We start from the raw sequence: 110,561 nt of genomic DNA, 5'->3' as shown, positions 1-110,561 counted from the left end.
CCTTGCTCCCAAAGTCTAGAAAAGAAGTTGAAGTGTTCCAAATGGGAGCTTCAGCAAGATGACCTCTTTCTCCTTCACTAAAGAAGAGAAAGTCTTCACAAAAAGAAATCAATGGAAATGATGAAATTTATAAAAGAGGACAATTCTGCACATTTCCTTTATTTTTGGTCCTTCAAATAAAAATTATTTAATATTCCTGTCCATATTTAAAAGTCCGTTACTACCCTTAAGCCTAATGCTGCTTCTCTTTAAATCAAAGGGAACCTAACTGGAAAATTGCGTTAAGTAAATCCCATGGTGTCTCCTCAAGCCATTCTTAATCTCAGCAGGATGCAGCCACAGCTAAAGGAACTTGCCCAAGACTACAGCTTTGCTGTTTAGGAGACCCAGCCTGTACAGCATATTTCTCTGCTTAAACTTTGAAGCTTGCTCCCTGTCACTGCTGCAGATGGTTAACATCGCTACCCAATCCTGTATATAGCAGGGGTAAAATTCAGTACAGTAACCTGTACATACACTCCCCCAACCAATTCTGGATGGTCAGGAGTGTGCAGAAAATGACACTTTTCCTTCTGTTAACGGGTGAACATCCTGGGGAAAAATCAGGGAAGAGTTCAAAGAGTTTACAAAGCATGTGGCAGAGTCTTATCAGAGGAAAAGGGAACTCAAAACAATAACATACAGGTTTTATTCCATGCAACGCCCCTCTGCCATGGCTTCATCCGCTACGTGCTCATTCATCGATAAACACCAACCCCTTCTAACAAACATCCCAGTTAACCCAAGCCTCTTCTGCCACGGTTTTCCCTTGGAACAGCATACACTGGTGACATCTAGTGGGCACAAGAATCTTAAGAACAGCCAAGCCAGCTCCTGAATAATTCAGCACGTGAAAATATTTTTTGGCTTACACTAGATCTAAACAATTTTGCCTTCAATCTCTTGAGCTTAATGTGCACATTGTTATGAGATCTACTATCACAAGTTCGTATCCACACCTAACGTCTTACAGCTTTAAGGTTCTCCAGAGATACCAAACAATATCCTAGAGATAGCCGTCTATTCCTTGCTTTCTCTCTTATCACACCAGGACTTGCTGCTATCAAGTCTTCTTGATGAGGTTTTAAATGTACGATAACAGACTTTTTGGGAAGAGTAACAGTCTGCAACATTGTCAAAAGCATATTTTTTTTTTTTATTCATGAAATTATGCAATTGTAGGTAAGCGAAAACTGGCTCACCTAGCTTGGGCAGGAGAGGTGGAAGGCAGGCTGAGCAAATGGCTTATATTACTTTTCAGGATTCAAGTCCCAGCTCCTTTTACACCTACACAGCGCCATCAAGACTGCCAAGCTTTCAACCTTAATTATTAGTGTCGTGTTCCCAGAATTCAAACACAGGACTGAAGCTTTAAGGGAAGCTAGAGACCTCTGTGCATCTACAAAAGGTACTTAAAGGCACGTTTGGAGCTGCAAGGCCTCACTTATAGCAATTTTGTGCTTCTTCTATTTATTCTTTATTTTTAGTGTTCAAAACAAGGGTTGTATACATCCACCATGCTGACACAATACAGTTGCCCTTGGTCAAGATCCAGGGAAAGAAGCTCAGCCACCTGTGTGGCTCCCATTTCCCTGCACTCCACAGTCAAGGCCCTGGGTCCCCTGCAGCAGAACAGCTTCCATCAGCTCTCCCTTTCTATACAGTCAGCAGATGATCTTTCAGCTTCTGGTCTGTACTGCTAGGGCTTCACCTCCTCATGCTGCAGCCAGGCAACCTTCTTCTTGTGCCCAGCCAGTTTTGTCTGCAATATACTTCCACTCTATACAATTCCAGGTAACAGACTCTGACCTAATGCTGCAGAATTTCTCTTCTACTGTCATCTTACAACCTCCCCTCAAACCACAAAGGCCTAGTTCTGCCAGCTGTGATCACACTGAAGGAAACAGTAAAGAAGTTTAGATATAATAGCTCCCAGGTAATCAATGAAACCATACTGCGGGAGCAGAAAGACCCCCCTGTGAGCTTTGAACAACACAGGGGGAAAGAAAAAGTCAATTAGTCCTACTATGTTTGCATTGGAATCCTAGCTTGCTTAATTATCCCACTTACAAAGGTGGCGTAATTAATAATCCTGCTGCATACAGATCATAATGCCTATTAACCATGATGGGTAAAGGAATTCTGGTTTCCCTTAACTGCTTTTGGTTTTGCTGCATCATTACTAGCAATTCTTAATAGACTATGTTCTTGTTAGGATTTCTACCTCACAGATAAATGCTCAGGTATTTAATTACCTGGAGCATAAGGTTCAATGTTGTACACCAAAGCTAATCTGGAAAATGATCCCTACTTTTTCAAGTGCGAAGACAACGGTTTTCCTCAGCTGACGTTGCTGTTCCTAATTTCATCACTGTGAGCAGCAGAACTCAGCACTGTGCACGTGCCCACGATTACTGGAGGAATAAGGAGTCTAACTGGGTTTGCTAATTGAATGGGTTAAAGTTCATTTTTTCCCCAGTTAGCAGGGACAAGCAAGAGTTGAGTATTTATATGAGATGGTGGAGTTTAGGATCCTGTGTGGGAGGAACAGAATACCTAGCAAGGCCAAAGTTTTGGATTTCCGAAGGGCCAACTTTGGCCTGTTCACTCAACTGCTAAGAGAAGTCTCATGGGAAAGGGTACTAGGCGGTAAAGGGGCTCAAGATAGTTGGTCAGCATTCAAGGACCGCTTCTTCCAAGCTCAGGATCTGAGCGTCCCAATGGTCAGGAAATCAAGTAAGGGAGCCAGGAGACCAGTGTGGTTAAACAAGGAGCTGCTGGGCAAACTCAAGTGGAAAAGGAGAATCTATGGATTATGGAAGGGGGGGCTGGCCACTTGGGAGGAATATAGGACAGTTGTTAGAGGATTTAGGGAGGCAATTAGGACAGCTAAGGCCTCCTTGGAACTTAATCTTGCAAGTCAGGTTAAGGACAATAGAAAGGGCTTTATCAAATACATAGTAGATAACACTAACACAAGAGGCAATATAGGCCCACTGCTGAACGAGGTGGGTGCCCTGGAGACAGAGGATATAAAGAAGGCAAAGGTGCTGAATGCCTTCTTTGCCTCTGTCTTTACTCCTGCAGACTCTCCCCGGGGGCCCCAGATTCCTATTGCCCCAGAAGGAGTCAGGACAAAGGAGGAGTTTGCTTTGGTAGATGAGGATTGGGTTAGGGATCAGCTATGCAATCTGGACATCTATAAATCAATGGGTCCGGATGGAATGCACCCACGGGTGCTGAGGGAGCTGGCGGAGGTCATTGCTAGGCCACTCTCCATCATCTTTGGTAAGTCATGGGAAACGGGAGAGGTGCCTGAGGATTGGAGGATGGCAAATGTCACACCAGTCTATAAGAAGGGCAAGAAGGAGGACCCAGGTAATTATAGACCGGTCAGCCTTACCTCTGTCCCTGGAAAGGTGATGGAACAACTTATTCTTGACTCCATTTCTAGGCATATCAAGGATGAGGGGGTTATTAAGAACAGCCAACATGGTTTTATGAGGGGGAAGTCATGTTTGACCAACCTTATAGCCTTCTATGAGGAAGTGACTAGGTGGAGGGATGATGGTAGAGCAGTAGATGTGGTTTTTCTTGATTTCAGTAAGGCATTTGATACTGTCTCCCACAGCATCCTCATAGATAAGCTAAGGAAGTGTGGGCTTGACGATCAGGTAGTGAGGTGGATCAAGAACTGGTTGGAAGGAAGAAGGCAGAGAGTTGTGGTCAATGGTGCAGAATCTAGCTGGAGGTCTGTGACTAGTGGAGTCCCTCAGGGGTCGGTGCTGGGACCAGTGCTGTTTAATATTTTCATCAACGACCTGGATGAGGGAACCGAGTGTACTCTCAGCAAGTTTGCTGATGACACTAAACTGGGAGGAGTGGCTGACACACCAGAAGGCTGTGCTGCCATTCAGCGAGACCTGGACAGGCTGGAGAGTTGGGCGGGGAGAAATTTGATGAAATTCAACAAGGGCAAGTGTAGAGTCTTGCATCTGGGGAAGAACAACCCCATGTACCAGTACAGGTTGGGGACTGACCTGCTGGAAAGTAGTGAAGGGGAAAGGGACCTGGGGGTCCTGGTGGATAGGAGGATGACCATGAGCCAGCAATGTGCCCTTGTGGCCAAGAGGGCAAATGGCATCCTGGGGTGCATTAGAAAGGGTGTGGTTAGTAGGTCAAGAGAGGTTCTCCTCCCCCTCTATTCTGCCTTGGTGAGGCCGCATCTGGAATATTGCATCCAGTTCTGGGCCCCTCAGTTCAAGAAGGACAGGGGATTGCTTGAAAGAGTCCAGCACAGAGTCACAAAGATGATTAAGGGAGTGGAACACCTCCCTTATGAGGAGAGGCTGAAGGAGCTGGGTCTCTTCAGCTTGGAGGAGACTGAGGGGTGACCTCATCAGTGTTTACAAATATGTAATGGGTGGGTGTCAGGATGATGGAGCTAAGCTTTTTTCAGTGATATCCAGTGATAGGACAAGGGGCAATGGGTGTACTGGAGCATAGAAGGTTCCACATTAACATCAGGAAGAACTTCTTTACTGTGAGGGTGACAGAGCACTGGAACAGGCTGCCCAGGGGGGTTGTGGAGTCTCCCACCTTGGAGATATTCAAGGCCCGCTTGGACGAGTTCCTGTGTGATGTACTCTAGGTTACCCTGCTCTTGCAGGGGCGTTGGACCAGATGATCTCTTGAGGTCCCTTCCAACCCTTGGGATTCTGTGAATAGCCAACAGCTGCACTCTGTTGCTACACTCACTATCAGTGTGGGACAGGGGAAAGAAGAGACAGCATTTATCTCTGCTGCCTTGGATACCAAAAGATGACAGTGTCTTAAATAGCCATCATAAAAGTCTGTTGAAGGGAAAGAATTTATTTTGGTATTCAATTTTCAGTTAGGGGAAGCAGATACATACATTAATCTTCGCAGGAGCAGAACACATGCAGTTCTTACAGCTTGAAGTTGTTCAAAAGACTACTGTTTTCAATTTGTCTTACTCAAAAGGGCACAGCTGATGAACAAAGCTAGAATGTGATCAAGAGATCAATCTGACACTCTTATTTTGGCCCTGGCCTGAGCTTCCAGTGATGCTGGGCAAGTTATACCTTCCAGTTTTCCCCACCCAGAGAGTTTTGGTTGGGAATCCTTACCATCTACTCCTTGCAGTCAATGTTTTATTTGCTAGCAAATTACTTCCCCCAGAAAGAATGTGTATCTGCCCTTACTGGTTATCCTCCATTGGAATATATAGAATCATAGAACCACAGAACAGCTAGTGTTGGAAAGTACCTTAAGATCACCAAGTTCCAACCCCCCTGCCATGGGGAGGGATACCTCACACTAAACCATGTCACCCAATGGCCTGTCCAACCTGGCCTTGAACATTGCCAGGGATGGAGCATTCACAACCTCCCTGGACAACCTATTCAAGTGCCTCACCACCCTAACAGGGAAGAATTTCCTCCTTATATCCAATCTAAACTTCCCCTGTTTCAGTTTTAACCCATTACCCCTTGTCCTATCAATACAGTCCCTAATGAAGAGTCCCTCACCAGCATCCCTATAGGCCCCCTCTCAGATACTGGAAGGCTGCTATGAGGTCTCCACGGAGCCTTCTCTTCTCCAGGCTCAACAGCCCCAACTTTCTCAGCCTGTCTTCATATGGAGGTGCTCCAGTCCCCTGATCATCCTCGTGGCCCTCCTCTGGACTTGTTCCAACAGTTCCATGTCCTTTTTATGTTGAGGACACCAGAACTGTACACAATACTTCAGGTGAGGTCTCACAAAAGCAGAATAGAGGGGCAGGATCACCTCCTTTGACCTGCTGGTCACGCTCCTTTTGATGCAGCCCAGGATACAGTTAGCTTTCTGGGCTGCAAGCGCACACTGAAGCTGGCTCACTTTCAGTTTCTCATAGACCAACATCCTCAAGTCCTTCTCCACAGGGCTGCTCTGAATCTCTTCTTTGCATCGGCAAACTTGCTGAGGGCGCACTTAATCCCACTGTCCATGTCACCCACAAAGATGTCAAACAAGACCAGTCCCAACACAGATGCCTGAAGGACCCCTCGCTACTGGTCTCCAGCTGGACATTGAACCTGCCTTTGCTTTCCAGGACTTGAGCAGCACAGCTACAGTGAGTCATTGAGAACCTCAGCCTCCAAATCAAGGTTAGCCAGTTCTCCTAATAGCTTCAGGAGAGGGCCCACCTTATCCCTGGTCTTTTGTCAAAGACATGCCTATAGGAGCCCTTCCTGTTATCTTTCACATCCCTTGCTTGTTTAAAGAACTGACTTTTGGCACCATGCAGTGCTGCCACACAGTTCTTCCGTCCACTACTTTCCTCTGGAATGTGAAGCTGGATGCTTTAAACCAAACATTCTTTCAACTTAATTGGCTTCTCATATCTCATATCCATGCCATTAAAGCGTGCAGATACTGTGGTGGTGAATAATGGTAGTAATAATCCAGTTCTCCCACTAGCTCTGCATATACTACTGTACAGTCTGTATTTTAGGGAGGGGAGATGAGATTTACGGTACAGCTTTAGGCATTCAATTTCCATAGCTGTCATTAACTAAGGCTTTCTGTATCACTGACTGAGGCTCCAGAGACCCATTCAGAGCTCACTCTTCTTCCAATTCACAGAAAGTACTTATTTCTGTACAGTCAGATGCCCAAACCTAGACGATGGAGTAACTCTTCTCCCTCATTCTTGTATTTCACATTAATTTATTAAATCTTATCTATAAGGTAAAGCAGTGCCAAGAGAGAATGCTGCTGTGAAAAGCATGAGGAACTTATAATGGCTGGTAAGTCATAGCGTCATTCTTCCTTAGGGAATGCTTGCACATTCACTGCCCCTCATAACTGGGGAGCAATTGGATAATGCAGGTTTACAAAAGTAGTATTAAGCAGCAGTGGTTGAAATACAAAGTTCTTTTAGTCAGACAAAAGACAATACCTAGTATCCTGATGAATTTAGGGTGGAGGAGACCAACCAACACCATTTGCTGTACGAACCAGGAAATCAATGTTGTTTTAGTAGCTTTGACCAATCATTAGAATCTTTTAAAACCCCCCACCAACCTTTGTGCAATTATTTCCCTAATGTAGCAATTACTGGCTAAATCATTGCTTCCAGTCATTACTGGAAGCATTCCTTAACAAAGTTAAACTTTAACTTGCAAGGAACATGTGCTTTGAAAGAAAAGTATGTACAGCTGCAGTGTTTTTCATTCCCAGGCTAAGAGTTAGAGATCCTCTTTGTGTGTAAAGTTAAGGCATTAACTCTACTGTAGCTGTTGTTTACCACTGAAACATGGTGCCTTTGATCACAGCTTTCTAAGCACTTTACAGGAACAGATGAAATAGTTGTGGCCATCTTACAGACCTACAGAGCTCCAGTGTAAAAGAAAGAATTTAAGTGACTTGATCTCAAAGCTTGCTCTGGAAACAGGGTCCGATCTCCATTTTGTACTGCCTGTAGCTACAACTTTCCTGCTAAACTTGTTGCACTGAAAACTGCAGAAATGTAAAGCTGTTTCTACAAGGTGCTATTCAATATTACATTTTCAAGACAAAATATTAAGCATGTCACAAAGTAAAAAGAAAGCATTTATTTTAATCAAATGTAAGTAGCTTTCAGAAGCTTACACCCAATTTACCTTACAAGAAGTTGTAGAGCTCCTGAAGTACTTGAATTTTATAACCCAAATGCAAACTGGATGCATTGATCCAATGTAATTACACAGGCACATTTTTTTAATCTTCCCTGAAACGGCACTGTTAATTATTGTTTGAAGTGGCATGGGAGAGGTCACTGAACTGATAACACTTAGATATAGTTTTTAACTCTTTGATATTGGACACCTCTGTGGACAAGCCTACCTAGGCAAGCTATTAGACAGACTCCATCTAGCACACCGATTCCTTCAGCCTAGTGAGGAAGATTTTATATAAGGATTGAATGGAGCAGCTGACAAAAGTACACAGGAAAACAGGCAACCTGAGCATGAACCTTAAAATGAGGGGAGACATTTCCTTATCACAATAAAGCAAGGAGACAGAAGAGTGATTGCAACTAGTCCTAGATGGTTGAATAAAACCCTAGTAAGGATAAAGAAACATTGAAAGTCTTAATATAATGAACACAGTAAGACAGTTAGTACAATTTATGAGAAGTATTGTGACCAGAATACAAATCACAAAAGGCGAAGCTTATTTAAAAATCAGAGAATGGATGGAAATGTTGCTTTACTTAGCAAAGGTTCATATACTTGCACAATGTCCAAAATACAAGGTAGAACTACAGGTGTTGAAAAAAACAAAATCTCTTGTAACCTTATTTCAAAAGGAGACACCCTTCAATCTCCCTTCCCCAGACTAACAAAACCGCACTTCAGTATAGGTTAAAGTTCCAATGGAAAAGATCAGTTGGAAACTTTGGATCAAGGGTAGGGCTTCAAACTATTTGAGTGTGAGAGAAATTAAATTATAGAAGACTGCTGACTTGTGTAAACTGTGAATTCTTTATTGATGTTAAATACAAGGCAAAAGCCTGTAGAAAAAGTAGTCTAAAACAATGGCAAGAGCACACAGAGGCAAAATGAGGTGAAATTGGAAGAAAAACCTCAAAATAAGTCATATTCTGGATGCAGTAGTAATGAAAACAAATAAATGAAAACCCACACAAGTGGCAATACAATTCCCAGCAGGCAGCAAAGCCATCACCTCATTAGTTGATGCCAAGAAATTGTATTATCTGATTTGCATCAAACTTTTGCAAAAAGATCAGATGTTAAACTAGCACAATTAAGACCAACAAGTCTTCAATTTAAACTTCAATTTAAGAAGGCAAAAAGCAACTTAGAGAAAGCTTAGAAGTGTGTGTGTGGGGGAAACCCATTACTAATAGCTGTGCTTGAAGAACTGTGTTCTGAAGCTGATCTGATTACAGCAGTCATTTCTAAGAACCACACAAGAGCAAAAGACTGGAAAGAACAAATGGTGTAGTTTTGATTTTCTTTCTTATATGGAGGTAGCACATTACAAACCAGCCAGCTCACCTTCAATTTTCCTTCAAATGCTTGAAAAGATAATCAGGATCTTTTGAAAGCACCTCAAAGATCACAAGTAGCAACGACTAAGAGTTCAACAAGACTTGAAAAATTAACCTGATTTCTTTTTACAGCAGGATAACAAGGTTTGTGGCAGCTGGAGAAGCAGCAGGTGCATTTTGACGATCACACGGCAAGGCTTTTAACACCATGACAAAGGATGCAGAAGTGAGGTCTCAGCTGGAGATTTCTGGACTCCGTTTTGCCTCCCTTCCATACTGTGAATGCAAGAGAGGGCCCAGAGAGTGATCTGATTTCTAGAAAGTTATATTCAGAAGGAAAGATTATAGGAATTGTATGGTTTACTTTAGTAAAGGAAAAAAAAATGAGATTAAATATGACAAAGCTAGAGACTGCCAGCTATAGAGACTGAAACAATCTGTTCCCTTGTCATTACAAGGAGGCACTTTTCCCATAGATGAACCACCGTCTTGGAGCATCAGCCAAGCCAGTCCTGTAAAAACTCTGTTTACAACACAGTGGAAAAACTTCCACTTTGCCATGTTTGGCAATAAAACTATAAAATTCTTCTGTGATGTATTTCACAGGATCAGCTTTTTATTCCTTAACAGACAAGCATCAACAAGTCAAGCAAAATATCTGTGAATGGACTGGGGCATGGGAATGATACTGGTTACTCTTCGCCTCATACTACCCTGACTTCCACAGATATTCATTAAAAAAATATTAATCAGGTAAAATATATATATGTATTTTGCTACAAAAACTACAACTGCTGCACACAGAAGTTTAGGTAATTATTTTTTTAAAGGCATTCACAATATAAATCCATATTATATAGATGTTTACACAGTGCTTTTTGACAGGGAACTACCTTCAGCAAAATATGTCAGGGAAACCTATAAACCAGACCCCTCTACCTGCTCACATACAGCTAGAAAGGGGGAGCACTGCCTATTCTTCTTCCTTCAAAACCCTGAAAGGTGTGAAGGAAAAGGGGGAATAAATACTCTAGGAGCATATCTACAGCTACAAAATAATCTATTTTTCCTTTTAGTACCTACAAGCATGTAATGTGCAAACACCGAAAGTGACCCTGACTTTCTAGGAGGGATTCGAAACCCCATTTTAAAAAACCAAATGGTCCCTGGCACACTTTGCATCTACACATACTGTCCAATGTTTCCTACAACTGTGGAAACAGTACCACATGGCAGCTCTGCAGGCCTGAGAATATATTCTATAGTTCCCAAAACTTGCTACAGTGATTATAGGTGATGACGCCCGTGCTATGACACTCTTAATACACCTTACAGTTATCCAATGTGATATCACTGTAGACACTACCTATGCTTTACAACTTCAAGTTACAGATGACAATAAAGTTTTTCCTCTTAGTGGTCTGGTTCTGTAAAGCAATAGAATTTGTTTAACTAGAGAAGAGCAACCATGGTAAAATAACCCAAACAAACCTGAAAAAGCACTTAAAGAGATACGCTTTCAGTGGGTCTGAATTGGCTACGGTATGACAGAAAGTAAGACATGGCTATTCACTTGCCCACAAACACCTAAGAAGTATTTTTTGTGGGTAAACTAGGGTGTTTAGCTTAGTCTGAAAGCCAACTATCATGTAGTTGCATCACAAACAAGAAGGAATCAGGGCCTTGATTATGAGAATTTCTGCTGTCAAGAGCAGAGAGCCAGCAGTGTTAATTTCAGAGGCTCTACAGTAAGAAAAGGAAGTATTTTGATGAGAACTGCAGCAGCTGACAGAATCACCATTACCTCTTCTGCCTTAAAACATTTCAGGTAGCACATGCATTGAGGAGATGTAAGCTTATTTCCCTAACTGCAAAGTCCAAGAACACATGAGACCATGTGCAGGCCACTTCTGGAGCCGAAGTGGATTCCCTTCGTGTGAATAACCGGCCCCTGGAAAGAGCCTGCAAGACATTATCCAGCACTCTCAGGAACCATGCACTCAAAATATGTTACATCACTGGACAGTATATGTCTAGTATGCAGCTTTGACTTAAGTGGACTACTGGCAGATTCACCTGATGTTTGATCCATCTGCTTCATAGCTCAAGTACCTGTCTCCATCAGGCTTGGAAAAAAATCTTGCAACCCTCCCACTGCTGATAACATTTATTGGGCAGGGTTAAGTAGCATCCAACACAAGAATATACATCACTTTCCATTTGGAAGGTAGCAGAGAGTAAAAAAGCCTGCAAAATACTATTCCCTTATCTAGTCTGCCATAAAAGGGAGTTTAGAAACTTTTGAATTATTCAAGTGGTTCGCAAAACAGCAAGGGGAATGAATAGTCTCATTCTTTCTGTTTTCTCCTGGGGCCTAAATATGCAGTCTTCCACCTGCTTTCATAATGCCTAGCAAGCCCTCAGATGACTAGACTATTCATAGTGACTACTGCTACATCAAAGGTTTTAGATATAGATGAACTCTTGGCAGAGAGACAGGACAATGAAGTAATTGTAAATCCTATGGTATGCAAAGAACTCTGCAGTCTCAGTAGGCATGGCTGTGTTGGGTACCTTTCCTTGGAGAAGTGTTAACAGGTTTCTGCCAAGGAGTTTGTTCTTGTGCCCTCTTTGTGTTCCCTTGGGCAACTAAAGTATTCATGAAAATCTTCAGAAGCCACAAGAGATTCTAGTTATCAGATCCTACAGCTATATACTTTGCTGTGTCACGAGAGAAAACTGATGTTCTCAGATGCAATACAAATGTTTCTATAATGTCTATTTAGCAGTATTGCAGAGCCCTCATACTGATCACTCAGAGTAACACTAAATTTGACATTTGACTGAAGTTTGATTAGTTCATTCACCCAGGCTGAACTGATGACTCTGCTTTTAAAGCAAAGTGAAAAAGATTCTGAACAAGCTGTTACATTAAGGACTGAGCTTGGCCATCCTGATGTCAGATCTAAACCTACTGAAAGCAACTGTCTAAAGCCTAGATGTAAGAATAGTCATTATGCCTTTTTTTTTGAAATGGGCAAAAAAAGGCTTCTGAAAGTACTTGAAGAATAGCAATTATCTAAACACTTAGGAAAAATATTTTACATTACATGAATAAAATATTAGATCGCATTAATTACAACTTGCTTAAATGTCACAAGTTAGCAGTGAAGTACCCGAGGTTAATACTAGGGCCTGTACCATTTAAACATTGCCACTAACAACCTGGATGCTGGGACAGGGTGTATCCTCAGCAAGTCTGCAGATGAGATAAAACCGTGAGGACTGGCTGACGCACCTGATGTTGTGCTGCCATTCAGAGAGACCTGGAAAACTGGGCTTAGAGGAATCTCATGAAGTGGGAGGAGGAATAACCCCATGCACCAGTACACACTAACAGCCGAACATCTGGGGAAGCAGCTCTGCAAAAAAAAAATCCAAGGATCCTGGCGGAACCCAAGCTGAACATAAGCTAGCAATGTGTCCTTAAAGGCCAATGGTATTCTGCTTTAGAAGCACTGCCAGAAGGTTGAGGGAGATTATCCTTCTCTGCTACTCAGCACAGTCTCATTAGCTCCTCATAATGCACGCACTGTACTGATTTGACTACTTATACTAAAAGGTGGCTAGTGAGGATGGGATCTTTCCCATTACCGCACACTTGTATGCAGATCTTATTATTACCACTGTAACACTGTCTACAATAAACTGGTTTTGCAGCTTGGTTTATCATCTGGCCTCAACACCGACACTCAAAGGCCATGTAAATATTAGTTATCTAGACAGCCTCACTGAAAGCTCTATGTAGACATGTCCTTTTAAAGGATTGGGCTTAAGCCTTAGATTTCACAGCACCACTAAAAAATCTGCTACATATTGCCTGTTGCCACTGTACAAATGGATACTTCATCTTCTCCTTACCGACAAACTGGCAAACACACCTGTGGCATGGTGGGGGAAGACAAGAGGGAAGTTCACAAAAGAAGGTGTTAGAAAATATTGCAAGGAAAATACCAGCTTCATTTGCCTAAAAAAACCTCAACCGACCAAAACAACCCGAGGAAACAAATAAACACCCCCCCCCACCACAAAATACTGACCCCCACCAACCGAAACAACAAAACCTCTCCTCCAAAACCAAAAAACCCACAACAGAAGTATGTATTTCTTACCTGCATTCTTGATGCTGAATCAGAGGCAAATATATTTACATCCACTGCTCTACCTCCTCCAAGATACCCAGCCAACATTGTAAAAGCATCAAAAGACATTACAGTCACATGAAAGAAAGAACAAGCTTATACCATATGTTTCTGCCCACATCAATTGCAAGAAATTACAGGAACATTCATGTTACTGTACTGGATAATTAATCTTAAAGCAACAATTACATTTTAATGTTCTAAGAACAGGCTGATCATAGTCTATAGCTCCTGGTTATTCACCAGAGAACTCCTTTGTACGTGTTAACAAAGCATTACAATACATTTTCCAAGAAAATTCAGATCACTTTGCAATACAGTAGCTACAAAACATTTATTATTTTTTTTTAATAAAAACATTTAAATCAAGAGGTTTTGTAAAACAGCATGTCAAGTGTTTTTCTTAACCTTTGTATTGCGAGCACCTTCAGTTTTATGCTAAAACAGTCAACACAAATTATTATTTGGTCAGGCTATTAGCCTACATTGAAATAAATATACTTTTAACCAAGACAGATCACTTAATGTGTACCAGATTCCCATACCTTTATAGAAAGTTTCTCTGGTGACAAGTGAAACACAGACTGTGAAATCATAACTGCAGTATGTTCTTCTTCTTCTCTTTTTAATTTCAGTGAAGACTGGCCTATAATTTTAAAACTATAAAAAACAATTATAAAGCACTATAGACTATAGTTTAGAAAACCCCAAAATGCCTGTATCACACGAGATATATTTGAGAAGGCTTACCTAAACAGTCTCAGAATAAGAGGTGGAATACAAACTCCTAAATGAGTTACAACACACTGGGCTGGTCGTATCACACCCCACTCTTATGGGGGTGGAAATTAGCTACTTAACAGGAACAGAAATCTTTGTTTCATTACAAGGCATAAGCCACTGATAAGTGAAAACAATACAGCTCACAAAGCGCTTTTTATGCTGATAATATTGATTACAAAACACAGGGTACAAAATTCACCATATAAAATTATATGAACCTTAAAAGTACTGAACAAAACAGAAGTTTACAAGTCAAAATACTTCAGCACCTGAGATTTTCCTGTAGAAAGCCAGATATGTTCTTCAGGAACATGTAATACAATCAACTCCTTTGCTCACAGTATTATACAGGAAAAATTGATCAAGAAAGAGTTGAAATATACATAATGCTCAAAAATTCTAATTAAGCCTTCAAGATAAATCTGCTATCAAACTATACTTTTTGATCCATGTGCATTACCCAACTTGACTTTATGAAAACATTTCGTATTAAAACTGAAATTGATTTCATCTATTAAAGTGTTCTGATGAAACTAAACTTGAAAGACAAAGAACAGTATGCAACTTGAATAATGTTGACAAAAAACCAAGAACACTGAAATAGAAACAGGTTTGAACAAAATGTAATAATCTGCTATGCAAGCATGTATTTTTACAGACAACTCGTGGTTACGTCTTTACTTCTGGTAAAATAATACTTTTCTGCTTTCATCTTGAAAACTGGGAAGTTGCATCTTCTATGTTCTGCTCTGTGTGATTAAGACTTCATGATTTTGTACGTTTAATTATCTGTTATCCTCAAGGTAGCCACTGTACTGCATACCAGTCTTAGAACAGAGGCTTCTTTTCTTAATCCCTTGGGTTTTGAAGCTTTAAGCAATTGTGTATTCTATTTAACAACTGCACTCCCAGACCCCAGAGCAAAGAAGAAGAAAGCATTTAAAACAAAGGTCTCAACAAAACAGTATTCTGATGGGAACAGAGTACTTTTATTCTAACATGATCTAATTTTATTTATGAAGACTACTTAAGTGTCAAATGATATGCAACATTAAAAGACTTCAAATACTGGAATGAGGGATGTTCCTTTAATTCTAGAAATGCTTTTGTCAGGGAAAGTACATTGTACATTTGGTTTTATTTAATCACTTAGTGATACTGCAAAAAATTAATCAGTGCTACCAAGGTTAATGTTCCTCCCTCCACAATTAACTACTTGGAATTCTCTTGAACCTTTCTATCACTGAAAACCAGTCAAGCATATCTGTTTCTGTCTTTCCCTTCCTAAAGGAGAATAACCAGGCACTCAGTAGTACTTTAGGAAGAAAAGCTGCAGAGATTATTTTGAAAGATTTAATACTACATTATGATAGTTTTAAAATCTGAGTGTAGTAAAATGCAACTCCATCTTGCTGAAACCAAAACCAATCATCCTTAAACTCACCATCTTTCCTCAATACAAGGTGCAGTAGTTTAAAAAACAAGAAGGGGGGCAAACCCCTCCACAAATAAAAGATTTCCAAACCAAGAATATTGTTTTCAGTGCAAACACTGTAATCTTCAAAAGGTTAAGAGTACAAATATTTACGTTCCAGTGTATCCTTACTTACAAGGAATGTTGTTTCACATTATAAAGCACGTCAAATACCTTTAATCCAGTTGCAATACTGAAGTTTACCCTCTCAAATCGATATTGTGGCTGAAACCAAAGTGTTTATACAAGCAGGTTAACTTTCTGGAGAAACTAACGCACACAGTTAAAAGCTCTCAGAAAACCCAAGGGTAAAATCAGGCAATTCAGCTGCTAGTCCTTAACCAATTTCAGTATAAAATGCCAAAAAAGTAACCAGTTACTTAATGAGCAGTGAACTTAGCCTCCTGCAACCAGCAGCTTAAATCCCCTGCCCCCATCCCTAATTCTACAGGCCACAGAGGAAAGCTGAAGAAAACCACTTAGGCAAAACTCTTCTTGGCAGAACGCACCCTTACCGTATGTCATTCATTTTTCCAGTGTGCAAAAGTTAAGATTTCTAGCAAAATCCCTCAAACCTAAAGAAAACTTCTGTGACACTGCAGAGGCAGGTGGGCATGTTCAAAATACGCTTATAAAGTTCACCTATGACACTGTGCTTTTAGAGTTACTAGCTGGGATTCCAAGTAACATTTGAAAAAGGCACCTACTACGCTTTCTTGATTAGCTGCCCATTTTAATAATTTTGGTACTCTTTGTCACAGTACATCAGGAAACAGCAGCACAAAGCATCAGATTGACAAGAATTTTATATTTGTTCCCCTTTAAAAAGCAAACATTTTAAAAACGAAAGGCACTCATGACAGAAACTCTCTCTCCAGTTCATATATAGATGGTCGACAAGTTTTGCTCTTCATTCTACATAAAGGCACAGTACAGTCTCTGTTTTGACCTTCCACATCAATGTCAAGTAATGAGGGCATGTGGCAGTTAGTTCTTTTCTCAGTATCTGGCAAGAAGGTAACATCTGGATCTAGACCGCCCTCTAAACATTCAGAGTCTTTAGAGTTTGGTTTAATAATACGTGGAATAATCTGCCATGAATCAATTTTACTTCTGAGAGAAGAAGGTCGAGGCCTTGATATAATATTGACAGCGCTTTGCTTTTCAGTTGAAACACCATTGCGATTGCTTCTTTGTTGAACAGATGGAGAGTGCAGAGTTCCAGTAACTGATAGAACTGGTAATGTGGAGTCAACATTGGTTGAAGCAAATCCATTAGCTAGGAGAAAGGAAAGGCCAAACAAACAAACAAACAAAAAAAAAGCCAATTTAAACCATGTAACTTCTTGAATTCCTTGCCATTTAGTAAAACAAAGTTGCTGCAAACACCCGTGGCTTTTTTCCCCCCACTGGAAAAACTAAGATGCTTGTACATTTGTGGGAAGTCTCCTAAGTGATGACCAGCATCACTCAAATAATGTATTTGCATCTACACTCTCTGTCAGAGGCCATGGCAATTTTTTTGTGTTGCCACAAAAGGAGATATAAAGACAATGCACCAACCTCCCAGTAAGTGGATGAATATTAATACTAAAGCCTCACAAATTTTTCCAGTTCCTATATATGTGGTATTACTATGCATACCACATATGCATAGAGTACCATGAAGAATATTACGTTTAAGCCACCAGAGAACACCAGCACTAAAATTTAGAACTTCTTTCTGAAAACTCATTAATTACAAACTTACCCATTTACATGAAAACCACTTAAAAGACCCTTTTTTTCATCTTAAATTTTTATCAGCAGCTTAACTTAAGAATTTATGGAACATGTGATATAACTTCTAGGTCAAGTAAGCACATCAACACTTACCAGGCTTGTTTTTCTTGAAGTTAATAAGTGTGCAGCACTAGAATGATGCTTATGCACTCAAAGTGGGCTGTGAAACTGTATTAAACAACTGTACTCTCTCAGAAAGTCCACAAAAACCTAATCCATGCACCTGAACAGTTTCAGTTTATTTCAGTCTTAATGCTAATATAGTACATTTCAAGAAAAGCAGGTTCTCAATGACATGAAAAGACCAGGGAAAACTATCTTTTAATACCTGATGAAAAATAGATATTGCCTTAAAATGAATTCTCTGTTCCCTTTAGATCTCCATACCCACACTCTTAACAGGATGCAAGTGCAGGTGGTTTAGACAGGGTTCAGACACTAAGGCCTTACCCCCAGGCAGTTACGGTGGCTCAGCTAACACATAACTCACAAAAATCTTGGCATCTCATTAGTGAATGGTTAGTTTCTCTATGTTTTCTGTTTCTATTCTTAAAAATTCCCTACACTTTAAGTTCTTAAGTACCCACCTGTGGTCTGAAAGTTGTTCCCATCTGATAAGGTTCGTCTGTGACCCAACACACTTAACTTTGTCAAGGAATCATTTTGCAGATTCTGAGATTCTTCCTTCTGACAAAGATCAAAAGGCCGAGTTTTTAATCGAGTAGAAACCGTGTTAGGAGCCAGCTGTATCCTCTGTTCTCTCTTACTTTCTGAAGTTTCAGATGAAAAGTCATCAGTAGAACTACATGGACCACAATCATCAAGCACAGTGCTTACAAATGCATCTTCACTGTCAGGCTGAAGTAAACATTTTGTAGAAATGGAGGGCATAGAGAGAAGATTCACAGTATTTGCAGCTGGATTTAGGGTTGGAATACTTGTTTCCTCTTTCTTGGTCTGTAGTCGTGTAGGGCTGGCACTCCTACGAAATATTGAAGTTCGCTGAAATATTCCATCACGCTTCTTCTTCTCATCCTTAGGCAAGAGCTCATCTGGACCCTGTGGTCTGTTCAGCTCTCTGATATCTAAACCCAGAGCAACAGATGCAAGCAGGACAGCACAGCCATACAGTACTGAATCAGTCTTCTTCTTCTGCAGCGTCCTGCTCAGACTGTTTGTAGGTGTCATTTGAGGAGTACTATTTGTAGAACTAGCAGAGGTTCCTTCTTCAAAGCTCTCATGTTCTAGTGTATTCTCTCCCTGATCATCTTTCCACAGAGGTAGATTTATATAGGCCTGATTCGGCAACTTAATAGGCTTTGGTCTTTTACTGTCCAAACCTTCAGGGAGAAGCTTCTTATCAGTACAGACACCTATAAAACATGACAGTATACTTTAAGATTGCAATTTATTTTATTATTGCATGTCTGCATATGTATATCATTATTTCCTTCCACTTGCAGAAGCATTAATCTTGAGGTATAGTGTACACCCCCTTTAGATGCAGTCACAAGTTCAGAGACTTCATTGTAAGATCCAGAAACACATGCTAAGCCTAAATCTCTTCATGTACTCTTGAGAGTCTTTAAAATAGCAGAAGTACAATTTTGCTACAGTTTCATCTTTTTAGCAACTCAAAAGCAAACTATTAGAGACTTGCAGATAAATCTTCCTGAGTATACAAGTTAACTGCAAATGAACTACGTTTTCCACATCTGGAAGACTTTTAGTTTTAAGAGACACTTAATGTATCTCCCAACCTTTATGCACTCAGTTCATTTCAAGAGCAGATACCGTCTTTCCATTTTCTGTGATATTTGAGGATTTGCAATACTTCTGCAGTGCTTTTCAAATAACATGGAAAGTATTTCAGTGTATGAATTACAGATAAGTAATTTACTATTTATAATCTGCCAGGTAAGATCTGGAACACATTCTTTACAACACTTTCAATTAAGCTGTGTTCCAAAATCCAGTGATTTGCTGGAAGCTTTTCCAGGCAATTCATAAGGTCATGGTGTTCTGGAGGATAACGTAAATCTGACACCTTACACCTAATGAGAAAATGGAAGGTAGAATTTGACCTGCACATGTTATTCTATTATAAACTACCAAATGCTACAAAGTAAACACAGAAATATTTGAAATGCAAATATGTAAACTTGTATAATCCTCTCTGTATATAGGGGTTGGAAGTAAGGTAATACATCTGTAAAATAACTATTTGTGAAGCTTGATGAAGACAAAAATGCCTTTTTCCTAGGGGGAAAAAAAACCCAACCAAAACACAGTGTCCAAGCAGCTTACCATTTCTTCTTCCAGCTGGCCAAAATCTAGAACCTGCTATGGACATTAACTTACATCACAGGTTGTTTTTTTTTCCTGACACTGGTAACTTAATTTTCTCACATAAAAGAATCTGTAGTATTGAAAGTGTGTGTAAATTTGAAAATTATTATAGCTATTGTAGAGCCATAGCACATTACAATAGCAGTCATAAAAATCAACATACGGCTACCATGTTCCTGATCCTTAGGGGATTAGGTATGTTTTTCCTTGTAGTTTACACGTAAACCCCAAGATGTTACCTAAACAACTTTAAGTCTACTTTTTTTTTTTTTTCTGAAAATTTAGAGAATGAGTCCCATTTAAAAACCAGGAAACAGATACCTGGGCATAATCAGAGCTTACATGTTTTTAAAGTACGATTTTTTTAAAACAACTGTGCAGAGCCCACTAACATTAAAAGTCACTGAAGAACACTTAAATGTCCAGACAATTATTAATTTAGTTATTTCTTAAGAGGGAAAAAAATCCCGAACACAACAACAAAAAAAAAGGAAATGCAAACCCACCATCTAAAGTGGTGACTGCAGTGGGGAAAAACCCACATCTGTACATCACACACCATGTACATTTCTTAGCTGCTAATGATGGAAATGTAAGGATTTTAACAGTTGTGTTTTTAATAGACAGGGTTTTGTTGCTTTTTTTTTTCCACAGAAAAATGATTTGTAGTGTGACTACTCTTCTAATAATCTGTACAGTCCTTGAGGAATTCAAGCAATACAACACTGGAGGTATACTTAATGCCATTAAATGGCAACTTCCACTTTTTCAAAAATAGCTCTTACCTTGGTCCACAAATAGTGAAGCTAAGGGAACACCCTTCTGATTTTTCATTAAAACAGTCGACCAAGGGTTGCTGCCGTCTGAAAGGGGTCTTATTCTGAAATAGTAAGTTATTTTGATATTACCATGCTTATGCACTTTGAAAATTACCAAAGCATCTTTCTTTTTAAACTATAAACATGTAGTACTTGAAAACAGTAAAGCTTCCCAAAGGTAAAAAAAATTATATAGCAGAGAGTCATATGATTATCAATTAATACAATGAGTATGAGATAAAAGGCATGCAAGACAAATATTTCAAGCCAATGTAATGCTTGTACTTCTTCAAGTCAATGTGAGGAAGGGCAAGAAAGACAGGCCATAAATGTCTGGTATGCACTAGTAGCTCAGAATCCCAGTATGTTCCAAGTCTCAAAAACCAGAGATAAAGAGCAACAGACAAGAGACTCTAAAACTTTAATACAAGTAAACGTTTTATCTTCAAGTCTATGGGGGGGTGCTATTTATTATTAATGTAAATTCCTAAATCAGTTAAAAGGTAGGACTGAATTTTATCTTTAACTAGAGGCTGCAGAACATCTCTCACTCACTATTTGTTAGTGACTCAGTTACCAAGAAGGCTTAGTACCATCAAACAAACAAAATGTAGCAGACATACTTGTCCTTACAATCTGCACGATCCTTGCTTTGAACTGAACTTGGTCCCCATGTACAACCTCTCTTTTTAAAACTTCTCTTCACATCTTCAAACTCTTCTTGGTGATAAGTTGTGCTCCTTCCCCAAGTTCTGTTGCTTTCATCTGAAGTTACTACAGATTGGATTTAAAAACAGAAAAAAAGAAACCCACCACATATAAATAGCATTTCTAAAACCAAACTGTTTTGACAGTACACAGTATTTTCTCTGTTGCAAACCAATTTTGACACTGTAAGATTAGTAGACAAAACTTGAGGTATTTTTTCTTTTACCAGAACCACCATACCAGAACCACCACACAAACTGCACTGATACAAAAAGATGAGCAAGCAAGAAAAATAATTTATGAGCTGACCAGAGACCCAAACTAAAGATAAGCAGTGAAACAATCATATTTTCCATGCTTCATTTAACTGAGAACCTATATTTAGATAATTCAGACAAGTGAGTTAGACTGAGCACTTAAATTCCAAAGAAAATATATGCTGTGAAACAATCGGTATTAAAAATAAACAAAATATTCCAATTGGGACAATGATTAACATTTTCTTTCTCACTACACCAAAACAAATTATACTTTTACAGTGTCTAACCTTTATTAAATGCTTAGTCTGTCACTGTCTCCACTGTTAAACAGAACCAGCACCTTTGAAACACAATGAAATCTTGCCTTTTTTCATAACCTCAATGGGAAGTTCACATTCACTTGTGATATCTACATCTTGCTGGTACACATATACACTGTTTCTTCGGCCATTAGTTGTGTGTGTATCTGTTTTGGGAATCACTGAGGAAAAATTAAGAGAATGTAGTAGAGATCTTAGTCAAGCCCATTTCAGAAATGGAACTGTTTCCCTTATGATTTTATCTTTGGGTCATAGAGCCCAGGTCTCTAAAGGCATTAAGCGTCTTTTGATAGCAGGTTTTTACTGTGGGGTTTAGAGGATCCTACTTCTAGGACCAGACCCAGGCAAGCAGATTTTCACATACAACTAACTGGAAAAGTAACTTGCTATCTCTGTAGCATGCTTACAGCTATGATAGTGAGACCTAATAATAGAAAAATAATTTAGCCAATTATAATAGCATGACAAATGAGGTGGCTCTGCTGTTCCTGTGCTGCAAAGTGCTCTCCTCATGCCTAACAGTACATCTTCTAGCCAGCACATCTTCCCCTCCAGTGTGGCACTCTACTTCCCTTCTTTATATTCACTTTTTCAGCCACATTCCAGGACCAGGCATATATATCTTACTGGATGTCCTTCTATCTTTAAAACACCCTTCAAAATCAGCTCAATTTGTTTTAATAACAAAATTTACAATTAACTAGATTTTTATTTTAACTTTAAAAACTCTCAGATTTGGAAGCTCAACTTGATCATGACAAAGTGAAGCAATCAAGTAACCAATTGTTAGATATGCCAGTTCCACTCACCTGTATTTGAGCAAGTTTTCTTGAAACAACACCACTTTGAAGTTAAATCAAGATAAAGTGTTATTGTGGGAAAGAAAATTTATTTTGCACAGGTGCAAATGGGTGTGGAAGCTAAATTGTTTCAGCCAGATACTCCTGAGCATTCTGATAAGCTTTTAGATAAAGTTTAGGGATCCAAACTCAGAAACAGAAAAGTACTACTTTTAAAGGAGAGTCTTTATGTTGGCCTGCATATTCTAGCCCTACGAATGCAAATGCCTGGTGAAATAAAACAAAACAAAAAACCCAACAAAACAAAACTGCTATAGCTTACATAAGGCATTTAAAAAAACAACCCTCGCGGTTTCAGAATCATGCCAATACCTGACACTTGCTTCGTTTCCAAGCATTGCCATATAAAGCAAGGAGAATCAAAGATAAGACAGTCTTGTTTACATGTTATGATGACATCTTACTAAGGAAATCTTTTCTTACCTTTCTGCGGTAAAAAAAAACCAATCAACAGGAAAAAAAAACCATGCAGTTTGAGGCAGGGAAGTCATTATCAACACAGATGCTGTGTATAATATTTTTTGGGGAAAAAAAAGAATTCCTTTCATCTTACATTTTCATTAAGAAAAGTAAGACAGAGTTTGTCCACCTCTATTCTTGATCCATAACTTATGGGTAGCAGTGGTCATTGCCCAGGTAACTCTATCAGTTACAGTGCAAACAAACCATAAAGTTACTGCCATAAAAGATATCACTTCTCCTTTCCTTTAGACATTGAAAATGAAAGGGCAGAGATATTCCAAATATGAGAGATCTGCTTCCTATCCAAACTTTAAACAAAGTTTCACATTAGTTAAAAAAAACCCAAACACTAAACTAAAAACTAAAAATAAATAAATAAAAAAAAATCTTCAGCTACAGAACAGTATGCAGAAAAACCCATTTTTATTTCTCCTCCTTCTTATTTATATCTGATAAAGCCAGAATCTGAAGCAATTTCCTTCAGAGGTGACTACCCTTACAGAAGAAGACAGTCATCATCCACAAGTAATCAGCTGAGACAAGTTCCATGGATTTTATTTAAATAAAGAAGCTTAAGGCATTCTACTCTGAATACTGGTAATTAGATAAGCTACTTTGCACAAGAGATCAGACAGTACAAATGCAAGCACTGAATCCTGTAGGAACTGTTTTCTATCTCTACATAAGTAATTCCCAAACATAAATGCAGGCTTAACTGTAACAGTATAAAAAGTTTTCTTCCATATTCATGATACCTTCACTACATGAACACATCTTGCCTTCTACCAGTATACATAGAATAATGTAGACCTGCAAGAGGACTCACAATCTTATAGTTTCCTTCCTGTTTAAAAAAAAACCCAACAAAAACTAAAGCAGGCTTTCTTCTTTATTTTCTTACAGTTTTGTATTTGCTTAAAGCTTGCTTCTCTTTTGACATAAGCAAGCTGAGTTGCTTGCTGATTTTTTGGCCTTTCCATCTTACAAAACATCTTTACTTCCTGAATCTTTCTTTATTTTCTTTATCAAATCCAGTATCTAATAAAAACTTTATTTCCATTTTGCACGAGTTTTAAACATGATGCTTTGCCTTTTGTCATTATAAATTTTGATTCTTCATTATTATATCTCACTCAGCTTACAAATAAGTTCCTGAAGTTATAAAAATTATTTACTGCATTCACAGTGCATGAAAATTAGTTAACATTTCAGCAAGAATATCCCTCCCATCAAAGAACAAGTTGCAAATGTCAGAACAAGCTAAGAGACCTGGAAATGAGATAGAAATCTGGCTGGAGTCAGACACTGCTACCAGTGTTTCAGTGAGCATACAGAACAAGCAGTCTCTATTGACCAAGTTAACAACGGAATGGTGGAAACTTACATTGTATAGCTCGAAGACGAGGAATTATTGTGGGGCTACTTGATGGACTGGAGCTGTTACTGTTTAAACTCCTCCTCTTATCCAGATTGGGGGATGCCTGCACTGTTATTTTGTGCTGGAAATCTGCAAAAGAGTAAAACAAATCAGTTTTAACGTTCTAAATAAACAACTCTTCAGAAGATTATGCTGCTGTACTACTTATAACAATTAAAGCTATATAATGAGTTAAACTTGACAGCATGAGATGCTTGTATCAAAAGCACTGACAACCTCACTTTTAATGTAATAGTTTTGAACTTGAGTCAAACAGTTTCACACCTTCACAGACACTGTGTGACAGATTTGCAGTAATATCAACAAAGCAGGTAGGTCCAACTGGAACCAAAATGAGACACATCTATATCAAACTGTTATTCAATCTTGTTGGTTGTCACAAAGGGAAAGAAAAATCTCAGTATTTCAACTCAAATGAATCAATATTCACGGCAATCAGATTTGCCTTTTTTTAAATATGCAATTCATATCCAACATAAAAAGTTCTGTTAACAAATAAGTCACATCTAGGAACATATTAGAAAAACAGGACAAAATACACAACTTTTTATAGCAATGTAGTAAAAAAAACCCCAACAAATACTGGCAAGTAGGAAACATTTTATGAAATAAAATTTTGACGATATGCCCCTCTTTAATCCCCATCATAAGTGCAATTAGATTGTATGCTATGCTTACAACAGAATTTCCTCAAGGACAAATTCATCCTGATGATTCTTGACAACAAAGAGCTATGTTATTCTGAACAAAACTATTTAATCATATTTTCAAGTTAAATACGAGCAGAACTGGAAACAAAGGACCAAACATTTAGTTTAAGTTTGTGGTCCAGCATAAGCCAACCTAACTTGCTTGACTGGGAGGCTGTAGTGTGATTTCTATTTTATTTACTGTTTTTAATTATTTTTAAAGTAAGGAAAAATAAGTTATTTCACTAGTGCTGAAATAGTACTACTCTACATATCTCTTTGTCTGTTCCCACCTACCAGACAGCCATGATTTGGTCAGGCCTGTGTTAGCGCGGAATTAAGTTCTTACTGCATTAGTAATAAACTGACAAGATTTCCCCTGGAAGCCACTGAAAGGAGGCTCATCAACACCAGGATGCTGGAACGCCTACCGAAGGCTTTCCAGCCGCTAGCACAAATCCGAGTTTCCGTAGCGCCATCTCGTGGCAACATTAAAAAGGAACACTAAACAAAAACCCAAGTGTGTACACACCTCTTTTGCAAAGGGGACATTTTAATGTGTTCGTGGGTGGAATTAAATGCTCTAACATTCAAATTATATCACACTGGTATTCTGAAATAATATATTCTGTTGCTATTACAGTATTTTTTTTTTTAGCAAGGCTCCCAAGATTAGAACTGCTGTATTGTATTTCTGACTGCAATAAGTACGCAATTTGGACCTACTACACCTGTACCTCAAGCCTTCGCAAAGTGCTGCTGTTCTGCTAGGTCCTTCAAAGTTTAGGGCAAGCAGCACTAATACTTAATCACGTTAGAAAGTCCTGGAATGTGATAAAAGGTGGTTTTCTATCTGCACAAAGAGAACAATAGCAAAAATCTGAACTTTGAACTAGTCTTAAACCACGTGGCTCCCATGCGAGTAACCTTTCCCTCCAGATGCAATGGACTTCCAGCTGAATCAGGTCAACGATTCTTCCAGCTGAAATGAAGACAACTTGACAAGAACATGACATGTATAAGTTGTTTTGGGGAGATAGGGAAGTGTGTATACAATTCCTACCATACTTTCTTGCACTGTTGGGGTAGAAGGACCTGGCAGTGAATTAAAATAGTAGCCGATGCTGAAAACATTAACCATGGAACTCCACGGTTAACATTAACTATGGAAAGTGCATATTTGATTGCAACATATATTGTGAACTTAAAATAAGAAAAAAAGCAAACCTGAAGGCAAACTAATTCTGTGTCCATCTTTAAGTTTTAACCTGCTTCTTTTAAATTTGCCCTTCCTCTTCTTCACATTAGGTTTCTCTTGGTTTAACTGGAATATCATGATATTGAGCTCACGCTCCAGTACATCAATCTCTCGTTCTGCTAACTGCTGCTCACGGCGTTTAAGTAATTCTTCTTGAGATTTTTGCTGAAGTGCTGCTCTTGTCAACTCCTCTTCTCGTGATCGAAGTTCCTGAAGATAAGATTCACATAGTGAAACTAAATAATAATGTGAAGGTTGTATTAAAGGAGATGTGAAGTGCACAGTAGGTTTTAATCCCCAATTTATTTTCATGATACCCTATATACATATGCACATGCAACCTTCATTCTGCATAAACTAAGATTCTGTAACCAGACAGAGCAAGCATTACGCAGATTTCCTTTCAATCATTTAACTTCAATCACTTTACTTAGGGCAGTTAAGCACTGGCAATGGGGACAACACATCCCTCAAAGATTATCAGTTTACAGTCTAGCAGATAACATGCTCCAAGTAGCTCAACATCAGAGACTATTCCATAGCATGAAGGCTGCTCTTACATAGCTCCTATGCAGTAACATAAAGCAAATGACCTGACAAATACACAAATGAATACTTTCATCTTAAATTTTCTAACCTTTCTTGTTTTTCAGCCATGTATTAAGTAGCACTTTTCTATCTAGAAAAGCAATCAGTATTACACCAAATGAGGATTACTGTAATAGGATAAACCAAGTCATAAGACAGAAGACAGCTGTTTCTTAATTAAAATCTAGCAGGTATCTGCATTAGATCGAACAATTACTAACCACTGAAGTATACCACAGACTCTCCAAACACCAATCCCATGGCATATAGTTGGTTTTCTCTCGTTATTCTTTTTCATTTTGGAGAAGGAAAAGCTTTAGTAAGGAAGCTAGTTAATCTTACAGGGTAAATTAATCTCCACCTTACATAAATAAATGTACCACCTTAAAATTATCTTAATCTTCAGCTTCAAGATCTGTTAAATATATCTGAAATTTAAGTAGATCTCCCTTCATAGTACAAGGCAGTTGATAGGCAGTACTACTAACAAAAGAGACTACAGGAAAAGGAGAAGCTATGACGGGACTGATACTTTAAGTTTCTCATTACATGTATCTTTCAGTTTTACATACAATTATGTAAATGCTACCTGGAGAGAAACTGAAATTCAATTCAAACAGAAAATGAGCATATGAAATGAAGCTATGTGAGAAGTTCTGCATAGAAGAATCGTATTCCTATTTAAAATTAATTCATTTTGCCACTGTACAACCTTAGAATTCTGGTGGTGGTCAGGTGTTTTTTTTACTTGCTTGGAATTTAGTTCAGGAGTTTTCTTAGAGCAGACTGCTCATCAGTATCTGGCAATATTGTATGCCAGTACAATTCCTTATCACATTCACTGAAAGCAAAAAACTAAATTTTTGGCTCTTTTTAACTCCCACTGTGTTTTGAATAATTAGTTCCTGAATTATAGCACTTAGATGTTTTCAAATGAGGGGAAAAACCAGCTCTGTTCTTGCCAAAAAGACTACAAATGTCGAAACAGCTTAGCACAGAGGCAAACTGGTTCAGTGAAAAGTATCTCACAAAGATACTTGCTTCTTTATAAATATGCCATACATATATTGCTTATTGTTTTCAAATACAAATGACTGACAAATTTCATATGGTTTGCTAATTTTGAGTGTGATGCTTTCAAACACAATATTTGAATTTTTTTACTTTTTTTTTAAATCCATGCTGCTTAACATACACAGTTTTGAAAAAGGCACTTCTGTCTCGTGGAAATTCAAAGGAACTTGTTTACACACCATTATGTAAGGTTTGGGGGTTTTTTGGTTGTTTTTGTGTGCTTGGGTTGGCTTGTTTGGGGTTTTTTAAGGTATTTAACCACTTCATTTAGAGATTGCTGCAAATTTTCCCTTTCCTCCTCCTCCTCCCATCCATTCAAACTGGACAACCTAAAAGAGGGGCTGGAAGCAGAAGCATCACGAATTCAGTTTTACAATAAAGGTACTTTAGAGTTTAAATAGAAAATATGTTTATTGCTGCATTACTGCAGTAATAAAGATTTATTAGGAGACACTGCTGATCATCCATGCCTCACTGTCCTCAAAGCCAGGACAAAGCTCAGTAACTAGGCCAAACTTGAGTGCCCATATTGAAAAGGCAGGCAGTCTACCAAAAGTAGGAGTGCTTCCTCACTGAGATTAAGTATTTACTCCAAATAAACTAATTAAAACCAGACTTAGTGCAATTAGTTATGCAATGTTTCTACACCACTCTACAATTAAAACACCCATTGTAAAGAAGCTAGGAAAGAATTCTATATTTAAGTTGCTCAAGAACGTTTGTCAAAAGAAGATTGTGATCTTCTCCTGGAGTGGGCGTCACCATCGCTCATTTACAGCAAGCCCTTGAGGAAATTCCTCCAGCTACAGAAGTTCCTCCTTTACAGGCATAAGACTCCATGCAGCATTTTTAGCTTCCTATTATTATATAAATACTTCATCGGCATTACTTTCTCCCCAGTACCTGACAGTAAAGTTAACAATGTGCCAAATTAAATAAGCCTGCACATATGAAAACCTTGTCTAAGTTGAAATTACATGCTTTCATTCTCAAACAAGTTTACCTAATTAGGGCAGATGCCTTTGGAGATGCATTTACTTTGGCATATAAGAAGTAAATTTCATTTTATCTTTTCCCCTCCCTAATTAAGCTTAACTCACTTTTACACCAAAAATGTGACTCCTCTCCCAAAGCTTTGCACCAACTCATTTAATCTGAAAATTGATTTAGTCAGATTTTTCTTCAACAAGGAACTGAATACTGGACTACTGCTTTCAGGGAAAAAAAAACCAAACCGAACAAAAATACCCCAAAAACTGCCTGAATGGGAATGCCTGTTACAGTTTAGCATGACCAGCACGTCAAAGGAGGTGATCCTGCCCCTCTACTCTGCTCTCATGAGACCTCACTTGGAGTACTGTGTGCAGTTCTGGTGCCCTCAACATAAAAAGGACATGGAACTGTTGGAGCAAGTCCAGAGGAGGGCCACGAGGATGATCAGGGGACTGGAGCACCTCCCATATGAAGATAGGCTGAGAAAGTTGGGACTGTTCAGCCTGGAGAAGAGAAGGCTGCGTGGAGACCTCATAGCAGCCTTCCAGTATCTGAAGGGGGCCTATAGGGATGCTGGGGAGGGACTCTTCATTAGGGACTGTAGTGATAGGACAAGGGGTAATGGGTTAAAACTGAAACAGGGGAAGTTCAGATTGGATATAAGGAATAAATTCTTTACTGTAAGAGTGGTGAGGCACTGGAATGGGCTGTCTAGGGAGGTTGTGAATGCTCCACCCCTGGCAGTGTTCAAGGCCAGGTTGGACAAAGCCTTGGGTGACATGGTTTAGTGTGAGGTGTCCCTGCCCATGGCAGGGGGATTGGAACTTAATGATCTTAAGGTCCTTTCCAACCTTAACTATTCTATGATGCTAAATGCTCCCAGAGTAAAAAGGGAGAAATGACTGGTTGAGCAGTTGCTGGAAGCAGAAAAGAGAGTTATGCTCTATGGCAGGCTGCAGCAAGTAAATGCAGTGGCTGACAAGTCTCTACCCTCTGTTCAGGGACTATAACCCATCTGGGAAAGGAAAAGGTCTGACAGCTACAGAGGCACGCAGCCCAGCTCCAGCAACCTTTATGTCCACCGTAGGCAGGGCAGAGACTACAAAGACAATGCCCAGTTACATGATCTTAAATAGAAGAGGGAAAAGCAGAGGGTGGACAAAAAAGGCAGATAGGAAGTATGCAAGATTATTATGGATGATACTGCAGTCTTAGTGGTCATCTATAAATTCTGATACCACGTAAGCTGATATTCCAGTAGATCTGTGATGTCATACCCATCACCAGGGTATGACCATAGTCCACCAACAGCCATTTGTGACACTTGATGAGAAGTGAGGGACAAAGGCTAGTAACAGTGACTTGCAAGACAAGAGTTTATTATTTGCTTTTATCAAAGTGACTATATCTTTTTATAAAGATTTCCTCAGAAGTCACTGCATCTCAATTCTCTTCTTCCTCATCTATTACCACTTCATGAAATATAGCAACAAATATATACTGGGTAATAATTATACTGCAAGGAAGACCTGCAAAGAAGGAATCTGTTTCTACTAGAAACATTTCTAAAACAGACTCAAGAGGACACCTGGCCTACTCTAACTGGTTTCTTTATCGAGTTAGCTAAAGAAAAATATAAAGTTCACGGTAATTAAAATTAGTTGAAGTAACTAAAAGAGAGGGTAGACAATTAAGTGAGCAGTTATTTAGCACAATCATATTATATATCATCATGGAAAGATGTATCATGGAAAGAAGATCAGCGACAGGGATCTGCATCACAAATGGCAGAAACTGCATTTGCCAATTCATGAGTACAAGGTTGATCTAATCAATCTTCTTAATATCTGGCAAGAGTATTTCCAGAAGTTGAAACACCAAAATAGATCAGTATTATCAATCTGTTCAGGACTGAGAGATAAAAGCACTATTCCATTTTTGGAAAAGAAGCCACATTATACAGTAAAAACAGGATGAAAAGCTTTTCATCCCCACAGCTGAGGAAAATGTTCGAGAACTGAAACTGTTCAACAGCTGTTCAACTGCTGAAAATCTGCAGTGGTTAGAAAGATTAGATAAAGGTTAAATAAACTCTGGTTTGTTAGCTGATGTATTCAAATATCCAAGAAAAAAAAAAAGATCCTTTAAAAAGAGCCTATGTGTCACATTTACAGATCTACAACCTGTTTTGTTTTGGGAGACTGGTGTGGGTATGTTTCTTTTTCAACTGCCTGTACTTCTTGAATGAGCCATTCAGATGACAACTCTCACTACAGTAAGGTTACATTTCCTCTCAAACTTAACATTTCACTTCAACTGAAATACCTCTAGCTATAGTTTCAGCAGACAGTACTGTTTATTCTTTTTGTTAAAGGAGAAAAAGCAAATTGTCTGCAATTAGAGAAAAACAGTATTTAAATGTTTCTTCTAAAGCAAGTTTGCTGCAAGACGGAGTTATCTTAAAATAGTCCAGAAATGCATTAATGGAATTTAATAGTATATCCAACTAAAGTAGGCAACTTAATAATGTTTTAATGAGAGAGTAAATCCTCTTTTCCAAATAGTTTATCCTCTCAAGTGTATCTCCACTCCTAAAACAGGTTTCTTGTATTATAGTGGTAAGCCACAATTCAAAAGTTCAAAACTGCTGCACCGCATAAATGCACATACACACATACCCTTCTTTCCCTGCCGTGTAATTACAAAAATAAACTTACTTTTTCCTTGGTCCTCAATTCATTGAATATCTGCTGAATTTCCAACTTCCAGTCATCTTGCATGGAATGGAAAGATTCTTGAGGCATTTCAGTCATAACTGCCCCTTCTATGGCAGTAAGCTGTTCAAGAATTAAGGCAAACGATGGTCGGATATGAGGGTCCTGCTCCCAGCATTCTAGAATTTATCAAAATCCCATCAGTTTTTGAAAAATCACACGAATCTCAAGTTACTTGCTATTTTTCCTACAGTTCTAATGTGTTCCCTTTACTTGCAAGGCTCCCCTAGCTCCATTTTCTGTTTACAGAAGAGATATCTACCTACCTGTACTCACAGGACTGTTTTTTATTAATAGTCAATTTTTTTCATCTCTATCTTTAGGATCTGAAATAGCAAAGCTAACAGTACTGCACAGAAGGAACACGTATAAAAGGTAAAGAAATTCATTAAACACAAGGAAACATCCATTAGCATACAAAGTTTATTCTCTTTAAAGTTATTTCCACAACATTTTTGTTACTCAGGAAGAAATAAGGGGGGTGGGGGGGTGGGAATGGCATTTGCAGTTGTTCCCCTTGGGATTTTAATCTTGATCTTGTATTGACCTGTAGTATATCCTGTAGATTATCAAAATGAATGCAAGTTGAGTGTAAAAGGAAAACCAGAGCAAAAAAACCACATACTTTGTCACTACTGAGGAACTTAAGCAGTACACAGTAATACTGTATGACTTCCTCAGAAACACATGCAACTGTCCCTAACACCAGATTGCTGTGTAAAGAAAACCAAACCACTTTGTACACAGCACATTATCAAAGGGGGTGTTTATTTTAAAACCCCATGACTATTACAGGCAAAGCTACACACCCCCAAAACACAACTATTTTAAGTAGATAGGAAGAAACAACACAGGTACCTTTCATAAGTTTTGCAAATGGTTCAGGGCAGGTGGATGGAATGGGCAAAGTAAGCTTATTGACAGCAACTCCATAAGCCACAGCAAGGCCATCGATGCCACGGTAAGGAACTTCTCCTGTAAGCAGTTCCCACAGCAACACTCCATAACTACAAGAGGTAATGTTTTTAACAGTTATTTTCTGAGTATTGACACACTGTTTACACAAGAACAAACATGTATCTGTCCAACCATGTACTGAAATTCATGAGGATTTCCTGTATCAAAGGTGAATACCTTTAAGAGACACCTCTACTTTAGTCATCTTGCTCCTTTCCACTAATTAGCGATTAACCAAACTGGATGTGACTGTAAGACTGGCTTGCACTCCTATTCAAAATGTAGCCTGAAGTCACTTCCATAGAAATGCCAGCACCATTTAAGTATCTCAATCAGAAGTCTGAACGACAGGAAAACAAGCAATCTTCTGCCCACCAAAATCCAACAAAACAAAGCAAAAAAGAAAACCTCAGCAGAGCATTCAGGCCATTCCCTTCCAGACATTTCACGATAATTTACCTAAAATTTTTTGCCCTTTTTTTTTAAATAGTAATAGGAAACACCAGAAAAGCCCCAGCTTTCTTTGGAAGTTTGCATTTCTAATTCTGTGTGTGTTATATATAAAGAGCTGTTAACTTTTCACTTCCCACAGAAGATGCAACAAGATTGACATATGATTATTCACACAAAATTAATTCCTCCATAGTACAAAAAAAGCAACCCAAACAAAACAACACTGTTTCCAGTGAAAGGTGGTGACCTGAAGGCAACTCTTCTCAGCATCAGGTACAGAAATCAAGGATTATAGGAATTCCCATTACAGCAACATTACTCATAAAAATTTATGCTATGCTCTCTGCTCCAGAAGAGCTGGGTGTTTCTTTTACCTTCTTTGGGTTTGTATGCTCAACGCTTGGCCTGTTCAAATGGCCCAAGCCCCTACAAGAGGACTGAGACAGCATGCTCATACAGCTGCTGCTGTAGAGCTCCTATTCCACCACCACTGAAATGGTACAGCTGTTTAAATCACAGCTTTCACAGTAGTGTTTGTGGAAGCAGGAACTACTCCTTTTAGAACGTAATCCTAAAGTGGACTTCACTGGGTTTGGTTGTTTCCTCCCTCCTGTCCAGCCTTCTCTTCCTGACAGGGAACCACTACGTGTAGAACAAGAATATGAAGGACAACCTATTGCTGATTTTGAACAGTAAGGCGAGCAGGCAAAGGGAATACAAAGTATTGCTCTTGCCCTTTTTCTCCAGGTGTGTAAAGAAACTACATCCAAGTTTTGCAGGACTGGATTGAACGCTCCTACGTGAGGAGAAATGCATACAGCACTGGGAAGGTAAGGGCTACATACCCCTTAGTACTAGAAATACCACATCTACTACAGTAGATGTGACAGTGAGAACACACACTAGTTAAGTTTTTCTACCGTGTTCTTAATGAGAAAAAGTCAATCAGCATTGCACAAGACCTTGCAACATCACTTTAATAAATAAAACAACAAACTATGCAATATCAGCAGTTTTATCTTCGTTCTGTTTATCTACAAAGTTTTGCCTATCATAAAGTCTTAGAAAACTGATGAATTTATAATGGTAACAGTCAAACAACAGCTGAGGAATACAGTCTATCCCCGCCAGAAACAGAACAATAAAAAGGAAGTCTTGGACTTCTTAGTAATTCTCCCCCATTTTTTTCCAGTCTGATCTCTGCACTTGGTTGTATACTCAAAGAAGGATAAAAGAATGAATTCCAATTTTGTTTTAAATCATTGGTATTTCTGCCAGCCATGAGTACAACACTTCCTGAGGTACATACACATTTTATGTATAATGGAAGCATTCTTCTGAACTACATGTCATCTATAAGCTTGAAGAAAGTGTAAAAATAATGCCATGCTCTCTCAGCAAGGGTAGACTGTTCTTAATTCAAGGAATTCCCTTGTTCAGACTATTCTATACGTATTTTAATGTGAATTCTGAAGCAGGACAATAAGTTTAACTAAAAAGAAATCACCTTTTATAGAAGTTGTGACACTATTAGCTTTAGTTATATTTACAATTCAAACCTTTAACCCTAAGTAGTTCTCAAGAGTGCCAAGAAGATGGGTGTAAAATTTTAACCAGACCGATACACTAATAGCCTGAAAGAATCTCTTTTAATGAAAGCAGTCTTAGTACCAAATACCAAGAGTCAGGTGCTGGGGGTGGGCGAGGAAACTGAGGGTAGGAACCTTAAAGACATTCTAGTCCTGCCACATTGGAGTTTTTGGGAGGTACTAATCTATCATTACCTAGGACAACAACTACTTATTAAGTACAGATGTAGGTACTTTGAGTATTAAATTTCACCAGCCCACACACAATTGCCCTACATACACAGCCAGAGCTTCTAAGAAATAGCATTTAAAAAAGTAAAAGCCATGTCCTTTTCCATCTTTAGCAAAAGGCCAAAAATACAGGCATAATATGCTTTAATGTATAACTTTCAAACTACAAGGCCTAAAATGACACATCTTTCAAAGTATATTAAGTATTTTCATTATTAAAAATTATTCTCCTGCTGTCAAATGTAATTTAAGCCTTACCGTATCTCATTCCAGCAATAAGTTACTGGTTTTACATATTTTAAAAGCTGATAAAAATGAAGGTAATTAAAGTTCATTTTATTTTACAATCTATCTTCTAAAGCAAAGGTTACTAATCATTGCCACATGAATCACTTCAAAATTACATGAATGTGCCAGGCAAAAGTAGCTGCTAATTCTGATGTGCATCAAGCGCTTCCTTGCTCCGCCAAGAGCTTGTACAATGGAGGCACATGCTATTGTAAAGACCACTGCCGAAGCACATCCCCAGCACTTGGAAATCTGTGGGCGTATTTGCAACATATGATAATTGATGGAAGGGTAGGCCTGAAAGAGTGGAATTCTTGTTTGGGAATTAGAAAGCATATGACAAAGAATAAATGCAGTAGTTGTAACTCTGGTTTGGGAAGCAAAAGAATATACATGCAGGGCCTGAAAAACACCAGCTTTGCTATCTAGGAGACACCTAAGAACACCTAGAAAGCTCTGCATGACAATACACCCACAACATTTCCAAGCACTGGCTGATTCTGGAAAACTATCGGCAAGTGTGAAGGTTCTTCAGCAGCCTCAAAAGCCTCCCTCCAGTAAGAGGTCTGCAGATTTCTTTTGGAGGCTCAGCACTCAGTACACGTAACTGAAGTTCAGAAATTTCCTGAAATATGATGTGCTCTTATCTGAGAGACCCCCATACATAAAATCTGTAACCTGCATGCTTTTTAAAACAAAAAGCACTCCTACAAACAGGGTATTCTTTATTTGCATTTCTTTTGAAGAAAGAGTAAAGATAAGCAACAGAATAGATCAAGGTGCAGTAAGCAGAAAATCTTTAGAAGCCAAGAATGTCTAAACTATACTGTACAACACAGCCTTTCTACTTAAAAACCTCTCCTGTTAGATGTCCATCATTAAGCTAAATACTTACATTTTTACAAGAGAGGCGTGCAGGAGAGAAGGCGAAGAAGAGAAATACTGTAGGTTCCAAAAATGTAAACTAATGTTGCAGCAGAATATAAAATAATTGCACCAAAGCATACCCCCTCAGATACCTAAAATCACAGCAACAAGACTGGACAGGACCTGTAATTAAGCATGGAATACAGCTGATTAGGGAAACGCCTACACCCAACCTCCACCCCGCAAAAGAAAAAAATAATATGAAAATTAAAGAAAAAAGAAAGAATGGGAAAAAAGAATGAAGCCAAAGATGTTTCTCAATAGGGCATCAACTTAAACTGATGTAAGCAAAATGCTGAAAATCGGTTCCATACACAAGCCAAATGGGTGTCACAAAACAGTAGTGCAGATACAAAATCATCCTGAGAATACCAAAAGTGTTACTTCATGCTGCAGAAGATCAGACATCTAAGCGAAACAGGACCCTATTTAAGAATTATACAACACAGAAAATTAATAAGAAAGCCTGAGAAAACAGATTCAAGTACTCCCCCTCCTTCCCCAAATAGCTCTCCTGGATCCTTCAAAGGGAAAACATTTCAAAAAGAGGAAATGTAGACTTTTCAGGGTGAGGCACAGCAGCTTTTAGAGCCTATTGTGCAATCACTGCTTCTTCCCCACTCACAAAACAGAACTAAATTAAACCTAAAGTTTAAATTACTTTTTACAATACATGTATCCCACACTACACCACTCAAAAATAGCACCAGTATTGAGAGCCATATTACTTCTGTGATCCACAATAATGTCTTTAACAAGAAATTCACAGATTTAATATAGGGAGCTCCCCAAGTTTAAAATTAGGGAGCAAGTTAAAACAATTTTGCGCTAAATACACTCTCCTTACTCCAGCTTCTGGAAGTGAAACCTCTATAAATGTAAAAGCTCAGATGTGATGTTCACTTTTACACATGATCACATTCTAGATCCTAAAACCAGTACTAATTTAAATTTGGCAAAGTTCTGTTTTGCAACTCATTTTTATTTACCAGACCTAGAAGGTTAATAACGGCTGGTCCCATTACTTTATGCACTATGAGACTTTTCAGACATCTGATATAAAGTAAACATACCAATACAAGATGAATCATATATTAATGTATTAAAAGCATATGGCTGTTTTTATTAAGAATCCAATATAATACTTAGGTATCTTAATAGATATTTTAAATCTTAATGAGATCTTGCTTTCTTTAAACAAAGCAAAAAAGTTTTGTTATTTTCCCTCTCCCTCCCCCAGTTTGTAAATTATGAATGACTAAAGATAAATCAAATGAAGTAAATGCTGAGAAATTAGCATATTTCTTAGAACAGCTATACTTTGCTATATGTTGAGACAATAACCTAGGAAGCCATGCACACAAAAAAACCCACATCATTCAAAAACATCAACACAGTTCTACTGAGAGTAGTCTTCAGACGACAAACTTCTTACCTCCAAATATCACTTCCTTTAGAAAACATGGAAGACTTGATAACTTCTGGAGCCATCCACGCATATGTCCCTGCTGCACTCATTTTGGTTGTTCTGTGCCACTCTCTAGCCAGACCAAAGTCTGTAATCTTCAGAGTTTTATTACAAATATCATCATGTTCCATCTTCTCTAGCAACAAAACTGCAAAAGATTGAGTTTGTAAATTAATGCAATGGGAATCAAATAAAAATACCCAGTCAGTCCTGTTATTAATTTCACAAATAACTTGTACTGCACAGATAATTGGATACTTTAAATGCTGCAAAAATATCACTGTTTTTTACAAACATGAAAAATGCTTTTGACAATTCTAAGCTTTTCTAATCTATGAAAGCGAGAAATACCTACACTGTCATAAGTTCTTTATGCAACTGTGTGAGTAGATACTAAAATGGCACAAGAAATCCACTGTAAAGAGATGTAAAGCACATAAATTCAAGAAAGCTCGAAACACTAACATCCCACAGAGATGACAGGATGTGAAAAAGGTATTAACTGATTCTGAAGTAATAAAAATAGCAATAGTAAACCAAAAACAAATGTTAAGAATTCTTATAAGAGACCTGGAAACCAAGCAGGATGCACTGTATCAGTTCATAAAATCCATCCTTAATACTACACCCAATCCTGGCTCCTACTCATCTCAAAAAGCGCGTAACAACTAAAAGAAGCATGGAGAAGGACACAATAAGGGTGCTCAAAACAGTATAACCACAGCTAAAAGGAATGGTTAATAGACAAGGAGTCTTCCACCAGGAAAAGAAACATCTGAGAACAGAATTTATACCACCACCTATGGAACAAAACAAAGCTGTAGGTAGCAATTGTTATGGTTTCCCAACACAAGAAACGGACATCACTGAGCAAAATTAAGCAGATAAGAATCTAACACGTGGCAGTTGTTCACACAACACACAGGTAGGTGAACTTTGGAATTCTTGGCATAGTATGTGAATACTATTATTTTAAATAGATTTAAACAGCACCTATACAAATTCACAGAAGACAACTCCATAAAGAACATCTATATTAAAAAAAAATAATTAAAAATGGGTTTAAGTTTAAGAAATCCCTGGATCATGAATCAGTACAAGCTGGAAGACTATATACTAGTGGAGTTAGCTTGCCTTGGGAGTCCCCCACTGGAAACAGGATACTAGACTTGCACAAAACCCACTGTACCTTCATGGATGTTAAAGAGTAAATTATTCCTTTTTTGTGTTGCAGCCTACAGTATGCATTCAGCATCTGACTTGTTCATAACAACAGTACTTGCAGAGTTTTAACACTATTTTCTGAAGGTGTATTACAAGAAAAGAGAACTGGGTTATTGTGTCAGAGCCGACAAGGAGAGAGACAACAGATACAAACAAACATCAGTAACAATACACCATAATTTTAATTCAATATGCAGTTCCTCCATCATGTCTATGCTAGTAACTGTTAGCTTGAACTATTAAAATGATCTCCTGGAACAAAGATCAAAGGTTAAATGACAAATAAGAAGAATCATAAATGCAGGTATTTTCCAACTACGTGTACTGCAAAACACAGTACAGGGAACTCATTAATAAAAAAGCAGATGCAGAATTGCCCTCCCTCACTGAGGAAAAACTGATGACCTTGCATATGCAATTGCAAAAAATTGCATTTTTACTGATGCAGATAAATTACACTCCTACAAATATTCCAAAAATGACACAAATCCAGATGGAAAGAACTCGCTTTCGATTTTCAGTAAGCTTCTTAACAAAGAGCAGCAGAAATGAAAGCCAAGATGGTAGAGGGACCAAGAGCTCACCCGACAGCACCACCAGAACAAGTTAATGAGTTTTTATACTTTTATACTGAATCAAAGACCTATTGTTTGCCATTCCATTTCAAACATGTTCAGCAGAATTCCTGACATTCCTTGCCAGTCAATGTGACCGAAACCAAAAACAGTCAGTCTTGCAAAAGGTAACAACTGGCATATGACCAAGTTTCATCCTACAAAGGGGCAATGTTTCTTAGCAGTCCAAACTTCCCTTTCCGGCCGGTAGCCAGGAAAACAGCAATACTGTACACAGATTACTTAGCAGCTAGGTAGTAAAAATGCTCAGCATAGCTGAACAGTGCTCCAGAAGTGCTTCCCTCACAGTAGCCTAGCAACTTTTACTATAGCATCCTTCTGCCACTTCCACAGCAGCCTGGCCCTTGCTGGCTACTAACCTGCAAGACTGTAAGTCATTTTACAATCTCGTGCTTCCTCTTTTCACTCAGCCCCCACTTGGTTCTTTTCCAAATACTTTAAATTGACTTTTCAGGCTCCAGTATACCTGCAGTGTTAAGTTAGGCAAAACCCAGCACTTTTTGGTTTACTTTAACATTTTTCAGACTTTTTAATTTTCCTCAAAAATTTCATACATGTTTTACTGCTGGCAAACACAGCCCAAAATATTTAAAAGTACAAAGCCTATTTGAAATTAAATGCATACCTACCAAAAAAACTGAGATTAGAAATGCAGAACAGTAGGAAAATCCTATTACCACCTCCTTTATTTTGACATTAGCAAAACCAAAGACTATCATGGTTTCTGAAATACTCAAAATCTAAGAGAAGGAGACTAAGTTGGAAGTGCAGGCTACTTTGCATCAAATTAATGTAAAACTTCACCTTGGACTATTATCCAAATATTGCATGTGCTACAGCCAGAAACAAATATTTGACTAAATATTTTAAGGCCACATATGATTCCTATTGATAACACCATTTTCAACTCAATTCTGAGTTTAGCACACTTCCCCCTTTGTGACTCTACCTTTCTGCAATAAGATCAAGGAGAGAGTAAATTTATCAGCACCACAGAAGCAGAAGTTAGGGTTCTGTGTATCAAACACTACTTGATTATAGGAGACAGTGCATGCCCATAGCAATGTTCAGCTGGGGAATGAAAAGATGTTATTGCATGTTATTTTTCAGTAACTCCATGAAATATAAATCAACAAGTTAAAGATAAAAGCAAAAAATCCTAAAGTCAGAAAAAAATTAAAACAGACAAATGCTATGCAGTAAAGTGATACTGGAATCAGCAGATATGACACTATGCATACTCAACAAATTCAAGACACTTTTGACAGTGCAGCAAGAATACGAGGATTCTAAAAGCATCCGTAACAAAGAAACTGCTCTTTAACAATACAGATAACAGAAGGAAAACCAGCAGATACACTGTGTTGCGCAAGTAGCTTATGCAATTTGAAGAAAATTTTTTGGTAGAAACAGGGAAGTATCAGTAGAACTGTACAAAGCAGAAGACCTCATATGAATACTGGATGACTAGAACTGCACGCGTTCAACAACAGGAAATTACACTGAAGCAGACGCAGAAAATAGAACAGTTAGGATCCTATAATGTCTTCTATATACATAAAATCAGAAGAGCTTGTCCTTTTTGCTAGGCTAAGAAGTTATGAGAACAGAAGTTAGCCCTATCTAGAAACAGGATGAAGACTTCCACTACCAGTGCTCTTACTGCCAAAATACTCTCCCAGGTACCCTGCCTGATCCATCTTAAGAGACATGTTCATGTCTCGTAAGTGTGGGGTGCTTCCAGAGTGGGGAGTTACAGCTGGCTTCTTTTTCTACTAACCTTATGGCATACTGCAACTATTTTATGGTGTAATAGTATGCAAACAAGATGTTCTGCACACTTAAAAAGTCTGCACACTTAAAAAGTCTATTATACAGTTGCCCAAGACTGCAGTGGAACTGGACCTGCTGAGCCAGTTGGTACTTCCGAAGTCCATGTTCCTCTTATTTAAACAGAGCCAGCAATATCTCTCTGCCTAAACTCTACTGGTCCCATGCAAGCTATTATCAGTCAGGAAAGGCACAGAATTTAGACTTAAAAATGAGGCACAAGTCTTCGTAAAATCCCACCCAAACGCTTACAGTCCCCCAACCTATTCCTTTCCCATCACTCCATCGCCAAACTCCCCCCTTGGGCAGTAACATGTTTTGAGCAACAGGGAGCAAACTAAGAGACAAACTGCAGCAGCTCAGGTCAGAGATACATTAAGCAGCAGCCTGGATCTGGCCAGATTTGGAAAAGAGGTGCACTCTCTGCTCTATTTTCTTATAAGCTTCAACTGAAATTTTATTGGGGAAATTAAAACTGAAGTGAAAGCCTGCATACAAACAGATAGGCTGTAACCGATCAAGAAATAATAGAAAAGAACACAACAAATCAGATTCCTTGGGCATATACCTGCTCTTCCAAATTCAGACAGGACAAGAATGACACCCCCAGTGCTACCTTCAGAACTAACCTGAAAGTCTAGAGAGGAACTGAAAGTATTAATTTCAATTGCAAGCATTTTGTTTAAAGCATAATTTTAATTTAAAGGTTCACATTCTTGCCTCAGCTTCTCTCCTTTTTAATTCTTAAAATTCACATAGCTTAAGAAACAGTATTTACAGCAAGCCTGAGGGACCTTTTAGTTGGCAGCACACCCATGAAACCTCCTCCTAGCATTAAGCTCTTCAATGCTACTCTTTCAATACAGATTATTTCCTACAGTCTTAATTTTCTTTGTTATTAAATACTTACAGATTATATTTCTCCAACCTTACCTCTTAGAGTCCCCATTTAATACAACATTTCATTTGAAAAATCTCTTGAAATCCAGACTTTATGCAGTTAAAATCAGTTTTATTTATTTTTCATAGCGCACTTTCAGGTGACCATTTTCTGTTACAAGCAATGTATTCTAGGAAAAGCCAAGTCAAAGTACTGAACACCTTTTGAACAGTTCAGATGTACTGAATTTAAACTACCGTTTAATGCTGAAACTTAAAAAAAAAAAAAAAATAAATCATCCTGAAATACTCAAGGCCTTTCTATCCTTCCTATCATCTTTACATCTTTACACTACCTTTATGCCTTCTACTACACCCTCTTTATATTCTCTATTTTGTTACTCATAAAAATAAAATGTTAAGCAATTTTATGTTAACCTTATTTTCCCAAGTCAGTTATTTGCCACTAACTGCTTCTTGCTACCTGATCTACAGTTTGCTAAATAGCTATCATGGGTTTTGCAAATATAAGCTATTTAACAGTATAGCTACTTAAATTACAATGATTATAGGTAAGACTGCCTACGTGTCCACTACATTTACCATCACTGATAAAGCTGTTCTTAAAGAATGCCAGAAAGAAAGATGTTATACTATGTACCTCTACTTGCAAATAAAGATTTTCCAGACAATGCTGCTACTGTCCTGTGTGTCATGTCCTCCCCCACACACCCAGTAAGTTCCCTTTCCGATTGTTCGCAAGTGAATCTGGTTCCTGTTAATTTACTAAGTCAACACACAAGAAAACCAGCAGGGCAACCTTGTATCTTTACCTGGGAACTAACAGGCTGAAAATACCCTTACTAAGTGTTGCATATTCACTTAAGGACACACAATACCTTGCTAATATGAAGAGACCCACCTCCATTATTTCATTATTTTGAGCTGTTGTTTGATTCTGACTGTAATTAGAAACTAAAATTTCAACACTGCTTATAGAAGCCATGCCCAGCTTTTAAACCACAAATTAACTAACCCAGTGAAAACATTAACTGATCAGAACATCTTTAACACATACAAAATAAGATACATTTGCCTCTACAGCACATGCTTTTGAAATACCTTTCTTTTCTCCTATGGGTTATCAGGATAACAGATGCTATCTCTGTAACCAGTTACCTGGCAGATGATTATCTTGCTAGACTAAGCTTAGAGCTCATCGTCAGCAAGGGAATTTCATCCTTTAAACACTGATTATGTACGTAGAAGGCCTTTCTCTTATTTCAGAGATACTCCTCTGTCATCTACATCCCTTTACAGCAGGCATATAACCATTTTGTAATTTTTATATTAAACTGAAAGAAACAGTTTGTTCTTATATGCCTAACATCATCTAGCTTTAAAAAAAAGAATAACTAAATCCTACCTCACATAAGCCAACATGTATTTAAAAAAAAAGTCTGAACAAAGTGTTCCAAATTGGAAAGCCAAAACAAGACCAGACAGGACACAAAAAGTCCTTGACAGAATGAACTGACAAATACACACCAACATCATATGAAAAACACATCCCACAGTGGGATATGTGGCACAAGAAAACCACCAAAGCATGAAAACGGCAGGGAGTCACCTGACTGTCTGGAGGAAATAGAGGGAAAAGGAGAGAAAGAGGGATCAGAGATTTCAACAGCTTCAACACACCTTGCATCACCATTTTTTGCTTTCCCTTCAGTTCTTTAATAACCATTATTAAAGCAACTTTGAGCAAATGGAAACTTGAGAGAAAGAAGCAGTTTTAACAAGTTACTGGCACAGGCTGCAGATGCTACAAGTTACTTTACTGCCTGCCATTTGTGCTTCACTTACTGTACGTATAGTTCTGTAATGCAAAACAGAAGTTTCTATTGTGCAGTAAGAGGAAGTACCAGAGGTAACAAGCATTCATAATTACATATTCAAATATTCATTTAACCAGTATATCACAAGTACATTCTGAAAAAGGCAGGATTTGGGTATTGCATCAGTAAAAAAATCAAAAGCAGACTGTACGCTAAACATTCTCAAGTATTCTGCTTATTATTTAGTTCTCCTATTTAAATATTACACTTAAGAAAAGTTACTTCATTACAGCAATTCCTCCACAATTTTACAATTACATGGAAATCAGTCAACACTGAAACTTCACTTTAAAACTGAAACCACTCAGTTACACAGCACCTACCAGGAAACTTCCCTACTTACTTGACACAGCAACTACTTTCTGTTAAGCTCTTTCTTCTTTGCTTGCTATTATTTTTTACAAAGCAATAAAACAGTGACCAAAATGAAGGTAGATTAGAAAGAAATCCTAAGAACAACTAGCAATAATAGTGAGGTGGTGAATCAGTCATTCCTAAAATATTCTTCTAGTTTCAAACTCTACAGAACAAAGTGGCTGTGTACCTGTTCTTTAAAGAACAACACCTTTGTTATGAAATAGGGATTTTTTCTTTTAAAGAACTCCTTCCTGTTCCTAAGGAAACAAAATGTAAAGCGAAGTAAAGCTTTTTTATTCAAACTGCAAAAGGAGTCTTAGCCAACATATAATGTATCAGGTACAGTTTCCTCCAACAGAAGCTTTCAGAAAACATATTAATCACTTCCCTAACCCGATATTCAAGACCTAGACATTCCTTCCAAAACAAAGTAAATCAATATATGCCATACAACACACAGAATTCAACAGGGCAATGCAGCTGAGGTTCATTATCTCAAAAATAGCATCCGGGGCAAGAGGTGACAGAGGTTACCTTCCCTCAGAACTAACAAGTTATCATTCTATCATTAGTCAAATCACTTTTTCAAGATCTAATTAGAACGGCAACAACAACAAAAAACCACACCAAAAAACCTCACCCCAAGAATACTTTATACTATCTTTTTCTGGGGGGAGGGTTAAATAAATAGAACAAGACTTGATATAATTTGATATTTCAAGCTAATCAGAAGCATGACATGGCTTCTGAATACACGGAAGTATTTACATAGTTGGCATACTTTTCCTGATTGTAACATACTATACTCAGCAATTATGTACTTCCTTGTTGCTTTATTTTTTGTGATCTGTATCAAGGTGCATTTGATGCACTGAAATTAAAATATTTATCACACAAAAAAAGTCACTTCAAAATTAAAGTTTAGAAAAGTTTAATATAAATACATACCCAAAAACATTAAAAACATTTAAAACCACATTCTACCTTTAAAGGTGAAGTTTACTACCCAAACTGAAGCGTAAGGCTATAGGCTGATGTCACAACCAAGACCATAAGAGCTTGCTGTCACTAAAATACTTATCTTAATCTCCTCTCCAGTTATAACCCTCATCCTGACAGCTTCCCCTCCCCACTCACAGTTTAGCAACTGGCTAGTCTTGAGAGACACAACTAGCCAGACAGCTCAGCAAAAAATAAAGCCTGCAAATAAACAGCTTAGTTTTCTGCTGGATCCCTCAGCTGATTTAACTCGGGGCTACTGACCATGCAGGCAGAGATTCTGCTGACACATGGAAGAGGGGAAAACTTGTGTCTGGAGATGGGTGGGGAAGCCTCCTTGCACAGCCAGCTGCTCAATGAAGCCACACAGCAGCTGCTGTACTAATTGAGAAGACAAGCAGTATTTCAGAATTAACAGACCTAAACTTTTACATCTAGCTTTAGTCAGATGTACAGATAGAACCTAGCTTTGCTACTTTTTTCATTGTAAAGTCATCTCTGAAGAAGTTACTACTGAAAAGAACCAGCTGAATAAACTGAAGACAAAAAAAATCCTCAAGCCTTTCAAATACGCCCTCTGTTATGAAATCAAACACTGATTGTAGATGCTTCATCAAGTTTAGTCACTGAGTTTCCTTCAAACCCATCAGTTGACATGAAACTCCTTTAATATCATTTATATAAGGAATTTTAATAGATTACACTCCATAAAGAATTCTGACTTAGGCTCTAAGTTTCTTTTATACAGTGTTTGAAAGAATCTGACTGACTTCAAGCAGTTTTTGCCAAACCACCTGTTTGAAAACAAAGGAGGGAAAACAAAACAACAAACAAATCAAAATTAAAAAAAACCCCACCCTGCAACAAACAGAAAAATTTTGAGACAACTTTTTTTTTTTTTAATAAAAAAAAAAAAACTTAGGAGGGAGAAGAAAAATCAAAACATATTCTGTGGGGTAGAAGGACTGCTGCATTCCATCCTTGCAGTTTCTTCAGTAGCTGAGGAACAGCCCCTCAGGACTGTGTGTTTCCAAGAACTCTAATCTTCTTTAACAGCAAAGGCAAACCACTTATTTTGAAATGAAAACTCTGCAAACTTGGTAGTGCTCTCTTTCTCTTGGGAGGAGAAAATGGAAGGGAAAACTTGCTCTTTTGACTCAGCAATTACTGTAACAGTACTGAGTTAAAAAGTAAATTTTTTTTGCCCTTTTTTTTTTTTAATACAAGGAAATAAATGTAGTCAGTTTCAGGAAGAATACTGGCATCTAAGCCTAACGAAAAATAAAACAAAATCACAAAACTGCACAACCATTTAATACTAAAATACACCCAGTTTCAAGGGTTAATTTGTCCCATAATGAACCACAGAAAAGAAGCAGTTACTCCCTGTGTTTTTGACAGGGCTAACTTATCAGGTCCAAGGTTAATAGCACACCTGCCAAAACACAGATTTTAGTCACTGTGAAGAGAACAAAGCATGATTATGTAGCCAACACTAGCATGTCTAGGACTGATTCAACTGGAGCTATGACCCCACACAAAAAAAAAGGTTAAACTTGGCAGGAAGCTCTAAGAAGGAAGAATACTTCTGCGGTGACATTATACAAATACGTAACTTTTCCACCTTATCGTATACATCCCGTGACTTTCAGATGCAGTAAGTGGGTCAAAATTTAAGCATTCACTTACTTTTAGTTCCTTATCTGAGGTAAGCTCTCAGTAATGTGGTCAAATAAGGTAAAAATAGTGACATTAGTTTTAAACTGTCAGCCCATAAATGTACATTTCTGACACCAGTTGTTATTTTGGTACTGCTATTACAGACAACCAAGTCATTGGTATTCGATACATTTAATATATTTGCATCTACATATAGATCATCTCTGGTAAATTAAATAAACAAAAAGAAAACAAACCAAAATAGCACTCCCCAAACTCAAAATAAGAAAAAAAAAATCACTGCACTTTTTGGAAGCATTATTGCTGAAGGTCACTGAGCTGAACTTCAATTTTAAGAAAGCATCAGAAATAAAATTCAAGGACAGAAATCACCCATGCTGCAAACACTCCTTGCAGTATTCATTGTTCAAGGCCACCATGTTTCAGAACTTGAAACACTGAAGCATGTTTATAAGAAAGTTTGCACTTAGTGATAAGAAAACTTACAGACTGCAAACAAAAAGCCATTCTCTTCTAAGGTCAAAGAAACCACAAACCAACATTCAACATCCAAATGCAGTTCAATAATGTGACACCTCTTTATTCTTTTGAGGTTGCAGAACATAACTTTTTAATGAAACTTTTAATATTTGGTGAGAAGGTCCAAAGACATGCATTGTGTTTGCAGTCTCATTTTGGGGGGGCGGGGCAAGTGAGTGGGAAAGGGGAAGGGAACAGAGAAATCTGTAACTGGAAACTCAGTTATATCTCAATTTTTTCTAATGCTAGGCTAATACTATCAATGCCCAACTTCCAACCCTACTTTGCATTCTGATTTGGGGGTTTTTGGTGGTTTTTTTTTTTGTTTGGTTTTTGGTTTTAGGTATAATACCTTATTGCACAAGTATTATAGTAGGCAGTTAAACTCATTTCTCACTGTTCCAGGGAATGAGCAAAACTACAGAAGTATTTTAACAGGTAATGGGAGGTGCTTAGCTGCCTGTTTTTCTATTAAATTCTATGGAAATAGGTTGTCTGCACAGCACAGTTTTCAGAAGCTGGTAGGTATGTGACCATACCCTTAGGGTAACAGCTTTTTAAGAAGAAAACAAACAAACCAAACCCAAAGTAATGCTTGAAGTCTTCACTAATATACAAATATTACAAACATTCTAACGTAAAGCCCTACAGTTCAACTTATAACCCTACCCCAAAACAGAACTCTCTTTCAGAAAAGATGGTCAGCAAGTGTGACACACAGACTAGACTCCCCACTGCTGGGCATGAAGAGGTCAACAGAAACATTGGTACAAATAAACCTCTTGCAGAAACCTGCTAGGAAAGAATCCAGTGCAGAGCAGGAGAACTGGAAAAATCCAAATCTTCCAACAGCTCACTTGGTGTCTTACAAAGAGAGCGAACAAAGACAGGGGGAGGAGAAAGACACAAAGAACAACCCAAGTAAGATCCAGAAAATTATCTAAGTAATATTATTCTTGAATTAATAATCCTACCTGTTAAAGATGTAAAGAGTCTCGACACCAAATAAGCAGTAGTATATTTAGAAGGTAGGAGGCTGACATGAAATAAATGGCTACTGCAGTTAAGTCTTCATATACAAACAAAATAACTGCTGGATGTTACTCCTCCTCTGGAAGCTTATAGACTATACAAATACTGTGCTACAGAGCAGTAGCTCACAAAATTTCATTTGACAGATACTATATTAAAATTACTAAGTTCCTGAATATTAATTTTAAATTCTAGAACACACCATTCAAATGAAAATTAGCTGCTATGATATTTCAGCACTAGTTACTTCTACTGCAGATTGAGACAAACACAGCAATCAGTTATTCAAAACTGTTCTTTCTTGAATTCCAGCATCTTTCTGAACACAAAGTATACAAAATATTTATGTGCTGCAAGTAAAATATCAAGTAAATATAATAAGAGTATAACATAAAACATCTCCTTTGATGAACTGGAAAAAGATACATTATAGCCCAAGGCTGCTAAGCATTTGCTGCTCCCACAGAATCCAACCTGCCTTCAGGGTCTCTAAAAAAAAATCCCTATCTACATCGTCTGAGCAGGCATCAAATAATGAAACAAATTACTGGGCACAATGTTTTGTGAAACAAAGTGGAATATTTTCATGTGACATAATTATATTCAAAAGAGAAACTTGCTAGAATTCAATGGCATGCTAACTTTTAATAGACCATTACCTTCAAAAGAGATGCTGCTTTCCAACTGACAAAATGCTGTAATCCTACCGCAGTTTGCGTAAGGGTGGTTTGATGCGGAGTTTCTTTGTGGTTTTGTTTTGGGGTTTTTGTTGTTTTTCTGTGTATGGGTTGTTGGGTTTTTTTAACAGAATACTAAGTGGATAAGGTTATTAAAACCACAGCTCCTTCCTGCTATACATCTCCACATTCTTCGGGGTGTATAACCAGTTATGTTGTAATGCTGCAGCATTATCTTTACAGCAAAGCACAAGGCAGGGCTACTGCCACTCATAGAGAAGGGATAGGAAGCTGGTGTACCTGGAACAATTTTTATCTGCATGCAATTTAAGTCATTAAGAATAGTGCAAGCATTAAAGTACCATGACTTCCTACACGAACACACCATGGAAAACTACAGCATAATAATTTTAAACTGCTAAGTAACTTCTGGTCCCATTATTTTATCTGACTGACATTTGTCAAAGTGATACCATGTTCTCAGAGATAAGGTTGCTATGGGTTTTATGAAAGTCTGTTGCCTTACCAAAGAGGAACTCCACTTTGTTGTGCCAGAAAAAAAAAGTCCATTGCTCTCCAGAGCTCAGAGAGGCCAGCCAGTAGGAGCTTAGCAGCTAGCCAGGCAATACAAGCAGTTTCAAACCAATTAAATCGTATGTAGCCTGCCATAGGAGGTGCAGGAGTCACCCAGTACTAGAGGTGGGCACCCTTGGACAACCAGGCTTAGCTGGGAGGGGACACTGGGGATGTGGAAAGGAACAGCAGGGCAGAAGTTCCACAACTGAAAGCACCATGAGGAGAGGCAGATGCCAAATACATACCCCTAATTTTCCAAGTTTCACGGCCATTAGAGTGCATCTTGGAACTTTATTTCCAAATAAAGTTAGGTTGAAGCTCAAGTCTGCTGAAAAGCCATTTCTCCCTCAGAACTACCAAAGAGAACTGTAATAAAATTTCATTTTTAATTTTCTTGGTAACCATACAATAGAATATTCTGAATTTCAAACATTTCATAACATGCAAGTAATCCTTAGCACTCTACTCATCATGTGAGCAAGTCTTCCCTCTTCAAACAGAGTCAAAAGAGAAATTACACACCCAAGCAATAAAATAAGTTCAGAAGATGACAGGTTTAACCCTAGTTTCTTCCTCCCCCTGGATAGCCTGAAGTTGCTAGGTGGAGAAGTCAGAGAGAAAGCAGTTTCAATGAATTCTTGAAAACATCTCTAACGCATTTTAAAGATATTTAGTAGAGTAACATGAGCAATTCTACTGCAAATAACCTGTAAAAGCGAAGAACCAGAGATAACTTTTCTCAAACTCCAAGACAGCTTCCATCACCAAAAGCAAGTGATTCAACAATTCTGCCAAACCACATCGCACTTCCTTTTGAGGTTTTAAAACCCAGTGATTTCTATTTTCTGACTGCTTCTCATGAGACTAGTTTGAAGAATGTAATGTTAAAGTGGACTGTACAATTTCAGTTTCACTGTTCTCTTATATGTTTGATTCCCTCAGGTTTCAATATTGCGCTCATTAGCATTCTCACATCCACGCTCTTATTCAACAATCCTTGAAACTCAAGCTGTCCTTGACAATTTCAAAAAAAAATATAAACTCGGCACACTTCAGACAGCTGAGGGCTGCAAAGAATACTGGGATGGCGGAGGAGCTGGTGCAAGCTACAGCAAACTGAACCCTATTCCTATATCCATCTATGACAAATGAGCACAGAGTACTTTATCAGCACTGTTTTAGTACACATAATCTGCACAGAATCAACTCTGTGCTTGACTTCGTACTCATGGATGGGTCTATGCCATAAGCAAGTTATTCTGAATTTCTTGTAAGGCTTCCTACAAGTACACAAACCTGGTGCACTCAAGATAAAGTGCCTTTGTGGTTTGTTTTGTTGTGTTTTTTTTTGTTTGGTTGGTTTTTTTTTTTAAGGCAGAAGACCTGCACAGTCTGAAATCAATCCCAGAATCACAAACTGCTTCCACTACACTGGACTTCAGAAAGTAAAACCCTTGCATACTCTATCTGAATATGTTATCAGCTTTCTTCAGAATATTAAAGAATCAGGAGAGACTGCATCAAGCACTTAAACAACCACAGGTCTTGTAACTAATGGCATGTCCTTGCCCAGAAGAAAGCAATTTGATTCCCCCACAGAGGAAAAAAGTTGCCCTTTCAAGGAGTCAGCAAAACGTGAAATGTGCTAAAAAGACAGATGTAACTATTAGTGTCCAGTCTTATAAATTCCTGTCTCTATTTTCAATAGAATTTAACTTTTTTATAATCAGCTTTCATATTTAATCAAGGCTAAGTTTGTACTCAGGAGGCAAGAGTTCAGATCATTCAAGTATTTTCACAATTTATAAAACATCTGTTTTTCAGTCACAGTATCATTTTTCATTGATTATCCATGGTGGCTTGAAAAACTTCAAAATCTTTCAGATTTTTTTTCTCCACATTTTAGATTACCTTCTTAATCTATAAAGTGTATCTAAGAACATAAGAACTACTTCTGAGGAAGTTATTCTCAAAATAGACCACATTTTTTTAAGAGAAACTTCTCACCATGGCTCCTGCACAAATAGTCCACAGTTTGAAAATCAAGATTAGAGACATGGTTACTATGTTTTACTATATCTAAAGCTAGAAGTGGTTTTTATACCTTTGTTTTGTCTATTTCTGAATAATCTTTAAATATAATTTTACATGGACTCCAGAACTGAACGAACTGCTACCCACAAAACACGAGTTACCCCTTACTTCTTTGTTCAGCCTAACATACAAGTTTGTTAGTTTTTCTTCCCAATACAGAAAACACTTGATATCTATTTAATTCTCTTTTCTTGCCTTGGCAGAAACAACTTTCTCCCACCTCCCAAAAGGAAACTTGGGCATATAAACCTAGATGGTCAGTGCTGTTAAAAACCCTCTGTTCTCAAGGTTGTTCTGTTTGAGTCACCATCTCTCCAGTCATGTCAATTTAGCATCAGTGAAACTATGCTAGATATGCTGCCCTATAGATCCTAGCTCCATGAAATTGCTTGGAGAGAAATAACACACTTGCCTTTGAAATGCTTGCTTTGCCTATCGCCTGCCAATTGCAAGCCCAGACATACATCCTTTCTGGATCAAATACACTGATGGAAGGGGCTCCCTGCTCCTGGCTGGAAAAACTAGTTCTTTTTTATTTTCTAGGGAAATAGTCTAGGGAGCATTCCTTACTCTGCCATGTTAAGGGCAGTCATTTTTCTAATTTGTTGTCTAAAGAAAAAAAATCCTTCAAGTACCTAAGTAGTACAAAACAAATACATCTGTAGACTACCTAGAGGTGCCTAATGGAGAGGACAGAGCCACCACCACCAGCAGCTCATGGAAAGCAGTGGTGAGCAGTTGAAGAAAGGGTGCTGCTAGATCCCTGTCTTGCAACTACAGCCACTGCTGAACTGTTTAAATCCACACTAAGCAAGCCTATCAGTCAACCCTAGCAGCTTTCCACTCCCACTGTGCAAGACTAGGAAAGACTACAGTAAAAGAATGAAGTGAATTTTTTGATGAATTGATGAGTTAACAGAACAAGTGATACTGTCACAATTTGCAGAAATTTTAAATGCATGTTACTGAGCTTAATTACCATAGTATGTTATACCACTAGCACACCATTGTCTTCCAATGCTACCATCTAGTTGTACAACTGACAGGATTCTATTTAGCATTCAATACTGTCTTCAAACTTCACCAAGGTTGAGACATGGGTGAGAAAAATAAGTAGCTAAAGTTAAGCGCATGTGCAACAGGAGATAGCAATGAAACCATTGAAGAAGCCCATATGCTGAGGTTATAATCAGAAGATTTTTTTTAAGATGCTCTGCCATTACCCACATGCACAGATAATAATGGTAATCAGCTCACAGCAGTAACCAACTCAGCTCTAGGCGCTACGCTAAACGGCAGGCTTATGAATTGATTTCAGATATGAACTTTGCCATTGTCACCTTAGAAGGCCAGCATGCAGCAACCAACTATCTGAGGAAAGCCACTAAATACTCAAGGTACAACACCTCACTGAACACAGCAGCAAACTAGGAGGGTACAAGCTGCCTACAGACAGCTTCCTAGAAATTAAGGTGTTGGCCATCACCCTAACGGTAGGTTCAAGAGCTCATCATCTTGTGCTAAAAACAGAACCACAAACATAGCTGTGCTAGGTCCTTTCTTTATCAAGCAAATAGTGAAAGTATCCTTAGCAACAGTCCCATAATGAGCCTTGTCTTAACAGTCCATGCATGATGACCTTCAAGACACACTTGCAAAGGCCTTTTAAATAAAGTGCTTTAAACTTTAACAAAGCTTTTCTTTTTTATTTCTACTAGACCACTTAAGGACTCCTAACTAGAAAAAGAGTAACATATTGTTGGGTATTTGGCAACTCAGAACAACAAGGAAAGAGAGTTGAGATGGCCTCAACCATTTACAGAAATACACAGATTTCCACTTTCAGGTCACCAATTCAAAACACACCTATAATAGCAAGTTATAAACACCTCTATTCTGGTAAGCCAGCCTTCCAGCATCACAGCTGCCAAAACCTTAGAAGCTCTTGCATCTACATATGGACCAAGGATTCATCAAAGCATGAACTGAGCAACTCCCTCACTCTTTCAGGTGCTTTTGTCCACGCCAGCAACTGAAAACAAATCTGACAACTGCACAAGAGTTTCTACTTTTCTTAAGCTATTGTCTTTTCTGCCACGATGTTCATTAAGCGGGTAAATTCTACCCATGTTAAATGCATGCAATCTAAAACAGAAATACATACGATTGGCAGCAAAACAGCAGCAGTGCCCTTATTAAAACTTTCCCTTTCAAGACACTTTTGAAAGCTAGGACTACACAAACCATCAGAGCAGAGTAAGTCCTCTGGTGTTGCAATCGTGGTGGCACACAGGATTTTATCCCACATCGCTTTAAATGAGCTCCTATCGAGAGACCAAGACTTCTGAGTGCACTACAGGTAAACTCTCTTCTCCCTGCCTTCTGTAACAACTCCGGAACAAGCTCACAGCCACGGCAACCAAACTGCCGCCTGCTCAAGCCTCTGCCGAGGGTGCCCAAGCAACTTGCAACACCCTCTCCCAGTGAAACAAGCCTCCCGGGCCGTGCCCGTCCAGGCCTGGCCACTCGCTTCCCCTGCAGGCCGGTCATGCCGGGCCCCCTCCGGGCCCAACCAGTCTCTCGCCGGGCAGAGGGACGCACACTGCCTCGCTGTCGCCTCTGTCGCCCGCGGCAGCCCGAAGGCCACTCCTCCCTCCCACGCCACTACCCCGCTCCCCGGTCGGGACTCACTGTTGCTGGACTTGAGGTCCCGGTGCAGGATGGGGACGATGGCCTGGTCGTGCAGGTAAAGCATGCCGCGGGCAATTTGCACCGCCCAGTTCACCAAGATGTGCGGGGGGATGCGGAGGCCCCCGCGGGCAGCCCCGGCCCCGGGAGCAGCGGCGGCGGCCAGGGCCCTGTTGAGGGAGCCGCCGCGGGCGAACTCCATAACAAGGCAGAGGTTGGGCTCCCGCAGGCAGACCCCGTGCAGGGCGATGATGTTGGGGTGCCTCAGCATGGAGAACAGCTTGGCCTCCTGCCGCACGCTCTCCGCTGTGGCCGTGATGTCCTCGTCGGGGTCCTGCCGCGCCGCCTTCACGGCCACCTCGCGGCCGCGCCAGGTGGCCCGGTACACCTTCCCGAAGCCCCCCACCCCGATGATCTCCTGCAGCTCCAGGTGCTGGAAGTCGATCTCCGTCAGGCTCCCCGGGGGGTCCCTCTGCCCGCTGCCGCTGCCCGCCGCAGCCGCTCCGCCGCAGGGCTGCCGGGTCACGTAGTTGGCGGGGAAGATGCCGAGACGGTGGCGGATCTTCCCCGCCCACCATCCGTCGTCGCCGGACACGGCCGCGTCCTGCGACAGCACCTCCACTACGTCCCCCCGCCGCAGGCTCAGCTCGTCCTCGCCGCTCGCCTCATAGTCGTACAGCGCTGTCCACAGCGGGCACGGACCGCCACCGCCGGCGGTGGCCGCCGCCCCAGCGCCCGGCACAGCCATGGCAGCAACCTCAGCCCCGGCGGCCGCCGACGCGGGGGCGCGCGCCCAGCCGCATCCTCACCTGCCGCCACAGCCGCCGAGCGGGAGCCGCGGGAGGGGAAAGGGCGGGACTCACCCAACCCGGCCCCTGCTGCTGCCGCCGCTGCTGCTGCCACCGCCGCCGGTCTCGGGCAGGTAGGGCGCAAGCGCGGGCGCAGAAAGGCGGGGAGGGGAGTGGCGGTGCCCCCCGCCCTCCCTCCCGCCCCCGCGCGCTGCCCCGCCCCGGGGATTGGCCCCCGGCCGTCACGTGGGGCCGCAGGACTGAGGGCGCGGGCGTGTAGGCAGGTGGGCGCCCGCGCCTGCCCCTCCCACGCGCGCAGACTGGCAGGCTCCGGGCGCCGCGGCAGGGGCGGGGCGCCGCGCCGGCGGTCGCGGGGCTGAGGCGGTCGCTGCCGTCCCGCCCGGCGGAGGGGAGGGGATAGTAGGCAGGGACGGGCCCACCCCGCCAGGGGCAGTGGTGACCCCTCTCCGAGCCGGGGATGGTGTCGGGGGAACTGTGGTCTCCGGGATGGCCGCGGCGCGCAGTGCAGGCCGCCCTCAGGCGCCCGGCCCAGCCTGCTTTCTCCCTCGGGAGCAGCAGAGCAGGTCAAGGGTTGGACCTCGTCTTCAGTGGCAGCTTCTCCTTTCCTTCACTGCGCGGTCTTGGGGCTTTACTAGGAAAAAACCCACTAGTTTCTGAAGAAAACACACTTCCTCAGTCCGTGTTTCCTCTTCCACCCGCCTTCACCGCTCATGGACTCTCTCCCATGCCTGGTCCCCCATCTACACACAGACTAAAATGATCCCACACAGTTATTTCGTTAAGAGGTTGTCTGGAAATAGCAAGTGCTGTGTATATGCTATTTCTGGATAAAGATTTTCCTGGGTTTAGGTGGAAAAAATGCATCATTTGCTAAATTACAAATAGTTGTTTCGTTGGAGGTTAGAGGAAGTGTCTGGGCTGGGATGTACCCTCCTCTTGTCAGCGCTGTAGAAAGCATGGCTCAAAGCGGAAAAAGATGGGTTTTCATCCTCAGAGCTGATCACTGCTGCCAGCGGAAGCCCATGGGTGGGTAGGAAAAGCATGGGGAAGGTGTCAAACCACACTGCCTGGCAGAGTAAACCAGCGTGGTGAATGGTGAGTTCTCGCACGAAAACCCACATCCAGAGCACTGTGCATCCCTATGTAAATACAAAACTGGCAGCTGTGTATCACAGGACTAAGGTTGAAAAAATAAAGACAGTAACTTAAAAAAATGAATTACAGTATCAAAAATCATAAATTCTTGTTTATCCCACAGTCTAAACCATGTTTATAGTTATACATGCGCAAAAATTACACAGAAAATTACTTACTGAACAATGCTACCAAAAAGAAAGACTACAGAACCAGCATGTCTATCCGGTCTTTTCCCATTTCCTTTAATATAAGAGATTGCCTTGCAGCTATTCAGAGAGCTAATTACAAGTCTTTTCCTTATCTGCATATTTGCCTTATTATAAAAGCCATACAGTGTGTTGTAATACAAGCGTGCTACCACACAAATTCCACCTGGAACTTGATCTGTTATCTAAAAGAATCTGCAGGAACTAATTAAGTATGGAATGTTTGGGGTTAGCAAAGGTATTGGTTGCGGTACAGTGAACAGTATAAATATTTCTTTAGAACTATTATTCCAAAATTCGCTCTCTGCAGTGCTACTGTTTACTAGCAGCTGCTGCACTCGGGTTCTTCTTGGTTCAGTGTTTCTTCAGCATCCAGCACGCTCGGATCTGGGTGTAATTGCGGCTCCTAGGAGTTGTAATGATGGAAACCGCGTCACGGGCAACCCCGTGGAGGGCCATCGCTTTTCTGGTGGCACCACCTAGTGGAGTCACCGCTGGGAAGAGCAACACACCGCCGGCAAAGCTTTCGGCTCTGCCCATCACTGGCACCGAGAGAGAGAAAACGTGCCGCATCTTTGGCACCCCTGCAACCGTATAGAGTGGGCTGTGCATCTGCCCTGTGCCCAGTACATGTATCCGGGGCAGGAACCACAGGAACCCTTCATTCCTGCAAGTACCATTACACCAAAATATTTTCTGTTGTCAACGTTATCCAGAGATGAGGAAGAGCTGAAAGATTTGAGTGGTGGGCAGACAAGTCACCCTAACAAGATGCAATGTTACGTCAGCTCCAATGAAGCCTGCATTACCTGGGGCTTCCAAATAATAACCAACATCTGTTGGAAGTGCCAAAATTCAGAAGAGAGCAGGTTTTGAAGAAGCTTTCCATTTCCACCTTTATTTAGTCATCTTTCTTTTTTGGAGCTGTGCAGGTAAATTGTCTTATTTGCCAGTGTGGAAAACAGCTTCAGTAGTTTCTAAAAATTAACATTTTTAATCCCTGCACATAGAAAAATATCATTTTGCTCTTGCTATTGCACTTGACTCAGTGATCACATTTGCAGCAACAAACTTTCTAATTTCCACTGGACAATGGGGAGGATTGGATGAGGTGTGTTTACAGGAGCAGGTAGTGAGGCACTGCTGGGACTGCACCTCCTTCATACACATTAAGACAGCTCGCTGCTTACCAAGGTTGCACTGAGCAGTGTTTGTCAGGCCCTGTGGCTGTAGGTCCACAGAATTTGGAGGGTGCCTGCACCGCTGAAGGAGGCGGTGCTCTTTCTCCCCTCACCCAGCTACTTGTCCATCCTGCTGTGTAATCCCTCCCATTAAGCCAACAGAAGCATACAGCATGACCACAATGCCTGCAATAGCAGGAAGTGAGCTGAGAAGCATTTAATTAGCTCCCAGGTATGGTTGTTTAATAGCATCTTTGGTCTCCTGCTGTTGTCTAAAAAATCCATGCAAAGCATGCCGGAATAGCATGGAACCCATGGAACTAGCCATAGTCAGGAACAACAGAAGAAGGGTAGATCTGGTGAAGTGATGTTCAAGCTTCTTGGCTGCCTCCATTTTCTATATGCATCCTTTTCAAGACTGATGGCAATGAAAGTCTGTACATGTTGCAAGTCCCTCGAAGGGGTTGATGAGAGATGTATAATTGAAGTTTACAACTATTTTCTGAGGGTAGAGGGTGAGAGGGGGGAGTGCTGTGTGGAATCAGCTCTGGCATTCATGGCCCATCCTTACACCTCATCCTTCAGGAGTGTCCCACAGGGATATGCCCTGTATCTTTATGCCACATCTTTCACTGCCTTTGGCCTATCCTGCTCAAAGCTTGTCCTTGGCCCTATCTATCTTCTAGCTACACTCCCCACTGCTTCACATACTGACATGTCCCTTTGCTCTGTGAATTTGCTGCCAGCTGCCATGAAATCCCTTAGCACAAAGCACACTGTTTTATCCTAAACTCATTCTTGAAAGAAAACGAATGGCTTTTAGGGACTTTTCACACCTGCGTGCCCAAAGTACAGCTCAAACCAACATAAAAGATCGTCACCAGCGCCGGTCAGAGCTCAAGCTCGGAAGCCCGTGATGCACCAGGCTGAATTAACAGCTAGCAATAAAAGCAAAGCGGCTGGGGCAGTGTGACCGCTGAAGAGCGCAGCCCAGCCATTGACGCCGTTGCTGCTTCTTCACCGCTCGTTTTTTTGCACCTGTGAACCAGCCGGGCGGGACACCGCGGTGACGGACGCCGCCGCGCCAGAACTGCCCCCCACCTCCGCAGCGTCTCAGCACTGCTTCTCTCCGCCCTGCGGCCTCCGTGCGTAGCCGCCCGCTACCGGCACCCGGACGCGGTCCCCAGGCCCGGCAGTGGAGCAGCGCTCCCGCACCTCTGCGGGGTCGAGAGAGGCGTCGTGCCCGGGGGAGGGCGGCCTGTGGCAGCGGTAGCGGCGGCGCTCGGGGTGGGGCGGGCCGGGCCGGGCCGGGCGGGATGCTCGGCGTCGCAGGGCACCATGGGAGAATCCGCGGGCGCCCGGCATGGCGGCGGCGGAGGGCGGCTGAGGGGCGGCGGCGGTGGCGGCGGCGGCGGGGAACGGCCATGGTGTCGCCGGCGGCGCGGCTGGTGGGGCAGGGCGTGTGGGCGGCGCTGACCGGGGGCTGGTACCACGACCCGGAGCAGGGCGCCTTCACCAACAGCTGCCACCTCTATCTGTGGCTCTTCCTGCTGACGCTGCCCATGGCCATGCACCTGGTGAGAGCCGGCCCGCGGCGCGGCGGGGAAGGCGAGGAGGGAGGGGAGCGGGGAGGGCGCAGCGGACCGCGGCCCTGACGCGGGAGCTGCGAGTGCGGGAGTGCGACAGGGAATAAACAGACCCCAGGGGGGTTAAAGACGAGGCATGCCGGGCTGTACGTGAGGACTTGTGTCTGAAGGTGGATGGGGTGGGCGCATAGGTCGGGGCTGGACCTCTTCCCCAGCTGAAGCGGTTGGGAAAGGTAACTTGGGAAGAGGTGCAGTGCTGGTCACTGCCGGTGCTGAATAACTGCCGGGACGTTCGTTAGAAAAAAAATCCCTTTTAGAGACGTTTTATTTTCAAATCTGCTCCAGTCTTAACCTCCTAAGAAGGGTAAATAAATGGAAAAATCCAAATACAGTGTAATTAATATGCCTGGATGAATGTCATTGGTGAGTCACATGGTTTTTTTTGTGACATGCAGCTCCATTTGTGCTGAAATTTAAACATTGCAAATAAATAACCTCATCAACTAGAGGTTGTTTGATAGACTTGGAAATTATTATCCTTGAAAATTTGAAACTTTTGCTCTATTTCTGTGAACTCTCCTACTGTGTAAGAAAAGCTTAAAAGTATCATTTGCTAGATCATTGCATCTATTTATTGGTGTGGGTTTCAGTAGCTTAATATTGCTAATGTTGGAAACAATTTCCATTTTCAATGCCTTTACTTGTCACAGTGACTCAACTAAATTCTTAACTAAGTTCTGTCGAATTTTTCTTGTTTGGATAGAGTTTCAAATAGGTTTCTTCGCCCTACATGGCCAGATATTGGCTTGATTTTCAAAATCAAAGAGTGCTCATGTATCTCTCTGCAATCCCAGTGAAAAGCAAGTCTTGTATTTTTAATAAATCAACTGGCATACTGTATTTTGTGGCATGGATTGCAGTGAATTCCTGTGAGCATGACTCGTGAAGTTAATGAACCCAGGTAACAATATGCTTTCTTGTGATGGATAGGGTCTATTTCCTGCGCAAACCAGCAAGAATCTTGCATTGTAGGTTTCATTGTCACAGTGGTATGTGTGATAAAAGATAAATAAAAAAATAAAGGGTAAAAGTTAACTTCTCGTCCCCCTCCCACCCCGCCACTGATGTAAGTATGTAACTGGAAGAATATGTATTTCCTTGTGGGAAACTTCTGAACTAATAGCATGAAGGAGGCATGCAGGTTTCCGCAAAGGAACACTGGGTACAAAGACTGTAGGTCAGAGCTAAGGTGAAAAACAGAAGGACATTATTTAAAGGGAAATGGAGGAAACCTAACTTATCTACAGCACTCTCTCAGGCTCCATCTTTGCCTGTCTAGATGGACTTGCCTTTTCTGCAGGGTGGCTGAATTTCTGACAAATCATTTGGTTAAATGCAGGACTTCTGTTCTTGAGCCTAATGTACTGCTCTGGGAATTCTTTATTCTTGAGAAGAATAATGCATTATTACACTGCTGCTTGAAAGGAATGATGTCCTTAAGTATTTGTTTTCTTGCTTTTAAGTGGTTGGGCTTTGTAAACTTTTTGCAAGATGTATGTTCTTGCCACTTAGAAACTTGAACCTGCTTTTTAACTGACTGTTTTCTTTGGGGAATTTTATTTATAATATTCAGTAATGGTTGGGTGATACTTATGTTACCCACTTGACACCAATAGTTTTGGATTCAGTGACTAAAGTGACTAAAGCAGTCACTGACATTTCTTGAAATGGCAAGTCAGAACAAATTAGAGTTTAAAAAAAAATCTTTAAGATTTTCATTTGCTTGGGATAATCTTAATCACACTACAGTCAAAGAAATTCTCTGAAACAGTTTGATTTGAATGAAATGGCAAAACTGATCCAGCTGTTTTTAGATTTTTCACACTGGCTCAGCAGAGATGTGCTGACAGTAGCGTGGGGAAGCTTACAGTATCAACTTGTTTCTGTTGTATGGATTGAGGATTTCATTCTCTAGCTTTGTCAGCACAGCTTGCTTTGGTACTAATGGTTCCTTTATTAGCTTACCCACCCCTGAAAATACAGATCTGTTTTCACCTCTTCCCTTTCCTCCTCATTTATCCTTTGTAGTACTAAATATATGATTTAAAATATAAATGGGATATTACTTGGAGCATCACCACTGTTAAAATCAACTTTCAAAATTGTAGTGAGATCTTTTCTAAATTTGCCATGTCAATTCTCATAAGAGATTAAGAATTAAATATCTTATTCCACCAAACAGTCTAGGGTTCCCAAGTGTTTCAGAATCATAGAATAGTTACGGTTGGAAAGGACCTTAAGATCATCTAGTTCCAAACCCCCTGCCATGGGGAGGGACACCCCACACTAAACCATGCCACCCAAGGCTTTGTCCAACCTGGCCTTGAACACTGCCAGGGATGGAGCATTCACAACCTCCCTGGACAACCCATTCCAGTGCCTCACCACCCTTACAGTAAAGAATTTCTTCCTTATATCCAATCTAAACTTCCCATTTAGTTTTAAACCATTACCCCTTGTCCTATCAATACAGTCCCTAATGAGGAGTCCATCCCCAGCATCCCTATAGCCCCCCTTCAGATACTGGAAGGCTGCTATGAGGTCTCCACACAGCCTTCTCTTCTCCAGGCTGAACAGCCCCAATCTTTCTCAGCCTGTCTTCATATGGGAGGTGCTCCAGTCCCCTGATCATCCTCATGGCCCTCCTCTGGACTTGTTCCAACAGTTCCATGTCCTTTTTATGTTGAGGACACCAGAACTGCACACAATACTCCAAGTGAGGTCTCATGAGAGCAGAGTAGAGAGGCAGGATCACCTCCTTCGACCTGCTGGTCACACTCCTTTTGATGCAGCCCAGGATATGGTTGGCTTTCTGGGCTGCGAGTGCACACTGAAGCCGGCTCATGTTCATTTTCTCATAGACCAACACCCCCAAGTCCTTCTCCGCAGGGCTGCTCTGAATCTCTTCTCTGCCCTACCTGTAGCTGTGCCTGGGATTGCCCTGACCCAGGTATAGGACCTTCCACTTGTCATGGTTAAACTTCATGAGGTTGGCATCAGCCCACCTCACAAGCGTGTCAAGGTCCCTCTGGATGGCATTCCTTCTTTCCAGTGTATCAACCGAACCACACAGCTTGGTGTCATCGGCAAACTTGCTGAGGGCGCACTCAATCCCATTGTCCATGTCAGAGACAAAGATGTTGAACAAGACCAGTCCCAACACCGATCCCTGAGGGACACCACTCGTTACTGGTCTCCAGCCGGACATTGAGCCATTGACCACAACCCTTTGTGTGTGGCCATCCAGCCAGTTCTTTATCCACTGAGTGGTCCACCTATCAAGCTGATGTCTCTCCAATTTAGAGACAAGGATGTCATGTGGGACAATATCGAATGCTTTGCACAAGTCCAGGTAGATGACATCATCTGCCCTACCCCTGTCCGTCAGTTCCGTAGCCCCATCATAGAAGGCCACCAAATTGGTCAGGCAGGATTTCCCCTTAGTGAAGCCCTGCTGGATGTCACCAAGCACCTTGTTGTTTTTCATGTGCCTTAGCATGCCTTCCAGGAGAATTTTTTTTGCATGAAAAGAATGGTAATTTTGTGCATGAAAAGAATGGTAATTATTATATAAATCTGCTGGGCTGAATTCAGCCCCAGTGATACACTAGTGATGCAGACATGCCACTTTGGGAATGCTTGTACTCTAGCTTATTTTACAAGCCACAAGAGAATACATGTCCACATTTCAGTGAGTCCCCAGAACAGCTTAGTGAGCATTTCTTCTGCCTTTTGTTAGACAGGAAGCCCTTGAACTTACAGGGTTGTTAGTTCTTATGTATTAGATCTTCAAGTCATGCTGTGATAGGAGAAGCACAGCCTGGCAGTATAAGGGTGTGGGCACATAAATAACTTGGAGGTAGACTGCAATAAAACTTGCAGTGTGTCCCATTTGGCCATGATTTACCCAACTTTAACCCTTTGTAAAAGTAGGGATACATATACCTCTACAAGGGAGAGGTAAGCTACACTCTACTTACTGTATTTATTGAGTAGTAGGATGCACGTTTTTAACTGAGTGGACACCTCTGGATTTTTGTTTGCTACCTGTTTTCCCATGGTGTGTGATGGACATCTCTTGGTTATCAATTCAGCCAAGTTTAAAACAAAAAAACTTCTCTTTGGCTGTAATACTGAATCTCCCTGATACGTTTGCAAGCTTTATGGTAGTAACTGAATATTTATCTGGAAGTTCCCTCGTTTGTTTTCTGTATCACAAGAAGGCAGTGATGCCCAGATGCAGCACTGTCTTGCTTTAGATGCCTCAGATGCTTAAGCATCAGGTGGGATACATGTGGGTCTAAGTGACTTTAATAATTCTGTCCAGTTTACAAGGGGTGTGGTATTTTGTTTAACAGTTACACACCTTTATATTAGCAAGTATATGCCTCAGTCTCCTCTGCCTTTGTGATACTCAAATAATGTTAGTAGATATGTGAAGAAGAATTTAGACATTCCTCTGGGAGCAATCTCTGGGCTGGCACAAGCCCCTTCCTATGGGTAAGTCAACTCTCTCTGCATTTCCGATAGTAAGGGCACATTTGGAACGCACCAGCCTGCATTTTTCCCTGGGACCCCATGCTGTTCTGGTAGGTGGTATAACAGAAGTTATTGGGAAACAAAGGATGTTATGGTAGAGTTTTTAATCGGGCAAGACCAAAGAAAGCTGGAGCTCAGCTTCCACAGAAACCTGTGGTGGGATGTCATGAATCTTACTTCCAGTGAATTTGTGGATGTTTTTTTTGTAGCTTCTAGTAAGATGTCAGCTCAGCTGAAGATTTTTGTTTCACTGGGGTGGCATTCAAAAGGTCAGAGGGCTGAATGGGTTCCTCTTGTTAACACATGAGGTGTGCTGCTATGATCTTATCCCAGTGGAGTGTATTCTCTCAAAGTTAGCTGAAAGTAGCTGAATTATTACAAAGTTATTCATTAGAGGGAATGGAAAGACATCACGAGTACACAGGCACATGGTGTGATTATAAAACCTCGTTTCCATAGGAAACCGGGCTAATTATAACTATAGTGCATCAAAAGTGAATGTATCATACAATTCCTTAGTGGTCTATAACTTAATTCCTCCTTAGCTCAAGCAGATTTGATAGCTTTCACCTATACATACCTGGGAACACCAACTGCAGTCATCTGACACTTACATCCTTATGCAGGAGGCCTGATTTGGAAAATTGAGGACTTTCCATTCTTGGCTTCATCTTTCTCCTAATTACTCGTGTGGGCAGGGACCAACCTGCTGGCTTGTACTACTTAGCTTGTCCCAAGATTCCGAATATTAAGGATTCATTGGCTGCCTTATACATAGGCAAGCTTGGGATTGTGAGCCTACACAACATGTACATGGTGGGCAGTGCTATGTACCCTTGGCACGTGGGCAGGGAAACCAAGGGCAGGCTGAGGGCCCAGCTCTCCAACAGATCCAGTCACAAGTCAGGGATGAAGACATGCGGCACTCAGTGGTTGCTTAAACTGGCCCCCTTTTCCACTTAGAAATCTAGCAGCTTCCTTTGGTTCTCTCTTATAGTGAGCTGTATGCATGCTTAGACTGCAGTACTGGAAGTCTATTTTTGTTGTGCCCTCTTGACATTATTCATATAATATTTATTAAGCTTTGTGAATGTCACCTATAGAGCACTTATTTTGTAGTGGCTCATTCTGAGTTGTTATTTAATAATGAGTGCTTGGCCTGTGCTTTTTAGTGTGTAGTTAATGAGATTGGAAAGTAAACAAATCTCTCATTTGAACAACTCATTATAGATAATGGGCTATCATTCTTTGTGAAACAAGCCATTTTAAACTTATGTTTTGTAAACACATTAGTCATAAACCACAAATTCTTCACCCTCATCCTCCAAACCGTATACCCTGAGAGCATGGTGCCTTGCAAACTGATATTTTCTGGCCCAGATTTGCTAAATAACTGAAGGGTATGCTTAGTGTAGGTATATACATAGTACCAGGAACTACTCTTAAAAAACTAAGCCTCAACTTGTAGAAAGTAATGTCTGTCTTATTAAGGATTGTTAGTAGTACCTACACGCTAAATAGCTTCTCCACTTTTGTGCAATAGATTCTTTGCATATGAATCAGAATAGTCATAAAAAAGGATTTACTTGAAAACTTTCACATATGCATCGTGAAGGTATGAAGTCTCACTAAGCCAAAAGCAGCAGCAGAATAGCAATCCACTTGCTTGTAATAACACAGAAATGATTCAACACACTCATTTCAACATCAAGATAAATGCAGTGACTTGTTTCAGAGATGAAGTAAGTGTGCCTCCTTCCCTTCCTTTCACCTGTGTGGTCAGTGTGGTTTATTTATGAACCTGAAAAGAATTCTAATCTTTTACATTCAAATGCTCCTTTACTTGAAGTGCTGATACTTAAAATGATACATTTAGGCCCAAAGTAAAGACCATTCTTGCTTCAGTAGGCTTTAGGAAATCCTCAGCATTGAAAATCTTTCTTCTTCTCCCTTCCACCTGCACTACAAATTGTGCAGGAATATAATAATGGTCTGTTTAAAAAACCAAAAACCTGAGGAGAGATTAAACTCATTGTGAGACTACAACTGCATGACCACAATACGTAAGGGTGTTCTGTATGTATAATGATAAAGGCTTGGGCCTTCAGTTGTAACTACCAAATGTCTGTTGCTATGATTTGCCCTGTACTGGAAGGAAGTATTTGCATACAAAAATGTTGTTAGTATGTCATGTCTGTGAAAGAACTTTACAGACTATAGTTGAACTGTAATTAATCTTAATGACTAAGAAATATGGTGCTCATCACAGATCAACAAACAGATCAAAGACAGCTGCAAATTAACAGCAGTGGACTTTATGAAAAGAGTTCAAAGAGTCTGACTCTCCAAATGCATTTTATTCGTTTGTTTTGACTAGTCCTGATTAATTATTTAAAATTCCTCAGTGGTAAAGATACTTGGGAACATGTTTTGAGGTGTTAAAAAAAGGAGATCAAATTACAGCCTTTTACTGGTAAATCATAACTGAGAAGCAGGATCAGATGGTAGAATTTTTCAAAATTAGTTTCCTGTTCATAATGTTTCATTTTGTGTCTGCATTTTTATCAGTTACTCATTCAGGAAAGGCTGCAGCTGCGTTATCCTCGGAATGCAGTATTTTAAGAGGTTTTATAATGTTTGTCCGTTGTGAGATTGGAATGACTTTGTTAGGAAATAAGTGATCTCCACAGCTAATCAAAAGAAGAATAAAACTTGTGGTTTGAAATTTGAAAAGACCTTTTTAGTGAGCAGACCTCAACTATTCTGTATGAGAATGCACTGCTTCTTGTTGTAAAACTCAATAGAGATACAGCTATTAGACAATAAGGAATAATTACTTTTTAAAAACTTAGTGGCATCTTCTCAAAATGAACTGTTATGATTGTCTCTTTATTATTTCTTTCTGTAGGCTTTTCCAGCAAACTCAGTTACGGTGTTTGCATACTGCAGCTTGGTGACGGTGTTCTTCACAGTGATAAAGGTGATCAGTTACCGTCTACACCTGATGTTTGATAAAGGTGAAGTAATTCAACAAAAGCTATCAAGAAAAGATGGACGGCAACATAAAGATACAGAAATTCCAAACAGAAACACAGCTCACTCCTCAGATCATAGGTAATGTTTTCATTGCACATTGCTGGTATATTCTGTAAAATGGATGAGTTTGCTCTGTGGTACTGCTCAGCAGAAATGCCTGTTGGCTGTAGGAAGACTCCTTACTGTTGTGTGAGGAATGGCACTCCTGAAAACCTGCTTAGCATTTTCAGATCTTGTGACTGCAGCATGCTTGTGGAGAAGCAGGCAGAGCTGCACCTGGTTCAGAGGGTGGGGCAGCAGCTGGGCATAATGAAGGCAGAGACCCATCTGGGAAGTGCTAAAAGATCCTGGAGAAAACTTCCCCCAGGTTTTCTGGGGAAGCCTTAAATGCTTGATCTTTCCTCTTCATACTGTGCTTATCTGCTGGGAAGAGTGGAGGAGAGGAAGTAGCATGTACCCATTGGCAAAGAAAATGCTCTAATATCACAGCTCTGGAAGTCTGAGTGCATGTTGCCTTTGTGTGCTTACAGTAACTTCCTTCTCAGGTCAAATCTAGATATGTAAGTCACTTTTCCCCCTTTATGTTTTATTGTGACTGCCTATGATATTTTTATGGTCCTGTTCTTGAAGAAAGCTAGAACCATATTTATTTCTCAGGAGCGTTTGGTAGTATTTGCAGCCCCTCAGCTAACGATTCAAATACTGTGTCTTTGCTGCAAATAGTCAAAGTCAATAAGGCTGCTTCCAGGTTGAGATGCTGTTAAAGATAAAAATAGCATTGGGCTAAGGGCTAGTGCTGACATTTGCCAGATTTGTGTATAGGTAGAATGTTTGGTACGCTTTTTGGTATAAATGGAGACCTCTCTTGCTGGTTTTTCAACCTTGAGTCATACAAACAAATGAAGCTGCCAAGTAGCTTCCAGTGTTCCTGGGTGTTATGAGAGATGTGAAAAATGCTGAAATAGGTACATCTAATAGTGATGGCAGCGTAGAAAAGCCCAAACAAAGCTTAAACTAAATTGGCTTGTTACAACTACCAGTCAGGCTTCATCAGAGAGCCCTACACACGAGAGTTTCAGGTATTTTTTGGTGCATTCACAGTTGCTACTGCTAGTCTGTGCAAGCTAAGTAGTATTAAGGTTGTTTGTATACCTACTGTGCTTCTGTGTCTCTACACATGCATGTTCGTAGTGACATTGCTAGGTGTGGCAAGGTCTACTTGCATCATGACTCTTCAGAAATGCCTCTTATGTGTGTCACTAACCATAAAAGGTTTTTATTTTGGATTGGCTGATGGATTTCAGGTTCTAGTCCTCTTTAGCTCTCACCAGTCCACAATGCTATTTCCTATGTCGGATATAGCTATTTAAGAGGCTCATCAGTTGTTCTAGGCTGGCTCAAATTTAAACAAGAACTTCAGTGTTTCCCTGTTCACTGGCTAGAGAAATGAATGCAAACTTTCATTACGCTGCCTTTATTTTGGCTTAAAAGCTTGCTGTTAAATCACGTAACTATTCCTTCTAGAAGGTCCTAGGCATAACGGTACATTATTTAGTACCTGATCAGAAAATAATGAACTTAGTATGGATGCCAGAAGTTTTTAAACAGGCCCTGGTAGTTGGGAGGTTGAGCACGTTTTTTTGAAGCCATCTAACCATAATAAAATTGTGGAAAGGTGATACCTTCAGGTAAATAATTTTATAGCTTATATATAGCTGCAGGGTTTTAAAAATAAGTGTTTGGGGAAAAAACAACCTCACAAACTAAAAAGCCCAAATTCAAGCAAGGTAAATGAAATTATGTACACATCAGGGGGTTGAAGAGATGACATTGTATTTTTTATAGCAATATTCTACTTCCTAAGACCCCAGAGATATTTTATATTGAGGGATTTTTTTTTTTAATTTAGTTTTATCAGATTATCTTGGTGAGGAAGGAGATGCAAAAAGGGGCTACAATATTTTTCACCCTTGTGCTTTTAGCATTGGAGGGGGAAAAACATGCTGTCACTTCACTGTGCTGTGTTTACTTTTTTTCTATTCTGTTACTATTCCTCAGCTTCTTTCCAAAGACACTGTGATCCTCTGTGGTAAAAAGCACTGCGTTATTTTTCATTTGCTTCCTTTCCAGCAATAACAGCAGGGATAATGGTGTCATCAGTGAGACCAACCAAGATGACTCTACCCAAACAATTCATGATAGTTCAAGGGTACAGGCTGTGGACTTGGAGAACTCACCTGGAGCAATGGTTAGTGTGCAGTTTTCTGTAATAGTGTCCTCATTTCGTGCAGTCCTGCTTATCTGCTTGCTCCACCTTACCACACAGAGTTCTGTATTGCCAAGTACTGGTCACTTGAAGTGTAGGTCTGCCTTGAGGAGGAAGGGTTATTCTGTGGGTCCCACTGTGTATATCACTGCTGTCAGTCAGCCTTGGCCTGAAGGTTTGGGTTTACAAACCTGAAACTGGTATATGTAATTCTGAACTTCTTAAGACAGGTCTGTCTGCTCTGCAGATACCAAGTGGTTTTACTAAATCTTGGCAAGAACAACTAGTTTTCATGGCTGCTTTGAGAGAAAGGAGAGGCTAATAGAATCAGAGTAACCTGTCATTGCCTCAGAAAGGATCTGCTCCTGGAGCATTAATAGTTTGGTTTTGTGTAACTGGACTTATGCTTATAAAATTAACCTAACATCTCTTGAGTATTTAAACAAAGCATAAACCCTCTTTAGTTAAATCTAGTCTACCAGAGGTTCAAAATACATGTATGTGCATTCCATGCCATTGGCAATGTTTTCTAAATTAATAGTATACGAGGTGATGAAAGGGATGTATGTAGATGTTATTAAAGGAAAAATAGGAAGGAACACTGAGAAGGCTGAAAAATTTAGGTATTCAAAAATTAAGAAACAGGATAAAGCTGTCTGTGTAATCTTAAATTACTCCCCATGTATACTGTGATAAAATCTTTAATTATGTGATCCCATGCTATTTTTTTCTACAGGACTCCTGCCTCAGTCAGTGCAAAGGATGGTTAGTGATCTCTGAATAAGTAGCAACTTGATACTTCATTCTGTCTTCATATCCCTCCACCCCCATCCTGTGTCCCTATTTACTGCAAACTAATGATCTCCTGTTCTGAATCAGAACTATGTCCTCATTTCCCAGAGTGTTTTTACCTTTTTGTAGCATCTGTATGATTCACAGACATTGATAATTTTATTTTATTAGTTGTTTTCTTTTATGAAGTGAATTATTTTTTACCTTTTTTTCCTGTCCGATTCCCTAGTATTCTGGTATTTGTCCATTCTGCAAACGCATTTCTTCTTGGGATTCCAAACATGTAGACTGAGTCTTGTCAAACCTAGTCCTGTTCTTGCTGCCAGAATAGCACCATGAAATTTTAGGATATAATTATTATTTCCTCTTGGTTTTGGTGCCTGTAAGCCAGAAAAGAGCCACATTAACTTTTCCCAAGAACTTTTTTTCTAGTTACCCACTTATGCTTTTGATTTTAGATTCCCAAAGTATTTCTCTGAGTATTGTGCTAGTTTTGAGCTCCCCAGTGAGTTCCCACAGGCATTGACTTGCTGATGAGAATTCAGCAGAGGCCATCAGGGTCATTGGGGAGTGAGGTACATGATGTTTTAGGACAGGCAGATGGGATGTTTTAGCCTTTATAAGGCTGAACCCTTTATTAAGGCTAAAAGAGCTTCATAATGGTAAGATGCAGAGAAGACTGAGCACTCTCAGAGGTGCCCAGTGACAGAATAAAATGCAGTGGCTGCAACTTGCAGGTGTGAAAGCTCCAATTAGATTAATTAGATTTAATATTTTTTGTGCGTGGTTGGGTTTTGGTTTTGTTTTTTTTTTCCCTACCAAGAGGGTGGTCAAATACTGGAAGAGATTGCCCAGAGAGGCTGTGAAATCTCCATCTTTGGAGATATTCAAATCTCTGCTGGAGATGGCCTGAGCAACCTGCTCTAACTGTACCTGCTTTGAGTGTGTGTGTATGGCAGAGGGGATATGTACTAAATGAACTCAAAAGCTTCCTTGCAATATAAATGATTCTAAGTTAATCTAATGGGTCTGTCCTGTAGTTTTCCACTGAGAAATCGTTACCAATTACTGGAGACCAAACTGCATTTTAGTCTTTTGGAAACACATAGGTGGAAACATGGAACAGAACATTGCATTCCTTAATGATTGAAAACAGAAAAAAAAACCTGGATTAGGCAGTGCAAAATGTTTTTTATAAAAAAATCTTGTTTCCCCCCTCCCCAAGCATCACACACAATTGCAGTGATGCAATTTGGAGTATGACTGTTCTACAACCATCTCTCTCACCCACCCCTTGCATTTAATGCAAGGTACAGGTCCAAATTTCTGTGATGTTAAGCAACTTACCAATTCTGTAATTAACCTTTGATTAGGTAGCTATTGCTTTGATAGATGTGTTTTCCAACATAATTTAATAAATGCCTGTGCTAATTTTGTGTGTTCCTTTTTATTTTTAGGAGCTGCCAACACGGGAAACTATTGAAGATCTCAGAGGTATCTTAAAGGCTTTATAAATCCCTTTAAACTTTTGTTTAATCATTGCTTGCTGCAAAAAACACACACACACACACACAAAAAAGAAGACACAGAGGACCCACAGCAGGTTCCATTGTGCGTCTTGTTAATAGCTGAATAGAAAAGCTTGAGAAAACAGAATCTCAAGAGAATTCTAACAGACTAAGCTTTCTTAGCTGGCAGCCAAGCTGTTTGGGATGCAGCCCTTTGGTGAGCATGCAAGTAGCTCTCCCCATTTTGGCATAGAGAGATAGATGAGAGAGCTTTCCCCACTCATCCTTGGGAAGCTCTTTGCCTCTGCAAAGCATTAAACCAGGAAGCCAATGATCAGATCACATCTTAAAGCTCTTACATACCTTCTTATTGTAGACTCCTCTTGTGATTGTTGAGCTTTAGCTCTGTAGTGTATAATCCAGCACATCTTGCTTTGCCTAAAGTTCCAGTGCTTGAGAAGTTTCAATATATTTCCTTTTTATTAAGGTTAATCACCATATCCTATGGGACCATTTAAGAATGGCACAAAATGATGCAACAAATTTCTGCTGAACTGGCTTTTTCTTTCATCTATCTCTAAATGGGGATAATTCTGTAAAACATTTTTGTTTTAATATTAGCTGTTTCTTGAGCTATTTTGATTATTTAAATTAAATAGATATGCTGCTATACCTGTCCTGAGATGGAAGGATTCCAGCTTGCTATTATAATTTGTCATACATATTATATAGCTACACAATGTATTATGTTGTGTAGCTAACAAAAAAGATGCTTGCTTAGGTGCTGTTTTAATCATCTACATCATCTGTGATTCCTTTGCTCTGCTCTGTGTCAGATTTTGCTAGCTAAAGATTGCACTTCAGTAATGCACAGTGTTCATGTTTGTGAGACCTAACCCCCATATATTTTTTTATTAGGTGTTACAGTATTAGAAGATCAGGCAGCACAACCAGTTTCATCTACCTCACCCTGTGTCAAAACAGATATATTACCTGTTTCTACAGCCTCTGCTTCAGGTGCCACCACATCACCAGTAGCGACAAAACCAGCTGCTATGAAAATACTTTCTGGTAATGGAATACATGAAGAAGCAGGAGACGGACAGCATGGATCCCAAGATATTATTGTGGACAGGGAGGTAGCTAAAAACTTCTCCAATATTTCTTCATCGCAAGGTGATATTTTGAGGACTGGAGTTTCTTCAGAGCCATGGGACAGTGAAAATTCAGTTATTTCAGACCATTTGAGTAATCCTAAAAGCTATAAAAGAGAGAAACTGCCTGATGTATCACCACAGTCAGGCTTTACCAGTTACTGCCCACAGTGCAATGCCATTGCAACCAAAGATCTCGAGCACATGGAAAGTTCTTGGAATGGCAGTAATATCCATGAGGACCTTGATTGCTCAGACAATGAGACTGCTGTCGCAGTTGTGGACAACTCTCTTCCTGGAGACCAGCTGTGTGAGCCCATTAAAATTGTCATCACAATGAGCACTACACCAAACACCACCCTCAGAGACCTGTCAGGCTGTGTCCACCTAAAGGCTCTGGGAACTGAGAGAACGAGCTTAGCCCCTGAGTCTGGTATAGTTACGGCAGGTTGGCCAAGTCAGCAAACTAATGAACAGCTCAGAATCCCTGTTATCACTTTTGACCTGTCTGATGACAGTAAAGGTAAGGCTTTCCCAGAAGTTAGTGAAAGTGAAAGAACTCCACAAGCTTTAAAGGCAGACCTGTTGTCCAACCAATGCTCTGGCTATGAATCGGGTGATGCAGTAAAGGAACATAGCAATCCAGCAAATAGTCCTTTAGAAACTAACACTTGCTCAGATCCAAGTCGGGAGAATGCTTCTGAAAATGTCCAGACTGTGGATTTAACTTCTAAGGAAGACCTGCAGAACCTAGACCCGCAGTCCTGTAGAACTGCTCATGAAAAGAGGCACATGCGAGTGCTAAGCGTAGACAGCGGAACGGATGTGCTTTTGAGTAAGAATTTCATGGAGGTATCTGACAAAGAAAAAACCTTACCAACTTCTAAGTCAGATCTAGAAGCTAAAGAAGGACAAGTGCCTAATGAGTCTAACTTTCTAGAATTTGTGTCCCTCCTGGAATCCATTAATACCTCAAAGATGAAGGCATCTAATCAATCCACTGTTAAAATGGAGACGACGAAGGAAAATGGGCTTGTTGGAGGTATAATGCCTTTTTTACAACTGTCTTTGGAATTAAAAAGTGACTAGTTACGTTATTTATAGCAGCTTATCCTGAGATCTGTAGTTGGGCAAATTCCCAGTGGATAACTGGTTTTGCTAATAGGGCCAGGGAGGAGTGGGCTTGGTAGGACAAGGTGATTTAGTGAAAGTGTGATAGTGTCAGCAGCAGTTTTCTGAATATTTGATTTTATTAATTTTTTTCCTTTGGAAAACCTAATGCTAACCTCAGTAAGTGTCCAGGGTGTATCTAGTGTTCTGTACTAGAACAGCATGCATGTGTCAGGCCTGGATTGCCGGAAAACCAAAAATATCTTACAAAAATGTGTACAGCTACAGTTTTCCTGTAGGTTCCATTTAGCTTTAACTCTGCCTTTCTTCAGTTTTTCCTTATATTTGTCTAATCCAATGCACGACACCCTTATCTCATTGCATCTTTCACTTGTATCTATTTTTTCTTCCACTTCTGTGTCTCTCCTTCTGCATTCATCCCTTCTCACTTTAGCCACTCCCCTCCTGTGCAACTCCTTATTTGCTTTCCTCTAAATATTGCTTCTCTTTCATCTTTCCCTTTGTCCTTCATAGCAATCCACTGTTGCTTTTCTAGGCTTTTCCACTCTCTTGAGCTTGGCTAAAGATGTTGCCTCCCCACAGCTTGCATTCACTTCTCTTGTACCCGCCCACCTGTCCATTCTTTAGTTCTCCTAGGCCTGGTGCCTTCCTTCTGGTCTGTCTTGCCCATCTTTCCTTCTTAGACTGCTCTGCAGAGCAGTTTCTGTCCTGCTCTATCAAGTTTATCAGCCTGCCTGGCTGGCTTCGGTGCTCTGGAGTTGCCCAAGACCTGGGCTGAGCAAGCCCTGATTTTCAGCAGAGCCTGCCTAGCTGGTCACCTCTTGAGCCCAGCAAGCCCTGCCAGGTCCCTGGGGTGAAGGGTCCTCTCCCTGTGCAGCAGCACACAGCAGTGCAAGGGTCGCAGCAAGGAGGCTGTGACTTTTTACTGCTCCTTGACAACAAAAAGGAGTAATGATAATTTGACTTGTGTGAGGTGACTTAGCTGAAAAAATGCTAAACATTTCAGAAGTAAGTTTAAATAAAAGAGTGCAGCTAATCTAGAAAGGGCTTTCAGCCAAGTTCCCTCAGATAATATGAATGGGGAAGATTGCTGCATAAAAGAAAGCAATGGGTGTTCAGAATAAATCAAACTTGGATTCCACAGTGACAAAAAAATCCCCAAACACAAGCTCAAAACTTTATTAATGTGTGTGTAGTTATTGTGCTTTAGAGCTGACAAATGAGATTCTTCTTAATGGAATCCAGGATTCTGAGGAAACGGAGAGATTCTGGTTGTCCCTCAAATCAAGCTGTAACTTAAACAACCTGAACTGAATTTTCTACTTTCCTATTTTCTCAAGTCTGTATGTTTGTGAGACAGTGAAGTTGAGCTGCAAACATGCATAATTAAGTGGCCCTGCTCATTTCCAGTGTGGGCACAGCAAGTGTCACCCTGGGAAAGGAGCAGGACCAGGAAGAGGGGTGCCTCACAGGAGCAGGGATGGTGGCTGTGGCTCTTGTTGCTGTGAGATCTCTCCTGCAGCTTGAACCAGTGCTGTGGGAAAAAGGAGATTCAATCAGAACTCTTAAGCAGGGGAGAGGTAGTTCAAAGGCAGTTATTTTTAAGAGCAAATAGGCTTTGTTTTCTAGCCCAGTCAGAACGTGCTGTTTGCTAAAATAAATTACAGTTATTACTGCCAGCTTCACCACAGTAAGACTGGATTTTAGGAACGAGAAAGCCTCTAATTTGTTTACAGCCTTGCAATTACAAATACGCTTTAACAAAACAGCATCTTAAAACAGATCTGAATAAACATTATTCCCACATTAAAGTGGTTATTCAAAAAAACCCAAGTGTGTGTATGTCGAATACAGAGCAAGTCAAGCTCTGCATCAGTTGTTTTGAGGGAGGAGGTTGGTTGTGTTTGGTTTTTGTTCTTTTAGCCTTGCAAACCGCCTAATTGGCAAAAGCTGGTAATAGATGACTGGTCCAAATGAGAATGAGATGCACCCCACAAAGGTGTTTATTAGCCTGTGTGAGAAACTTGGCAAATTCCTGGAAAGTTGGATGTTCAGAGATGTGTGTAAGAGAGCTGACATTTTGCATACTTTGGAGAAGGTCGGGAAATGTGCTCGTCAAAACAGTTTTGCTACTGAGTGAATGTCATGGATGTGTCTGTTACGGGTGCTCCCACATAGAACTTGAGTTGCCTTTGCTAATAGGCAGCTCAGTAAAATGCTGTACAATAATATTAAAGCCTTGCTTTATGCTACCAAGAATGCCAGGTTTAATGTGTTAAAATACAGGACATAAAAAAGCCATTTAAGGCTGTTCTGTTGCCATCCCACCTCTTCTAGATCATAAGAAAGTACCACTGACACCATTGCTGAAAATGACTTTCAGGCCAGTGTCCTTTCAGTTCTGAATGAAGTTTGTACCACCCACATAATGAAAGAGGGTGAATTTTCTTCAGTCTGTGAGAAGCATAAGGAAGGCCAGGTTTACTGGCTGCTTTGGGTCCCTCTGGCATGTCTGGAGCTAAGTAAGAGCATCTGTGAATCAGATTTATGCAGGGCAAAATCTCATGTATGTCCCCTCTGACACAGCTGGTTTGTAATCTAGGCCAGGCAATGCTATTGCAAGGGATCAAAGCCTGCCATGGGAGTGGTGGAGACCCTAAACCAGGACTGTGTGGCCTGAATTAAGATGTTTTTGCAGGCTCTTTTTAGAAAAGGTACTCATCATTCTGGGCTGTGCACAAGCCACAACCTCAAGTGAGTTCTGGATCCCAAGCAATTACCCTTCTCCTATGAAAAACTAAACCATACTCCTGTGGATATTCTTAGACTCCTCAGTTTTTTTCCGCTGTGTGTGAGAAAGAGCCCTATTGCTTGACATGTAATCCTGGGGAAGAGGGGTCTTGCACATTGAGTCACCAGCCCAAATGAGAGCCGTGTTGAGAGGGGAGAGCAGAGGAGTTTGCTGGCAGCAGGTAGCACCTAGGACACAAAGTCCTGCCCAGTGCCAGCTCTTTTTTTGGTGCAGCTGTGTGCCATCCCTGGATCAGAGCTCTCATCCATGGTCCAGGGAGGGACCATGTGGCATTTGATGCCCCTCTTTGGGTGGGTAAGAAATAGGGTGTAAAACTCAGTTCTCTAAATCTGATACTTCATGTATAAGGCTTGACAGGTTGAGACTTTAAAATTTCAGTCTTTAGATCAAAGAGGTAATAGTAAGTTTGATGACAAGGCTGAGACCTGTAAATTAACCATGAGGTTACTTCCAGAGGTCTGTATTCTGCCATAATTATTAGGTATATTGATTAGGCTACTTAACTGAGACCTCAAAAGCCTTGAGTTTGTTCCCAGGTCTTCTGCTGGCCTAGGAGATTGTTCTGAGCAAGTCACTTTTGTGCTTAACTCTCCCTGTCCTGTAACAGGTACAGTGAGTATCGCTAATTTTTCCTGTTGCTTCAGGGTTAATGTAGTAATCCTAATTACTCGGTAATCCCATGTAATTTTTGGTAGCCATGTTAAACTCTTATAACAATTCTTGGACTTTTGTTTGGTTTAATATCAGGTTCTTTTAATATATTTGTGGCATAATAGACAAATTTGGGTTGAGAATAAAGCACATAAGTTAGATGTTTCTGCTGGAACAGTCAGCGAAGAAAGGGTTGGGAATATCCTTAGGATATGAATGGGACAGTTCACAACTCATAGCTTTTTTTCATGCTGGTACTAGCAAAATCATAGCACAATTTGAAATCAATTATCTCTGTGGCCAAACAGGCAATAAATATATTTTAAAGTGACACTTTCTATTTTGAAGCATACTGTTACAGAAGGAACTAGATTCTGTAGCACAGCAATGAATGAACAGATGAGTCTCAGCCTTAATTAGCTTAATTCTGCTTGACCAGATTTCAAACCAGATGGTGTTTGAAATTGACAGCAGTGGCATTTTTACTTACAGGAGTGAGTTACAGAGACTAGAATAGGGATATACAAGTGAAAGATGAGAGAAAATGCCTGTGAGATTCTGAAGAGATGGCACAAAACAGTAAAAGTATTTTTGGAGAAAAGTTACAGACCAATAAAACTTCATTTTAATTGCCTAATAAGGTAACATTAAAGTTGAGATACACTGTCAGTTGGTTATTATCATTACTGTGTATACAAAGGCTGCTCCATCTCAACTGTAAAACTTTTCAGCCTCCTGCCAGTGTAAACCAAAAGCTTGTCTGCAGAGACGATTTTGGGTACCCAGAATTTGTTCCGCAAGTGGAAAAGTTACATGACAAAGGAAATTTTGGTAGTATGACTGTGTTTGAATTAGGAGCTCATTTGTTAGTGTTGGGATGTTACATTTTTACATGTTACTATGCTGTTACTACTCTTCAGTGCAGATAAAAATGTTTACATAAAGTATCTTATACCCATATGGAGTGTATAGGAAATGTTTATCTCAATAAGACTTTTACCAGGATAACTAAAGGATGTATTTTATTCTCAATCAAAATAGGAAAATGGTATACAGACTAAAACTTGGCTGGTTGTGCCAGACTCCTCTGAATCACCCTTCCCCAAGCCTAACTTAGCCATGATTCCCGATAGTTATGCCTCACATACCTGAGTCATTTGGCATGTAATTTTCAGATAAATTATGACATTAGTTGCCAAGCTTGGGGCTTCTGCAACCCCAGCCGTGTGTACGCCAGAGACATGTGGAGCAGTGGCTTGGGATAAATGGTTGTGTTAGGAGGCCACAGGGAAGGTTCAGGTGCACTGCCATGTTGTGCTTTTTACTCTTCTCTTGCTCTTAGAGAGTTTTTTCCTAGTCATTTCAGCTTTGCCAGCACACATTTCCATGCAGGGAGCTTTTGGTGACGTGGAGTTGATTACGTAGCCTGGCAGAACACTCCCAGTCTAGACACCACTATCTCCGTTTAAATACTGAAGGTGTAAGTCACTTGGAAGAAAATGAGTAATAATCATGAAACCCAGTCACAAACCTATTGTGGCCCACCTTTACCGTGCTGGAAGTACTCATCACAATGGTGTTGTCTGATTGGCATGTAAAGCCTGTAAGAAGCAGTAGGTTTATGTTTTTATTATGATGGCTCTTTACTACTGCAGGGAAAATAAGTCTGCAAGGCTTGTGGTTTGGAATGGAAAAGAAAGAGACATTTTCTAAAACCACTAGATAATCAAATTAAAAAGTCTTTTTAATTGTTCCAGCCCTAGAGCTAGTTTGGGCAATATGGGACCAATTAGATTATTAAAACTACAGTTTCTGATCTCTATCAATTATTCTTATGGCTTGAGCAGCCCAAACCTTTAGAAGGTGATTTTGATTAGGTGTCTGTGGCTCTGTCACCTCCCTCAGCAGCAGTTACAGCATTAAGGGGAAGCTTCACTAAGGCCACTGTTAAATAAGGCACAGTTTCTCTTTAAAATGGACTTTAAATCTTTAATTAGGAAAAGGGGAAAAAAGAAAAAAAGTTGCCTGCTTCCCTCCCTGCTTTTATTTTTTTTTTCCTCCTAAATAGAAGGAAGTAGATCTGGAAGACCTATTGAATTTTCTCTCCATGCACAAGAGACACACACAAGATTTCCCTATACCAACCTTACACTCATTGTATTTATTGCACAAGAAATAGGGATCCTTGGTAATTGTGTGCTACAGACAGCGTGAGACTTGGAACGTTGGCAATGTTGTAGTGAGATTTGGTTTTTTCCTCCTTGTGGAAGCTGAAAAAAACACTGTGTGGTCATACAGTTAAAGTTGTTCCTATGCTTCTGGATTCTCCCTCTTTTCCTCCCCCTTCCCCAAAAGTAAATGTCAAGTGTCTGCAGTGAAAAGTAGTTATGTGTGAGTGTCTTGGGCTTTAAGGTATTAGAAGGGTGTGCCCTGTATATTGATACTGGTGTAGAGATGTCTCAACTCAGGAGGTTTGTTTGTAGAAGTGATGTATTATTAGATCAGCTAGTATGGTTGGAGGAAGACAAGACAGATGATTTGAAAGGTCTGCCTATCCCAAAGCTGTTTTGCTTTTTTTTTCAGTTGCATCATTTAGCCTAATAAAAGATATTATTATGTCTCTCTACAAGCCTTGAATCTGTTTTATCCTCAGACCGTCTTAGCTAGGTTACCACTGTTTCTTGACTGGTGGCTCTTGCAGGTTAGGATGGGGATTATAATGGTAGGAAATATGGCTTAACAAATGATTTTTTTTTTTTTTGGCAGGGGAAGGGGGGAGAATTCTGTGGGTTTTGTGTTTTTTTTTTCTTGATTATATTTCTAAGGTATTTAAACAGCAGGTATTGCAAGAAATCTGAGTAAGTACATTTCAATACAGCTTTGTGCTGTGTTTTTCTTTCAAAGCATTAACTGGGCAACTGCACACAGTGCTGATGAAATCACTGTCTCAGTTGCACTTTAAAAGCCTAACAGATAATTCTTTTTGTTTGCAGTCAAAGCACAAAATGTTACAAAATGTTTTGCTTTTTAGCATGAATATTAGTAAGTTTTGAGACTATTGCTTAAAAGTGGTTCACATGTGTAAGTAAATGACATGTATATGTGGAGAGGTAATATAAACGTAATTGGTATTTAAAGTAGTAGAAATCTGGTAAGTCCATCATGTTTTAAGATCTAGAGTTCTGTATTTTCCAAGCATATGAAAATCTACTGTGAAATTGCTTAGCCAATTTGCCCTGCATCAGGTGTGTGGCCAGTGGAGAAAGGGTATTAGGCATGTACCTGCTTTCCCACCCAAGAGCTCTATTTCCTTTGAAGGTGCTGCTTTCCCTTTTGTAAAAGAGGAATGGTCCAGTGCTTCTGGTTTTCTGCTGCTGCTATACACAGCTTGGGAACAAATTATGGCCCCCAGGGAAGCAGCCTTTTAGCATTCTAGGTTAGAGACAGTTTGCTTTCCTCTGAAACAATAGGAGAAGCAAAGCAGAAATTCTCTCTAGTTTGTCCTTTGCTTCACACTGCTTGTTCTTGAAAACAGCCCATTCATGAAGCCTCCTGAAGTCAGAGGACCTCCTCGTCCAGATTTCTGTGATTGTGTTGTTTTAGGTAATTTTAGTGTTTTCCATAAGACCAGTACTTATTGTAGTGTTTTAGCTTTTCTCTTTTAGATGTCCTTTTTCAATAGATAATGAACAAAACTCTTTAACAGTCATCTACGGAGAGTGGCTCCACTTCACTGCCCTGTTTTCCAGATAGCCAGACAACGGAGAGAAAAGAAGAAGTGGTGGGAACAGAAAAGCACTGTGAGCAACTTCCTAAACAGGAAAGATCAGATGTACAAAGCCAAGATCGTGCTAGTACTAGTCCGGTGCTACCAGAGTCTGCCAAATTTGCAGCACTGTAAGGCCAGTTTACTTTACAATTTTGTACTTCAAAGTTATGATGTAAGCTGTTCTGTTTCACCGACTAGAAATGACATAAACTTTTAATTAACCTCTCTTTCTTTTTGTTTTATTGAAAACAAGAAAAAAAGTTCCTCATAGTAGTTTTGAAACATTTTTGTGTCAAGTTACCAGGGCAGCAGGCAAAGGCAGATAATCTACCGGGTAACTTCTCAGCAAGACAGTTCTGTCTTGCAAGTAATAAGTGGACCTGAGGCGTCTGTGCAAGATGAGCTATCCGTGGATGCAATGCACGTGTTCATAGATGAAAATGGTGAGTTTCTATAGTTGGAATTATTCAAATGTGAGGAAATTCTAAAGAAACTTTGGATGCCCTGGAAGGATATTTCTCTTGTCTATTACTGATTGCATGCTTTTCTGTGTAAATCAGAGAAAAGGGCTTAGTAATTTAAAGTCAAGTCAGCAATACCTGGAGTTTTCAAAATCCACCAGTGACCATCAGAGACATGAGACTTGCATAGTGAGTGAAGTATGTTCCAAACATCATCCTCAGGAAATGCTGGCTAGGCCAGAAGACTACTTCTGCCTTTGCAGAACCATCAGTGGCTCTTTCTGCCTGGTGAAGGGTTTTGCACTGGCCTGGCTGAGCAAAATGTGCCTCCTCTTTACTGTTCTGTTTTTTGGCTGGCTCACACAGAGCTCTCTCTAACATGATAGTTGCCGTTGTTCAGAGTTGTGGCCTGCTACCTCTTCCAAGAGAATTAATGAGTGACCTGGTCATGTCCTGAGCCTGTGCTTAGTATGCGGCTGCTCTGCAGCTATTCCTAGAGCCTGAAGCTGTGATATGCTTGATGATTGGTTGTTTGAACTTGGTGTAGTGCCTGGTGATGTACTGGCCCATACCTGTGAAAGGCAGCTGTCCCAAAAGCTGTGTTTTCCTTAAAGCTGCCTTCAAAGCCAGTATGGAATTGAGTGCTCCTGGTAGCTGGGTTTGTGACCCCAGAGATGCTTTGGTTTTCTGCCAGTTAACAGCCCTGCTTGCAGCCCTGCAGCTCTCTGGTGTGCTGTGGGACTAAGACCAGCAGCTGCCAGTCAGACAGATAGCATGGCCTCTGGGTCAATGAGCAGTGACCCTTCACATGTTGCTGTGTATGCAAGGAGGGAGTAGCAGTGGTTACACTTTTAACAGTTTTTCCTTGCTGTGTGCCTCCTGACCTCAACTTTTTGAACTAAAAGAAAAAGATCTATTATTTCACATTTTACAGTGGATTTATGTTGATAGATGGCCTTTGCACTTACTGTACGTACCGTTTAGATTTTCACTGTAACTTCCGTGTTTTGTCTCAGATTTTCAGTTCAAATGTTAATTTGCTTTCTGAAGTCTAAAATAAGCCTAGTGCACAGACTAAAAAACATGTTTAGAAATGTGCCTGACCTAAAATGTACTTTTTATAAACTTTGTATGTAAAAGAAATGATCACATTGCTGAACTGATTTTATTTTTTTTTCTTCTAATTCCTAAAGGGGAAATTAGATCCTGTTATTTAAAGGCTGGCTGTCAGAAGGAAGGAAATTTTCGACATCAGCTATCAAATTGTGATTGTATTTCAAATGCTCAGTAAGTAAGCCCTTATTTCCAAAAACGTTAAAAGTTTTCTTTGCTAGAAGCTATGAAACTGATTGTAGCTGTGAGAGATGCATGTGAAGAGTACTAGAGAATAAATGTGCTAACCTCTTCTAGAGACATCAAAGCATGCATTTTTTGTTTTGTGCTAGAACAGTGACTGCTTTGTAAGAATATTGGTAAAGAAAAGTGAAAAAGAAGACCAGAATTACTTTCATTACTTTCTGGGAATAGCCAGAGTCAAGTGTGGTGATTATAAGTAAGATAAAGTAAGTGGGACTGTTACCAACTATGCTCTCAACTTTGTCTTGCACATTCCCATGCCTGTTGGGTCCTTTGTAAATTGTTAGTGCTGGGTCAGTATCAGCCAGTGACACTGCTTCCTGTTGATTCTAGCAGCAGAGCCTTTCACCATGCATGAAATCTCTAATGATAGTTTGCCACTTTGAGGAAGTATCTGAACAATTTTACTTTTTCAAAGGTCTTTTTAGAGAGATCCGCATAAGGCCCATATTCATTACTGTGGTTTCCATGCTCTCCTATATGATCTGTTGTTTGCTTATCTGTAAAAAGAATTTTAACTATTCATAAGTATTTTTATTAAATAATTTGGTGTTTTTCACATTGTTATACAGCATATGAACAAGTTGAATGAGGCACTGAGAAGGGCCATTGTTAATAGTAAATACTGTTCCTCAGGTGTTCAGCTTTCAGTGGAGACTTTTGAAAAGCTTGGGACCGTGTTAAGAGCAGTGTTAGCATTTTAGATAGAATGCTATTATGAGACACAAGAATACAATGCTTTTAATAGTCAGTGGGCAAAGATTAAAAGCAATAATAATTTGAGTTCATCTACAGTAGAAATGTTCTGTCTTTAGAAAAATAAAATGAAAAACCAACAACATCAACAAAAAACCCCCATCCCAGTAGAGTTCAATTTTGACCCAAAATCGAACATTTTACTTTGGAGCTGTTTAACTCCTGCAACTCCTTTCGTTTCACCTTGCACATAATACTCCCCTCTTCCCCCATCATGCAGCTGTGAACTTGAATCTGTCCTAAATTCATAAATATTTTACTCTCTGTCCCCTGATGTTGATCAGTTAATCTGTATTTTATCAAAAGAACAATCTTCCTGCTCATATAAGGTGTCTTTACTCTGTCTTTGCTAGCTGCTTATGCGATATCACTGTTTTCCTATGCTATGTTAAGTGCTGGTTTTTAGTTTGTCCTATGCAGACCTCCAGGGATATGATTTATTTTTAAGAGCTCTGCTAAACACTGTTAATAAAATGAAGTTCAGAATATGCTTTGCAGTCATTTACATGCACTTAATTTCTAAAAGTTAGCACTTTACCTGGAAATCTTGGGCGTACAGTGACAGTTCAGGCTGGGGAGCAGAACAAATCAGAGAAGACGAGTAGGCTTCCAGGACTGTTTCTGTATGGAAGTCAATGGAAAGACAGAACACAAGATTTTCCAAGAACAGAGCAGCGTGAAGGAAAGTACAAAGCGGAAGTTCACCTGACAAACAAGTAAAAAAGGACAAGGAAGCGTGAAGTGTGCTCATACTGGTTTTTGCAGTGGCAGTTTGTGATATGTTTAGGCCAGAGATATTAGTTAGAGCTGTTTGTTTAATGGGCAGTTCCTGCAATTTGTACATAGGTTGAAGGGTAGTACAGGAAGGAAATGGTTTTTATTTTTTCTTCAGGTGCTCACAGTCATGTAATTTTGTATTTAGACAGTATGGAACACTTACAGTATATAGAAAACAGAGGGGCAAATTTGCTTTAAAGACAGTTCAGGAAAGAGCATCTTTACATTACCCCTTTCCACTACTCCCACCTGCAGGCTTGCACATCACTTAGGTTAATTTCTTCTCCATGGTTAAAGATAAGCCAAATAATCACAGCTATTAATTAGTGATCTATTACTGAAGAGAAGAGTAAGCAGAATAACAAAAAAGCACAAAGCATAATCAGTGTTTGCTTGTTCCAGTCTCAGTATGTCTGTCTGTGGAGACCTCTTGACAAAATTTAATCTCTTGAGGGTGGGCTGCCCTGTGGTGATGTTCCTTGTGCAAGTAGTCCATACAAAGAGGAGATGCTGCTATTATGAAAGTATATTAGAAAAGAGACATGGGAAACCCCTATGAGCTATCCTTGGCTTATCTCTCAGCCCATCAGAAAGTTTACTAAGGAGAAGACAATGACACTGACAGTACTTCATATGTGCTTGAGATGGTACAGAAACAACATCTTTAGGATTAGTGTCTGAATCAATGAATGAGCTATCTAGATTAGGTTGAGGTCAGAGGATGAGGGAGAAAATGTCTGGACATAAGAGGTGGCATCCTCCTTGAATAGAAGAGGTAGGGTTCTGATCTTGGGGAGCCCAGATTTAGAGTCTCAAATAAGCTTACAGAGAACAATAGATAGGTCTGCAGTAGTTGTGTATAAGCTCTTAAAACACTTCACCAGTCATGCCGGCTTTACACTATTAAGCTGCTCCTAAATGGACAATGTCAAACTAAGTTGAGCCAGTGGAGTAACTATGTGGATGAGCATAGATCATGCCCTGATGATGACAGGCCAGGTGATAGCAAGAGATCTCTTGCTTTGGGGGTGTTGTTGGGAGAAGCAGCAGATCAGAGGCACTGGCATACTGGGAGCTGTGGTACTTCTGTGACCAACACTGCAGCTTATGAAAGGGGAAGGAATTTTGACTGGGAAGGGTATGAACTCTGGCTGGTTTGTCAAAAGTAACATAATTGCCTTATGAATCGGCCATAGGTAAATACCTTTTAACTAAGTTATGCAAAACTGGAGAAGGTATTTAAATATCATTCAAAAGAAGCCCTTAAAGAAAGCCTTGAGTCAGACTAATGTTTAACAATCTAGAATTCAAATTATAACTTGCTATTTCTGTCTATTGAGTCTTACTATTGTCTGCTCAGTAGTAAATTATTAACTGCTCTTGTCTTAAACAGGCATTTCACAACAGATTATTATGAACTGAAATTAAAGTAGTATTTCAATGGCATGTAAACATTTTATGTTCTTGAATGCCTTCTGAAATTCATTTCTCACAAATAATGCAGAATCTTAACAATGCTGCTCTGTCACAGAATTGATGCTGTTATGTTGTTTGGGTTATTTTTTTTTATTCTTCACTTTTGCGTACTTCCTGCTCTTCCTTTGCTTGTAAATTGCTAGATGGACAACAATGGATTACAATATGCCAGAGAAAGCAGATGTCCAAGTTCGAAGGATTCTGTGTTTACTTAAAAACTTAAGTTAGCCAAGTTAAATTTAAAGGAAGATTTTATGTTGTAATGGTCACCCCAAAAAGATAATTCCTTTTCCATCTTAGCCCTCACTTTGGCAGGCGATTCTTGTTACTGAATTTGGTAAGTTCTTCAAGCATTGGCAGGTAGCTAACGAGTTTCCCAGTTATTGTCCATGTAATTACCCTGGCCCCACTTTTGTCTATTATCTGGCCAGAAGCACCTTTTGCTAGCAGTCCCTGTGGAATGTGTTCCCTACTGAGTTAATTACCCCTAAATTTGATGCTCCTATTACCTTGCCAACTTCACCTCTAGCTATAAATTGCTTTGTGACAGGCTTTGACAAGACAAAGTGTAAACTGTTTTCTCAGCTCATGAATTATGCTAGAAACTATTTACAAGGAGACCATTTGAATCTGTTTTGAAGTGGGAAATTGGAAGTAGCTTTCCGATCTTGAAAACTATTCTTCTGCCCCATTGCATTAAATCCTTTACCAGTCTTTGTCTCTCTTACAGTGACTCCTTAATGTTTCTATTCTGTTTGAGGATGTGCAGGCTTCTGGGAAAGCAGATAAGAATGAGAAAGTTCAGATTTGTGTAAAACAGGTGCGTGGTGTAAGCATGAACCGCCTTTTTGCAAGGTTAGTTTGACTTCTCACCAAATGGCTACTAGGTTTGCATCTTACCTGTGTAGAACCATTACGATTTCAAGTTAGAATTCTTCCCATTAGATTAGCAATACAGAGTAAAGGCCACAACACAAGAATGCATCATTAAAAAAACGAGCTGAAAGAATGTCTACATTAAAGCACTGTTAGAGGTGTATAGCTGTCTTATGTAGTCAGGAGAAGCAAGCTGGAGTCAATAAATGCCTTACAAATAAGGAGGTGTCACTTTGATACACCTTTTCTGTCTGCCACTCTGTGACAGAAAGCAGATGTTTCTGAGGAATTTCTTTAACTACTTTGTCTTTTGTGATTGAATGACTGAGTCAGTTTTGATAAGCGGTCAAAAAGGTAAATGTGAGCTATCATCTTGGCATTACATGAAGTGACTCATAAACATCAGTGAAAGCATAAACCCTTAAAGTTTTAGCAATTAGAATCAATGATTTTTACATGATCTGTCCCCCATACAGAGGCTAATAGGGCCATAAAGTATGTATCAATGCTGATACATAAATATAGCAGCAGTCATATATTCTGTGCATATTTGCTGTACAAGTTAGCATATTTTTAAATGTTTGCCTTTCTAAATGTGGCTTCTTTGCATACTGGTGCACTTATTGAAGGTGCTCAGCCTTCAAAGCGTGTGTGTACATACCTATTGAAGAAAAAAGTATCAGCATTTTATACCTCTCAGTAATGCAGCTGTCCTCAACACATGCATGAACAACTTCTTTTTCTAAATAAATTAAGAAGTTCTCTCTCCTGGTTTCACATCTATGAAAAACTCTGTCCAACTAATGTAAATAGTTGCTGTTGCCGTTTCTTTTCTCTGCATCCTTGCAGTTTTTTCTGTTTAAAGAGTTTTCTTTGGTGTGTGTGCAGACACAAATGGGCTATGGTTAGCTACACTTCAAAAAAAACATAGAAGATGGTCCACACACAAAATCCTGATGTGGATATGGCCATACCAACTTGGGAATGTTCTCGGTTTTTGCTACAAAACTGAGGTGTGTGTAGCTTTAAGGAAGAATGTAGGTTGGTTTTTTTTTTGTGTGTGTGGAGATATTTTATTAAGTAGAAAAAAGCTAAGGGATGCTTTCTGAGGATAGGGGCCAGTTCTGTCTCTTAAATCAAATATTAGATCTTCTAAAGCAAACTGGACTTGTGCCCACACAAGCTGTGTAAGCATTTGGCCTTTTTTATTTCTTTCTAGAAATACTCTGGGGTTTAGTGAATGCAATTTAGAAGAATACTGCTTGTGTTCTTTAGCCCATTTCCTTCTCTCCTGTGTTGAACTCCTGAGAAATAAAACATACTGAAACTCCCAGTTCTGTGCAGGATATCATTACACACATGTATTGATTTTTAAAGAGAGAGAGTTGGTGTGTCTTCAGAAACAGTCCAAATTTTCACTGACAGTGATTCAACTTTGTGATGCAAAAGCATTTGATTAATTCAAATGCATATAATAGGTTTAAGTGCTGGACCTCATGCTGCAGTTTATCACTTTGTGTGTTTGGCAACAGTCAACAGTAGCCATAAATTACATCAGGAGGATGCTGTGCTGCATATGTGTCATAGAAGCTGGAGTTTAAAATAAACGTGGAAGATAAGCCACAGAAATGGATATATGGCATGCAGCTGAAATATTTGAGAAATGGAGCAGTGTTGTGGTTCAGCCCTGGCTGGCAACTAAGTCCCACACAGCTGCTCACTCACTCCCTGCCCCGTGGGATGGGGGAGAGAATCAGAAGAGTAAAAGTGAGGAAACTCACAAGTTGAGATAAAGAGAGTTTAATAGGTAAAGCAAAAGCTTAGCAGAAGCAAAGCAAAGTAAGGAGTTCACTCACCACTTCCCATCAGCAGGCGGGTGTCCAGCCATTCCCAGGACAGCAGGGCTCCATTACACGTAACACTTATTTGGGAAAACAAATGCCATCTGAATGTCCCCCTCTTCCTTCTTCTTCCCCCAGCTTTATATACTGAGCATATAAATACCCTTGGGTCAGTTGAGGTCAGCTGTCTTGGCTGTGTCCCCTCCCCAGTTCTTATGCAGCCCCAGCCCACTTGCTGGTGTGAGGAGCAGGAAACGCCTTGACTTTGTGTAAGCACTGCTCAGCAATAACTAAAAATGTCCCTGAAATTGACACTTTTCTCAGCACAAATCCAAAACATTACCACAAAGCAGCTACTATGTGGGCAGTTAACTCCCTCCCAGCCAAAACCAGCACAAGCAGAAAGAATGATTTGCCCATAAAAAAAAAGAATAACTTTTTTTTCTCTTTCTTAGCTGCAGATTCTCCCTCTTGCCTAAGTGACATTTGGGCTTTTGCTTGAAATCACTTCTATATATATACACCTAACTTGCTGTATATCTTTAAAAGGAGAATTATTCTAGTTTGAGCCTTCTCCCACTTTCTTGGTAATGAAACTTTTTTTTTTGTAATTAATGTATGCAATTGTGAAAATAATATAATTTTACATATATATGAATAATTGTATGTGTGGTTTATTGTTAGATGTGGTTCATCCGTACCAATACAGTTCGTGGATTTATATTGCGCTTTAACGTGTCTAAAATGCTTTGCAGTGCAGATAGAAAAAAAGAATTGTGCTTAAATTTGTTTTGCGAACTATTATTTTCCCAGCAGCAGCAGTGCCAGCAGGTTAAAAAGAGGTAGCTGCAGCAAAACAGTGACTAACAAGTACTAAGAAAACAGTTTAAGTTTCCTGCCAGTACAGCTGCAGAGTGCTAGTGTTTCTGGCCCTGGGCAAAAGAGAACTTCAAATCAATGAGTTAACTTATTTGAGTTGCATTCACATTCCTGAATAAGCTACTCAAGTGCATAATGCTACGTGAAAGTATCTATCTGAATGCCTTAGTGGTTCTGTATGTCTCCTGTATAAACCCATTAATACTTTAGTGTGTTCACTGATGGAAAATTCCCCAAACCATTGAGGATTATTCCTCACAAGGAGCAAGTAGACTTATAAATAAGTAGATTATTTTATTTTTAGTGTTTCAAAACACCATTTTAGAATGACAGAATACTGCATCACTAAAACATCTTTGTGTATCTCAACAAGGTGACCCAAATAACAAAAATCACCCACTGCTCTAGTAATAGGCTGCTGACTCTTGAAGATTTCTTAAAGCTGCTTGGCAGGTTGTGCAGTTCTGCAGCCAAGCACATTTTTAAATGGATGCGACTAATATTATATAGGTCTTTTTGGGATTCAGCAATTTTAGATGAGGTGGTCACCTGAGCATAGTGCTTCTTGAACATATAAATGAGAGTGGTGTATGCATGTGCGCCCTGAAAATGGGAATGTTTGGTTTATGATGAAGCCATCGATTTTTCTGAAAAGTGCTCTTTACAGACTCAGTAGCGTTTTCCTGATGCCTTGCTGAGGGACAGGAGGAAACCCTTGTGTTAGCTTGGCCAGTTAAAATCCTTTCCTGTATTCTCATGTATTCGTATATATGTTTTAGCCCATTTCGCTCTGAATATGGGACAGAAAAGTGTGTTTGCATAAGTCACAGAGGTTGGAAGTTATTTGTTAAACACAGAGAATTTTTCGCCGCCACATGATGGCAGCAAAATCCTGCTCAGGAGTAGGAGCCTCCGTAGTCCTCTAGGTTTTGGGATTTGCTTCTCTTCCCTCTCCCCACCCTTTTATAAGGAGAGCTAAAAGGGTCGTTTTAAAATACTCTGGAGATAATGGAACCGTGGGTACTGTTAATGCGTTAATTCCAGTAAAGCTGCATCTTCTAAGAATGCATCCTCCAGTTCATTAGCTAGTGCATGCTGTTTGGGTTTTAAGTTTTTAGTATGTTTATCTTTGCTCTGAAATGTACTAGGCTTACAAATTAGCAGTTTACATGCTTGTTAACCAAATAAAACCTGAATACAAAGAAGTCAGAGTGTACTGAGTGGATCCCATTCTTACACCTGAATAAGACGGTGTTCGTAACTTCCTACCTTAACATTCCCCACAGTGCTACTGGTAACATGATTTACAAGGCCTTTCTGTCCGTCTGTAGTTTCTAACTTAATGAACTTAATATATAGCACTGCTCATTTTGTAGTCTATTGCAAAACTTTAATGGTGATCTTGTATCCTTTTCTATTTTGTCAGTAAATCTGTACATCCAGCTTTCACATTTACAAAATTTGGGCATTCTGTCTCATTACCCTTAGTGGTGGTGTCATTGCTAGTTAAAACAAATACCCCAAATCTCCCCTAAATCCTGTTATATGAGTAGCAAAATAAAGAGGACAAAGAGGAAGGTGCCTTTTTTTTTTTACTGTGACTGTTGGGACATTGCTTACAAGGTTCCTTGTCCTTTCTCCTATATGCAGGTTAACATGAAGTTTAGCCAAGACCTGCAAAACAACTTTATTAATGGGAAATTATTTGTGATGGGCCTGTATTATGAGCTTACCTTGAGAGGTGTTCAGATGCAGGCTAGCTAACCCTTAACAAAGAGGATGATTTAGGCTGGACTATATTTGAATGGCTTGGGCCAAGTTATCAGTGGTAGAAGGCAACTGTCCTCAACTAATCAGAGAGAGAGAGAAGGAAGATTTTTCCAGTGCTAAGTGGTTGTACTAAAACATTCTGAGTGCTACATGATTGCTCAGCTAGCTGATGTTTACTCTGTGTTCTTACAAAACTGAATTATGAGGCAGAAAAAAGTTCCTGACTTTATAGCCAGTTATCGGTAGAGGGTGCAATGTAGCTTTTGCATTTGGGCCTCATAGGCTGTATGTTTACCAAAGATATTTTTAGTTAATAATCTATTATTCAAAATTTAGTTCAATTATACCTTTGCTTACATTAGCAGTGCAGTTTACTGCAGTAGATCTTGATAACATTAATTTGATTCTGCAAATGAACAGATTTTCAATTTAGCAAGATTCCATGTTATGCTGTGATCAGCTCTGTTATAATGATTTTATGACGAGAGAGTGTTTGCTCCTATTTATGTATGGTAATAAATTTATGGAATCTAGTTTACAGGCTTACAAAAACACAAACACCATCAGCCCATTTCTTACTGGTATTTGCTGTCAGTGTGATAACAATGTCACCAGATGAGACATACAGCTTCTACGTAGCTGTGGAAGGGTTCCAGAATCAGGGTGTAGCAAGTGAATGTCATAAGAAGGTTGTGTGGAAAACAGAGGTAAGGAGGAAAAAGCAGCAAACAAGAGCTGAAGGGAATGGAAGATGAGGAAGGAGTAAGAGGATACAGGGAGATGAGGATGATAAATAAAAGGTTTAGGAGGCAGATGAAGACCAGGTGACAGCTTGTGACTTTGGAATTGTTGCTTTGCTAGCTCCACTTTCCCAACTTCTCTGCTCTAATTGCTTTTTGAGGCCTATGAGGCTTCCTGTTTCCCCCAGTGTCCCAGCTGCTTGTGGGCTTTTCTGCTGGTGGCTGATAGGTGCAGCTATGAAGTTTTTCTGTAAATGCAAAATAGACTATGGGCTCTCTCGGCTTTTTTTGTTATCTTCAAGTCTGGTGGGAGATTATTGGAACTCTTAAGATTATTCTTGGAAGAAGCCTTATGAGTAAAAGAATTTTGATTTCTGAGAACTGATAGAGTACCAGGTGAGTATCTTGGCTTGTCTAATCTGTCCTTTGGCATTTCCATTCTTGGTAAACATGGAATGGAGTACATGGTCCCATCTAGAAATATTCTTGACTCCACTTGGCTTTTGTAGGAAGATAGTTAAAGATGCAGAAAGTTATTGGAGATTAACTCTACATTTAGGAAGGCACAAGCAGCTACTGTTCTATTCCCCTGATCTTTTGTTGGGTTGCCTTTTGGGCAGGAATTGCCAGGGTAGTGTTCCTGCATAACCTGGGCTACACTTGCCTTTTCTCTGCTGTGAACAGGGAGTCCCAGGGTTGCACCCACAGTGACAAGGAACTGGACAGCTCATCCTGAGGAAACAAAACAAAAACAATCCATTGCTTTCCTTCAAGCTGGACAAGGTCACCCTTGAGCAGGGCACTTCAAAACAAGCCAAAGGCATGGCTGTCCTCTATAGTCTTTATCTGTGTGAATCTTCCTCCTGGGAGTCATGCCTCTAGGCTTCCTCCCCTTTCTTCCTGCCTAAATCTTTTGATTGAGATCCAGGATCTTGGATCCGTTCCCATGCCCTCTGTACTCTCTTATAGTTTTTACTGCTGACAAGGTGCTAAACAGGACCCACAAAGAATATTCTTCTGGAGGGTTGCCTTGTGGCTGGGACACCGAGTGGGTTGTGTTAGACCAAGTCCTCACTCACTAGGAAGTCCAAAGGGAAAATAGAGCTGTCCTGACTTTGTGGAGCAGATCATGCTTCTGCCTGTAGCAGGAGAAGTGGGGAATGCAGGGGAAACCATTAAGATCAGGAAGATGGGGTGCTGTCATTTCTATTCAACTAGTAACTCTGCCGAAGTGGCAGATGGTGAATTGTACTTCTGGGATCCAAGCCTGATAGCAATCAAGGCTCTGAAAAAACTAAACTATCTGGCTTGGAGACCCTCAGCAGGATGGCTCCTTTGGTGACATCTGGAGGCTGCTGATGTGCCTGTCGGTCCAGGCAGATCTAGCAAGTCCTGGAGGGAAGAAGGAGAGAGTGTGCATGTTTCAAACTGTTGGTGTGACTCTTCAGCCCTGCTTTTAAGCAATTCGGACATCGAACCTTATCACAGCACAGTGTTAGCCTCTGCAGCTTAACTTATCAACTACAAATGTGTGGGACAGCCACAATTTTAAAATGCCTTTTAAAATGAGTTTAACAAGTGTTAGGTTGCAGTCTTTGGGAAGTGGTGCCCACAGGCTAGGAAGGATGTGTTATCTCAAATTAGTAAGGTGGCTTGGGGGCAAGCATTAAGGGTATACAAAATGAGAGTTTTATTCTTTGTCCTGCTGCCAGGTTCCTGGCTGACTGTAGACAGATCACTGTAGTTTCTTCTTACTTGTCTTTCCTTTATGCAAAATAGAAACAATAGGTATTGACTACCTTGTATGAGCACCAGGGTGCTTTCACGTCATTTAGATACAAAAATAGTAAGAGCTAAGGCAAGCATCTAGAGGCAGAGGAGTAATGAGCATAAAGCAGGGTGCCTGATGTATAAATCCCATTTGGCAAAGAATAAACAAGAAGTATTCAAAATAGATCTTTTCCTCAAGTAACAATTATTTCATTTCAGTATAGCTCCTACTGAGACCGCATCAGTCATGCCGTGATAGCATACCATTGCTGCAGCCATACAGGTGTCGCTGCAGTATGTGCAGATTTCCTCAAGTACTGTATCTACAACATAAAAGAGTAAACATGGGAAAAAGGGAAAAAATATCATCTTGCCCAGGGTTCTCCCAGGGTGAGTTTACATTCACTACAGGGAATATCTGAGTCTGAACTAGCCTTATGTTGACTAGATCATGTATTGTTGTCATCTTGCTAGGACAGACAGAAGCTCTTGTAGCCCAAATTCTCAGTAGGGTAAATTACTACTTGCTGAGTTCAGTGCAGGTGAGGTCAGAGTAGCTTGGTACCTAAACGAGCTTGTTTGAAAGCTAATCCATGATCTCTGCAGTAACTACCCTGCAGTTTTGCTCTGTAAATAATATCGCTCTTGACCTGAATTATTATGAGTGGACAGAAAAAGGCACTTCTGAAGTGTGATTCATTGTAAGTGTTCATCTCAGGATGAGGAAAAATGAGATACAGAGGTATCTGTTTCTCTGTGGTGGATGTAGTAACCAATGTGTATCTAAATGTGGGTGTTCGCTGCTTTGCGGAACTGGACTAGATTTCTGGTAGGGAGGTGGAAGGCTCCATGTCTTGTGAGCAAACCAGTAACATACTTAAGGCTTCTTCCTGTAACATTTCAGAAATACTAGGAAAATACTGCTTCTTAAAACAGCCTCTTTCCCTTCTTTCCTCTGTGCCCAGTGAACTGCAGTTCAGCTCCTCTAGTACTACTACTTCAGAGAGCCAAGAACCGTCTTCCAGGGATCAAGCAGCGAGTGCGCTTCAGCAGCAGCTCCTGCTGATGGTGGCACGAAGGACCCTTTCGGAAAGCCCACGGGTACGTTGTAGTATCTCTGTTTCTAGCATCTTGATGAACTACTTTATAAACAAATGCTGCAGGCTTGTTCCTGAGACAGTTTTGTTGATTTTCTTTACTACTTTGCTTGGTATTGCTTTTGTGGAGAAGATGTATTTTATCGATGGATGCAATTCAGCTGCTTTCTGCTGACACTGAGTAGCATCTTAGGGGTGTATTTAAAGACTCCATAGCCTACAAAGTTCATCTTTTGTGTTCTATCTTCATTCTTATTTTGTTTAAAAGAAAGAGAACACAGCTGTTAGGGGTTTAGATGAACCACCTGATTTTAATAGTATAAAGTGTTTATTTCAAATTCATTACTGATCTAAAACCTCATGTCTGGTTTCACTTTTCTGTATCAGGCATCCAGGCTTCTGGATGTCTGTTGTGGAATGTCAAACCCATCTCCTTGACGTAGCTGGCAAAAGAAAAAGGCCCTCAGAGTTCAGTTTGTATGGTAATATGTGGACATGAACTTTACAGTGTTTGGGGTCTGTGACCAATGGCTTAAGGCTGTAATCTGTTTTTACAATTCCATTTATAATACGCTTAACCTTCTCTTGTCTTCCATGACAGATGCTAACTTGATATTTCTGAATAACCTTAAAATGACAGTTAATTATCTTTCATCTTAGAGTTTGCACAGGAGCTTAAAGCTAGAAACAACCTGTATAGAAGAACTATATTAAATTTAAAATAGGGAAAAATTTCTGAATTGTGTATTTCATATTTGATCAGAATCATTCATTTAAGGGTATCTATCTAAGGTATTTATAATCTTGTAAATCAGAGAGCAATAGTCATACTGTTCCCCCCCACCCCCTTCTGAGAAAACTGCATCATTTAAAATACATTGCTCCAGATCACATAGCAAGTTTGTAACAAGGCCAGGCAGTAATTTCAGTACTTCCTGGTTTCTGATTTTATTTTTTTTTATTAAACATAGAATTATGAGCCTTTGTAAGTCAGGAAAAGTTTTGTCATCAATTTCAATAAAGCTAGGGTTTCGGGCTCTCTCTGACACAATATAACTTATGAAGTGAACTTTTATAAGCTCTTTTTCTGATAGAAGGCATAATTAGGCTTACTGACTTGCTCAGGGCTAGTCAGAGAGTTTCCCAAACACAACCCCAGAACCTCATTCCAGCCTAAGTACTGCAAGCCTCATGTAATGGACCTCATCCAAATGTTACAGTTCCTCAGGAGCCAAGATGTTCACTTACGCACTCAGTTAAACATGTGTTAAGCTGTTCTGAAGACTGAACAGTGAGATCCTCAGGAGTTGTTAGTGGACTTTATGCCACCATTTGGATTTTTTTGTTTAGTTTATTTATTTATATTGTGAGCATCTAGATCAGATGAGTGAAATTAATGATTGCAGTTGATTGAGTTTCACATTACTTTCTGTTGGGGAAATAGGACCCAAGAGAAAGAAAACTGTTGACAGTATTACCAACTGTATTATTTTGAAATACGTTTTTGTTGTAAAAAATGCCTGAACTCCACAATTTTAAGTGACCTGTTGAAGCAGTAATAGAAATATTAAAATTTGGAGCAACTAAACTACTTTTAGCTGAATGGCCTGGCATCCCCTTGAATGTCTGAACTCTCAGAAATATGAGTGAGTTACTGTCATGTGCTGATAATGGCTGAGTTACCCAGCACTGCATGGCTGTACACTTTCAGTCAGTTGACTGCATGAGATAAACTACATAAACTTGAATTTCTTTCCCCAAAGCTTAAGCTAGCCTGTTTTACCTTGTACTTGCCAGCAGACTGAGGATATCAATGAGTCAGTTCCCAGGACACACAACAATAAATTCACATGTGTCACATGTAAATTACGAGTCATATTCCTCCTCCTGGAAAGTGAAAATTAGAAATTTTTCCAATAATCTGAAAGAAAATTTAACAATTCCTTCTTGCAGTTTGTTTAAAAACCCCTGTGTCTTGCTAACAGATACAGATCAAGAAGATTGTCAGCTACTTCACACAGAAATTCCCTTCTCTGATGAGGAAAGTTAATCTAACACAAAGATTGCCTGAAGTTCCATAATAGACATATTTGTTATCTAATTTTGATTAGTTATCTTTAACAGTGGGTGGGGGCATAGAAGGAGATTTAAACCCACTAGACTAGACAGTCACTAGGAAGCTCAAATTCTTCTTGAAAGAAAAACAAGTCATTCCCTCCCGCCATAAAATCAATTATTGGTGTTCCTTGTAAAGAAATCACTACTTTGCAGAGGGCTTTTTTTTGTTCTGTTGTCTAGCTTTGCAGGCCTGGCTGATGGTCTGTAGATAAGCCTCCCTCCCCACAAGTGTTAGTGAAGGAGTGCAGGTGTGGAGTTGGAGATCTGAAATGCTGTAGTTCAAGCAGACAAGAAAAGGCCTTAGAGTCTGTCAAAAGCAATTTTCAAAAGGATGGATTTATGATTGTGATGGTAAGATCTTAAACTAGTGATGTTTATGATGCTTGTGCTTGTTTGCAGTTTGTTTTTTCTCCTCTTGCTGTTCTTGAGGGTGCACACCTGATGTGGTAGTAGAAGCATCTTGGGAAAGATAAACAAAGCTGTGTTCTGGAAGGAGAGCTGATGAGTCACGCCTCTAGGCTTTAAAGCCTACTTGATCTTTTTGATTAAAAAGAAGGCTCTGTCCTATCACATGTGATTTTATGTTGTGCTGTAATTAGTCTGACACATAGAAAAATCTCCAAATAGAGATTTTAGACAAGCAGTGGATTAGGGCAAAAATGAGTTATTTTTAAATGGGTGTTTAGTATTTATGTTTAAAGCATATTAACACTAGTGAGCTCAAAAATTGATGCAGCGTCTGTCCGTCTTCAGTTATGAAGCTGGTGTGATATTTTCATTTCTAATTTAAAATGAAAGAAAATAAATACGCTTCCGCTATTTCTTTTTTGAAAGAAAAAATCTAAAAAAATCTGAACCTTTATGTAAATTTGGCCCTTTAAGTACCTGCTTTGCTGGCAGCCATATGTCAATGTGAAAGAGTTTGATGTATTTCTGGTTTGTTTGTTTTTAAAGCAACCCAGCCAGGACCCTGAGGATTCTGCATGTTCTTCGGCACAACGGAAGCTGAACAGACAGTTTTACAGATTTATTATATTCCCTGGCAAATGGATCAGAGTCTGGTATGATCGTCTTGCCTTGCTGGCATTGTTAGACAGGTAAGATTTCTTTTTTTAATGCAGCTCTATGTAGTGTTACTGTGGATGGCTCCACATGTTCATAAAGCAACGAAGACCACTGGAGAAAGAAAAAGTGAGCATTGTATTAGTGTTTTATATTCAGGTTGACCAGACAGGTACTGGTTTGCTTTACGTTGAAGAAAGTGTTTTTCTTCGGAGTTGGTTTTGGTAGTTCTTGCTACCCTTCGTCTTTAAGCAAAGACTTTGATTCATGTGAGCACCAGGCCTGTCGAATAGTCTTGAATTTCACTCTCAGCTGTTAGATCAATGGTTCTGAGCTTTCTGATGAGAGTTTATTTTTTGTGTGTGTGCAAAAATAGAGAAGTAGATGGGTCCCAGGGTATTGTAAAAACAAAGTACTCCAGTCTTTAAGGAAAAAAAAAATAGTGGTATCAGGAGGAGCTCTTTTAGCTGCTCCCTCTGTTTCCAGGTCAGCTTTATTTGTTCAAAGAAAATTTCTTGCTGAGGCATCATTCCTTTTTCTAGTCCTCAAGCTTCATTTGACATTGAATCTTTAGGTAATGTATACTGGCAACACAACCAGTACCCTTTGCTAGCAGACATCGTAGTAAGCTGCTGGACTACTAGGACTGTAAAACATGTTAACCTACATACCTAATGCTGCTGGCTCTCCTATCTGCTATTGGGTGGGTGCTATGCCATGTATTTTAATGTGGGCTACACATCAGAAACTCAGATGAGGTTTATTGCTGCAGAAATCAGGCTGTATAGTCAGCAAGCTGAGGGCCAGAGCAGATACTTATCTGTGATGTCTTATCTCTCTGTTTCAATCACATGGAAAGCATGTTCTGATAAACTCTTGTTGCAGCTTAAATATTAACATTGTTTTTTATCTCAGCTTCTATGTTCTAATAGAACAGATAAAACTAATAAAACATCAGATGATAAATTGGTCTTTCATCTAATTCTTTGTTGTCAGATGTATATTTTTCACTAACTGAATGCCTTATTTCCTCATTTAAATGTTGTTTGTTTGGGTGTGGGTTTATGTTTTTTTTGTGGTTGGGTTTTTTTGGTTGTGTGTTTGTGGGGTTTTTTTGTGGGTTTTCCTGAGCAGTTACATTTGAGATGTAAGATTGGAGGGTGCTGGACTTCAGTTCATTGCCTTTTTTTCCTATGCATTTTAGCTATCATAGTGGATAAGGTCTTTGACACAGGGGTGAAATAGTGTTGAACAGGGAAATGTAGTTTTGGGAGCATAACCTCAGATCCTGTAAATTGTGAGAGCTCCAGCACTGACAGTTTATATCACCTGCAAATGGACCTGCCTTGATCTAACAAATACATAAATATTTATATTTCTTTTAACATCTTTATTCACATAGGACTGAAGATATAAAGGAGAATGTATTTGCTGTATTTCTAGTAGTTCTCGTTTCACTTCTTGGATTCCTGACTCTGAATCAAGGCTTCTGTAAAGACTTCTGGGTTCTGTTGTTCTGTCTGGTGATGGCCAGCTGCCAGTATTCTCTCCTAAAGGTAGGAGCCAAGTTGCTGAATTCTCTTCTAACTTTGACAAAGACAAAATTCCATAAGCAACCTTTTTTCTTCTGTTTTGTTTTTAGAGCGTTCAGCCTGATCCTGCTTCACCAATACATGTAAGTCTCAGCCAGTAGAACAAGTTTTTCTCCTTTATTATCACTTGTGTACTGTGAAACAGTTGGCTGTTCAGTGAAACACAGGTGTAAGTAGTTTGCTGTTCTATGAGATTATGAAAATCAGCAAGATGTCTGTGATTTTAGACTTTGTACTATGTTTAATAAATCATAAGCTATTTGAAAAGTGCTTTTCCTTTAAGCTAAAATGCCTCTGGAGTAGTTTTCTGAAATTGAATCCTGTGGCATCAGAGAAGCCTTTTCTTTAGTATACATTATAGCAAAGTACAGTAAAGAAATATTTCTACTTCCTTGAGAAGCTGTTTTTTGGGGGGACTAAAATAATGTTGCCTGTTAGTTCAACTAGCACCTGTCCAGACATAAAAAGGTGACCTGTAATGAAATCGTTTGCAGTTATTCAGACATTGTTTAAAGTGGGTGGCAAACAGGTTAGTCAAATCTTCATTATGAACCTGTCTAGCCCATACTTTCTTATATTATTGAAGACAAGTAGCTAATGAAGTTAAAACTGAACACTTCTTATGCATAATACAGGTTTGCATTTCAGACTCCCACAATATTGTTACAAGTGTTATTCTCAATATCATATTCTGTAAGTCATGCATCAATCTAGCAAAGTAACAAAAGGTGTATTCCCATCTTCCATATGTTTTCCTAAAACTTTTTCAGGGATGTTTTCTTGCAGACTTTCTGGTGCACCAGATAAACTCTAATGGAAATAAAGCTCAGAGAGTTTTTCCACAGAGGGTTTTAAAGGTGGGAGGCATTGCAGATCAAGTTCAAGTAGAAAGCCATCTATTTTTACATCATATGCTTGTAACACAATAAATATTTGTGAAAGTTTGCTTGAGCTAGTAAGCACCACAAAAATAAGACAACAAGTTGGTGAGAAAAAATACTCCATGTACTGTTTCATAATTCATGTGACTATGTAAAAATGAAAGAGAATAACATCTCTTGATGTTAATGTAAGGATGCAGAACAGCAAAGGGATTAAAGAATGATCAGTACCATGTCCATGAATGAAAATGAAAATGCAGATGAGATTTTTCAGTGTGAAACAAACCATCACGAGCCATAAATTTGCACACTGAATTAATTTCTGTTCTTGGATCCATGAGTAGCCGCTAATGCCTCATGTTTTCCATGCCTGCCAAGGAGGTTCCAAACTTCTTCCCTATCTCTCACAAGCAGACTTTGTTACTGTTTGATGTGACTTTGTCACTTCTAGCCTATACTGTTTTGAAAAACTCTACTTTAAAATACTATCCCATGAATTCAGAAAACACAGTGCCTAGGGATGCATAAGCTTTTGGTCTTAACTCCTTACAAGCAGCACTGTATTCACTTCCTGGTGTCAAGAAAGACCTGACTAACCAGACCCTACAAAGTCTGGCAGTCTGGTACAATTCTAATGGAAATAAGATTACTCCTTACCCCCTTCTCTCTCCACCCACATACCATGCTGTGACAGATAGGGTCTCTGAGTTGAATGCTGTGTATTGTCTGTATACTGTCAATGTGTCAAGGCGTGAGTTTCAGCATATAGAGAAGAATCTAATTCAGCTAATGTTTTGAAATTTTTATTCATTTATACTCACTGGTTTGTGGTAATAGTTCTGTTCTGATTGGCTTTAGTGCTTTAAGTTGGAACTTCCCAGGTTCTACAGCTAACGCTGGCCAGTGGTGTTTATTGTAGTTGCAGATTTAGTACTGTTGCCTGCTACAAGACGAGAGCCTAGTATTTCTGTCAGCCTGTACTTCAGCTTTTCTAGTTCTGGAGCTGGTGGCCTTTAGTTGCTGTTCTCACAGGGCCATGTGGTTCTGGGATAGGGAAATTATGGAACAGCCTTCTCACTGGAGTGATGGGGAGAAGAAAACAGAGTCCATCCCAAGTGTGAGTTTTATTTTATCAACAGCAGAATATAGGGACTGTAATGAATATAGTGACTGTAATGTATTAAATTCAGAGATACAAGATATCCTTATCCTGTGCATTTCAAGGTTTTAGACAAGTGGCTCTGACTGAAGAGTTCCTTAATACTGGTTAGAGACAGCAGCAGATTGGGCAATAAAGACAGTGTGGGTAGTAAATGGGTATATAGAAGGATCATAAGAGCTTGGCTGTGAGTACCTCATAAGACATCTGATTAGCTCATGACCTAGCTCAGGTTTACAAAGGCATTTGAGCTTTGAAGGATTGCACGCATACTCTTAATATGATTCACAGAATTACTTGCCTCACTTCATTGTCTCAGTCCCATTACCTGGCATAGCAGTAAGCAGTTTCATAAATCCCATAAGGCACTTATAATGTATTTTTAATTTGTCCCTGTAAGCTTTTCTGTAGAAGCGAGCTCACACACATTTTATATAAAGCCTTTTGTCTTTTTCCTCTTGCATGTGTGCACCCACAAGGAAAAAAAAAGCATTAGATCTTTCTGAGATTCCCCCATCAAAATGCCTTGCAGTCAAAAGTGCTATTTTATTGTTTATTGTTCTAGCTTTGTTGAAAATCCTAATATTTTTATCAAAATACAAGATGCACCAGTGCTGTGTTTGTAGGATGTGAATATGTTTCTGAAACATTTGTGAGAAATATGGACTGAAAAAGTCAGTGACATTTTTTGACAGGCTTAGGGAAGGAAGATTTTTCACTAAAATTTTTCTCGGCAGATTAAAAAAGATTGTCCAACAAATGAGATGAAAAACATAAAAGGAATCTTGCTTTGTTATTGAAATTCTTTTGAGGAAGGCAGAGTGTAGTAGTTTCACCAAGATGAAATCTGGTTTGCATATCAAAATTTGCATGTCAAAATGCCATATTAGAATTTATCTAGTAGGACAAAATGAGCCTTTAACAGCTATAATATCTTAAGTTGCACTTCCACATGCTGATTTTGGTGAAGGGCTGCCTAGCTTGGCCTGTCAGTGGATGACACAAGAGCTCCTCTGCTTTTCCTTTGTTTCTAAAACCTTGGAAAGAGGAAATGTAATGTCCATCCACTGGCTGTGGGTTTCAGGAGGTGATGCACCATCCCAGTGATTCTCTTTCTCCTAGGTGTGTGCTGCCAGCCTCAAGCTAATCTTGTCCCAGATTATCTGCTCACACAAGGGATGTAGATGCCACTGTAATACAACACTAATACCCACAGCCATTCCTCTTTCTTGTGTTGCCTGCTCCCCAGATGTGGATACTGGAGTATTTGTTGTGCTCTGGGAAGCTCATTCAGCTCCAGCACACCCCAAGCAGTGTGACAGCTGTGCAACCAGTGTCCTTCCGGGTGCATTACTGCTGCACTGCTTTGCTTCTGTTGATCTAATAGATCAACAGATCTATCAAGATTTCTTGTTCAGGATTCTGTCTCATTCCCCACTGCCACCTGAAAAATAGGGAAGGTTGTATTGGCTCACATTTTGCTATGTTCAGCCAGCCTTTGAAAGCTTCTTCCTCAGTCCTAACAAGCTTTATTGATGTTAGCATGGTAAGAGTGATTTAATTAGTATATAATAGAATAGAGTGGAAGGGATGATCATCCAGTCCAACTGTCTGATCAAGTCAGGGCTGACAGAAAGTTGAAGTGTGTTAAAGCATTGTCCAAGTGCCTCTTTAACACTGACAGACCTGGAGCATTGATCACTTCTCTAGGAAGCCTGTTCTGGTGTTTGACTGCTCTCTCGGTAAAGAAATGCAGTCTGATCCTCTCTGGTTGCAGCTTTGAGTCATTCCCATGTGTCCTCTCACTGAATCCCAGGAAGAAGAGATCAGCACCTCACTCTCTACTTCCTCTCCTCTGGAAGCTGTAGAGAGCAATGAGTTCATCCCTCAGCTTCCTCCTCTCCAAAATAGACAAGCCCAAAGCACCAGCTCTGTTGCCCTCTTCTGGACACATTCAAGGACCTTCACATCCGTCTTAAATTGTGAGCCTCAGAAGAGCACATAGTGCTCAAGGTGAGGCCACACCAATGCTGAATATAGTGGGATCACCACCTCTTCTGACTGGCTATTTGTGCTGTGTTGATGCATCCCAGGATGCACCTCTTGGCTGCTGGGGCAGAATGCTGACTCACACTGAGCCTGCTGCTGACCAGTACCACAGATCCCTTTCTGCAAGGCTGCTCTCCAGCCACTCATCTCCCAATTTAATGCGTGTGCCCAGCATTACTCTGTCCTAGGTCCAGAATCTGGGATTTCGACTTGCTAGGTTTCATCCCATTGATCACAGCCCAATGCTCCAATCTGTCTAGATACCACTGCAAGGCTTCCTGTCCCTCAAGAGAGTCAACAGCACCTCCCAGTTTAGTATCAACATCAAATTTGCTAATGGTGCATTCAACTCATGCATCCAGATGGTTGATAAAAAACATCTGGTTGGTAAATTGAACAGAATGGCCCCTCAGATTGAGCCCTGAGGAGCACCGCTGGTGAGTGGTTGCCAGCCTGGTGTAGCCCTATTTACTGCAACCCTTTGCACTCTGCCCTTCAGCCAGTTCTTCACCGAGCACTCCATAAACTACTTCAGAAGTAAGAGTTAAATGTACACTATAAATGTAATCGAGGATGTCAGTGTACTGCTTGGAACTGAAAGGTGTATGGGGCTAAACCTCTGGATTTAGTCACCAACTCCATCTTACCCAACAGTCTTCAAATAATTACCAGGCAAAGATAAAACCTGGGCTCCATAATTCAAAAGAGAAGACAGGAATGTAACATAATGATAAAAGACTTTGGTCTGGAGTGCACATCAGGATATAAATCATTAAGCAATTGTTTAGATGCAGTGTTTACTGGTTTCTTTTCCTAAAGTACATCTCCTATTTAAGATAAATGAAGTTTGAAACCAGCTAAAAAGTAATCTTTTAAGTGTTGGTTTGGGTTGTTTTTTTTTTACTTATGTTCTTTCTTCGATTATTTCATGGACATGTGTCCTATTTTAAAATAATGGAAAAAAGGCATTGTGAAATTTAAACTCTGATTGAACAACTAGGATTTGTCACTCCGACTTGATTCATATTCCATGGATGTGAGGTACAGTATTAGCCTGCTAATTCCCTGTAATCTGCCACCTTGTTAACTGGTTGATCCCAAAAGAGAGAACAGATCTGTTAAAAGCAATGCTAACTTACGATTTTGGCTGGCAGCTAAACAAATACAAATCAGTAAGACTCAAAAAAGAAATATATTTTGTTATACTCACTTAAATTACATGTTAGAATTAAGAATGCAGCAGCTTTAGCAAGGCAAACTTGAATCTTTGTCACTTTGCTCCTGGCCTTTCACACTCAAGGAATCTTTTGACTCTCCAGCATTTAAAATGTCTTCTTTACCAGGAGAACTATGAAGACATTTTCTTAAATGTCTATTATCCTCCATGGCCCACAGCCCCACAGCAGTGTTTTGTAGGATTAGTGCAAATCAATTGTGTGAGAGATGTGTATGAAAGATGTAAGATAAGGATGCTTCTGTATATTAATTCCTTTGGATTGTCATTTCAAAGCGCTGCATGAGAGACAGCTCAGAAATTGCTGATGTGTCAGCCCCCTCCAGGAGGGGCACTGATTTGTTGTCAAGTGGTTCAAATCAACAGAAAAAAAATTGAATTCTACTGGTGCAAAAAATGAATCTCCATGACTCACAATGCACCTTGGAGGTGCTCTGCTGTATTTTTAGTTCCCAGGATGCAATTAAAAATTAATTTCAGAAAAAAAAGGAAAAAGAAGACAAAAAGGCCAAGCTACCTGAGTAAAGAAAGATTCATTAAAATGAAAATAATATAGGTGTTCAAACAGATTGCAGGTTTTTTTTCTCTACATAAAATTATTACTTCTGCAATTAGATTGGTTGGAAAGGTCCAGAAAGTTGTATTTTTTCAAAAGCATAAATGATTGCTGGAGTTAGTCTTAACTGATTTTTGTGCCTTTTGAAAGTCCTCTGGGGAAGATAAAATACCTTGTAACATTCTTCTTATTAATTAGTGTGTATAAGTCTTTAAAATATTTTTCTTACTCCTGCCCCTCTCTCCAGTTCAGTGCAGTGCACGCAGTAGGTGAATGAATACAAAATTCAAACACTTCTTTCTTTTACTTTCTTTTTCTTTTTCCAGGGGCACAATAAAATCATAATCTACAGCAGACCTGTATATTTTTGTATATTATGTGGCCTTATTTTGCTGCTAGATGCTGGATCTAAAGACACAAATCCTCCAGTTTATACAATGTATGGCTTGAAGCTCTTTTCGCCTAGATCTCTCCAGTCAGCCAGAGACCATGTAATAGGTGAGTCAATATTTTTCCTAGAACTGTAAAAATGAATTGAGTGTTAGCCAGGGAAGTCTGTGTTTTCCCATGTTGGCAATCAAACGCACATTGTGGAGGCACAACTCTAAGTCAAATTGATAGAAACATTTGGAATGACTTAAGAGGAGGGGGTCGGGGGACAGCTGGCAACCTTCCCTTACGTAAAAGGACTTCTTAATGAAGTAAGGCTCATAGACAAGTCTCTATAGAAAACTAAAAGTCACTGATGTTATTAGCAAAAGACATCATCTGTGAAATGCAGTTAATCTTTGTAAAGGCTTTTCTGTGCAGAGCAGTTACCGTGGAATAAGCTGAGTTTTAAATGTAATGCCTAGAAGCTAATCCATGCCGAGTCCTCAGATGAACATACTTCCATTCATGAGGAACACGCTTTTTCTAGATTTAATTTAATCTCGCTGTCCTTGTGATGTGTTAGTATGGAACAGCCACTTCACAGTAGCTTTTCCAGCCTGTTTCCTTCTGGAATTACATTCTGTGGTGGCTGAGGATGTTCCGATATTGCCCCAAAATGGGACTGATGATCCTTTGGCACTAATTTGGAGTGGCCACAACTGGAAATACCCCATTCTATCAGGACACTTCTTCCTGTAACACACTTGCAGTCTGTAAATGTAACACTGCTGTAGTTGTGTCACAGGTACGAGTACTGAACTGAACTCAGTTCAAGTAGTGCCACACTGATAGGTATGAAAAAAGAAAATTTTAAGTATACATTAGAAGTTATGAAAACTTCCCTGTGTCATAGTGTGCCAAAGATGACCTGTTGCTTTGTGAATTTGGAACCAGGAAAGCCTACTGTAGTAGAGGAGAAACTTTGTGGCATTAAGTGTATGACCTTTGAGGTCTTGGTTCACCTGTGACAGTTGTACTTGCTTTTTGCTGTACTCGGGTCAGGCTATTACTGCCTGGAAGGTGTACAGTTTTAAGGAAAGGCTTCTGGTCCTCTATATGGGTTCATTGACTCCCAATCCTTCTCAACCAGAAACGGGAATAATGAAGATGTGCAGCTCACTTATTTTCATTAGCTTCTTTCATTATTTTCCTTTGGTCTCATTAAAGTTTCTTCTTACAGTATCACAGTATCACAGTATGTTAGAGATTGGAAGGGACCTCAAAAGATCATCTAGTCCAATCCCCCTGCCAGAGCAGGAACACCTAGATAAGGTTACACAGGAACGTGTCCAGGCAGGTTTTGAATGTCTCCAGAGAAGGAGACTCCACAATCTCCCTGGGCAGCCTGTTCCAGTGTTCTGTCACCCTCACTGAGAAGAAGTTTCTTCTCAAGTTTAAGTGGAACCTCTTGTGTTCCAGTTTGTACCCATTGCCCCTTGTCCTATCATTGTTTGCCACTGAGAAGAGCCTGGCTCCATCCTCGTGACACTCCCCCTTTATATATTTATATACACTAATAAGGTCACCCCTCAATCTCCTCTTCTCCAAACTATAGAGACCCAGCTCCCTCAGTCTTTCCTCATAAGGGAGATGCTCCACTCCCTTAAGAGCCTGGCTCCATCCTTGTGACACTCCCCCTTTATGTATTTATATACACTAATAAGGTCAACCCTCAATCTACTCTTCTTCAAACTATAGAGACCCAGCTCCCTCAGTCTTTCCTCATAAGGGAGATGCTCCACTCCCTTAATCATCTTAGTTGCCCTGCTCTGGACTCTCTCCAGCAGGTCCCTGTCCTTCTTAAACTGAGGGGCCCAGAACTGGACACAATATTCCAGATGAGGTCTCACCAGGGCCGAGTAGAGGGGAAGGAGGACCTCTCTCGACCTACTAACCACCCCCCTTCTAATACACCCCAGGATGCCATTGGCCTTCTTGGCCACAAGGGCACAGTGTCGGCTCATGGTCACCCTGTCGTCCACCAGGACCCCCAGGTCCCTCTCCCCTACACTGCTCTCTAACAGGTCGTTCCCCAGCCTACACTGGAACCTGGGGTTGTTCCTGCCCAGATGCAGGACTCTACACTTTCCCTTGTTATATTTCATCAAGTTATTCCCCGCCCAACTCTCCAGCCTGTCCAGGTCTCTCTGGATGGCAGCACAGCCTTCTGGCGTGTCGGCCACTCCTCCCAGCTTAGTGTCATCAGCAAACTTGCTGATAGTACACTCAATTCCCTCATCTAAATCGTTGATGAATATATTAAATAGTACTGGTCCCAGTACTGACCCTTGAGGCACTCCACTAGATACAGGCCTCCAACTAGACTCCGCCCCATAGACTACAACTCTCTGGCTTCTCTCCTTCAGCCAGTTCACAGTCCACCTCACTACCCGATCATCCAGACCACACTTCCTCAATTTAGCTGCGAGGATGCTGTGGGAGACTGTGTCAAACGCTTTGCTGAAGTCAAGGTAGACCACATCCACCGCTCTGCCATCATCCATCCACCGTGTTATTTCCTCATAAAAGGCTATGAGATTGGTCAAGCATGACTTCCCCTTGGTGAAGCCATGTTGACTGCCCCTCATAACCTGCTTATCCTTGATATGCCTTAAGATGGCACCAAGGATAAGGTGTTCCATCACTTTCCCAGGAATGGAGGTGAGGCTGACTGGTCTATAGTTACCCGGGTCCTCCTTCTTGCCCTTTTTGAAGACAGGAGTGACATTTGCTTTCCTCCAGTCCTCAGGCACCTCTCCCGTTTCCCAAGACTTGGTAAAGATGATGGAGAGCGGTCTAGCAATGACCTCTGCCAGTTCCCTCAGCACCCGCGGGTGCATCCCATCTGGACCCATGGATTTATGGATATCCAGATTGCTCAACTGGTCTTTAACCCATTCCTCATCGACTAAGGCAAACCGCTCCGTTGACCTATCTTCATCCGGGGTCTCAGCGGTACAGGGCTCTTCAGGACTGCCTCCAGCAGAGTAGACAGAGACAAAGAAGTCATTCAGTAACTCTGCCATCTCTGTATCTTCTGTCACCAGGGCACCCGTCCCGTTCATCAGCGGGCCTACATTGCCTCTGGTGTTAGTTTTATCTGCCATGTATTTGAAAAAGCTCTTTCTGCTGTCCTTGACCCCTCTCGCCAGCTTTAATTCCAAGGAGGCCTTAGTCATCCTAGCTGTTTTCCTACATCCTCTAGCAGCAGCCTTATATTCTTCCCAAGTGGCCAGCCCTTCTTTCCATGACCTGTAAACTCTCCTCTTCCACTTGAGCATACCGAGCAATTCCCTATTTAGCCACGCAGGTCTCCTGACCCTCTTCCTTGACTTCCTACGTGTCGGGATGCTCTGATCTTGAGCTCGGAAAAAGCAGTCCTTGAACGTCAACCAACTATCTTGGGCCCCTTTCCCTTCAAGCAGCCTAGTCCATGGGATTTCCCCTAGCAATTGCTTGAAGAGGCCAAAGTTTGCCCTGCTAAAGTCCAGGGTTGCGATTCTACTTGCTATTCTACTGGCCCTACCACACAAGATCCTGAATTCCACCATCTCGTGGTCGCTGCAACCAAGGCAGCCCTCAACCTTCACTGCTTTGACCAGACCCTCCTTGTTAGTGAGGATGAGATCCAGCAGCGCACCTCTCCTGGTTGGCTCATCCACCATTTGCATGAGGAAGTTATCATCCATACACTGGAGGAACCTCCTGGACTGCGGCTGGGTTGCCGAGTAGTCCTTCCAGCAAACATCAGGGAAGTTAAAATCCCCCATGACGACCACGGCCTGTGACTGTGAGGCCGCTCTCAGCTGCCTGTAGAAGGCCTCGTCAACTTCCTCACCCTGATCCCGTGGCCTGTAACAGACCCCCACAACAGTATTGCCCCTGCCAGCCTGCCCCTTAATTCCCACCCACAGACTCTCAACTCGCTCATCATCTGTCCCCGGACAGAACTCAACGCATTGTAGCTGCTCTCACACATAAAGAGCAACCCCACCACCCCGCCTGGCTGGCCTGTCTTTCCTGAAAAGGACATAGCCCTCCATGACTATATTCCAGTCATGTGAGCTGTCCCACCACGTCTCTGTAATTGCCACCAGGTCATAATCTCC

The 110,561-nt window shown here is 40.2% G+C and overlaps 2 protein-coding genes across 4 annotated transcripts; one reads left to right on the top strand and one right to left on the bottom strand.

The window, feature by feature from the left end:
• Positions 1–16,271: 16,271 nt before the first annotated feature.
• On the bottom strand, positions 16,272–55,781 carry MAP3K21 (mitogen-activated protein kinase kinase kinase 21). Of its 2 annotated transcripts, XM_061365669.1 has the most exons (11): positions 54,937–55,781; positions 37,813–37,993; positions 32,791–32,939; positions 31,876–32,051; positions 26,473–26,713; positions 24,503–24,625; positions 21,817–21,957; positions 21,132–21,282; positions 20,476–20,570; positions 17,929–18,714; positions 16,272–16,838 (listed from the first exon to the last, which is right to left on the bottom strand). In XM_061365669.1, exons 1-11 carry the CDS (start codon positions 55,679–55,681, stop codon positions 16,414–16,416), a joined length of 3,213 nt encoding a protein of 1,070 aa, XP_061221653.1. In that variant the 5' UTR covers positions 55,682–55,781; the 3' UTR covers positions 16,272–16,413. The 2 variants fall into 2 exon arrangements, with proteins under 2 accessions (XP_061221653.1, XP_061221655.1); XM_061365671.1 differs by lacking the exon at positions 21,817–21,957.
• A 3,860-nt stretch (positions 55,782–59,641) lies between these two features.
• LOC133218856 (pecanex-like protein 2) lies at positions 59,642–106,549 on the top strand. Of its 2 annotated transcripts, XM_061365667.1 has the most exons (13): positions 59,643–59,843; positions 67,360–67,565; positions 69,618–69,735; positions 72,003–72,039; positions 72,972–74,249; positions 81,551–81,698; positions 81,868–82,013; positions 83,225–83,318; positions 95,238–95,373; positions 98,442–98,584; positions 99,952–100,105; positions 100,192–100,224; positions 106,347–106,549. In XM_061365667.1, the coding sequence occupies exons 1-13, from the start codon at positions 59,691–59,693 to the stop codon at positions 106,545–106,547; spliced, it is 2,847 nt and encodes a 948-aa protein (XP_061221651.1). In that variant the 5' UTR covers positions 59,643–59,690; the 3' UTR covers positions 106,548–106,549. The 2 variants fall into 2 exon arrangements, with proteins under 2 accessions (XP_061221652.1, XP_061221651.1); XM_061365668.1 differs by lacking the exon at positions 99,952–100,105 and having other exon boundaries at positions 59,642–59,843; positions 106,347–106,510.
• The last annotated feature ends 4,012 nt before the right edge of the window (positions 106,550–110,561 follow it).

Source organism: Neopsephotus bourkii, unplaced genomic scaffold (genome assembly GCF_033783945.1).
Source record: "Neopsephotus bourkii isolate Nb327-2 ecotype Australia unplaced genomic scaffold, CSIRO-AGI_Nbou_v1 NB_1292, whole genome shotgun sequence".
Lineage (NCBI taxonomy): Eukaryota > Metazoa > Chordata > Aves > Psittaciformes > Psittacidae > Neopsephotus > Neopsephotus bourkii.
The sequence above is the reverse complement of the archived record's forward strand: the minus strand, read 5'-3'. Positions and strand labels throughout refer to the sequence as shown.

Excerpts from the sequence above, each read along its gene's own strand:
- MAP3K21 (XM_061365669.1), bottom strand. The coding sequence starts at position 55,681 with ATGGCTGTGCCGGGCGCTGGGGCGGCGGCCACCGCCGGCGGTGGCGGT. Across the intron at positions 37,994-54,936 it reads GGACCTCAAGTCCAGCAACA|TTTTGTTGCTAGAGAAGATG; the intron begins GTGAGTCCCGAC and ends AATCTTTTGCAG. Across the intron at positions 21,958-24,502 it reads TCGTCTTCGAGCTATACAAT|TGATTCCCAAAACAGATACA; the intron begins GTAAGTTTCCAC and ends ATTTTTCCTCAG.
- LOC133218856 (XM_061365667.1), top strand. The coding sequence starts at position 59,691 with ATGGTGTCGCCGGCGGCGCGGCTGGTGGGGCAGGGCGTGTGGGCGGCG. Across the intron at positions 67,566-69,617 it reads GCTCACTCCTCAGATCATAG|CAATAACAGCAGGGATAATG; the intron begins GTAATGTTTTCA and ends CTTCCTTTCCAG. Across the intron at positions 72,040-72,971 it reads AACTATTGAAGATCTCAGAG|GTGTTACAGTATTAGAAGAT; the intron begins GTATCTTAAAGG and ends TTTTTTTATTAG.